The sequence below is a fragment of the Martes martes genome (genome assembly GCF_963455335.1).
Source record: "Martes martes genome assembly, chromosome: 14".
In the NCBI taxonomy this organism is placed as follows: Eukaryota; Metazoa; Chordata; class Mammalia; order Carnivora; family Mustelidae; genus Martes; species Martes martes.
The window spans coordinates 28,302,025-28,419,390 of NC_137902.1; the positions used below are offsets into that span (position 1 = coordinate 28,302,025).

General features: G+C 39.5%; 3 protein-coding genes across 5 annotated transcripts; 1 reads left to right on the plus strand and 2 right to left on the minus strand.

Moving 5' to 3' along the window:
• Positions 1–14,298: 14,298 nt before the first annotated feature.
• On the minus strand, positions 14,299–40,334 carry CUTC (cutC copper transporter). 2 transcript variants are annotated; one of them, XM_080823260.1, is made up of 10 exons: positions 40,138–40,334; positions 36,813–36,884; positions 33,609–33,668; positions 29,140–29,349; positions 28,184–28,219; positions 25,478–25,611; positions 17,745–17,772; positions 15,572–15,677; positions 14,740–14,794; positions 14,299–14,587 (listed from the first exon to the last, which is right to left on the minus strand). In XM_080823260.1, the coding sequence occupies exons 1-10, from the start codon at positions 40,196–40,198 to the stop codon at positions 14,465–14,467; spliced, it is 885 nt and encodes a 294-aa protein (XP_080679386.1). In that variant the 5' UTR covers positions 40,199–40,334; the 3' UTR covers positions 14,299–14,464. The 2 variants fall into 2 exon arrangements, with proteins under 2 accessions (XP_080679386.1, XP_080679387.1); XM_080823261.1 differs by having other exon boundaries at positions 14,543–14,794.
• Positions 40,335–40,372: 38 nt separating this feature from the next.
• Positions 40,373–54,798, plus strand: COX15 (cytochrome c oxidase assembly homolog COX15). 2 transcript variants are annotated; one of them, XM_080823447.1, is made up of 9 exons: positions 40,373–40,578; positions 41,769–41,959; positions 43,613–43,735; positions 44,223–44,409; positions 46,325–46,492; positions 49,382–49,463; positions 50,939–51,093; positions 52,594–52,707; positions 53,940–54,798. In XM_080823447.1, exons 1-9 carry the CDS (start codon positions 40,489–40,491, stop codon positions 54,069–54,071), a joined length of 1,242 nt encoding a protein of 413 aa, XP_080679573.1. In that variant the 5' UTR covers positions 40,373–40,488; the 3' UTR covers positions 54,072–54,798. The 2 variants fall into 2 exon arrangements, with proteins under 2 accessions (XP_080679573.1, XP_080679572.1); XM_080823446.1 differs by having other exon boundaries at positions 40,406–40,578; positions 52,510–52,707.
• Positions 54,799–62,617: 7,819 nt separating this feature from the next.
• Positions 62,618–102,879, minus strand: ENTPD7 (ectonucleoside triphosphate diphosphohydrolase 7). Its single transcript, XM_080823204.1, has 13 exons — positions 102,798–102,879; positions 102,442–102,544; positions 101,127–101,309; positions 88,935–89,140; positions 88,524–88,674; positions 84,377–84,480; positions 80,812–80,868; positions 77,134–77,267; positions 73,752–73,918; positions 70,626–70,950; positions 67,772–67,857; positions 66,597–66,758; positions 62,618–65,031 (listed from the first exon to the last, which is right to left on the minus strand). Exons 2-13 carry the CDS (start codon positions 102,447–102,449, stop codon positions 64,800–64,802), a joined length of 1,815 nt encoding a protein of 604 aa, XP_080679330.1. The 5' UTR covers positions 102,450–102,544; positions 102,798–102,879; the 3' UTR covers positions 62,618–64,799.
• Between the last annotated feature and the right edge of the window lie 14,487 nt (positions 102,880–117,366).

Genomic DNA, 117,366 nt, shown 5'->3' on the forward strand with positions numbered 1-117,366 from the left:
AGTTTTTCAGAACTCCAATATTGCTCTATTGTGAACCACTGAAAACCACTGGGATAAAAGGGTGAGGCAAATTCATAGACAGGTACTTGGGATGTCCCTGTGACACACTGTGGTAACCAGAGACACTTCTGGCAAGCATCAGCAGCACAGCCTTCCAGAACCAAGGAATGTCAGGAGGGTTTGGGCAGTAGCCTATCCCATAAATAGAATGTTGTCCCCAGTGATTCATGCCCACACTGCCAAGGTTGCACATCAGCAACTCCAGCTCGTTTTCATCAAATATTTTAATCAAATCAATAGAAAGCAGTTCTGTGAATTGCTCCAAGGAGGTGTTCATTTGCTGCTGGACCCTGTTCACGAATCAGAACTGGGTGACTCAGTCTGCCTAATGACCAACTGAAGTCTCAGTCAAGTCTGAAAGATTAAAAAAGCAAACAAACAAAAAACAACCCAGGGGGACTCAGTCAGAGGGGAGCTCCACCTTACAAACACTTCTGTGAGTTTTACCTACAGGAGCTTTCGGAGGTTCTCACAGTGAACCTGCTTCTGGCAGGGGGAGAGCCGAAGCCATTTGAAATACACCAGAGCATTCTGTTCTTAACAAGGTCTGCTCTCAGGAGATGCTCTTTAACCAGAACGTAACCTGTTGGGGTATCATCAGAGCCTAACCAACCTGGGGGAAGAGAAATACCCAAATCCAGCTTATTCTACCCTTCTTGTTCCATCTAAGGGAGCGGGCTGGGAAACCCTTGTGAAGTTCACAGTCCAGGGGCATAGGCTCACTAACAGCCTAATCAGAGGACCAGAGAACACTTCCTCTCCTCCCACACCTTACCACCACTGCACTCAAGGCCTATTTTCAGCAGTTCCTTTTTCCCAGTACAAGTCCATCTATCAAGAAAAGTTTACGAGGCATACTAAAAGGCAAAAAATGGTTTGGAGGACAGAGCAAGCACCAGAACCAGATTCAGAAACAGCAGGGAAGTTGCAATGATCAGACTAGGAATTTAAAACAACTATGATTAATATACTAAAGGCTCTAACGGATGAAAGAGGCAACATACAAGAGCAGATAGGCAATGTAAGCAGAGATAGAAATTTTAAGAAAGAATTGAAATACTGGAGATAAAAAACACTGTTAACAAAAGGTAGATTGCCTTTAATGGGCTTACTGGTAGAATGGACACAGCTCAGGAAAGAATCTCTGAGCTTGAGGAGATCTCAATAGAGAATGCTAAAACTGGAAAGCAAGGAGAAATTAGACTGAGAAACGACGTAATAGCTAAGAACTGTGGGACAACTACAAAATGTGTAGTTCAAAGAGATGAACAGAATTATGTAACCTGAGGGAGAGCTTTATTTTCACGCCAAGAGGGTCCGCAGTCACTTCAGCACCTTAAACGTTTGTATCAATGACTTACAGGCATTAAGATAACTCCCACGTAGTGAATCTCTATTATATGTCAACCTCACATATGTCTCTTAAATAATGAATACTCTATGTTAGACACTAACAATTTTGTCTTCCTTAATCTTTATAATAACGCTATGAGATAGGTACTTTTATTACAATTTCACCAATTAGGAAACTGATGTTCACAAGGGTTAAGAAAATTATTATTATTATTATTATTATTATTATGAAGAATAATGTTCCATAGCTGTATAGTAGAAACATTGTCAGGTGTCCTTCTACCCTTTTATGAGGTAGGGAACACTGGAAAAAAGATATATGTTCTGGGGAAAAGGTCTGACTAGAAGATTTCCAAGATTTTATGATACAATGTATATGCAATTTACCATCAAAGACAAAAAGAGTGTGATGATTCCCTTTACCTGAGGATACACTGTAGGATTTCTTTAAATCAAGCTGTCTTAGCGCCCTGAAGATGTGATCTGCATATGTCAATACATGCAAGTTTGCAGGGATGCTCCTATTCTATCAGACGAGTGTTCTGTGGACTCTCCTTTCGTGTTATCATTGATGTGTAAAGACTGTACTAAGAATGATTGCAGGGTGGAAAGCAGTCAGGAAACCTGGACCCTGGCCTTCCCTCTGCTGGTCTTATGTAAAATGATCTCTCCTGAATCTCTTCTTAATAGTCTCCAAACGTCTCTTTTTTTTCCTCTTCTTTTTCCAAAATTTAATTTAATTAATTAATTAATTTCAGTTTTTCAGTGTTCCAAGATTCATTGATTATGTACCACACCCAGTGCTCCATGCAATATGTGCCCTCCTTAATACTGGTGCAAGGTGTGTACACTAAATTCGTTGCATAGAGAAAATTCAGTTGGAGAGAATGTTTGACCAGAATGACCTGGCCAAAAAAAAAAAAAAAGAAAAATGCTGTGTCATTTTTATTTTGTAAGTAGATGTTAAGTTATAAATGATTACATTACATAATTTTGAAATATATGCAAAAGTTCAATGTTCAGGATAAGCAAAGAGTCATATACTTTAGTTAATGATTACAGATGAACTTAAGAAAGGTTTTAAAACAGATACTGGGATTTAAGTGGTAACAGTAAAAAGATTGCTTTTTCCTTCATATTTTAAAATGTGGTCTAGGAATTCATGTTCCTATAGCAAAAACTAAATAGCTATAATTATAAAGTAATAAGATGATTACTCCCCAATTCTCCCACCAAAGGTAATCTGTATATTTTTGTACTGCTAAAACAAAAATCTTTTTAGAATAACCAGAGACCAAATAGGATGTACAGAAGATTAAATTAGCACTAATTTTTAAAATACCGTCATTTATTATAAACCTATACTCCTTTTAATTATTAAAACCTGAAATATAGCAAAACTCTTCCAGAAGAATAAACAAATTGCAAATAGATTTAAATAATGAATGAACTCATTGAATTAGACTTAAAGCCTCCTCAAAAAAGAATCAACTACTAAAAAGTTCATATAATTTTAAAAAACAGTATATACTTTAAAAAAACAGTAAACGTTATTGATGGTACAGAATAATGTTCCTAGTAAATTCAAAGGATAATCTTTTAACTTTTGACAAGCTAGAGGGAAATAGGATGAATTGTTTAATTTTTTTTGGACAGCAGAATATTAGTATAGAAAAGAAGTAGGGGCACCTGGATGGCTCAGTGGGTTAAAGCCTCTGCCTTCGGCTTGGGTCATGATCTCGGTCTTGGGACCGAGCCCCACATCGGACTCTCAGCTCAGCAGGGAGCCTGCTTCCTCCTCTCTCTCTGCCTGCCTCTCTGCCTACTTGTGATCTCTATCTGTCAAATAAATAAATAAAATCTTAAAAAAAAAAAAGAAAAGAAGTAATTAATTTAGGTCTTTATTTCACATCATCCCATAATATAAATTCTTTTTTTTCTTTTTTTAAATTTAAATTCAATAACTCCACTTATGGTACTTCATTAGTTTTTAGTGTAGTATTCAATGACTCATTAGTTGTCATAACATACATTCTTGGTAGGTTATAAGACAACAAAAGAAAATGGACTAGCATAAAAAGATATACAGTAGAGAGAAAAATACTCTTCTGAGTCCTGGGGGGGGGGGAAGGTGATATCCAAACATACAGAAATGTTTATATCACTTTTTTTTTAATTTTCAAGAGAATTTTATAAAACAAATATTAATATGAAAGCAATCAAACAGGAAATATATCTGACAAAAATAGTAATTATCACAGAAAAGCACATAGCTTTACCAGCAATTAAATACAAGTAAATTATATAAATTTCTGGAAGTATATACAAGGAATTGTTAAGGTTGCTTTCAGGAGAACTTGAGGACTAAAGGAAACAAGTGAAAATATATATAAGATGTTGAATTCTGCAGAACACTGGCTCCCTGAAAATAGCACCAAAGCAATCTGTTGATCAAAAGAAACTGTTGATAAGAAAAATCTGAAGTTATTCTTATCAAGGTAAGAGAAAGTACTAACATATGTTGGCCTTCTTACTATGAAGTTGTTTAAATTCATAATACCAAATGCATTCTTGTAATTTATGGTTGGACTATTATCATTATTGGCAGGTCTGTGAATTGAGAGCATGAAGAGGGCCAAATTAGTGGGCCCAAGAAGATTTGCTGGATAAATACCTTTAAATCTACTATAAGACTGTAAAATGCATTTCTCTGTGTGTTTACATATGTCCACATATACATGTAGCAATTTTGGGAGAGTGCTTTTATTCACACTTGGCTTTTTTACTTATCGTTTGGGGACATATTTGAGAAGGGTTACCAAGTGGTTTTGCAAAAAGAGTTTGAAGAGGCTCATATTTTATTTAAAGGAAAAATGTATGATTTCAATCACATAATGTCAACTTTAAATTCTTTTACTGTTGAGGCTGCATCTATAGAGCAGGAGTTACAGTGCTGGCCATATGGACAGAGGCTAAATAAATAAAATCTGCCATTCTCATAATAATGACTTTTGACATGACAGGCAACTCTTTCCCTTTGATCTATAAAAATGGAAGGGCTATCTCTTTGGCATCATGTGAATGGACCCTTGTAAGTGGGTTGAAAGATCTCCAAATAGGATGGCTTTATAAACGCCTTATCTTCACAGAAACAATAACGGACTACTTCAAAGTATGTAAACACAGAGAGAAATGACATACATAAAATATAACAAGATAAAATAAATGAATGAAGAAAAAAGGATAGAAAAAGATGAAACAAAGGACAAACACGTTGCACAAAATTCATTCAATATTATCTTGTCCACTTGCTACAGGTGGGATGCAAATTTAACTCTGAGGTTCCTACATGTAGATTAAAGGAGAAAAATGTACTTAGTAACCGTATTAGCTGTAACTCTTTTGCTTACAAGTGTTAGATCCAAATCAAACTGTTATTTTTTTAAAAAGGAAATATATTTGCTTATCTAATAGAAAAGACCATGAATGGAACGATCTTTAGGCACAGATGGTCCAGAGAGTCAAACAATGTCCTCAGGACATTGACCTCTTGTGTTAGTTTCATTTTCAAACTTGATGGCAAAGATGACTACAAAAGCTCTAGGCTTACAGGGTCGTTACAGCCAGTAATTCTAAAGTAAGGAGAGCATCTCTTTTCTCAGAGCTCCAGAAAAAATCCTTGGTAAGATTCTGAATGGTCCTTGTGTTCTGTCTGGATCAATCATGTGGACAAAAGAATGAGGCGTTCCATTGGCCAGCCTGGGTCATGTGCCTTCTCCCACGTGCAGGGGAGGTGAAACTATATGATTGGCAATCCCACCAGGAAAGTATCATCTTTCCAGGGTAGCTTCAGAAAGGAAGAGTTAGGCAAACAAGAAAATAATGTCTTGATAGTGACATGATTCCATATACATAAAATATGAACAAACTATTTGTTTAGAAGCCCAACTACTCTTCAGACTAACACAGAGAAAAAAGTCTCCTCCAGGGCCTCAATAACACACCTATATGAATATTTTATACAACTGTTTTCTATCACATCTCCAATATAAACCAGTGGCATAATGCCAACATGGTTTGATTTTTTTAAAAAAAAATTCTATGAGGGATCAGAGCAACACAATCCAAATATGTAATTTTTGTCCTTTTACCCAAGGATGAAACTTAGCATCTATACAGGAAGATGGAATGTGTATTCCTCAGGTGTCTTGGCCACAACTTTTGGTGGCAGGTACAGAAAGCCATTCAACCTAGTGTAGCCAGCTTATCAAGATGCAAACTAAACAGAAAACGAACAAGAAATATTTTGCTTCCGCTGTTTTCCTCAACCATACTGTATAAAACCTCCTTCCCTGCCCTTGACCACATCTCAGGCAGATCCTACAGCTTTTTGGTCTTCTTCAGGCATTAAAATGTTTAAGTTAATCTAATCTAAAACTCGCATTTAAAAAAGACAGCTTTACTGAGTTATAAATTATATGCAATTCACCCACTTAAAGCGTACAATTCAAAGGTTATGCTACCTCACTGTAATCAATTTTGGAACATTATCATCGCCCACAAAACAATCTCACATTCATTTTAAAGCCACCCTCTTTTCTTGGCTCGATGACTTCAGTGACTGCCAGAGAGAGAGAGTCATTCCTTTTATCATTTTTACCTTGTTATTGAATTCCTTGCCATCTAATTTCCAGGATTGGGGCTGGGATGTGAGGACTGAAGGAAAGAGGCAAAGGTAATTTTACTGAGCTGATAGCGTGACGGAACTTTCCCAGTTTCCCAGGCTATGGGACTTTTCAATGCTAAAACTGGAAAATTCCAAGCCACTCTATGAGCTGCTGGTGTTTGTAGTTCACTCTTTTTTTTTTTAATAAATTTTTTTTATTTTAATAAACATATAATGTATTTTTATCCCCAGGGGTACAGGTCTGTGAATCGTCAGGTTTACACATTTCACAGCACTCATCATAGCCCATACCCTCCCCAATGTCCATTTCCCCACCACCCTCTCCCGTCCCCCCTCCCCCCCGCAACCCTCAGTCTGTTTCTTGAGATTGAGTCTTTTATGGTTTGTCTCCCTCCCAATCCCATCTTTTCATTTTTTCTTTTCCTACCTCCCCCCAACCCCCCCCGCCTTGCATCTCCACTTCCTCATATCAAAGAGATCATATGATAGTTGTCTTTCTCCGATTGACTTATTTCACTAAGCATGATACCCTCTAGTTCCATCCACGTCATCGCAAATGGCAAGATTTCATGTCTTTTGATGGCTGCATAGTATTCCATTGTGTATATGTACCACATCTTCTTTATCCATTCATCTGTTGATGGACATCTAGGCTCTTTCCACAGTTTGGCTATTGTGGACATTGCTGCTATAAACATTCGGGTGCACGTGCCCCTTCGGAGCACCACGTTTGTATCTTTAGGATATATACCCAGGAGTGCAATTGCTGGGTCGTAGGGTAGCTCTATTTTCAGTTTTTTGAGGAACCTCCACACTGTTTTCCAGAGTGGTTGCACCAGCTTGCATTCCCACCAGCAGTGTAGGAGGGTTCCCCTCTCTCCGCATCCTTGCCAGCATCTGTCATTTCTTGACTTGTTAATTTTAGCCATTCTGACTGGTGTGAGGTGGTATCTCATTGTGGTTTTGATTTGTATTTCCCTGATGCCGAGTGATGTGGAGCATTTTTTCATGTGTCTGTTGGCCATCTGGATGTCTTCTTTGCAGAAATGTCTGTTCATGTCCTCTGCCCATTTCTTGACTGGATTATTTGTTCTTTGGGTATTGAGTTTGCTAAGCTCTTTATAGATTTTGGATACTAGCCCTTTATCTGATATGTCGTTTGCAAATATCTTCTCCCATTCTGTCAGTTGTCTTTTGGTTTTGTTAACTGTTTCCTTTGCTGTGCAAAAGCTTTTGATCTTGATGAAATCCCAATAGTTCATTTTTGCCCTTGCTTCTGTTGCCTTTGGTGATGTTCCTAGGAAGAAGTTGCTGCGATTGAGGTCAAAGAGGTTGCTGCCTGCATTGTCCTCAAGGATTTTGATAGATTCCTTTCGCACATTGAGGTCCTTCATCCATTTTGAGTCTATTTTCATGTGTGGTGTAAGGAAATGGTCCAATTTCATTTTTCTGCATGTGGCTGTCCAATTTTCCCAGCACCATTTGTTGAAGAGGCTGTCTTTTTTCCATTGGATATTCTTTCCTGCTTTGTCGAAGATTAGTTGACCGTAGAGTTGAGGGTCTATTTCTGGGCTCTCTATTCTGTTCCATTGGTCTATATGTCTGTTTTTGTGCCAGTACCATACTGTCTTGATGATGACAGCTTTGTAATAGAGCTTGAAGTCTAGAATTGTGATACCACCGACTTTGGCTTTCTTTTTCAATATTCCTTTGGCTATTCGAGGTCTTTTCTGGTTCCATATAAATTTTAGGATTATTTGTTCTATTTCTTTAAAAAAAAATGGATGGGATTTTGATAGGGATTGCATTAAATGTGTAGATTGCTTTAGGTAGAATAGACATTTTCACAATATTTGTTCTTCCAATCCATGAGCATGGAATATTTTTCCATTTCTTTGTGTCTTCCTCAATTTCTTTCATGAGTACTTTATAGTTTTCTGAGTATAGATTCTTTGCCTCTTTTGTTAGATTTATTCCTAGGTATCTTATGGTTTTGGGTACGATTGTAAATGGGACTGACTCCTCAATTTCTCTTTCTTCTGTCTTGTTGTTAGTGTAAAGAAATGCGACTGATTTCTGTGCATTGACTTTATATCCTGACACTTTACTGAATTCCTGTATAAGTTCTAGCAGTTTTGGAGTGGAGCCTTTTGGGTTTTCCACATATAGTATCATATTATCTGCAAAGAGTGATAGTTTGACTTCTTCTTTGCCGATTTGGATGCCTTTAATTTCTTTTTGTTGTCTGATGTAGTTCACTCTTGCTTAGTCAGCGGCTAACCTCACTTTGTTACAGCTGCTTTGCAAGTAGTCCAGCTCTTCCTTGAGGCACATTGGAGGCCTCCAAGCTGCCATTCCTAACATAGGTTGGGCACTCTGGATGACCTCTTCCCCCCTCAAGTTCTTTCAGTACTACACTCTCCCACTACTAGTATTATTGTTTGTTCACTGGATTAAGTTGATGACCACCAGATAGCTCCATTATAACGTTAAGTGCCTAGTTATGTGAGTAGCAAATAATCTATGGGATATTCAGCTCCTACTCAGCCTTTTACCTGATGGCTTTTTGTTTTTTGTTTTTTTAAAGATTTTATTTATTCATTTGACAGACAGAGATCACAAGTAGGCCGAGAGACAGGCAGAGAGAGAGGAAGGCAAGCAGGCTCCCTGCTGAGTGGACAGCCTGACTCGGGGCTCGATCCCAGGACCCTGAGATCATGACCTGAGCCAAAGGCAGAGGCTTTAACCCACTGAGCCACCCAGGCACCCCTACCTGATGGTTTTAGTATTGGTGGTCTTTAACTGATTTGTCATTAAGGATGGCAAAAGGGTTATGCTCTAATTCTAGAAGATGAATGATGGTGTTAATGAAAATTTGGATACAACTTTTTGTGTGAACCTGTTTTCAATTCTCTTGGGTAGATACCTACACACAGAATTGCTGTGACATATGGAAACTCTATGTTTAACATTTCAAGAAACCCCCAGACTATTTTACAAAGCAGCTTCATCATTTTGCATTCCCACCAGCAGTATATGAAAGTTCTAGTTGCTTCACATGCTTGCCAACACTTGGTATGGTCATTCTTTTCCATTATAGTCATTCTCGCGGGTGTAAAGTGGTCTCGCATTGGGGTTTTGATTTGGATTTCCCTAAAGATTAATGACTCTGTGCATCTTGTCATGTAATTGTTTGTTGGTCAACTGTGTACTTTCTTTGGTGAAATGTCTATACAAATCCTTTGCTCATTTTAAAATTGGGTTGTCTTATTGTTGAACTGTAAGTATTTTTTTAATATTGTGGATAAGCCCTCTATCAGATACAATTTGCAAACATTTTCTGCCATTCTGTGGGTTGTCTTTCCACTTTTTTTTTAAAGATTTTATTTATTTATTTGACAGACAGAGATCACAAGTAGGCAGAGAGGCAGGAAGAGGGGGAGAGGGGGAAGCAGGCCCCCAGTCAAGCAGAGAGCCCGATGTGGGGCTCAATCCCAGGACCCTGGTATCATGACCTGAACCACCCAGGTGCGCCTCTTTCCACTTTAAAAAAAAAAAGATTTTATTTATTTATTTGACAGAGAGAGACACAATGAGAGAGAAACACAAGTAGAGGGAGAGGGAGAGGGAGAGGGAGAAGGAAGCTTCCCTCCAAGCAGGGAGCCCAATGCAGGGCTTGATCCCAGGACCCCAGGATCATGACCTGAGCTGAAGGCAGACGCTTAACTGACTGAGCCACCCAGGCGCCCCATCTTTTCAGTTTCTTGATGTTATCCTTTAAGCATAAGTTTTCAATTTTGATAAAGTCCAATTTACCCATTTTTTTTTCTTATGCTTTTGAGGTACTACCTAAAACTTTGCCTAACCCAAGGTCACAAAGATTTACTCCTGTTTCTTTCTCAGAGTTTTATGTTTTAGTTCTTTTATTTAGGTCTATGACCCATTTGAGTTAATTCTGGTACTTGATGTGAAGCAAGGTCCAACTTCATTCTTTTGCATGTGGATATCCAGTTGACCCATCACCATTTGTTAAAAAGAACTTTCACCAGTGAATTGTTTTGGCACCCTTGTCAAGAATCTATTGACTGTAAGAGTTTATTTCTGGACTCTCAATTCTATTGCATTAAGTTATATATTCATCTTTATATCTGTGCCACATTATCTTAATTACTGCAGCTTTGCAGTAGGTTTTAAAATGTAAGTCTTCCAACTTTGTTCTTCTTTTACAAGATTGATTACTCTGGGTCTCTTGTATTTCCAGATAAATTTTAGGATCAGCTTGTTAATTTCTGCAAAAAACACAGTTGGAATTTTGCGAGATTGCACTGAATTTGTAGACCAGTTGGAGAGTATTGCTATCTTAACAATATTGTCTTCCAATTTACAAATACGGGATTTTTGTTTTGTTTTGTTTTGAAGATAGGGAGAGGGGGAGGAGGGGTAGAGGGAGAGAGTCAATCTCTACACCCAGTGCAAGGACCATCTTGGGGCTCGAGCTCACAACTGAGATCCTAACCTGAGCTGAAATCAAGAGCTGGACACTTAATTGACTGAGACACCCAGGTACCCTGGGATGTCTTTTATTTATGTTAGGTCTGCTTAAATTTCTTTCAACAATGCTTTGTAATTTTTAGTGTACAGTCCAGCACTTCTTTAAATTTATTCCTAAGCATTTTCTTTTTTGATAATACTATTATAAATGAAATTATCTTAATTGCATTTTAAAATTGTTAATTGCTGGTGTATAGCAATACAACTGATTTTGTATATTGACTTTATATCCTGCAAACTTGAACTCAAATTTAACTTTATTTTTGTGTTTGTACCTCTTAGAATTATCTACATACAAGATCATGTCACTAAAAACAGAAAGCGTTTTGCCTCTTCCTGTCCAATCTGTATGCTTTTTATTTCTTTTTCTTGCCTAATAGCTCTCACCAGAACCTTCTGTACAATGTTGAATAGGAATGGTGAACGTGAACATCTTGTCTTATTTCCTTTTTTTGTTGTTTTGTTTTACTTATTTACTTGAGAGAGAGAGTGAGAGAGAGAGCAGGAGAGGGGAAGAGGTCAGAGGGAGAAGGAGACTCTCCGCTGAGCAGGGAGCCTGATGCGGGACTTGATCCTGGGACTCTACGATCATGACCTGAGCCGAAGGCAGTCACTCAACCACTGAGCCACCCAGGCGCCCCTTATTTCTTATTTTAAGTAAAATATTAAGCATGATGTTAGTTGTGTGTTTTTGTTTTGTTGCAGATACTCCTTACGAGGGTGAGGATGTTCCCTCTATTCCAAGTTTGCTGAGTGTTTTTATTATGTAAGGATGTAGAATTTTGTCAAATGCTTTTGCTGTGTTGAGTAGTTTGTGTGATTTTTACGGCTTATTCTATCAATGTGGTGTTTGACTTTTGGATATTAAACTAGCATTGCATTCCTAGTATAAATCCTACTTGGTAACAGTGCATAACTTTTATGTTGCTGCATTCAGTTTACAGAACAAAGAGAAGAGTGGATCTGGAAAGGTAAACCAAAAATACCCAGCATAGTTACCAAAGATAGTGATATAGTCAGGACTGCCAATCCAGCACTCTTTTTCCACTAGCAAGGTAATCAATACTATGAGTATACAATTTGATGAGTGCAACGAGAGATAGATAAAAATACAGACACGGTCCTTTAGCCTTCAAAATACTTACAATATTGTTGAGAGGAAACTTCTACATATGAAATAATCAGTAAATATTTAAAAACAGGACTAAAGTGTAGAAAAATAAAATCAAGGTAGGAATTACCTTATACTTCTTTTATATTCACATAGTAGAAGGCAAAGTGTTAGCTTCAATACTCAATGCCTACAATCCTGGGAAGGGCTTTTAAACTATCAAGGACTGATACTGGAAAGCAAAATTAGGAGAAAAGAACTGGGGTGCCTGCCTCAGTTAGTTAAACATCTGCCTTCGGTTCAGGTTGTGGTCCCGGGGTCCTGGGGTCCTGGGATTGAGCCCTGCATCGGGCTCCCTGCTAAGCGTGGAGCCTCCTTCTCCTTCTCCCTCTGCTGCATGCCCTCTCTCTCAAATTTAAAAAAAAAACAAAAACAAAAAACAACTTTAGAAGAAAAGAACACTCAATGGTACTCACTATGTATTTGGTGTTTGAATATATCATTTAACCAGGAACCATGGCTTAGTTATTATTCCTGACTTACAGATGAGGGAATTAAAGTTCAAAAAATTAAGTCAACTTTCTCATGCTTAAACTGGAACTAGGATATCTAGTGTGTGTGATTTTATGTGATTTTTATGTGTCTGATTTTCCCAGGAGTATTGCTCTCTGTAGCATATCCACATGCCAGAAACATCTTAAAGCAGAAGACCTGAAGGTTAATAGCCTAGCAGTCAAGTCTCATAAACAATATTGATTTTTTTAATGTTTGAGCAATTCATCCTACCTCTAGTTAATCTGTATTTATAAAAATGAGATGATAACATGGCTTGCTGTTGTCTTTGGAAGATCATACAGTAAAGTCCAAGCATGGGGGAGGGCTGGGCCAAAACACTAAATATGATTATAAGTGTGTGTGTGTGATACTTACGTATCTGTATCTGTAACATTTAAAGTCAATAATGAAAACTATTTTTTGAAATATTTATTATCTTTACTAATAGTCTGAACAAGCAAGAAAAGAAATAACTGAGGTCATTGTTGGTTTTTATTTTATTTTTTTTTAAGATTTTATTTACTTATTTGACAGACAGAGATCACAAGTAGGCGGAGAGACAGGGAGAGAGGAGGAAGCAGGTTCCCCGCTGAGCAGAGAGCCCAATATGGGGCTTGATCCCAGGACCCCGGGATCATGACGTGAGCTGAAGGCAGGCTTCAACCCACTGAGCCACCCAGGCGCCCCACATTGTTGGTTTTTAATAGTTTGCCTCTCCTTTTTCTTAAATTACCCAGCAAATGTTCCACATTGAAATTATACCTGAAAAAGTTGGGAAAGAATGTAAGTTTTAAAAGTGAGGTAAGGGACTCATTTGAATAAAGGCAAAGCTCCTGCTATACACAATCATTAGTACCCAAGTCTATGCACACTATTCATTGAGACCACACTACTAACTTTCTGACTAAGGGCAAGTTCTTCATACTATTCTTCAGTTACTCTCTTAAAATAGAAACAACAGTTCTATTACCAGTGTGTTGTTAATATAAAATGAGATTATAAATATGAAAGTGATAGATAAAGCTAGTGATGAACTTCACAATTTGGGACCCACTCCAGGAAAAGCCTCTTTCATCACTAGAATCCATTCTCCCTATCTGTGGCCTCAGTTGAAAGAAACAGCTATTCTGATAACATCAATAACCTCCCCAATTACTACTATAGGTCGTTGTAAATTGTTAGATGAACCTTATGGCTAAGTCACTTCTCTATCTGGGACTAGAGGAAGAAGTAATCTGGTAAATACTAGAGATCACTTCTGCCTTTATAAGTCTGAAAACGTTTATATCCTGCTTCCCATATCTTGAAATTTTTATGCTGAACCATTTTACTCTGTATCCTAGTGTCTTACCCATCTAATGAGTACATAATAAAAAGAAAAAATGAAAGGAAAAAATCTTCCCTTTTATATTTGGCTACAGACTGTATTCAGTGGCAACATCCACAACAGACAAACTATGGAAAGAGCCCAGATGTCCACTGACAGATGAATGGATAGGGATGTGGTGTATATATATATATATACACACACACACACACACACACACACACACACACACAATGGGATATCACTCAGTGCCAAAAAGAAGGAAATCTTGCCGTTTGCAATGACATGGATGGAACTAGAGGGTATTACGCTAAGCAAAGCAGAGAAAGACGAACTTTATTTAATTTCACTCATATGTGGAATTTAAGAAACAAAACAGATGAACATAAGGGAAAAGAAGGAAAAATAAAATAAGAACAAAGAGGGAGGAAAAACCATAAGAGACTCTTAACTATAAGAAACAAACTTAGAGGGTTCCTGGAGGGGAGGTGAGTGGGAGGGTGGGATAACTTGGTGATGGGCATTAAGGAGGGCACTTGATGGAATGAGCACTGGGTGTTATATGCAACTGATGAATCACAAAATTCTACCTCTGATACTAATAATATGCTATATGTTAATTAAATTGAATTTAAATTAAAAAACACTACCAGAACAGAATGGAAATTTTTATTTTACAAATGAAAAAGCAAAATACTGCTATTAAATTGACCCTGAAGTCACACTCTAAATTCATACCTTACAGTCCAGTTTTCCCAGTTCATCAATTAATTCCACAAAACAGACTAACCTCTGTCTGTGGAAGAAGCATACACCACATTTAACCATGATAACAGAGATGGCTGGCAAGATTAAGCAAAGGAAGTGGTTGTAGCTTTGCTCGAATTCTTTGTCTTCTTGGAAACGCTCTCCATGGCCATGTGAGACTCAAACTGTGACACTCCTGGCCAGAGAAGAAGGTTAAAGCTGTGTCATAATTACAGACTACTCTTCTACCTTCATCTTGTGATATCCATGTCTCCCTGAGAGGTCTGGCTAAACCAGAATATTCTTTGCAATAGCATTCAAAGTCCTTACTTGTGCCACATCTGTTACCTTTTGAGAATATTCTGAGCTAGAAAGAGAGGCTCCCATGGCAACAGAGAAATTTCTGCAACAGAAATAATAAAAAGATAATTACATAAGTTGTTAAGTGAGCCCTCCTACCGGTGCTTCATTTTATAGACTGATGGTTCAAGAACATGGGTAGGTCAAAGATCCTGGATCCCCATATTTCATAATTTTTATTAATTACTTGAAACATCTAGTAACCAAATGTACCTAACAATATATTTGATGTTATGTCTAAAAACGTAGTTCTAAGGCTCTTGTTTCTTTTACATCTCATTTCCCCCAATTCTAAATAGAAATAATAAACTACTAACTATTAAATTATAGGATTCTTCTAAAGCATAATTAAAAAATCCTCAATAGTTTCAATTTCTTAATGGTGGTATAGTTTCAAAGTAACTAAAAATAGCAAAGGTGAGAGAAGACTAAGTATTAAAGGTAGGAGGGATAAAAATGACTATGATTCTTCCATCCTTATACCATAGTTATTAACTCCGCTAAAGGAAATCACAGTTGAATGGACATACATACATATCTGACTCATTTGAAGCTCAGCTGCTGAATTAGGGTTTATTATTAAGTGGTCTAAGTTAGCAATGACTTAAAAATATAAAGTTCACCTATGTTCAGAAGAGCCTGCTTATGTGAGGCAGGATAAAACCATTTTTCAGCTGAAAAACTGCAAAAATGACTGCAATACTTACATATTATTCACAACATTCCATTCATTAATCATGCCATCAACTAAGGTTTTCCTCTAAGAATATGTAAAGATTAATCTGTCCCTTCTTGTATGAATCAAAGAATACATTTTTACCGAAATTTCATTCCTGAATCTCTAGCAGACCGAGCAGAACAGTGAAATTCTGTAGCACCTGAACCCTCAAGGATCCTTTGTAGATTTCTGTCTGTTATACCACCCCCTGTTGGAAGAATAAGTAATATATTAAGTCAAACAGAATTCTGTATAAAATTTAATGAAAATAGTGACTGCTTGCTCTACCTGAAATTTCCATACCAAAATTTCTCAGTGACTCAAGAGTTACTCTCTCCCTACTAAGCTAGAATGAGATTAGAAAAAAATGATAAAAGACATAGGCTACAGGTTCTGGAGAACAACTAATAAGGTCATAAAACCTTATGATGGAACCATAGAACCTGTATGATAGAATCTTCTATCCATTGGTTTATATAATAATATCATATGATCCTGACTTTAAAAACGTTGTCCTAGGGCAAGGAAAAATCACTGAGTGATCTATCCCTGTTCCCCCTCAATTTAAGCAAAATCAAATTAAAACAAAAAGTAAGGATACATTTGAGGATGAAGCTACAAAAGCACAGCCTGAGAGATGTGTCTGAAAGACATAAGTTCTCTCTTTAGCCCAAGAACACACAGACTTCTTTGGAAATTGGAGTAATGCAAGGTGTTACACAGTTTATTCATTACAATATCAACTTTGTTTTTCACAGAAGAATCTGATTCTATTTTAGTAAAACTGCGCAATCCGTACTTTGTAATGACTCATTTGTTTTGTTGAATAATCTCTTAATTAAATATTTTTATATAAACAATCACATTCTGAACTGATGCCAGATTAAAAATATAAAATTACTCATCTTTATATTCTTCTCTCCTAATATACAGGACGTATTCAATAAAGATTTTTTAATGACTGATTAAAATATGTACTTGGTATTTCAAACTATTCAAGTTGCTAATGTAACTTGACTTTATATACTCTTTTGGACTCATTAACTTGTTTGTTTTCTTTTTTCTTAGTGGTACAGTAATATCACTGAGCCCTAAGAAGCTGAAAGAACAAAGACTTTTTTTAACATGTGTAAAGATAAAATGTCATGACACTTTTCACTTTAAAATGCCTAAGAGTAAAAAACGACAATTGTGGCAAAATGTTAAATTTGGGGAATGAATATATGAGTATTCATTATGCTATCTCCAACTTTCTTGTATGTTTGATTAAATTAATGTGAAAAAATTAAGATTGTCTTTCTGTTTGTCTCACTCTGATTCTAGATCTCCTTATTAATTCTTTAAAACTTGCTCATCTCTAGGGGCCCCTGGGTGGCTCAGTGGGTTAAAGCCTCTGCCTTTGGCTCAGGTCATGATCCCAGGGTCGTGGGATAGAGCCCCACATTGGGCTCTCTACTCAGCAGGGAGCCTGCTTCCCCCTCTCTCTCTTTGCCTGCCTCTCTGCCTACTTGTGATCTCTGTCTGTCAAATAAATAAATAAAATCTTTAAAAAAAATTGTTCATCTCTAGTGAGCCAGTATGCACTGAGTTGATCTTATGGTTATCATCAGGAGCATATGCTCCAACTGTTCTGGCTTTAAGGAAGAATTTGGTGATCAGAGATTTTCAAGAACCAAGTGAGTATTATATTTGTCCATAGATATTGCCTAAAAGTTTGCTTACACCTTGATAACAACTAGGACATTTGGCCCTAACTCATTTATTTGACAGAGAGAGAGAGATCACAAGTAGGCAGAGAGGCAGGCAGAGAGAGAGGAGGAAGCAGGCTCCCTGCTGAGCAGAGAGCCCAATGCGGGGCTCGATCCCAGGACCCTGGGATCATGACCTGAGCCGAAGGCAGAGGCTTTAACCCACTGAGCCACCCAGGCGCCCCGGCCCTAACTCATTATAGCAGTATCAAACTTGGTGTGTCTCACCAGAGATGAACATCCATATTCACAAAATTCTATACTATGGGAGAGCAAACATGGAGAAACCCCAATCCCAAACAATCTACTTCCTTATTTGCTACTCTCTGAGCTAATTCCTGGTAGAATGTTCTCCTTATCTGAAGTTTTAAATTCCAGCACAGATCTCCCATCTTAAATTTTTAATCAAATTACATATTCTTCTCTCTGAATACCATGTATTAATATTTTCTCCCATATTGTCCTGCCTCTTTTGTTCTTTCACTGCACCTCGGTTTATACTAACAAATGGATAGATAATTAAATACCTGGCATTACCACAATCCTCCCTTTTGCCTGAAAAAAGAAAAAAAAACAAATTTTAATATCTTTCTCTCAAATGGGGTAATAAGGCAGTGAGAACAGAAGCATGAGTGAAAGTATATTAAATTTTAAAAACTAGTACTAGTGTCTAACTTTCAATAGTCACCTCTATTTCTTTGGGATATTGATTAAGTAAGATGTTTAGCATAGTAACTCTTTCTATTGCTTTGAAGACTTGTACTGTGATGAACACAAAGAATAGGGGACTACAATATAAATACAGAACAATCACATCACCTTAAGAAAAGTCATTACTGAAAAATAACACTAATTCTGAGTTCTTGGTACGGAGTGGAATGAAAATTGAATTTAAACAAGATTTCAGCAGAAAAAAAAGAGCACAGCGTAACAGTAAATTACTGGGAAAAAAAAGCAACCTCCTCAAATTTTGTATCTTCAACTAAATTCCCTAGCTTATTATATCAGTTAAACAAAGCCACAAGTCAATTTAACTGGATTTTAAGTAATAAAATTAGACTATATGGATTAATTTTTGATAATTCTGGATGATAGGTATTGAAATTCCCTTATTTGTATTCAAATGTTCATTATATTTCCTAAATAAGTTTTGGGGATATACTCTGTATCACTGAGAGTCAAAAGGATATAAACCAAATGCAAGTTTAGTAGAACTACTAGTAACAGGTAGGTAGTGACAACAGAATAAAAATTATACATTATCCACCAACATTTTTCACAGAGCTAGAACAACCAATCCTAAAATTTGTATGGAGCCACAAAAGACCCTGAAGAGCCAAAGCAATTCCAGAAAAGGAAAAAACTGGAGGCATCACGATTCCAAGTTACATTACAAAGCTATAGCCATTGATATGGTATAGTACTGGCACAAAACCAGACAGACAGATCAATGCAACAGAACAGAAAACCCAGAAATGGACTCACAACTATATGGCCAACTAATCTTCGACAAAGCAGGAAAGAATATCCAGTGGAAAAAGGACAGTCTCTTCAACAAATGGTGTTGGAAAAACTGGACAGCGACACACATTAGAATGAAACTGGACCACTTTCTTATACCGCACACAAAAATAAATCTAAAATGGATGAAAGATCTAAATGTGAGATGGGAAACCATCAAAATCGTACCAGAAAACACAGGCAGAAACCTCTTCAACCTTGGCCACAGCAACTTCTTACTAGACACATCACCGAAGGCAAAGGAAACCAAAGCAAAAATGAACTACTGGGCCTTCATCAAGACAAAAACCTTCTGCATAGCAAAGAAATAGTCAACAAAACTCAAAGGCAGCTTATGGAATAGGAGAAAATACTTGAAATGATGTATCTGATGAAGGTTAGTAACCACAACCTATAAAGAACTTATCAAACTCAACACCCCAAAAACAAAGAACTCATTTTAAAAACTGGACAGAGAATACATGAATAGACACCTTAACAAAGACATTCAGATGGATACCAGACACATGAAAAGATGCTTGACATCACTTATCATCAGAGAAATATAAATCAAAATCACTATGAGATACTGCCTCATACATGTCAGAATGCCTAAAATTAACAACACAAGACACAACAACAGGTGTTGGTAAGGATGTGGAGAAAGGGGAACCTTGCACTGTTGGTGGGAATGCAAACCGGTAGAGCCACTCTGAAGAACAGTTGGGAGGTTCCTTGAGAATTTAAAAATAGAACTACCTATGATCCAGCAATTGCACTACTAGGTATTTACCTAAAGGATACAAAAATACAGATTTGAAGGGGTATGTGCACCCTGCAGCATTATCAACAATAGCCAAACTATGGAGAGACCCCAAATATCCAACAGCTGATGAATGGATAAAGAAGATGTGGTTTAGGGGCACCCGGGTGGCTCAGTGGGTTAAAGCCTCTGCCTTCGGCTCAGGTCATGATCCCAGGGCCCTGGGATCGAGCCCCGGATCAGGCTCTCTGCTTAGCAGGGAGCCTGCTTCCTCCTCTGTCTCTGCCTGCCTCTCTGCCTACTTGTGATCTCTCTCTGTCAAGTAAGTAAATAAAACCTTAAAAAAAAGAAGAAGAAGATGTGGTTTATATATACAGTGGAATATTACTCAGCTGTCAAAAAGGAAACCTTGCCATTTGCAATGACACAGATGGAGCTAGAGTGTATTATGCTAAGTGAAATAAGTCAGTCAGAGAAAGACAAATACCATATGATCTCACTCATACGTGGAATTCAAGAAAGAAAATAGATGAACATATGGGAAGGGGAAAAGAAAAAAAGGAGAGAGGGAAACAAGGGACTCTTAATGATAGAGAACAAACTGAGGGCTGATGTAGGGATGTAGGTGGGGGATGGGCTAGATGGGTATTAAACAGTGATGAGCACTGGGTATTGTATGTTAAGTGATGAATCATTGAATTCTACACTCCAGAAACCAATATTGCACTGTATGTTCACTAAAATTTAAATTAAAAATAATTACATACTATGTCAAGCTCACTAATTTTTAGAATGAAACTGTGTGGAAATTGAATTTCTTCATGTGTGATTCTTTTTTTCTTTTTTTTTTTATTTTTTAAATTTTAATTGATTTTTTAAATTTCTCTTCAGTGTTCCAGAATTGTTTATGCACCACACCCAGTGCTCCATGCAATACGTGCCCTCCATAATACCCACCACCAGGCTCACCCAACCTTCCATCCCCCTCCCCTCCAAAACTCTCAGTTTGTTCCTCAGAGTCCACAGTCTCTCATGGTTCATCTCCCCCTCCAATTTCCCCCAACTCCCTTCTCCTGTCCATCTCCCTATGTCCTCTGTGTTATTCCTTATGCTCCACAAATAAGCAAAACCATATGATAATTGACTCTCTCTGCTTGACTTCATGTGTGATGCTTGAGATGAGTCTTTAATACTGGATCAGCTAATTCTGTCCCTCAAAACAATTCCAAGTCTTTTGCCTCAACTATGCAGCTTATGCTCTCAGGGTTGGGTACATAATCTTTTTTCTACTGGGTGCTACTGAACTACAAAAAATTCAATAAAGAACTACATATAGCTTAGTTTCTTTTTCCATAGAAAAATTGAAACAACTGACTAATATATTCAATAAATACAATTAATGTTGATAATACTTAGTTCTATATCATGTCCAGTTAGGACAAATAAGAAAACAAAAAGATTGACTTAGTGTGGGGAAGAGAAAATGGGGAGAAAAGAAAAAGAGGCAGCATGCCCAATGTGAGAAGAGGGACAGAAAACGAAAGGAAAAAGAGGATATGAGAGTACAGAAGAAAAAGAATGGAGTAAAGTAAAAAATTAGCCAACACCAGAAATAACAAATGCAAAGAAGGGAAGAGAAGCAGAAACTCTCAAAAGCAATGGTAGCATAAAGACAGTAAAAAGGAAAGGTAATAAATAGGGAAGACGATAGACATTATTGTGAGTAGACAGAGAAACAGACTTCCCCATACTTCTCAGACAAGTTACAGATATTTTAATGAGCTCTAAGTAACTAGCAGTGTAAAGATAAGCATTCATTATGATTTTTGAGGATCTTTATGTAATAGCAACATACTCTAAAACAGCTCCAAAGAGCTAGATATATTATACAATTTATCTTGTGAAAAGCATTCCAAATTTTTTTAGTTAAAAAATGATACGCTGGTACAAAAAAGGAAATAGAGACTGATGAATTAGTGGCACATTACAATACTTAAAGGTGTAAAAAAAAAGTCTCTTTTGCAGATCTGAGGCAACAACTCATACTCTCTAATGAGGAAATCAGAATCCCCAGACTAGTATTTAAGTAACAGGGATTCAGTAAAATAATCAAAAGTGACCTCAATGTCCAACTTCTGGCACCTTGGTCACTGAAAAAGCACATAATTTTTCATGACAGCTGAATTATATCATTTTGGAAAGGTAGCTCCAAAGTTAACAAAAAAGATTAGATTCTTTTTCCATAGAAAAAAATCGGTAGACTGCAATTTTGTAGATTTTTTTAAAAGTTTTTATTTAGCAATTTTGTAGATTTTTCAGAGAACTTCCTTCTGATCATTTTTTTTTAACCCTGATCAAACTGATCTATCATAAAAGTGTTTATCAGTGTCACTTTACTCACTCATCCATCCATCCAACAAATATGTATTAAGTGCCTACCACATTATCAAGCACTGTTCTGGGTATAGAGAATATTGTAGTTGAAAGGACCCAGAATATGCCACTGTGTCATAAAAATGATTTTGAGCCGAAAGCATGTGAGTTCCTGAAATTCCTTATCTGCCCTAAAAGCAAAGCCTCCCAAAAGAACTCAAAAAGAACTCAATTGTCAAAAATCCCCTCTCTGGGAGCAACTCATTAGTACCACATCCAAACAGACATTGTCACAAAACTATAGTATCTTCAATTTATTCTCACTAGGGTCCATCTATTTATCTTTCCAAAAAGTCTTTCTTCCCAACCCCAAAAATGCTCTTGTCTTCTTCCTTTTTCTAAATTCCTAAGCGCCCTTCTCCCCACTCCTCTTCACCTATTAAGATGGTATATAAGATCCAAATTCTAAGCACCTCTGAGTCACATTTCTTTGTCAACTCCAATACATGTACATACTTGATTAAAATCTGTTTTTTCTCTCACTGATCTGTATTTTGTATTTTGTCAGTTTACTTCCTAAACTCTCAAACACAAAATCTAAGAAGGCAAAGAAACAGACTTTCCTCCCTGACATGGTAAACAAGAGAACATTCCTACTGTCATGGAGTTTACATGTTCATGGAAAGTAGACAACAGATAGGTATATTTATATAACAAAATTTTAGGTAGTAATATGTGCATTGAAAAAACTATAAAGCAAGGTAACAAAATTAGAGAGTAAAAGGGGGAAGAGGGAAGGGGCTAACTCATAGAATTTAATAACTGTTCAGAGAAATAAGTAGAATAAGACCATTTGGTATTCTCAAATGTGTTAAACCAAAGCATCTATAATACAAAGTATTACTATCTGGAATACTGAAATGATTTTAGGAGAAAAAAATCACATTTAACTCTTTCTTCCAAGTGAAAGGTTTCCAAAACATGAACATATTAAACTACCACTTTTGGGAGGGGGCTGGTTTCCATAAAAGATTATTGAGAACTATATGCTTACCTAAAGCTATCAAAGTGATTAACAGTGTAAAGTACTTCCTACGTATCAGACTTTGTGCTGTTATCTGAAGTAATCCACAACTATTCTAGCAGGTAGGTGCTATTAATATGCTAACTTTGTAGAAGAAGAAACTGAAGTTTAGAATGGTTAGGTAATTTGCTCAGAGTTACTGTTAATAAGTGGCAAAGCCAGGATTTAAGCACAGACCTTTCTAATCCCAAAACCTATGCTTTAACCAGTATATTACCCCCTAGGTGACTGCTTCAAAAAGTAAAGTTGGCATGATCTCACTTATATGTGGAATCTAAAAAAGTCAAATACACAGAAAAAGAGAGTAGAACACTGCTATCAGGAGTGAGGAGGTGGGGAATATGGGTAGGTATTGGTCAAAGGATACAAAGTTGCAATTATGCAGGATGAATAAATCTGCAGATCTAATATACAATATAACTATAGTCAATAATACTGCAGTAAATACTGAAAATCTGCTAAGACAATAATATTTTGGGTACTCTCACCACATACAAACACACAATGAACAATAACTATATGAGGAGATGGATATGTTAATTAGCCTGACTATAACCACTTCACTAATATTAATATCAAACTATCCCATATACCCTAAATACACGCAATTTTTATTTTATAAAAAAGAAGTAAAGTTAGTGTATGAGAATATTTAACCCAGTGCTTCCTGCCAACCAACGATAAACTACAATTCACATATGCAACACAGTGATTATGAAATGCAAGACACAACTATGGCATTATATCTACCTTATTGTCTCCTCCATAGTAACAATTTCAAAATGAAAACCTGATTCATCAACTCTTCTATTTTAAAACACTTCAGACCTCCCCACTGCCCCAAGGATAAAATCCAAACTCCTCAACAGTTTTCAAGGCTCTGGACAGTATTCTTTTCTTTGTATCCAACATTCTGGTGTCTTCAGTATGTCAGAAGTCACGCTTACTTTTTTTTTCCAGGCCTTTGTATGTACTATTTCTTCTGCATGAAGCAGTCACCTACTCCTTCTACCCATTTTTACATAGATCACTCTTAACCATCACTTGAATAAGACACTGCAATGTGTGTGATGTGTCTTCTTCTGGAGAGCTAACTATTGCTAAACCCATGCCCAAATCTCTCAAATGTGCTCCCTGAGGATCTTCAAATTTGTTTTATTAAGTAAACTCTATCCCCAACATGGGACATGAACTCATGACCCCGGGATCAAGAGTCACATGCTTTACCGACTGATCCAAGCCAGGTACCACTTAGTACTTTTCTTCATAGCACTCTATTAGAATTGCCTAGTCTATTAAAAGTGCCTGTTGTACACCAAACTGTAAGAGTAGTGACTACAGACACACACACACACACACACACACACACGATGGTCATTACCATAGTACAAATGCCCTATAGCTAATATACACTTAATAAATATTTACAAAATCAGTAAGTTTCAGACTAGCAAAGTCACATCAGATCCTTAGCTGAAATTTCTGAAAATTATTTTCATGGCTATAGGAAAGTGAACATATCAGATTTCTACACAGGAACACTAAAAAATATTAGTAACAGCAGTAGTAATAATAATGTAGCAAGATCTATTATACGTCAAGCACTATACTAAGGCTCTTACATATCTTATCTCTACCAATCATCATAACAACCTTATAAAGGAAGTAATAAACTTATCTCAGTTGCACACACAAGGAAACAGAGGCTTAATAATCTACTCAACATTACACAGCAAATAAGCGTCTGAATCCTAAATCCAGAATTTTCTTGTCTCAAAGTCTGTACTCACTAACTTAGAATGGTGCTGGACTGGTGTCAGAAAAAAAGACATACCACAAAGTCACCTTTATCCTGCTCTACAAATGATGCTAAGTCATCTTGGAAATTCATACAAGAGAAAAATATATTTCTTCCTATCTTGATAGATAGGGAGACATGATAAAAGAATACAATTTTGTTTTAGAATTCACTTCCAAATGATAATTATTTCAAATTTTATATGGATCTCCTGAGTATATGTAGGCTGACAGTGAGATGATATGGCTTAAAACTGAAACGCTGATGGCAGACAAAAGGTAAAATTTGCTGTGGTTATCCAAGTTAGGTTAAATCCTTAAGCATCATCTGTAATTTGACCTCAAGAGCCTTAACCACTAAAAACACTCATTTGAAAGAGGGGCACTTCGTTGGCGCAATGGATTAATCATACGACTCTTGGTTTCGGTTCAGGTTGTGATCTCAGAGTCTTGAGATCAAGCCCTGTGTTTGGCTCAGTACAGAGTCTGCTTAAGACTTTCTCTCCCTCTCCCTTTTCCCCTTCTCCACTTCCCCATCTCTCTAAAATAAATATATCTTTAAAAAAATAATTAACACTTATGTTAAAGAAATGAGAATTATATAAATATATTACTACCTGATTGCTTTTCTGTATAGGGGAACTATTAAGTCAGTAATATTTAGTTACCTAACCTAGCTAAACAACAGAATATCGGGAGCAACCACAACAGAGTTAGGAAGAAAGGAAAGAAATTATGTATACCTGATCTATGAGTCGCTTTATTAAGGGTAGCCCTTCCAGTGCTGAACTGTCACAGCCACTGGTCAATACTCGTTCAAATCCCAAGGTTAAGAGGGTCTCTAGAGCGGCCATTGGATCATGCACCATGTCAAAGGCTGAAATAAATAAAATTGATTTGAATTTTGTGTAGATATCCTCTAATACAGTGCTTTTCAAAATGTAGTATACACACAGTGGTGTGCTGGACTTGGCTTGTACTGGTAAGCCAAAGCTAATCGTTAAATATTCAGAAGTTTTGCAAGCACCATTTTTAATCCATTGACAGCTTGAAATCAGTTAAGGTGGGACAATTTAAACCACAGAAACCTACAAATACTATATATCAGAGCTCTTTTTGTCCAAGAACTAGTTTATCAGCATACCACAGTCTGCATACCAAAATGGTATGCATTTTAGATGGTAAACATTTTAAATAGATGTATTTAAATAAACACAGATTTAAATAGATGTATTTACTTAAACACAGATTTGAAGTGAAATATTTCCATTTTTCATGAGTTATAAAAGTCTCTCTTTAAAATAATTCACTTAAGATTTTATTTAAAGAAAATTATTAAATAAATTTGCCACATAGCACTCAGGTATGGTAAAACTATAAATATGATACACAAGTGACTCAAATTTGGAAAATTCTGTTTTAAGGCTTCAGATAAACTGGACAAACTGGACCTCAGACAAACATTACATTGACCAGTTCTAAAAAAGGCCTTGGTTCACATTCTCATTATTTACAATATTTTATGCTATCCCATTTACCACAAATACTTAAGGCTCACAGTATAAGGACAGTTGTTTACAATGGACTATCTATATTCACAATTCCATTCTATTTTCTAAGAGGCTTTTCTCCTCCTCAGAGAGGAAAGTGGCACTAGGAACCTCAAAAAGAGAAACTACTGCTTTGGTTTTCAGCACTGCTACATAATATGGAAGTTCTAATCTACAGTGGATTAGGTGCTTGACCCCTTTACTTTACCCTTTAGTGTTTACAGACAGCTAAATGTACCACAGAGGTTTTTCCTTTTTTTGTAGCAGTGCCTCACCAGTGATTAAACTATCATACTATCTCATTAAATACATGAGTGAAAAAAAATGTAGAACCCAGGACAAAGTAAAATTTTGAAAACATGAAAATATGTTTGTTAAATGTATTGAAGGAAAAGAAATCTGAAATGATTTTCTTAGTTTAAGAATAGAGAAAAATACATCTACATGACAACTTTACTTTTTAAATTATTTAGCATGCCAAACTTTAAACTACATATTTTTCAGATAAATGTTTACTAATTTAAACTACTTTTCATATTTAATGATTGCTTATTGGCCACTCTCAAGGTGCTGAATTTTAAACACTCTAACATCTTTTAGTTATTGCTAGTTTATGAGAAGCATTACTAAACAGCAAGTCAAGAAAACAGTTAACTGGTGGTATTACTCATTTCAAAAAGAAACAAGAGTAACAAATGTTTTATCTCTAATTTCTATACATAGATGCAAATGCCAGTGCCCACTCTTATCCTAATCTTTGAATGCTTACTCAAAAGGCCAGAAAAACATTCAACAATTTCTCAAGCACATATCATCAAGTTAAAAAAAAAATGACTTAAGACTTCTTTCTTTTCATGTATAAGAGTGCCCTCTTCAGGCAAAACTGCCACTTGTTCCTACATTTTACCAACCAAGGTTTGACAAAAGTGTACAGAAATTAGAACTACCTGATTTATAGGTAAGAGGTATTTTTTACATGAAATTATCAGATACTTTTTAGAAATCATTCTGATGCAGACAATTAATATAGTTTAATGCGCAACAGTGAACATCTCCTCATTGACTATCTCCATCTATTCCGTCTTTCCTCCTTCCTAATAGTATCCAATTCTTATGTAGATATCCACCCCCTTTCTGCCCATGAATCTTATATTCATCTGAGAAAGCTGGCTGTACCACTAGCTTTTAGAAAGGTTTTGTCTATTTCATTGGCCACAGTGGTTTTTGGTGGTTGCATATGGTCTAAGGCAATCTAATAAAAATGAACCTCAGGGCACCTGACTGGTTCCGTCAGAAGAGCATGTGACTCTTGATCTTGGGGTTGTGAGTTCAAGCCCCACACTGGGTATAGCGGTTACTTAAAAATAAAAACATCTAAAAAAAAAATGAATCTCAAAATTCTTGCTTGGACAAGTACGTATACTTGTAGCCAATTCCTAATCTTTCCCTCTATTATAATCCACAATCACCACTACCACTTACTTTTAACAACTTTTCATAACGAAGCTTCAAACTGTGCATCTCTAAATTTACAACAGTTTGTCCCAAGGTCAGGATAAAGAAAACAACTGGCTGGGCACCTGGGTGGCTCAGTGGGTTAAAGCCTCTGCCTTCGGCTCAGGTCACAGTCCCAGGGTCCTGGGATAGAGCCCTGCATCGGGCTCTCTGCTCAGCAGGGAGCCTGCTAGCCTGCTTCCCTTCCTCTCTTTCTGCCTACCTCTCTGCCTACTTGTGGTCTCTGTCTGTCAAATAAATAAATAAAATCTTGAAAAAGAAAAAAGAAAACAACTCGTAATAGTGTAATACTCCAGTATTGTGTTCCATTAAAAGGTTACGGCATTTGGTGAAATTAGAAAACTGACACCCTTCAACAGAACTTCTAAAATGGAAATGACTCACCTCGGTGGAAAGTGACTGGTAGAGGACGGCATATAGCTATAAAAAGAAAGCCAAATAACAATATAAATGAAGATAACATTACTGATTACTATACACAGAATTTTCCATGTTAGATGGGACTTTTTTATACTTTCCTCTCTTAGGAAGTAAAGACAGTGAACTAAAATAACAAAATCGCAGCCTTCCAATTTCAGAATTCCAATGTTTCCATTAATCTCTGATTTTCATACCAAAAAACGGTCATCTACTCCTTAGCTAGACCAAATAAAAATTATGCAATCTGGTGAATGTAAAGGCAGCATTATATCTATTACTTTCACCCCTCTGAGAATCTTTAAGAAAGACTTTGGCCTAGTTATATAAGTAGTATGCTTCTATCCTCTCCACATCTCCCCATCCTCACCAACTGCAATAGCTTTTAAAGTTTTTCCTGTAGTGATTAAAGGAATCAAGGTAAACTTCCCTTAAACCTTCCAGGAACAGGGGCATCTGGGTGGCTCAGTGGGTTAAGCCTCTGCCTTCTGCCCAGGTCATGATCTCAGGGTCCTGGGATCGAGCCCCGAATCGGGCTCTCTGCTTGGTGGGGAGCCTGCTTCCCCCCTCCTCTCTGCCCGCCTGTCTGCCTACTTGGGATCTCTCTCTGTCAAATAAACAAATAAAAATCTTAAAACAAACAAACAAACAACAAAAAACCTTCCAGGAACAGTAACAGAACTTGATCCATAACAACTTAAACAACTATATATAGAACATATATGCCCTCTGCCCCAAACATCTAGATAACTACTGCTTAAAATAGGGTTAGCTTAAATGCCTGCAGGTGTGACTGAAAAGCCAGTTTTCAGAAAAACTTGCGTTTTCTTTCTTTACTTTAAATCTGAGGTGACACACAATGTTATATTATTTTCAATATCAGGAGGGTTAAATGCAATTATCACTAGAGGCGACATTCTTACCCACAAGGGACATGCACAACTCTTTGTCAATGTTTCCATCTTCAGTCAATGCTCCAAATACCAAACCATCAGCACCATAAAGCTTGGCAAGACGAATGTCAGCCTTCATCACCTCAACTTCACGATCTGAATATAAAAAGTCACCTCCACGTGGCCGAATCATCACAAAAACTGGGATCTGGACACATTGCTTCACTACTTGAAGGACACCTAAAAGAAGAGAGAGCAGACTAATTAAAATTCAAATGTGAGGGGGGCCTGGGTGGCTCAGTGGGATAAGTGTCTGCCTTCAGCTTAGATCATGATCTCAGGGTCCTGGGATCCAGCCCTATATTGGGCTCCCTGCAGGGAGCCTGCTTCTCCTCCCCTCCCCCCCCCCACCCCCGGCAGCTCCCCCTGCTTGTGCTCTCTCTCTTACATACTCTCCCTCTCAAATAAATTTTAAAAATCTTAAAAAAAAATAAAATTCAAATGTGAACTAACAGCTCAAGGAAGTCAATAAAATTTATTGGCCTTTTACATTTGCTCTTGTGTATCACTTCTACAAGAAAAGGAAGCAATGCTAAGGAAACCAGAGAAAGGAGGATCTAAAGGGAATGACAACATTAATTTAAAAATGTGTATATAATAGAAGTTAAGTAATAAGAGAATCAAGGGTAAAAAAGAGCAATTTAGTAAAAAGAAGGAATTTACTGCATTTTTAAAAGCACTTGTCAGTTGACTAAAAAAAATCTTTTTCCTGGGGGTTCCTGCGTGGCTCAGTGGGTTAAGCGTCTGACTTCAGCTTGGGTCATGATCTCAGGGTCCTGAGATCAAGCCCCACATCACCTACATCGCCCACATCGCATCGGGTTCCCTGCTCAGCGGGGAGCCTGCTTCCCCCTCTCTCTCTGCCTGCCTCTCTGCCTATTTGGGATCTCTCGCTCGGTCAAATAAATAAACAAAATCTTTCAAAATAAACATTTTTCCTGGTGTAAGACATTTGAAAGTGAAATAAAAGGCTCAATATTCTGCCTGTGTATTCCATAAGATTTTTCCTTTCTGATTGATTATAGCTCCATGTAGAACATACTAGAGAGATGTTTACATAGCTCTAAAGTTTATGACCCTTTAACGAACAAAGAAATTTATCAAATCTTTTTATGAAAATGATATAAAAAGAGCAAAGTTCTACTTGTTTGTGAATTTATGTAGAGATCTATGAATAAAAAAACCTAAATGACACAATTCGTTGCTAGCTCAGAAACCTTCAATAGTGAAGATCTTCCATAGCTTACACTGTAATTACGTCTTATACTATAATTACATTACATTCTCTTAAGATGAAAAAATCCTAAGTCAAAATGCCTTTAACCTACTGAACATTACAGCTTAGGCTAGCCTACCATAAACATGCTCAGAAAACTTACATTAGCCTACAGTTGGGCAAAATCATCCAATGGAAAGCCTATTTCATAATACAGTGTTGAATATCTCATGTAATTTATTGAGTACAGTACTGAAAGTGAATAATAAAATGGATATATGGGTACAGAATGGTTGCAAGTGTATCAGTTGTTTACTCTTGTGATTGCATGGCTAACTGGGAGCTGTGGCTGCCCAGCATCATGAGACTATCATACCACAAATGGCTAACCCAGGAAAAGACCAGAATTCAAAATTCAAAGTACAACTTCTACTGAATGCATATTACTTTCATACCATCATAAACTCAAAAAGCCATAAGCCAAACCACCATGTATTGGGAACCAACTGTATATGTTTTGTGACAGGCACAATGGATTTACTTTTTCTTTCTTCCTAAAAGAACCCCAATTTTGCATAGCACAGCAATATCCCCAATACCAAGCAATAAATCAAGATTGCTGTTGCAAAAAACAGACTGCACTCAAATTTAGGTATGTTCTAGAGATATCAAAGAATGGCCAGGGAATGCCCTCCTTTAGTGAGAAGAGTCCAAAGAGCTATTGCATATATAATCCCTTTATACTAAATAATGCTATTATCAACTTTAGAATAACACAGAAGAGTCAAAAATTCATACACAGACTTCTGCTTTTGACCAAGACAGAGTAACAGGCATTGGATTTACCCTCCCACCTATAATAACCCAAACACACATAAATACGAAAAATATGTGAAACAGTGGTTTGCAAGAGATTGTGTGTCAAGCAACAAAAAACAATAATGCCTGAAAGATGGGAAACAAACAAAGTCAGCTCTAAAACTGGCCCAAATTACTACCTTGAGGGCTTTCTTTCTTTCTATTTAATGTTTAATGTCCTTAAGGGTTTTCTAGGCTGCAGCATAGAAAGGGGGAACCTAAGTGTAGGCTAGAGAACTCTGAGTTGAAGAGACAAAGCTGAGAGTCCAGGGAGACCAAGTGACTGGAGTTCCCAGGAAAGAATTAGAAAGAAATAGTGCCTTTCATTCACACCTGTCAGGTCAAAAATAATGCCCATTCCCAACAGGCAGATAGGAAAAATTGAAGATTCATGGGGCAGTGGGTACAGTACACAGAAGGATCTTTCTTCTGTAGTAGGAATAATTAACTCTAACTGACCACTGTTTCAGACCTGCTTAACAAATTTTAAAGGCAATACCCAAAAGGAACAGTTTCCAAATAATGCAACTGCTTCAGAGTGTTTATAGGAATACAAACATAACCAGGATCCAATAAATCAAAATTCATGTCTGGTAACCAATAAGAAATTAGGCAGGAAACTAAGATGCATCATGAGGTGATAAATCATTAAAATGAAACCAACTTAGAACCAATATAGATGTTAGAATTAGCAGCCAAGTCATTAAAACAGCTATTATAACTTTATTCCAAATCTTTAAAAGAGTTAAGAAACAATATATGAGATAGACTCAAATTAAACTCCTAAAGACGAAAATTATAATGTGTGAGATGAAAAATATACTAGGTGGGTTTAACAGCAGATTAAACATTGCAGAGAAAAGGTTAGTAAACTTGAAAACAAACCAACAGAATCTATGAAAAATGAAACAGAGAAAAGGGAGATTAATATAAAAGGAGGGGTGCGTGGGTGGCTCAGTTGATTAAGTGACTTTTGACTCTTGATCTCAGCTCAGGTCTTGATCTCACAGTCGTGAGTTTAAGCCCTGAGTTGGGCTTCACACTGGGAATGGAGGTTACTTTAAAAAAAAAAAAAAAGAGTAGTTCATCAGTGAGCTGTGGGACAACTTCAAGCAGCCTAAAACAAGTATAACTGAAGTCTCTAAAGGAGGGGGTGGTATACACTGAATGATGAAAATTTTCCAAATGTGATGAAAACTACAAATGCCCAGGTCCAAGAAACATGAAGAAAACTATAATCAGGTATATCATATCATATTGCTCAAAGCCAGGAATAAAGATAAAAATTTTAAAGCAACCACAAAAAAGAGCCATTACATAGAAAAACAAACAAACAAAAAAGGTATAGATGATATTTCATATGAGAAATAACACCAGCAAGAAGCAAGTGGAGAAACATCTTTAAAGTACTGAAAGAAGGGGGGGAAAAAACTATCAATCTAGAATTCCACACCCAGCAAAAATATCTTCCAAAAAATGGGGAAAGATGTTTTGAGATATATAAAAGCTGAAAGAATTCATCCCCAGCATACTTGTACTAAAAGAAAAATGTTAAAAGAATTACTTTAGACAGAAGGAAAATGAAATCAGATGGAAATACAGACCTACACAAAGGAATGAAGAACATCAGAAATAGTAACTACACATAGGTAAATACATGATTGTTTTCTTATTAGTTTAATCTCTTTAAAAGAGATAATTGATCCTTATTTTTTGGAAGATTTATTTGAGAGAGAAAGAGTGTGAGAGAGAGCACTAGTTGGTAGGGGAGGGGCAGAGGGAGAGGGAGAGAATCTCAAGCCACTTCCCCACTGAGTGCGGAGCCCTACATGGGGCTCAATTCATGACCCTAAGATCATGACCTGAGATGAAATCAAGAGTCGGATGCTCAACCAACTGAGCCACACAGGCGCCCCAATTGGCTCTTTAAACAAAAATACTGGGTGTTATATGCAAATAATAAATCATGGAACACTATATCAAAAATTAATGAAGTACTGAATGGTGACTAATATAACATAATTTAAAAAAAGTGCAGTGTGGAGTGTATGTATTTTTAACATATACAGAAACTAAATGTATGATAACAGCACAAAGACCAGGATGGGAGAAATGAAGACAAAAGTCAATATGCTGAAGATACCACAATGAAAAGATAATGTTAACAGTAATTATCTCTCAACTTTTTGATGTACAAGAATCTCATCTTTGAAGTTTATTTACAACCATAAACCCCTGTAACTAATTTAATATCCACAGCATTGTTAACATATCAGTAACAATAGTAAAGTATCTCAATGAAACATATTTTCTATTGTCTCCAGGCTCTATAAACTCCTACAAGAAAATAGGGAAAACACTTAACCCATGCTGGGTGTGGTTCCTCCTTCCAGTAAGCCAGAACATAATTCAATCCGACCAGCACCTATGTTTAAAAGAAACAAAAAATTGCTCAATATGATAAACTTTTAAAAATTAAGAAAAATTTTAAGAAGCACTTCTCAGAAATTATCATCCAAAATAAACATTTATGAAACAGTAAACTTAACATTTTTTCCAAATATAGAGCAGAGTCTTAGGGACTGAAAGAAATCAAATTATAAAACTAGACTAAAACTTTATTTTTAATCCCAACTATATTCTGCAATTCATCTTGTGTTACTGATATCAAACTTAAGAGTTAATTCAAGTTAAGCTAGTTCTCTCGAAATTTTGTATTACAGGGTTTCTTCTCCATGTACAAGGATGTGACTCAGAATAAATATGGTCTGGGTTGACAACAGTGGAAAACTAAAAAATTTTTAAAATAATAAAATTTGCCCAACATGGCATTTTGTACAGGTGGAATACTCTCCTTCACTGATAATAATCTTTTGCAAAAGTCTTTATTATTCCAAGATTTATAAAAGTACAAGGTAATTTTAAATAGCTTACATCAAAATAATTTCAAGAATAAGTGAATGCTGAAAGCAGATAAACTATCAGACTACAGGGTGATGTCAAAAGAGTCTCAGGATCCAGGCTGAAGAGGCTCGTACCAGCCAAACATGGGACACTTTGAGAATCAATAAGAAGAATAACTATAGAGGAGTAAAACACACCAAATATGTCTAAATCTAAATTCATGATGATAAAACAATTCACTGGGAGATAGAGAATAAACTCATTATCCAAAAATCAGTAAACAGGGGAAAAGGAGCAAGCATTTATCCTGCCTTTCTTCTAGAAACTGAACCTCAAGATAAACAGTAGATGAGGGAAAGTTCTTTATAGAAGAAGCATACTGCTAACAAGGGTAAAGTAAGTGTTTGATGTGATATAGTATGATTTTTCAAACCCTACTAAAAGATGCAGTGCTAAAATTATTAAGTAAAAAGATGAAAGAAAACCTTATAAAGGATGGATCAGGCTGACAATATCTTAATCCACTGCAGGCCAAAGGCCACAGCTTTTTCTGTTATGACCTGTAAGTTATAATGTATTTGTTTTTTAAAAAATAAAAATCTTTATTGCTACATAATTCACATACCACATAATTCACCCATTTAAAGTATACAATTCAATATATTTAGTATACTTACAGAGTTTTGCAGCCATCACCACAATCAATTTTAGAACATTTTCCTCATCCCAAAAAGAAACCTTATACTCTTTAGCAGTCACCTCTGTTCTCCCATGCCCTCAACCCTAGGCAACCATTAATCTACTTTCTGCCTCTAAAATTTGCCTAATGCCCAGGTGGCTCAGTGGGTTAAAGCCTCTTCCTTTGGCTCAGGTAACGATCTCAGGGTCCTGGGCCCCTCATCAGGCTCTCTGCTCCACGGGGAGCCTGCTCCCTCCCTCTCTCCTCTGCCTACCTCTCTGCCTACTTGTGATCTCTCTCTCTCTTTCTCTGTCAAATAAATAAATAAATAAATCCTTAAAAAATTAAAAATAATAAAATTTGCCCAATGTGGCATTTTGTACAGGTGGAATCATATAGCATGTGGTATTTTGTGACTGTTTTTTTCCACTTATAATGAATTTCAAGATTCATCTATGTTGTAAGCACATATCAGCACTTCACTCTTTTTTATTGCCAAATTAAGAACCGTTTTTACATTTTCAGAGGATTATTTTAAAAATACAAAGAATATTCCACGAAGACCAAATGTTGCCAGTAAAACTGAAAATATATACCATGTGGCTCTTTAAAAAAAAAATTATTTACTTATTTATTTGAGAGAGCATGTGCATGCACACATGACAGCAGGGGGAGAAGCAGAGAGAGAGGGGGAGAAAATCTCAAGCAGATACCTTGATCCTGAGATCATGACCTGAGCTGAAATCAAGAGCCAGATGTTTAACCAACTGAGCTACCCAGGCACCCCTATACTGTGTTGCTCAAAAGTGTCCTGATTTCCTGATTTCCTGATATAGTTGAAATATTGGCCATGTGCTGAAACTAGCAGATGCTGAGTGATGAGTACACAGGGATTCAATATACTATTCTACTTTTGTATATGTTTGAAATTTTCCATAATAAAAAGTCTTTTAAAATTTCTGATCCTGGGGCTCCTGGGTGGCTCAGTGGGTTAAAGCCTCTGCCTTCGGCTCAGGTCATGATCTCAGGGTCCTGGGATCGAGCCCCACATCGGGCTCTCTGCTCAGCAGGGAGCCTGCTTCCTCCTCTCTCTCTCTGCCTGCCTCTCTGCCTACTTGTGATCTCTGTCTGTCAAATAAATAAACAAAATCTTTAAAAAAAAAAAATTCTGATCCTGAGATGATGGGAATGTCTACACTTCCCCCATTAAAGCAGGTTCAGAATGCAAAACAAACCTGGAGGTAAAACAGATAATGTTAAAAAAAAAAAAAAAAGATAACAGGGGCACCTGGTTGGCTCAGTTGGTTAAGTGTCCTCCTACAGTTCAGGTCATGATCTCAGGATCCTGGGATCAAGCCCTGAGAGCAGGGAGCCTCCTTCTCCATCTACCTCTGCCCCTCCACCCACCTGTGCTCTCTCTTTTGCTCTCTCTCAAATAAATCTTTTTAAAAAGAAAAATGATGATAAAGTCTTGATGATGAAAATGGCAGGAAAACTCTTAAATCATCTTTAAGTCAACAGTTTGAAAAAAAAATTAAGTCTTTGCTAAGTTCAATTTAAAAAAATGAAGATGGTGAGTAAGCACTATTATGGACACTTGGCTCAAAATATGATCTATTGGAGGAGTAAGATTAGAAGATGATAAAGATGATAATTTTCCAGTTGGCTGGCTGTTTTCAAAGAGATTACTAGGATCCTTAGAGATCACAAGGGCTCCCAAGATCAGTTCATAGGATTCCTTTTCAGACTTTTTTTTTTTTTTTTAGAGAGAGAGAGAGGACAGAGGGATAGGGAGAGGGAGAGAGAATCCCAAGCATGCTCCACACCCAGCGCTGAGTCTGACCTGGGGCTCAATCTTACAATCCTGAGATCATGACCCAAGCAGAAATCAAGAGTTGGATGCTTAACCAATTGAGCCACCCAGGCACCCCCATTTTCAGACTTTTAGAAGGATTGCCAACTGTCATTCATTTTCTTTTGTCTTACCTCCTCGTTCCGCATTTACAGCTGACTCTACTGAATCAACACACACTTCCATGAGAAATCCATTTGTCGTTCCTAAAACACATAGAAAACAATGCAATTCATGATGGTACTATCCATCCAGAACAACTGACAACCATTATTTTCTATTTTGCTGCCCAAATCCAATGTCCAATAATAGGCAAGTAGGTAAATACACTAGAGACCATGAATGCAATAAAATACCATACTGAGTATTAAACTGGTCTCTTAACTATGAAATAAGTACACAGATATATGTATAATAAATTATACTGAAGAAAATATACACTGAATATCAAGTTAATCTTCCTAAAACACAACCCTCATCATCATATTCTAAGTCAGATTTTTTTCAGTGTTTCTCAATGTTTTCAGAGTATGTTTAAATGTCTTTATAAAGATTATATGTTTAAGAACAAGGAGGGACTTCAAATCTTGGCCCCACTACTTATTTGTGTGATCCCAGACAAGTTACCTAGCTTAAGTTTTCTATAAAACAGAGTAGCTTTTAGAACCTACCTCAGAGTAGTGAGGACTAAATTTAATTAATGTAAAGTGGAGAGTACCCACTGTGTGTACAAAAAGTTATCATTAATAAACAACATATTATTTCCTCTATAAACTTCTAGTTCCCCTCAATTCTCATCTTTGCTCTTGCTTATACCATCTCCCCAAACCACAAAGTCCTGCCGGCTCCATCCCTGAATGGTAAAATCTTCCAAGATTCATATTAAATCACATTTCCATATCTCCTCTCTCCCAAAGTAGGGATCTCCCTCTTTTGAACTCATATAACTCTTCATAAATTATATGTTCCTCTTTAAAACACTAATTGTATCTTCTTAAAATACTAATTATTTTCTACCTCTTATTATTATGTATGTAGATAGATATCTGTTCCATTTTACTTGACCTAAAGCTCCTAAGGTTTTATTGTGAGAAATCTTCATTATCACCTACAACAAGCACAGTGTCTAACTTGGTACACAGTAGTCATGCAAAGACTTACTAAAGGCTGAATAATATAAATTCACAAATTTCATTCATGTATTTACACTAAAAGTGTGATGAAAATAAGTTTGGAGTTTTTCTGTAAGTTAAGTACATAAGTTTTTTGTTTTGTTTTGCTTTTTTACAACTAAGGGTATTAAATGTATACTTCATACAATAATACCTAAAAGAATCACTACATGCTGATAATGATGGCTACTAGGTGGTAAGATTTGGAATTACTTTTACTTTCCTCTTTTTACTTTTTTTTTTTTTTTTTAAGTAGGCTCCACTTAAAAAAGCCCAGCCTGGAGCCCACTGTGGAACCCAACCATCAGGCTGAGATTAAGACTTGAGCTGAGATGGAGAGTCTGACGCTTGGGGCGCCTGGGTGGCTCAGTTGGTTAAGCAACTGACTCTGCCTCAGGTTATGATCCCAGGGTCCTGGGATGGAGCCCCACATTGGGCTCCCTGCTCAGCAGGGAGCCTGTTTCTCCTTCTCCCTCTGCCGCTCCACCTGCTTACGTGCTCTTGCCCTCTCGCTGTCAAATAAATAAATAAAATCTTAAAAAAAAAAAAAAAGAGTCCTCTGCTTAACTAACTGAGCAGCCTAGTGGCTTTTTACATTTCTATGTTGCTTTTTTCCTACCCAATATTGCTTTTATCATTTTTTAAAAGGCTTTTTTTTTTAAGATTTTATTTATTCATTTGACAGAGAGATCTAGAGAGAGCACAAGTAGGCAGAGCAGCAGGCAGAGGGAGAGGAAGAAGCAGGCTCTCCGCTGAGCAGGGAGCCCGATTCCGGGCTCGATCACAGGACCCTGAGATCATGACCTGAGCTGAAGGCAGAGGCTTAACCGACTGAGCCACCCAGGCGCCCCAAAAGGCTATTTTTAATTTGAAAAACAAACATCTATCATCTGCTTACATCAAACTGCAACACTCTCTTATTTAAAAGAAGACTGTCAGTCTCACACTGTTCAAGACTTAAGTGCCACTCTATGTTCTTAACCAAGAGCACTGCATTCATTCCAAGTTTCCAGAGAGCCACCCACATCAGCTGTCCCATCCGTCTAACTGGACAGTGCTGCAGAGGTACCACTTGCCTCACAGGAAGAAGGACTTTGGCCAGGAGAGGATGGAGGCATACACGGAAGGCTCTGACAGAAGGCAGAGTAAGTCAGCTGTCCAGGAAGCAAAGTTATTTGTGGGAATCAAAGGCGTCCATCCGCTCCACAAAAGGTATTTGTTTGGAGCAGCAGTTCTCAAAGTGTGGTAGTCCAGTTAGCTCCAGGGGCCTTTAAGACCCTCTCAGAGTCTGTGCCGTGACAAGCATTTTCATAATAATACTAAGACTTTATTTGCCTTGTTCACGCTCATTCTCTCACAAGTGGCATGGAATTTTCAAGCGGCTCCCTGACAGGTCAGATTGAATACAGAAGTAACAGTTCCATTAATCTAGATCTTAAAGAGATTTGCAAAAAAAATATAAAACACTGGCATTCTATTTGTTTGTTTAGGAAGACAGTTATTTGTCACACACACACAATGTGATTTGTGCTAACATGTAATGGGTTCCTAGTTAATTAATATTTTAAAATTTCTGTTTTCACTTCGTATAGGAGCAACACCAATAGACTCAGCCTATATAAGTAAAACGTCTCTGAGGTTCTCGAGTAACTTTTAGGAGGGGAAAGGGGTCCTGAGATCAAAAAGCTTGAGAACCTCTGATCCACAGGAATCAGGAGTTCAGGTGCGGGGTGGAGGGGGGTCTGCCAAATCCCCTAGCACCTGCCACGCCGTCCCGCCTGGCTCAGCAGCAAGCACTCGGGACTAGGGGCAGTCACAAGCTCCGGCACCCGGCAGCTGTGCAGCTTTGGGGACAGTCCTCACCTCCGCCGCAGCAGCTACAGGTTACCAAGCGGTCACCAGGGGTCGGCACGGAGCTCAGCGCTCGGCATCTAACTGTCCCAACGACGCCACGGGGTGGGGACTGGTAGCCTCGCGTGGCGAAGGGGAACGTGAGGCTGAGAGAAGTTAACCAACTTGAACACGGTCGCACCCTAGACGTGGTGGCTCCGGGATTCGAACCCACACGTCTGGTTCCAGAGCCCGGTCACTCTCGCTACAAGCCCCTTCTCAGGCCCTCAGCTTTCCCACGTTTAAAGCCAGAATGACAGAACGTGGCGCGCGGGGAGCTGCGAGGGGGTGGGCGAAGCGCTCTGAGAGAAATCGCGACACCACTGGCCAGAACTCCCGCAGGCCAGCCCCGCGCAGTCAAGCCGGACGACCGCCCCCTCCCCGCCTCCTTCCGCACCGGCTTTCCCGGACGGTATGCGCGCCCGTTTCCGCTCCGAGGAGGCCCCCTGCCTCTTCATGCTCCACGCGTTCCTCTCTCCGGCGCCTTCGGTTTCTACGGAGTCGGGGTTCCGGCGCGCGCGACCAAGGAAGCGCGCCTCACGGCTGCGCGCACCTCTGCGCGTCCCCGACGCCCAGACCCAGCAGCCCCCGCGAGAGGGGAGTCGCTGACGCAGTCGCAGTCGCTTCTTGCCTTCTGAGAAGGAGGGGTCACGCTGTATGACCCGGAAGTGTCTCTGTGTTCGGTGGTGGAGAAAGGAGACCGCAGAGAGCTGGGGTTTGGACGTGGTTTCTTTGCACTGTCTTCAGTATGCAGCGATTATTCTTTCCGCCCCTGAAGGCCTTGGTGGGGAGCCCGTGTCTCTGGCTCCTTGTTCCTAGGGCGGCGCCTAGAACCCAGGTATTGCACCGCAGAGGACTTGGTCGCGGAATCGTACAAGGGTCGAAAGAGTCAGGAGAAAGATAACAGATAACCCCACAGCACATTCCCGTAGTTCCTTAGAATTCACAGCACATTTTTTTGTACCCAGAGCCCCTGAGGTAGGATCCGGACTTGCCACTTACTGGCTACACGGTATTAACCAAGTTAAGTAACCTTTCTGTGCCTTAATTCCTTCCATCTGTGAAATGGGAATAGCAATGCCTACTTCGTACAGTTGTGGTAAGGGTTAATTAACTTCATATACAGCAAGCGTTTAGCACATAGTAAGAGCTCAGTAATTTTTACCTATATATTTGGTTTTTGCTGAAAGTCCCCACGTAGCCAGGTAAGGAACTTATAACCCCATCCTACAGAGAAGGAAATTGACGCTTAATTTGACTGAAGTTAGGAAACAACACGAATCTTTAGACTCAGGGACAGAGTCAGAAGAGGACGTGCATTGGCTCAACAAATAATTATTGAGTGATTATTATGTCTTGGGAGCTGGGAAGCAAAAGGTAAATACCAAAAGGCTCCTGCCCTGGAGGAAAGCACAGTTAATTCATTTGTAATTCATTTGTCAAATCTTTATTAAGATCTTATTATGTAAGGGAACTGTGTTAGGAGCAAAAGTGGCAGGAGACAAAGAGCCAGACTGACCAGACACTTCTGTCCTGCAACTCAGCTTAGTGGGAGATGGAAACAAATAAGCCTGAAGTACATTATAATGTTTTAAGGGCTGAGATAGGAAAGGTACAGTGTGCTGGGGGAATGACCTGTTGCAGACCCAGGAGAATCTAGGAATATTTCCCAGAGGAGGTGGCATCTGAACTGAGATGTAGATAATCTCAGTAAGGAGGCAGGGAGCATCCTAGTCAGCAAGAAAGAAAATAATCCATATCTAGGTGTAAAGCCTGGGGGAAGTATGCAGAGACCAGAAGGGTCTTGTAGTGTGGGGCTGGATTGGAGTGAGGCAAAACTAGAGGAGAGCCAGTTGTGGGCTGGATGCAGTAATCCAGATAGGAGATGATGATTTACTAGGGCAGAAGCGGTGGAGATGTGGCCATACAGGGTACTCCAGTCTAGACAGAGTGGGATTGTGTTTGAGAACAGTGGACTGAGGCCTTTCCCTCTGTCGCCAGTTGTAATTTGTCTGTCTTGATCCTTAGTGTGGTTGCAGCTGTGGGATCAGGCGCTCCCTGAGGCCAGGGCAGTACAGCACCATCTCTGAAGTAACTTTGCAGTCTGGAAGGGGTACAGTGTCCTTTCCCTCAAAAGCTGCTGAGCGGGTGGTAGGCCGATGGCTCCTGGTCTGCAGTGGAACAGTGGCTGGAGCAGTTATTCTTGGTGGAGTGACTAGGTGAGTAATTTGCTTGTAGCGAGTCAGCTCTTTGGGTCATCAGTAGAAGCACAGGATGACCAAGGGGGAAGGGACCTTAGGAATCATCTAGTCTTACTCCCCCATTTTATATATGTAGAAACTGAGGCCTAAAGTGGGACATGTCTGAGGGCTTGCCTGCCATAGAACAGTTTATAGAGTTTTGTTATTGGGAGCCCTTCATAAAGCCTGGTTTAGGTCTTACCTGTTTGCTGTGCATTATTTGTATATATTTTCCCTCTACAAACAGTTTTCAAGTTTGTCTCAAAAATTAAAAAAAAAAAAACAGTTTGTTTGAATTAAATGCATATAAACGGATCACAGTTGTTTTGTATGCCTCTTAGGTCTCTTTAAATCTATAGATTCTTCTCCCTCCCTCCCCCATTTCATGTAGTTTTTTTTGCTATTAAAGAAACGTAACTGATTGTTCCTATGGAGTTTCCCAGTCTGGATTTTGTTAACTGCATACTTGTGGTGGTGTTTAACATGTCCCATTACCCCCAGTATTTCCAGTAAACCACTTTTTGCTTGATCAGATTCAGGTTGGGAGCAGGGGGCAAAATACTTCACAGGTGATTACGACATTCATAAATATCTGGTGTCCATTAGAGATGCCAACAGCCATTGATGATCATTGCCTAGATCCATGATTTTATTACAGTTGCAAAACTGTAATATTTTATTAGCTCAACTCTAGAGAAAAACTTGCCCTCATCAACAATTTTGTTATTGTAAGGTACAGTTTCTATAAGAAAGGCAGGATAAATACTTGAATATTTCTCTTTATTTGCCAGTTTTGAAAGTAATAAGTTGGTTTCCAAGCATCCTCCAAAGGTGATCAATAAAGGGTTTGGGTTTTAAGTATTATAAGTTCATAGGTTTAAATGTATTTGATATTTCGATCCATTGCACTGATGATATGGTCAGATTGTTCCATCTTTAGTCAATGAGAGCCTCTTCATATTGCCTCCTGGGTCTTTTTGACAGAATCCTAGTAACTAAATTCTTTGCTTTCTGGATAAGATATTCCAGGTTCATCTTAAACGTTTGCTGCCTCCGACTTAAATCAGCCTTTCACTTTAGGGACACACCTTTTGGTGAAAATACCTTCTGGTGTTAATACAGTATGTGTTCCTCAAATTCTCTCCACATTCCCTGTGCTCTTATTTCAAAATACCATATGTTATATAGACTGTTAAGGGAAATTGTGACAAATTTAAGTTTTATTAGCTTTAAATTCACTCAAGAGTCTAAAGTGTTTTATATCTGCAACAAATCTCTTTTCCCTCTGTAAATAATGTCACTTATTCATTGAGGGCACATTTCTTTGCTCTAAGGGTTGATTTTACCTGTTAAAGAATGCTAGTAAAAGAAGGAAGTAAAGAGAGCTGAATTAAAGGATCGAGAGAACAAGGAGTAAAGAAATTTGTATCTGATGGCAGCTGTTTCTGGTGAAATTTTAAGCAGTAAGAAGAAAGCAAGGTGTCAAAAAAGAATACACTAAAATGATGTGTTTGCCTTTAGAGGGGTTAAGTTCAGATCCATTTGGTTCTGTAAACCATTTATGAGAAATCCAGCATTGTGTGTGCATGTGTGTGTGTGCATGTATCACACACACTTCTTTCCTATCTTAAGGTTGACAGAGTCTGGCCTCTCAATGGTAGACTGGCATTTGATAAAGGAGATGAAGCCACCTGCTAGTCAAGAGGAATGGGAAACAGAATTCCAAAAATATCAGCAATTTCCGGAATTTAAAATGTAAGTATAGGGGCCCCTGGGTGGTTCAGTCAGTGATGCATCTGCCTTCAGCTCAAGTCATGATCCTGGGGTCCTGGGATTGAGCCCCATTGAGCCCCTGCTCAGCAGGGGAGTTTGCTTCTCTCTGTCCCCGCTAATGCTCTCGCTCTCTCTCATTTTCTCTCTCAAATAAATAAATAAAATCGTTTTTTTAAAAAGTAAGTATAATAGAAAATCAAGTAAACATCCCACTGGGCCCTTTCAATCTTTTGCTTATTTAAACATTTTAGTATGGTGAAATTCCACTGTTTCTCGATATTTGCTTCAGCTAATGTTTAGTGAGCTTCCTACTCTAAACCTCCAGTTCCAAAGTGATCCTGAGATCACTGATGAGGAAGAAAGCAGACCTTTCATTTCAAGCTTCGAAACTGAGAATGCTCCTGCATTCTGTCTGGAAATAAAAATCAGGATGTTTCTTCTTTCTTTTTTGACTTCCCTTTTCACCCAGCTTGAATCATGATATGACACTGGCCGAATTCAAGTTTATCTGGTACATGGAGTACTCACACCGAATGTGGGGTCGCCTTGTGGGCCTCGCATACATCCTGCCTGCTGCCTACTTTTGGAGAAAGGGCTGGCTCAGCCGTGGCATGAAAGGACGTGTTCTTGCCCTATGTGGGTTAGTCTGCTTCCAGGTAAGATTTATTCAAGTTTGGGAAGCCAGAGATGCTACCAGGAGCTCCCTCGTTGGGATTGTTTTTAAGGAAGGAATCTGAGTCTGTATAACAGAGTAGAAAAGAGGATGAATTTTAGTGTTTCAGGTATGGCCCGGCCCTGTCACTTAGTAGGGCAAGTTCTCTACCTTCTGTAGACGATGCTTTCTTTACTTGTAAATAGGGATAATAATAGTGCCTACTGGTTAGGTTCTATGACTTAAATAAGATAGATCATGCATATAAAGTAGTTAGTTTAGTGCCTGGAATTAGTAAGCACTTGGTTAATACATTTTTAAGTCACAAGAGGTTCTTTCCTCTCATGGCTCTCCTCCTGGGTTCTTGTCTCTTCTTTTCTGACTTGTCTGCTAGATGGGGAATGGAATCCCTGTGCTAGAATGGCTGAAGAAGCAAATTCGAAGATTCCCACAGTTAAGGGGTTTGCTGAGACTGAGATCCAAGAAAAGGAATATGAGAGAAGGTACATATAAGTATTTGGGTCACAATTATAGGCCCTCTGAGAGCATCTTAGAGCATCAAAGAAACATCAAAATTTGATCAGGAAGAAGCTAATTGGCTAATTGAGCTCAAAAGTAGTAAGAACCAATTAGAAGGAATTAAAGAGGGAGATGGAAGAGAAAAAATAGAAACCATAGAAAGAGATAAAGAGACATAATAAAAGTCTAACAATAATTAGGGGAGGGTTGGTTAAAAAAAGTGAAAGTTTATTTTGGAATGAAAAAAACAAAAACAAAAACCACCCTAAAGCAGACTCCCAGGGAGGCAGCAATTTGAAGATGGCACATAGGATTATGGGAAGAAGAAAGTGAAGCTGGCAAATCACACTCTATACTCCTTTGTCTTCCAATATCCTATGCAGATGGAATCAAGCTTATTAGAACATCCAGGGTAATCACAAAGGGGGCTAGAGACGCCCTAAAAGATTTCCTGAGGAGATCTGTTAGAAGAGGTGGGAGAGCTGTGAATTGTATAAGACTGATGATTCACAGACCTGTACCCCTAAAGCAAATAATACATTATATGTTAATTTAAAAAAAAAGAAGAAGAAGAAGAGGTAGGCGAACCCTACCTCTCTGACATGCTTCTATTGACTTGGGAGGGCAGTGTTGAAAGGGCTGTATCTTATCTGATAGAAGTGAAACTGACATTTGTATTAATTGAAAAAAATTAAAGCAGGGTATCAGAGTAATACATACCTTGAACTTTTAAGCTTAAACATGTACTTTCATACTTTTTTTTTTTTAAAAACAAAGAACTAAGTCCTGTTCTTTGATTTCTCTGATTGGAGTTTAACTTCTGATCTCTTGCATCCCCATAAACTACCATTTCATTTCATTTTCCTTAAAAGAGGAGTGGAAACTTAGACATTTGCAAAGCCATCTGCCAGCAAAGCCTTACAGATTTTTATGATTCCTCTCCACCCAAGACTTTTATAATTGTCTATTCCTACTAACTTGACAATAATTGTTTTTAAGCAATTATCTTTATCAAAGCTTTTCCAAAACACTAAATCTGGTTTTTATAGAAAAACTTTCCTTTTATTCTTATATTTTACTTACATTTCATTTTACATAATGTTAAATTTTATCAAGTATTTGTAAGGTTTTGCCTGTAGATAAGCTAATGTGTACTTTTCTACATTTGGCTTACACTTTAATAAAATGTTAATCTAAACAGTGGTTAAGCATTTATGGTGCTATATGTGAAAATGTGGGTAGGGTATGACTCCTGAGATACTGGGGATATGGGAAGGTATGGAAATGAGAGGTCAGGTGGGGAGTATTTCCCGATAACTGACAACTCACTTTCTCACGTAGTAAAGTTGAATGGACAGATCCAGCCTTGTTTTATTTGCCTCTTGTGTTTTTGGTTCCAGGGTCTGTTGGGATGGTATATGGTGAAAAGTGGATTAGAAGAAAAACCAGACTCCCATGACATCCCTCGAGTCAGTCAGTATCGCCTCGCTGCCCACCTGGGATCAGCTCTTGTTCTTTATTGCGCCAGCTTATGGACTTCACTCTCACTGCTGCTACCTCAGCACAAGGTAAAAAAGTCAGTCTATATTATTGGTATATCTGCACAGATGCTGACAAGGTCAGAGGAACAGAAATTCTGCTTCTAATGGGAAATTATCAATCCATATGCACACATTCCTTGAGTAACATCTACCAATTTGCCAGCAATTAGGTATAACCGAAGATGACAGCAACATTGCACTTCGAGACTCTGAAGGGCTTTGGAACTGCATAGTAAAATGTACCATTATTCTTTTGAGCTGGAGCAACTCATTCAAAGGAAACTTAGTACTGGACCCAGATATTCCGTCAGCATTGCCTACTGGGGAAAGTGAAAACACGAATTTTAGGAATGGTGGGAAGGTGTTGCAACAAGAGCTATCCCCCTCAACCAGTTGTGACTCCTAGATGAACGGTGGCTAGCCGGTGAGGAAGGCCAGAGTGAGAGCTGTTTCTGGACCTCTGAGGGTATACGAGAGCCATGAGAGTTATTTGTTCTTTAGGTGGGGACCTACCATTCATCAAGTCTGACAAGTCTGCTCTTGTGATCTTGCCTGAAAGTATTTTCCTGTATGCTGATTAAAGGAAAATACTAGTTTTTCTAAAAATGAGTATTATTTTAGGTATTGAAGTTATGGTTGACCTGGATAACCTGTTGATGGAATGAAGTTTGAGATGACAGTAGAACTTTTAAGTAGAATTATCCAATAGGTACTTGGAGCCAGTAGCCTTGATTCCGGTATGGAAGGGAGTTGTGGACTTGGCAGTCATTCCCACAGGGAAGCCAGATGGGGTCAAAACATTGGTATAGTAGACAATCTACATCAGAATAATTATTACTCTCTTTCAAAGCTGGACTTCTCAGATGAATTGCCTACATGTGTAACTGTACTTGCTGACAACCCACTCTTTAAATTCTTGTCATCTGGCACTCCCACCCACTCACCTCTGTACATAGACACCCATGTACATGGCACTCTGTACATGCCACACATATATCCACACACTCCTAAACACTCTCTATGGGAAATGGTACCATGAAAGGTTGCCAATGACTTTTTAAATTATCAATGGTTTTTCTCTTCTTACTTATTCATATTCCACTAATTGCAGAAAGGATTTGAGATGGTAGTCAAACATGTAGTGCTGTGTTCTCCAACAGAGTATCTACTAGTCACATGTGGCTATTTAAATTTTAATTAAAATTAAATAAATTTATTTTTTAAAAAGCAGTTATTTACTTAAAGTTTAAAAAAATTAACTTTTGGGGCACCTGGGTTGCTCAGTTGTTAAGCATCTGCCTTCGGCTCAGGTTATGATCCTAAGGTCCTAGGATTGAGCCCTGCATCAGGCACCCAGCTCAGCAGGAAGCCTGCTTCTCCCTCACCCACTCCCCCTGCTGTTCTGTCTTCACTGTGTCTCCCTTTGTCAAATAAGTAAATAAAATATTAAAAATAAATTTAAAATTTTAAAAATGAAAAAAGTTAACTTTTTATTTAATTTTCAGGTGCAGTGGCCTCATTTCGGGTCCCCATTAGCCACATATTGGCCACTGCAGATAATTGAACATTTCCATCATCATAGAAAGTTTTGTTGGATGGCAACAGATAATTGATAATAATTAATAATTGATAATTGATAATTTAAAAGTTCTGATAGATAGTCCTATGGTATCTTAGTAATGATAGCTCTCTCTTCATATACTAGATTATAGACCATTGAAAGGCAGCACTCTGACTTAACTCCTTTGTATCTTTATGGTAATCTGTTTATAAAGTTCTTAATTATTTGTTGATTCACTGATTAGTATCGGAAGTTGGCTATAGTAGAAATAAAACGAAATTTTGATTTTATGAAAACACTAAATTTAAGAATCTCTACCTTTGGGATTTCTTTTTATTTTTTATTATTTTTTATTTATTTATTTTTTTAAAGATTTTATTTATTTATTTGACAGACAGAGATCACAAGTAGGCAGAGAGGCAGGCAGAGAGAGAGGGGGAAGCTCTCTGCTGAGCAGAGAGCCCAATGCGGGGCTCAATCGCAGGACCCTGAGATCATGTCCTAGAGATCACAAGTAGAGATCACAAGTGTTCCTTACTGCCTAGAGAGGCAGGCGGAGAGAGAGGAAGGCAAGCAGGCTCCCTGCTGAGTGGACAGCCCGACTCGGGGCTCGATCCCAGGACCCTGAGATCATGACCTGAGCCAAAGGCAGAGGCTAAACCCACTGAGCCACCCAGGCCACCAGGCACCCCATTCCTTTTAAAGATTTATATATTTGAGAGAGAGTGCACACAGTGGGGAGGAGCAGGAGGGAAGGGAGGGAGACAGAGAGCCTCAAGCAGGCTGTGGGCTGAGCGTGGAGCCCGACACAGGGCTTGATCTCATGACCTGAGATCACTGCTTGAACTGAAACCAGGAGTTGGAAGCTTAACCGACAATGCCGCCCAGGTGCCCCTCTACTTCAGGGATTTCATACAATTTTGATTCTGACTATATTTGCTAAACATGAAATATCACAAACAACATGAAAATCTAGTCCCGTGTCTTAAGGCAGATCATTTCAACCATGGTGAAGCATTTTCCCCTTGAACAATGCAAATCATTATTGAGCAGGTATGTATTGAGTACTTACATACCAAGCCCTGAGCTAGGATTACTTCACTAAGCAGGACAGATGGCAGTTCCTGCCTTCACAAGACTTACAGGATAGCAGGGAAGACAGACAGTAAATGTATAAACGTAGTAAAATATGATGCATGTTAGACCAGAAAATCTCCTGGGACTGCTTAACCTATTTAGGGCATCAAAGAAGATCTGACCTCAGATTGTCACTTGGGTTTGGCCTTGGAGATCCTTGCTGTCTCCCTTAGTTCCTGCAGTACAGTTTATCGGAATGGTTTTCTTTTCTTCTTTAGTTGCCTGAAACTCGTCAGCTCCTGTGGCTGAGGCGATGTGCTCATGGAACAGCAGGCCTGGTGTTCCTCACTGCACTCTCAGGTAGGACTCTTCACATCTCGCGTGGTCTAGTTTTGTTCCCCTCTCATGGGGGGGGGGGGTCTCTTGCCAAACACTTTGTCCTTCACACTTGCCTTTCCTTACCCATCATCTCCCTTCTCTGTTTTCTTTTCCTCCCTCCCTTCCAAAAACTCTGCTTCCCAGTCATTTGAACACAAATATTGAGCATTTATCTGGATCCAGACTGCCTAGGTTCGAATCCTGGCTTTACCACCTATGAACTCTCTGACCTTGGGCAAGCTGTATAGCCTCTTGAGCCTCATAATGGGGATGTTAGTAATAGTATGAGTGATACATGTGAAATGCTTAGAAAAGTACCTGGCATGTAGCAAAGGCTAGGTGCAAATCAGAGAAAAGTCCTTTCCTCAAGATGAGGAGCTCATTGGGGCAAAGAGACTGATACAGGTCTTTTTCATTCTTTAAATCACATCTCTACCCTACCTCTCTTACTCAAGTACTGTACCATCCAGTACATTAATCGCTAGCCTCACATGCCTGTCTAAACTTAATTAAAATTAAATAAAATGTAAAATTTAGTTCATCAGTCACGCTACCCACATTTTAAGTGCTCAGTAACCACATATGGCTAGCAGCTACTGTGTTGGCTGGCAGATATAGAACATTTCTATCATCACAGAAAGTTCTGTTCAGTAGCACTGCTCCAATGAGAACCATCAAACCAGTGATTCACCTCCCTCCATTTTTGATGGAAGAACATGAATTTTGACTTTATATGTGCTATTTTTAAAAACAAGGAATGTGATCTAAACATCCCTGAGTCCGCCTTTGATCATAAATAATGGATCAGTCATCCATTAACTCATGGATACTTTATATGTTTATCCAATATTTAGTTTATAAATTTTTCACTTCTGTGTTCACTCAACAAACATTTTTCTGAGCACTTGGGGAAGACAGATAATAAACAATGAAAACATATGGCAGATGGTGTTCAGTGCTATGAAAAAAATTAAGCAGGATAAGGGGATAGAGGTGAGTTTGGGCAAGTGCTGTCTTACACAGGATCATGGGGGTGATCTCTTTGATAAGGTGACATTGAGTGGAGATGTGAGGAAATGAAGGAGTAAATTATGCAGGTATCCGAGGGAAGAGCATTTCCAGAATAGATGGCGTTCGTAGTGGGATAAGGAGGGCATCAAAATCACTAAGGGAGTGTTTCCATCCAATGTGCCTTGCTCTAGAGCTTCTAGTTATGGGAGACATGCAGAATCTTTGGTGGGAGAAGGTGAGGATGCACTTGTGTTGTTTTGTTTTGTTTTTTAAGTTCCCATGGTGATGCTGATGTATATTCTCTGTTTGAGAACCCCTTCTGTAGATCTTTTTATTCTTGATTCCTTTTGTTTAACTCTGGGATAATAGACTTTTTCTGTGGCAGAACTAGTATTTGAGCTCTTTTCGCTCTCATTTTAATAAATACCATTTACCTTGGAATATAGGGGCTTTTGTGGCAGGGCTGGATGCTGGGCTTGTGTACAACTCTTTCCCGAAGATGGGAGAATCTTGGATCCCAGAGGATCTCTTTACCTTCTCCCCCATCCTGAAGAATGTTTTTGAGAATCCCACCATGGTGCAGTTTGATCACCGGATTTTGGTGAGTCTGACTGGTGGTTACCTGCTGCTGAGTCCAGGGAGCCTCTCCCAGTCTTTGGGGTGTCTGAAGCACTGATGGCAGCCCTGAGAGGGTAGAATACCATGGGCACTAGATTTCCTTTGCTTTTTAGAAGAAATTTCCCACCAATTCTCTGATGGGATGTTTTTGTCCTAATTACCCACACCTGTTCCAGCCAGATTCTGGCTTTGGGGATAATACTGCCTTACTGAAGTTCACATGTGCCTTTTACCATCTGGCAAAGGATAACATCCCTCAATCCTACACACGCATAGGAGAGTGATTTTAGTGGAATTGAGGCTGAGTAGAGAAGAGAGGGCAAAGGCAGTGGTTACTGAACACATAACTGTCAGAGCTGACCCAAAACCCCAGGATGCTAAGAGCATCATAAATATTTCTCATCTTAATTAAGCTGATACTTATTGAGGGCCTGCTGGGGTCATGTTAAGATTGGCTTGGTAGCCTGGGCGTGATACACTGGAGCAGGGCAAGACTGGCAGCAGGGAGGCCAGCAGGAAGCAGAGGGACCATTGCAGTAATGCAGGTGAGAGTGGTGGGGCTCTAGGCTGCATGGAGGAGCAGGGCTTGAAGAGAATGGTGGATCAGAGAGAGGCTCTAAGGAATAGAAGATTGGGTTATAGGAATGAAGGTAAAGAAGATATCAAAGTTTGTTCTGTGGCATGCTTAAGACACACCCAGACATGGGACTATTGAAATGAGCATCGGGCTAGAGATGGAGGATGTCGTCAGATTGAGGTGTGTTGGGTGTGATGATTGCAGCACACCCAGAGAGAGGTCCAGAGGCCTCAGATCCCCAAAGGCAACACTGGGGCTTGGGCCAGTTACCTTGTTTGGGCTCAGGCCCCTCCACCAACATTTTGTAATAAGTAAAGTCCGGTTGAATTGTCATCATGGACAGCTCTGAAAGGAAAAGTAGATACATAAAATGATAGAAAAACATTCTCCTTGACATCATGGAAGTGGGGGAGGAGATCATGTTGCCAGAGTGGGGAATGGAAATGAGACTTGGGCTTATTTTTAGCCTAGTTGCCAGTACCACTACCTCCTCTACTGACGGCCCAGGAAGGTAATAAGCTTCATGTGCTGGGGTCAGCCCTGCTTTAAAAATACAGGATTAGAGAGGAGGTAAAATGAGGCATTAGGATGCAAAGAGTGATTTCAGAGGTGAGGGCCACACCTTGCGGGGGGCACCCACGTGAGAAGAGAGAGTGCGTAGAGTCATAGGTGCAGAAACTGCTGGTAAAGCCTCAGGGAACACGAGCATTTAAGTGGCAAGCAGAAGAGCATGGAGGAGACCAAGGAGTAATTATAGGAGGAGCCACAGACGGTTCTCTGGGTCTGGGACAAGGAACCCTCAGGGTGACTCACTGGTCCTAGAGGAGAGATGGCAGCGGACAAGCAGAAAGCAGGAGGGTGGAGCATTTCTTCCTGATTCTTGATGAGAGGCCTTCGTCCCCGCAGGGAATCACTTCAGTTACAGCCATTACAGTGCTCTACTTCCTCTCCCGGAGAATCTCCCTTCCTCGAAGGACCAAGATGGCCGCAGCTACTCTGCTAGCTTTGGCATATACACAGGTACAAACCACTTATTTTTGGTCTGAGGGTGACCCCAAAACTAAGTTAAAGAAAGGTGACAGGCTAGGAGAAAATATTTTCAGTATTTATAATATTGATTATATCTTTATATATCTTCTAATAAATTTTATGTATTATTTATTTAAGATTTTTATCTTAATAAAGATAAAGAAATAATAAAGACTCAGAAAATAAAATGAGGGTTATCAATATACACAGTTCTCACAAGAGGAACAATAAATGGCCAATAAACATGAAAAGGTCTTTAGCCTCACTCATTATCAGAGAGGAGCAAATTAAAACAATGCTTGCCATTTTGTGCCTGTCAGATTGGGGGAAAATTTTTTTGAAAAGATAATCAGGTATTGGCGTAGGGTTAGGAAAATGGATACCTTCCTATATTCTTGGTGAGAGCATGAGTTGGTATAGTTTTTTCAGAGGGCAGTTTGGCAATAGCTTTTAAAATGTTAAATGTATAATCCATTGGTCCAACAAATTGACTTCTTAGTGCCTGCTCTAGAAATATTCTAAGGCACAAAGACCTGTGTACAAAGTAATTTCATGGTAGAATTGCTGTGATAACAAGAAAAACCAGAAACCACCTAAATAAACAACAATGGTACACACATACTATGTAATACTGTGTAGCAGTTCAAAATAATAACATCTCAAGACATATATTGTTAAGTGAAAAAAAAGCAAGTAACAGAACCCCATTTTTTTTTAAGATTTTATTTATTTATGTGACAGACAGAGATTACAGGCAGGCAGAGAGGCAGGCAGAGAGAGAGAGGAAGGGAAGCAGGCTTCCCGCCAAGCAGAGAGCCCGACGCGGGGCTCGATGCCAGGACCCTGGGATCATGACCTGAGCCGAAGGCAGAGGCTTTAACCCACTGAGCCACCCAGGCGCCCCCAACCCCATTTTTTAAAGCACAAAAGTATGTTTCTTTATAAACACAGATACAAAAGTACAGGTGTATGGAAACTGATGACTATCTTTGGGGAGGGTAGCTGGGCTAGAATAAAAGATTATTAAGGAGAATTTTAGGTTTATCTATTTTGTTTGAATTTTCTCTGCTGTGAGTATACTTGTGAAAATTTTAAAATACATATTTTTAATGTTTTGATGGGAGAATGTGGAGGTTTATGTATCTGGTTGTCCATGCCCAGTCATGTCAATTCTGAATTTGTGGTTCCTGCTTTTTTTTACTGCCTTCTTTCCTCTGTAACAGGTGGGCTTGGGCATTAGCACTCTGCTGATGTACGTTCCAACTCCTTTGGCTGCTACTCACCAGTCGGGCTCCCTGGCTCTGCTCAGTGTTGCCCTTTGGCTCATGAGTGAACTCCGAAGAGTCCCAAAATAATTCTCAGGATCAGCTTCCTAGGACTGAAAGTGCTTTTGAGAGCTCATCAGAGAGCACAGAACTCGGGAGTTTTCTAAAAGGATGACCTTGGCATACCAAATTGGTCAAATTATTTAAAATTCTTTGTTTTTGACAAAGTCACTGGATCAAGAGTGTCATTAAGTATGTTTAAGAGTCCTTTTTAAAATATTTGTAAATTTGGTTTTCTTGTTGAAAATCATGTTTAATGTACTAAAGAAATGTTTGCCTTTGCTGCTTCTTAATAGACTGTTTCAGATTTCTTAACGTTGGCAGGCTTTTGATTCTACATGCATCACTTCATCTCCTTGACCTCCTGAGTCCTGAGTTATGTCTAAGTAGAAGTTCTTTAGGTTCTCAGCTTCACTTCCATCAGGTGAAGATTCAAAGGGAAGGACTGGCGCACACCCTAAAGTAGCCAGAGAGCCTTTGGCAGGAAATAGTGTCTTCTGGTATCCTGATTTTCACAATGGGGAAAGGGTGCAATTTGACAAGCTTAATGTCTGTATGTAGCAAAATGGCTTATAAGTACTTAGCAAAGGAGAAAATCACTGGTAACCCACTTTGACTCATCAAGCACTAACCTAGTTCTTCTTTTGATTGTGCTGTTACATCGCTAGGTTAGATGAATGGAATACCTAGTCTGAGTCAGTTCCTGAAAGGGTTTCCGAACAGCCTCATGGATAATTAAAGTATGGTCTTGATGGTATATGTAGTACATGGACATCTATTCAGATACGTAAACAAATTTTTGTTTAATTAATCGTTGTAATTTTAGTCTTTTGGTCTCTGTTGCTATTTCACAGGACTTTGTCTTATTCAACTTATTTTTTTTTTAAGATTTTATTTATTAATCTGGCAGAGAGGCACGCAGAGAGAGCAGGGGAAAGCAGGCTGCCCGCTGAGCAGAGAGCCCAATGCGGGGCTCAATCCCAGGACCCTGGGATCATGACCTGACCGGAAGGCAAAGGCTTTAACCCACTGAGCCACCCAGGCACCCCTCAACTTTATTTTTTTAAACTGGTGATTTGGATAAAGGCATCACAAAGATCGGATTTGAGGATGGAACAACTTAGCATTGCTAATGTAATATAGATGACAGTCACAACTCAAAACAATTCCACAGTGGTACCAGCAAGATGAAATTAAAGATTATAAATGTAACATTCTCATTTTAATTAAATAGGTCGTATAACTTTGAGGTGGAGAAACCTGGCATCATATCATTTCATATAAAAAAGACAGAGATTTCAGTTGGCCACAGGCTCAACATGCACCAATGGTATGATGACACTGATAAAAAAAATCAGTGGTGTTACAGGTTTCATCAATGGAGGTGTCACAGCCACACTCAGAATACCTCTATGCAAGTGCTGTGTTTCATCATGGGTACCACATTTAAGGAAGACACGGACCACTAAATATGTATCCAGAGGAAGGGACCAGGATGGTGAGGACTCCAGAACCCTATACCCCACAGGGAAGACTTGAAGGAACTAGGGGTATTTAGCTGGAGGAGAACATTTGGAGAGAGCAAGATTCCTGCCCTTCAGAAGCTGAAGCTCTTTCATGCAGAAGGAATGAGCTTCCTTATGCTGCGGAGCTGGGAGCAGTGGGTAAAAAGAAAAACAGAAAGCTAGTTTCTTGTTTTGTAGAAGGGAAGAGTTGGATCAAAACTAACACCCACTAGGGTATGGCTGGTGAAGACTGTGGCAAAGTGGAGAGCAGGTGCCCCAGCTAAGGGGTTAAACCATTGCTGGGCTCTGGCCTGTTGCTACTGTGTAGGTCAAGTTGTCAGATCTGATTTTTTTAAAGAAACAGAACATCTAGATTTTTATGTGAAAGCTCTCATGGGTTAGCAACTAATTTCAGGGTTTTTAGAACGTGATGCAGACTGAACATATCTGAGAGCCATAAATAGCCTAAGGTTTGCCCATTTATAATCTCAATTAGATGATCTCAGTTCCCTTTCAAGTCCAATATTCTGTGAGTTTCATTGTGACCTACAGTTACCATGTTCAAGCAGTTCTTAGCAATTAGAAGTTAGATTTTGTCTTTGATTTTTTTAAAAAAAATTCCGGATCCTACGGCTTATGCTGTTGTTAGAAGTAGTTTCTAACTTTTTTCACATTAGAATTTTTGAAAATCTTGAAGCCCAAGCCTCACCCAAGACTAATTAAATCATGATCTCTGAAAGCAGTAATAGATATATTTTAAATTCCCTAGGTCATTTCAGCATGCAAGCAATTGGGCACCACTGGCCTAGGCCCTAATAGCCTAGGCACCTTAGAAAGTTTTGACTGGCTTATTGCCATCCCCTCCAAATTTCTACCCACCCCCATCTCATTTAATCTGATCCTACTAGTGTGTTCACAGGTTATCACCACCTCTTCTAGATAGAATTCTTTAAAGAAAGGAAACTGGTGACTGGGTCAAATTCCTATTCATCATCTCATGATTCCCCAGACTGAGGTTGCCCTTAGTTAATAACTGAGTCAGCAGAGAGCAGTCTGACCCAACCCCAAAAGCCATATGCTTGGGCTTCTACAGTTCCCTCCAACAAAGTGGCAAAGAGTAAGTTCAAGTTCCAAATGTTTTACTTCATTTTTCTTTTATTACAGATAGGTAAGTTTGGAAAAACAGATTTTGGTTGCATTTAGCTATATAACTATAGTGTGCCTATCTATGAGCTCTTGGTGAATGGAGATTATCTGAATTGTTATGTTTGCATTATTCCCAGCTTCAGACATAGACCAAATACTGCATGAGTGAATGGAAAATGAACAATTACAGATCGAGGTCCCAGATACTTCCTTCAAAATAAGTCATCATATATCTAGAAGATTAAATGAATTTCCCTTAATATTTTTAAGTCTGTCAACAATTCTGTCAGTTTTTAAAACATCAAAGGAAATTAAAACACCTGGCTTTTTTATCAGTCCAGAATTTTTTGTCTTTAACTTACACTGACAAATGTTTTTGTCTTTAACTTACACTGACAAATGTCCATTGTAGAAGAGGTATTGATTAGCTGTTGCCTAGAGTGATGCTCACGACGTGAAGATAACCAGCTGATCTGTAGCCTTCCAGTTCTGGAATGAATGGTGGGTTCCATATTGGCCTATGTAACACATATACCCATGTCCTAGCATAAGGGACAGTGCATCTCTAATACGCATTGCACTTTTGTACAACACTGGTTTAACAATATTTAACAGAATTTTAAGAACTATTGAGCAAAATTACTTAATGTGAAGCATTAGAAAAACATACAGTCTTAGCAACCCCCCAGAGTGATGCAATACAGGCAGCCTTTGGTTTCTTTGAAGCAAGAAGGGACTGTCTGGCTGTGGGTCATAATAACTGCCTTGCAACACTGCGGAGTTCATTGTTGAAGGCAGAAGTGATGGAGGAGACAAGGTATACACGTCAGGGCTTCCAAAAAAGGAGAACCGTGGAATGAGAATTTCAAACAACATAATGACAGCAATACCAAAAATCAGAGTGTTCATCTAGGATCCTTGCCTGCAGAGAAAGCTGTGAAGCTAATAAGGTACAGAGCCTTCACCACTACCACTTTTAACAGGCCAAACTCGGGAACGTCCTCTGCAGGAGGGGCTCCTCGGGAAAGCAGCAGGGCTACCTTAACACTGGAGAAACAGAGTGGTAGACCGCCAGGGGGGCTGCAAACCCAGGCACCACTTAAAAAGGAGAGGCTCAGGAGCTGACGTGTCCCCAGGCTTGCCTGAAATCAGGCATGCATGGTTATAAACATCCTGTGACTCAGAAACATTTTTCAACTTTGGTTTTTATAAAAATGGCAGGCCATGATTGAATACACTTTTAAAGTAAAAAGTCCTTATAGTATGAGTGAGTAATGACTCGATTTTACAAATAAAAGGCTTTTCTTAGTGCTCAGACTTCCAGAGAAACAAAATGGTCAACAAATGTTGACCTCCTCTGTCCCTCTAATAATGGCACTGACAAACTGGAAATAATGAATTAGAGTAAATGGGAAGCACTTATGTAATAATACACGGGAAATCTATTAGTAATAGAATAAAAGAGTCCTTGTTTTTTAACAAGTATTTTTTGTTAACACCAACCAAATCCTCGCATGTGGCCCTAGTGGCCAGACTCTGAAACTACACATGACCTAAGCTGCTCATCTGGGAGAATCTGAAGGATCTGTGGCTAATCTACCTTAATTCTTGATCCCAAATGAAGGGACATCACACACCACAGCATACAGGGAAATTAGATACTAGTTCTGAATTAGTATGAAAAGAAGTTTCAAGACAGCAAAAAGGAACAGCATTTTATTTCTGTAAGGGAGTCTGAGAACTGCCCGAGAATTACAGCCAAGTTCATTAATGAGGTAGATCTGATTGGCATTTACACCTTAAATAATATCAATTCTAACCATCAGATGAATTGCTTAGTTGCTGTGGTTAAGAAAAGTGTACAAAATTAAGCAAATTGTTTAAAAGAAACATCTAAAATGTAAAAGTATTAAAAGAAATATAGAAGGTAGAATAAATGTAGTCACAACTTCGTGCTATTTCTAACAAAGTTTTTTTTTTTTTTAAGATTTTATTTATTTATTTGACAGAGATCACAAGTAGGCAGAGAGGCAGGCGGGGGGGGGGGGGTTGGGGGAAGCAGGCTCCCTGCTGAGCATAGAGCCTGATACGGGCTCAATCCCAGGACCCCAGGATCATGACCTGAACCGAAGGCAGAGGCTTAACCCACTGAGCCACCCAGGTGCCCCTCTAATGAAGTATTTCTTTCATATTTTATTTCTAAATGTGAGCAAAGCAATCACAAATGAAGATCAGAAGCAATTCTAAAGATTGGGCATGGCTACTTGCAGTCAGCTCTATTATAAAGAACAGATTCTGTCGAAATACACAATCTTACGGAAGATTCAATGAGAATTTCATTGCAGCTGTCAAAGGTATGTATCCGTAGTACAGAGAACAGAGAAAACAGAATCCAGGAGGCCACTCACTGTGACTCTGCACATATTACCAGTGCTCTCGGCCTCAATTTCATCATCCATAAAACCAAGGGCATTAACAGAAGATGGACCTCTAAAATCCCAGCTGCAGAAATCTCATCTGAAATTTACATATAATGATTGCTGTTGGAAACTCCATTCCCATCAACCTTAATGTCAGGGACAATGGATAAAGTAGGAGATGACCACTGGCTCCCTTGGGCAACCTGGCCTTTCAAAACAAAGACCAAAATCCACTTCCTAAAACTCTATCACTTTCCTCCATTCTCCCTCACCTTTAAGCTCCTTAGGCCAACAGTTAGCCCCTAGTCCCTCTGGAACCAGCCTCAGAGCATCTTGTCTAGCCACCTTGTTTTATAGATGAGAAATGAACCAGAGAGGGCAAGTGAGTTGCCTGGAATACCAGAGCCAGTCAACGACAAAGCCAGGACAAAAAACCAAGTCTGCTGTTCCCAACGCCAGTCTTCTTTCCCCTAAGTCATACCACCCACTTGTCTTTCACTGCTGACAAAAAGCAAAACAAAAGTATAGGAATAGGGGTGGGAGAGCAACTATTTAGATGATACCAGTGAGAAGCAGAAGTTATGGAACTGGAGGGGATTATGCAAAATGAAGTAAGTCAAGCAGAGAAAGACAATTATATGGTTTCACTTCTATGTGGAACATAAGGAATAGCATGGAGGTCATTAGGAGAAGGAAAGGAAAAATGAAGGGGGGGAAGTCAGAGGGGAAGATGAACCATGAGAGACTATGGACTCCGGGAAACAAACTGAGGGTTTCAGAGGGGAGGGGGTGGGGGGATGGGTTAGCCCGGTGATGGGTATGAAGGAGGGCACGTATTGCATGGAGCACTGAGTGTTATATGTAAACAATGAATCATGGAAAACTACATCAAAAGCTAATGAAGTGCTGTATGGTGACTAACATCAAGAAAAAAAAAAAGAAATAGAAGTTATTTTATTTCAAAAATGTAAATATGGATGTGAAGGCATCATGGTCCCTGATTTCAAACTATATTACAAAGCTATAGTAACTAAAACAGTATGGAATTGGCATAAAAACAGACAACATAGATCAATGGAACAGAATAGAAAGCCCAGAAATAAACCCTTGCATTTATGATCCATGAATTTACAACAAAGGAGGCAAGAATACGCAGTGGGGAAAAGATAGTCTCTTCAATAAATGGTGTTGGGAAAACTTTAGAACCACATGGAAAAGAATGAAACTGGACCACTATCTTACACCATACACAAAAATTAACTCAAAATGGATTAAAAACTTGAATATAAGACCAGAAGCCATGAAACTTCTAGAAGAAAACATAGGCAATAAGCTTCCTGACATCACTCTTGGCTATATTTTTTTTAGATCTGACTCTAATGGCAACGGCAAAAAAAACAAAATAAACAAATGAAACTGTATCAAACTAAAAAGCTCCTGTACAGCAAAGGAAACCATCAACAACATAAAAAGGCAACCTACTGGATGGGAGAAGATATTCGCAAATCACTAATCTGGTAAAGGGTTAAATATCCAAATTATAAAAAGAACTATATAACTCAATCTAATTTAAAAATGGGCAGAGAACCTGAACAGATACTTTTCTAAAGACATACAGACAGCCAACGGGCACGTGAAAAGATGCTCTCAGCATCAGTAACTACCAGAGAAATGTAACTCAAAACCATGAGATATATCATCTCACATCTGTCAGGATGGCTATTAACAAAAAGATAAGAAATAACAAGTATTGGTGAGGATGTAGAGAAAAGGGAACTATTGTGTACTATTGTGAATATAAATTGGTGCAGCCATAATGGAAGACAGTATGGTGGTCCCTCAAAAAACTAAAAATGTAACTACCATGTGGTCCAGCAAGTCTACTTCCAGGTATTTATCTGAAGAAAATGAAAGCACTAATTCAAAAAGGCATATGCACCCCTATGTTCACTGCAGCATTATTCACAATAGCCAAGAGAAGGAAACAACCAAAGTGACCATTGATGGATGAGCAAATACAGAAGACGTACACAACTCCCCCCCACCCTAGCACACACACAAAAGAATATTACTTCAGCCACAAAAAAGAATGGAATCTTACCATCTGTGACATAGATGGACCCTGTGGTGTTACGCTAAGTGAAATAAGTCAGAGAAAGACAAATGTATGATTTCACTTATATATAGAATCTAAAACACAAAAGAAGAAACAACAAAACTCCTATCAGAAAACAGATTGGTGGTTGCCAGAGCGCAGGGGAGCAGGCAGGGTGGGCAAGACAGAAGAAGGGGTCATAAAATAAGTCACGTCATGGGATATAATGTTCAACATGGTGACTACAGTCAATAACACCGAGTTGCATGTTACTTTAACTTTATATGGTGACGGGGAAAACCAGACTCACTGTGGTGATCATTTTGTAGTGTATATAAATACCAAGTCATTGTGCTGTACACCTGAAGCCAATACGATGTTATATGTCACCTACACCTCAACAACAACAAATATGGATGTGATACTAAATGTTAATCCCTGAAAAGATGAGTTTAGCAAGTGCATGACAGACTCAATCAACCACATATTAATAATCACTGCCCAAGGCCTTTGAAGTTAAAGAAAGCTGTCAGGCTGAGGGAAGGGGAGGCAGAATGCTTTAGATAACATGAAAGATTAAGACAAGGCTATTGGAAAGTGACTAAATCCCCTGCACCAAGGAAAATCAATCCAAGGAGCTAAGGTACAGAGACAAAGACAGTATAATTTGACCTAGAGTTAACTGCAACTTAAGTCAACATAATGCCATATACATGGGTATTACACAGATTTTCATTACGTTCTAGTGACAAGAATTCAGAAAAAGTGATGGGTTGTGCCATAGTAAGACTAATAAAAGCATCACCTCTTAGCTGACTCTGATTTTGACATTTGTGACCTGTCTCATTAATGATAAAAGTACAAAAACAGTTCACATTCATTTTGCTGTTATCAAGAAGACTGGTTGGTTAAGATTCAAAGGAACTGCTGGCATGTGAATTCAATGAAACTATAATTATCTTCACAGGAAACCACTGAAAACGCAGAAATACAAACACGGATCTTAAAAAAATCTTTAAAAACTAAGAGCTAAAAAGCAAGATTGATTCCATTCGTAAGACGATTATGAGAAAGCAATATATATAAGTAATTGGCCTTCAAAGAATAAGTGGCCTCTGTTTCTAGCTAATGAGATTTCATTTAAAATTGTTAATTGGGAGTAATGAAAGCAGCACAGGAACCAATACCAACAGCAAATATTCAGTTTTTCTGAGGAGTATGATAAGAATTTGTCCTTCTTAAACTGATACAAAGAACTCTGAAAAATCATACAGTAACAAAGCCAAGCCTAGATCCTATAATATTAAAATAATAAACAGGATATAATACACTAAACAAAAACTCAGAAACCAATTAAAATAAATTAAAAATAAGAAATATTTACATTGAAAAAAATGATAAGCATAGGATATCCTGAGTTTTCTTTATAAAATTATAAAAAGAACACAAAAAGTAATATCCATCTGAAAGGCTGTCATAATGATTAAATAACATAAAAATTCTTAAGAGTGTATGGTACACAGTAAAAGCTTAAGAAATGGCAGCTATCATTATAATAACCAGAAGGAAGAATAACTTCATTAATAAGAGCTTTCAAACTGGACTCATCACCACCTCCTCCCTGCTTCACCTTCATTTTGAGCACACGAATGTGATCACTATTAGCCAATTAGATAACTTTTGGCCAGATCGTGACCAGATCTCACTTGGAAACCAAGATGACGGAAAAAGTAAGAGTACCGGAGGCGGCACTGGCTAGCAAAAAACATATTCTGACATTATTTATAGGCAGTACTCATAAGGTGAGGGCTCACTCACAGTGACACAAAGGTAAGAAGTTAAAGAAAATCAAGGCAATTTAGAAGTCTTAAAGATGAAAGGAAATTGCTGTGACATGAAGCCCTCATGAAAAGTAAAAATATTTCCAGAGAGAGCTATGATTCTTTGCTAGATCCATTTTGATTTAATTTGAAAACAATTTAAGACTCATCATCTTTTCGCCTGCCAACTAAGAGTAAGTATACTTATTTTCATCTCAGTTTATCTCTAGGAGGATCTGGATTTCTTTTTCTCTGTTTTATGAAGCATTTAATTCCTTTCTGATCCCACTATGGAATTTATATTTTAATAATTCTACTTTTTTCCCCCACTAAAGTCAGGGATCATTCCCTGTACTCATCTAACCCTAAAAATAAAGTGACAAAAAAAGAAAAGAAAGCTACTTCAAGTCTGGGAGCATATTCTTGGGAAGGACATTTAAGGCTACATGTAGGAAAGGGTAAAGCATGAGGAAGATCCCACAGGGGAAGGTGCAAATTAAAGGCTACATGTACCGGCAGAACAGAGCTCCTAAAGGACAGTGGATGAAAATGTAATCAAATGGCTTCTCTTCTCTACTCCCTAATGGAAGTGCAATCTGTGACTGAGCAATCTCTTAACAAAGGTTCTGAAAGTTGCCAGGTGGCTTATTAACAGATTTACCTATTTATTCCCAAGTTTAGAATTTGCTTCTTTTCAGACATTTCAAGAGTCAGACTGAGAAAATTTCTATTTCTCAGGAAAACTTTAATAAATAAGAGCTTGGATTTTATTGCCTTTGCCCACTCTACTGACACTGTTCTTTCCTTCTTTAAAAACAATCCAAATGTACCCCTCCCTGAACTATATATTGATCTTAGTGAAATAAAGGAACTCTTTTTGAATTTTCCTGTAAAGCAGCTCATAAAAATAGGCCTAGAGACAGTGACTCAAAACCAGACAAAACCAGATCTCCGATCCCATCAGTTTCTCCATCCTACAATCACACTTAAGGCTCGAAAAGAAAAATTAATGCCCAAACAGCTGGTGAAGCGCATAGACACAGAAACATTTTCTATCCTGGTCATACCAGGTATCACATAAGATACTATCAAAGTCTTCAACTTACCATTCACTTAGAAAGGGTTCTAACCTTTTAAAATCACATACTAATTAATTAACATCAGCAACATTATGTCAGGGATCTCGGACCACACTCATAATGGCTTCTTTGTCAAGTAAGCAAAGAAACTATGTTATTTTGTTTGCCTGGAAGCTCACATCTGTTCCACTGAAATGCAAGTATCTTGGATCCCTACTAAAGAGTGTGGATGTCCACATAAATGGTATCTCTGTTACAGAGAAAGAAGCAGCTGCTGCACTTGCTGGAATGTCTTCGGCTTTGTATCAGATGCTCCAGTTTGGTTACAACCAGGCTTCCAGTCTGCCCAATGCCAAACTTCATGCTTTAGCAAGGGGAGAAAAGTCTAGATGCCAGAAACACACCAGACCTCTCAGATAAAGGGGTAGAAGCATGCTTCCACTGGACTAAGATTGGTCCTCTTTGTTAGCACCAAACTCTCATTATTTAGTTCTTCACATACTAAATTACAGCTTCTCTCAGAGAAGAGGACCTAGATAATGAAAAGGAATTAAAGTAGATATTAAGGTAGAAATTCCAAGGCCAAATATCCCAAGGTCAGGCAAAGCAGCATCTGAGGCCAAAACAAGAAAGTGGTGGAATTCAATGGGCAGCACTCTGGGGTACTTGGGCTTCCCCAGTCTTTGTCTGGCCTCATGGCCCTACCTGTACCCCAATCATGGGCACCACCTCCTCAATCCACAGCAAGTCCAGTGGAGCTGAGGGTCGAGTTTGTCGGTGGTGAATTCGGCGCAGACGCAGAAGGTACAGGATGATGGCCAATAGCACCACCAGGATGCAGGCGAAGAAGAGATAGTGGTTGTAGACAAAGGAGAGGCGGAACCAGCTGCCATGGGCCTGCCGGACACCTTCTTGCCGTAGATCCCTAGGAAGAGTAGGAAGGTAGACAGTCATGTTAATTTCAAAGAGAGAGAGCTATACTGATTTAAAAGGCCAGTGGTATCCCACTTTATGCTGTTCGTGTAAATATGCCAGGACACTAGCTCCACAGAGCAAGCAAAGCTAAAGAATGTCTCCAGCCTGAGGACTGCTGTGTGGTTCCTCCTGCACTTTCTTTGCCAGGGCCTACAGGGGGAGGGAGCATCATAGGCCTACATCCTCCGGGATCTGGGGAAAAAATTAGAAGGCAAAAAAAATGAACAGTAAGAGAAGTCAGAGAGGCAGGCAGAGAGAGAGAAGAGGAAGCACGCTCCCTGCTGAGCAGAGAGCCCAATGCGGGGCTCGATCCCAGGACCCTGAGATCATGACCTGAGCCAAAGGCAGAGGCTTTAACCCACTGAGCCACCCAGGTGCCCCTCTATAACCTTAGTCTTAACAGTGACCCCATACCATTCCCTAAACACATGCATCCAGTTTGTAAATACAGTACTAACAAGAACAGGGTGGCCCCTAAATTCAATTAAGACATCAGAGTGCATCTAAATCTTTAAAACAAAATTGACTGTGCTTCCTGAGGGGTTAGGCTCTGTCTAGAGAAAGCTGTCACCTGGTCAGTAGTACTATAGTCTGGAAAAAAGTAAGGAGACCTGTAAGCCAAAGGGCAGCAGCCTGTGTGCTTAAGAACAGAAGCTGCCCTTTAGTCTAGACACCAGGTCCATTTTTGTTTTGTTGACCTGCACCGTTCTTTTAAAATGTCAATCTCCAAACTGAAAAGCCTGCCTGTAAAATATGGACTTCTGGCTTGTCCTGACAGATGAGAACTGGCAGATGCTGGGACAGCTATGCATGGCTGTCATCAGCCCTCCATCTGGATAACATACTCTCTAGCTCCCCACTTCTCACCCCTCTCCGCCACCTGCCTTCTGAGGTTAGAGAAACAGGCAGCAAAGATTAAAAATTCATTTTAGTTTATCTGAAATAATCCAGAGGAAAGAGAACCTAAAAATTATCCCATATATCTTATGGTACATAGAGCAAGACATCAGGCAATCACGGCTTGATGACAATGCCCCCTGAAGGGCTTCTCATGTGCTTTGTTCTCATTCTGGCCCACCAAAAAGCCTTCTAAGTCAATGACATGATCTCTAGAGTGACTCTACTCATCAGGAAAGAATGCCCTATACACACAACCTTACTCAGTTCTCTAGTCCAATGTTTTCTGTAGTAACTGAAGAATGGCATTTTAGTTGATCACTTGCTATCTTAGAACTGGTTAAGTAACAGCTCAATCCTAAAGACGGATTTACTATGGATAAACAAATAAAACTGAATTCCTGAAATTGAAAAGCTAAAGAACAGACTGTGGATTAAATTTTCAACCTTCTTTCTGTTTCAACATGCCTGGGTAGTAATAACAGTTCACAGTGTAGTATAGTAATAAAGGGAGTTAGTTTGGATGCTTTTTTGAGGGAGAGAGGTCACTTACAAAACCTATTCTGAGACACCAACCAACATCCTCTGATCTCAAGATGCCAGTTCCGTCCACTTTACCTGAGTGGTAAGAATCGTGTTTTATACAGAATGGCTCCCAGTGTCCACTGAACCTCTCGGTCATATACCAACTGGGCTGTCTGCAGGTGCGGATAGTCATAGGGAAAATGGAATCCTTCATGAAGGACTTGGTACATCCAAGCCGATTTAAAACACTGATACCTGTGTGACAAAAAAATATTTTTCTTGAAGAAGAAGGAAAAAAAGAATTCTCATGCTTTCTACATATTCCCACTGGATGTCAAAAAAAGACCTCTCTCTCTCCATTTCACCTTCCTCGCCTCTAGGTGGAGCCAAACCTGAGCCTACTTTATCTTGATGTTTACCACAAAGGCAAAGAATGCCTTTATGCAGTAATGATATTGTGACTGTGGTTTTTTTCTTTTTCTTTTTCTTTTTTTTTTTTAAGAGAGCGAGAGAGGGTGGCGGAAAGGCAGATGGAGAAGAGAGAGAAGCTCAAACAGGCTCCATGCCCAGCACCCGACGGGGGGCTCAGTCTCACAACCCTGAAATCACAACCTTAGCCATGATCAAGAGTCAGATCCTTAACTGACTGAGTCAGGTGCCCCCTTTTTCTTTTTGAGTCCTTATTTTCAAGGAGCCTGCTGAAGTATCTACAAGTCTACTTAGAGCATATCTGGGATTTGCTTCCCCAAAAAATCCCCACTGTGGTAAGAGGCAAGTAAAAGGGTGGGAAAATAGATGCAACGAGATTGGACAGAAGCTGGTGACTGTTGGTAGAGAAGCAGGGTGACACGGCACAAGGGAGTTCATGATACTGTTCTATTTTATGTTCAAGATATTTTACAAATGTTTACAAAAATGGGAGGGCCGATGAGCCAAACTGGCAAAATACTGGCATTTGTTGAAATGGATGAGGTTTGTATTACTTTTCTTTCTACCTTTCTGAATGTTCCATATTTTAATTAAAAAACCCCACTACTTTTGATTTCAAGCCACTCATCGAGAACCTTTTAGTGACCCTGGTTTTCAGTGACTTCGCGAAACGAGGCTCACTGTTTTGGCCCCTATTGCTCAGGAAACCAAATAAAAAAAAAAACAAAATTCTCCTTCAACATAAAACCCCATCTGTACTCTTACTTGCTCTCTCCCTCATTATAATCTGCCATCTACACTTTCAGGCCACATCTTAGAGAAAAAAGGAAGCTACTTACTTGAGTCGATGCTCATCTGCGTGAGATGAAAAGAGGCCATTCTTGAATCTCTGGGTTAGTACTGACCAGGCCATGCCACAGTAATCCTGAAACAACCACACAGGAATGGTACGACATGAAATTAAAGCCAAACTCTGTAACTTCCCTACATTCACAGCTGCTCCATGTCTAAAGTTACTCGTGGGCTACTAGGTGACAAAGGAAAACAGAAGCACCATCTTCATTCACAGGACACTGTGCAACACAAGTGCCAAAATGCAGGCTGCTGTGGGTCTCCTTTCTATTCCCCTCATCTCAAGTCCAATACAGAGCCAGCCCGACACGGCTCCTGCTCTTCACCTTCAGACAGGGGAAGGGGAGGACCAGGAAGAACAACATCAAAGCCAAAGGGAGCCTCATTCTGCCCCGTGTCAGTCTAACACATCAGACTAAAGTAGATGGTACAGAATGGTCAAAATTCTACCATTGGCGTGTCTCCATGTTGTAGTTCTCCTCGAAGGAATCATTCCTTTGATTCCTTTTGCTCTGATCAGTAAACTAACATTTCCTGAATGTCTACTTTGTGCCAGGTGCTATTCTAGGTGCCAGGGAGATCTAGCATTGAACAAAATAGAAAAAACTTTCTGTCCTCATGAAGCTTACCTTCTAGTGAGCAACCAAATACATACATATACATGCATGCATACATACAACATGCACATACACATACATACACAGTGTTAGATGACGTAAGTGCTCACAGGAAAATTAAAGGACAGGGAAACAGGTAATATTGGGAAGGGCTGCAGTTCTGGACATGATTGCTAGGGAAGGAATAACTGGGAAAGTAACGGTTGAGTCAAAGTGAAAGAGAGAGAGAGAGAACAAACTTATCTCTTTTACCTGGGAAAGAGAACATATTAAGCCACTAGCAACTTGGGCAAGCAATAACTTGAGCCCTTTGGTGTTCAAGGGAATAGAATCTGAAGAAGTTTTAAAATGAGAGAAAGATGCGGGCCATGGACATTTAGGGAGCCCTGGATGCTGGAAAGGAAAAGGAATATGAGTGTATTCCTGGAGGCTAGAGAAGAAAGAACAAATACAAACCAGGTTTTCCTCAATATTTCTCTCTTTAAAAAAAAAAAACAAAAACATTCTATTTGGGGCGCCTGGGTGGCTCAGTGGGTTAAGCCTCTGCCTTCGTCTTGGGTCATGATCTCAGGGTCCTGAAATCAAGCCCCGCATCAGGCTCTCTGCTCAGCTTCTCCCTCTCTCTCTGCCTGCGTCTGCCTACTTGTGATCTCTCTGTCAAATAAATAAATAAAATCTTTTTTAAAAATTTTTAAAAACTATTCTATTTATTTATTTGGGAGACAGCATGTTGGGGTGGGGCAGAGGGAGAGGGAGAAACAGACTCCCCTGATAAGCAGGAAACCCAATGTGGGGCTTCGTTCCAGGACCCTAGGATCATGACCTGAGCTGAAGGCAGACGCTTAACCAACTGAGCCACCCAGGCGTCCCCCCTCAATATTTCTTAGGGACTGCCTTTAGGGAACAGAATACTACACATATTACAGATATATTTTTTTTAAAGATTTATTTATTTATTTCAGAGAGAGAGAGAGAAAGCACAAGTGGGAGGAGCGGGGGAGAGGGAGAGAGAATCTCATGACTCCGTGCTGAGCACAGAGCCTGACTCAGGACTTGATCTCACGACCCTGAGATCAGGACCTGAGCTGAAACCAAGAGTTGGATGCTTAACTGACTGCCACCCAGACACCCCACAGATATTATTAAATTGCAAGTCTTCTATCCAGAGAACCCTAGAGAACTGTAACAAAGCAGAAAGGAAAGAATAAAAAATGTAAGGAAGGACAGATTTTTCCAGATCAGAAAGATAAGCAAAACTTCAGAAATGAATCTAAATTAAAGAAGGAGATTGGGCGCCTGTGTGGCTCAGCTGTTGAACATCACACTCTTGGTTTCGGCTCAGGTCGTGATCTCGAGGTCGTGGGATCAAGCCCCACACTGGGCTCTGTGTTCATTGTGGAGTATGCTTGAGAGATTCTCTCCTTCTTCCTCCCCCTCTGCCCTTCCCCCAACTGTGCATGCACACATGCTTTCTCAAATAAATAAAATCTTTAAAAAAAATTAAAGGAGCTATACCCTCCCTCTGCCCCTCCCCCCGCTTACCTGCTCACTCTCTCTAAAATAAATAAGACTTCTTTAAAAAAGGAGGAGCTACAGAAAGCTAGCTAAACTTTTACCTATTCAGGTAACCAATGATTTAAGCTTACAAGCAGCTAATGTCCTAGATATATTCTAAACAAATTTTTATTTCTTCTGCATTTTAGTTTTAAATAACACTTCCACTGACATTGCTTTTCCCAACATCTTTCTAATATTCCAAGTGACCCTGTATACTATTCTGGCCTCCTAATGACTCCTACCAAGAAAATGAAAGTGCACTTGCCCACCTGTGTGACATCATTTCCAAAAGCACATTACAACCGAGAATACCCAGTAAGGGGAAAAATATCTGGGGATGACACTTTTGGCCACAAACATTAAACAAGATTATTAGAAAACTAAAAGAAAAACTGTTAGCCACCACAACAATTTTGGACTTGGATGATAATTTGGGTGATCACGACATGCATGGAAACCCAAGCTTAACGAACTAGAAGAGAGTCCGGCATAACGGGTTCCTTAACTTCTGAGTCTACTTTCTCATCCATAAAATGAGGGCCCATAGGGCCCCTAGAAGAATCCATTGAGATCAGGCATGCAGAGCTCTTTGCACATCTGGCACAAAGTTAGGCACCCAATAAATGGCTGCAGCTGGCATGAGTTATCTTTTTTATAAGTAATTTACCTGGGCAGCCTTGGCAAATGTTGGCCCATGATAGCGGCCACCGATGCGTAACACATCCTCTGTACAGTAAAAAAACTCAGAGAAACCATAAAATTCACTGTTGTTGAAGTCAATTGGCGACTGGTAGATGCCATTCAGCGAGGCCTGGCTGGTGTTGGAGCGAGCCAGCAGGGGGCTCAGCATTGCCCCGCAGGACGCCCAGTCTCCCCTTCCTCGGATGTGCAGCACCTGGCTGTTCCTCTCCACCACATCTGTGAGGCCCACAGGCAGGCAGGGATCCAGAAATGGACTGTCCGGACTCAGACCGATCTTCTGGCCCAGCAACCTGTCACAATGACAAAAATACACAGAACACATCACTAATGTACACAACCTCTTCTAAGAAATGCTTAGTTTAAGAAATTTGGCCTAAGAATGCGCTTCACAGATTATCTTGTTGTTTTACATGGCATCCCTAGAAACAAGAATGGAGTTTTAGCAGCAGTTGTAACATATCAAAATTTACCATAAGCAAATTCAATTTAGTGGAAGAAAGGATGGAAGGATGGATGGATGGATGGAGGCAGGGGGGAGGGAGAGAAATATGGCAGTGATCAAATTTTGTTCAACCGTTCAGTCCACATGTACATCTCCCAGTGTAGAGTAAAACTGGAAATATTAATCTGGGGGTCTCCTTCTAGTCTTCACCCCCACTGGCCTCTTAAAAGTGTCAAGATCTCAGGGCACCTGGGTGGCTTAGTCGGTTGAGTGGCTGCCTTCAGCCCAGGTCATGATCTCGGAGTCCCAGGATCAAGCCCCACATGGGGCTTCCTGCTCAGAGAAAAGACTGCTTCTCCCTCTGCCTGTTGCTTCCCCTGCTTATGCTCTATCTCTCTCTCACTCTTGCTCAATAAATCAATGACATAAATCAATGAAATCTTAAAAAAAAAAAAAAGTGTCAAGATTTCACCCACCAAGTGCAGTTCTAATATCTAACAAAACACCTGGGAGGAGGTGAAGAGGGAAGGCCCTGGAGAGGCTCCTGAGGAGGAGACCATATCAGTGGTGCAGTGACAACTGCTGGCAATAGGAAGGAGGACATGCCTGGCCCCTTGCAGGGAGAGGAGGGGAGGGGCAGGTTTTCATCCCCACCGTGGCCATCACATGGTTCTGGCTGTTTCAAGACAGCACTTGTCCTGCAACAGTATTCCCATTCCTAAGGGGATGAAATACAGATCTAGCCAAGAAGAAAAATTTAGTGAAGACCAAATAATGTTGCCAACCACAGTTAATTATTCACCAGTTCCTAAAGAGAAACCTGCTGAAGAGTGGACTTCCTGGGATGAAGATGCCCCCACAAGGGTAAAGACTGAAGGAGAGAGTGGGAATGTGGCAACAGCACAAAATGCTTTGGGACTGGAACCTATTTTAAGGGTGTGACACCAACTATGAAAAAAAAACCAACCACCTCAGAAAATCATATTAAGAAGAAAGAACCAGGGGTGCCTGGGCAGCTCAGTCAGTTCAGCATCCAAATCTTGATCTCAGGTCATGATCTCAGGGTTGTGAGATTGAGCCCCAATTCAGGCTCCACCCTGGGCATGAGGCCTGCTCGAGATTCTCTCTCTCCCTCTCCTCCTACTGCCACCCCTGCTTGCTCTTTTGCTCTCTCTAAGAAAGAAAGAAAGAAAGAAAGAAAGATAAAGAGAAAAAGAAGAGGAAGGAACCATTATGTCCTGACATCCCAGGAAACACAGGTTTCTCTAGTAGATTAGCGGCGACACGAGATGAAGAATAAATCTTCTGATCTAGGAACTTAGAAAATACCAGTGAATGGGATGATGATGATGCAGCCTGGTTCTGAGCAGAAAAAAGCAAAGCGCAAAGGGCAGCAGAACAAGAAAGGAAGGCAATGGAAGACGAAGCACAGCAGCTAACAAAACAGGAACACAACAAAACTAGTGTGAAACTCTCCTAGCTGTTCTCCAGATGCCGCGTTGCTGGCAGCCCAAGCAACAGGAGTACAGATGTGGGAGTATTTTCAGAATGCAAACACACTGCCTGATTTTATTGCATTCATCAGTCCTCTGGGATAAGAGATTTCTCCCGAAATACCATGAACTCTTGGTAGCTGAGACTCACAAAAACAAAAAAGAATTATGAGACAGCATTTTCTTTAACATGGTCCCAATATAAGACAATTGCTGTGGAGAAGTTCCTACAACAGGCTATACCAGTACTTCTTCAAACTAGTGTTTCTAGCAAAACAAATGGGGGCAAATAATTTTATGGTGAAAAAAACTCTGCTGTCTATTATGCTTCCTTCAGTGCACATAACAATAACAATTTTAAATAATAAAAAAAAAATCTCACAACTATTTGTACATTACGGCCTAAATACTTCACGGGTACTCAAATGAGGAGTCTATGATCTGTCCATGCTGCAGGGAAAATTGGCTATTCTGAATTTAATGAGAGAACAATGTAAAAGTTAATTCTGACTACATGCTTTTTATCTTTTACACACACTATGGATGTCACTTCCACGTAAGATGCAACCCCATGTAATTCAACAAATATGTCTTCCGTGCTGAAGGAACAGCTAAGAGCTATATCATACTGCACACTATAAATTAAGAACTTAATCTCACTGGGGCGCCTGGGTGGCTCAGTCGGTTAAGCATCTGCCTTCGGCTCAGGTCATGATCCCAGAGCTCTGGGATTGAGCCCCGCATCAGGCTCCCTGCTCGGTGGGCAGCCTGCTTCTCTCCGTCCTTCTGCTTGTTGCTCCCCCTGCTTGTGCTCACTCTCTCTGTCAAATAATTTTTTTTTAAATCTTAAAAAAAAAAAGAACTTAATCTCATTTATCCTATAATACCATTTCTGAAAGAGAACACTGCAAGAGTCCCAATAAGCTGCTGTACTTTTTTGAGTCCGAACTGCAAAGACCATAAGGCACCCTCACCTAGACTGGGTGGGACTACTAACAGAGGGTCTCTAAGCGACACTACCCCATTGACAGGAATGGTCAGGAAGAAGGAGGAAGCAAGGACATACCTATCTTAATAGGGCAGGAGTATTTCCTCCTTGTATCTGCACCTTGACAACATTCTATTTCAGAGGCACAGATTCCCATGTCAAACGTACCTATTTTTGGTAAGGGTTTCATTTAGCACAAGGTCTTCATAGCGCTGCCGAGCAAAGTTACCCCCAAAACCCAGGAAGGTCGTGACATAAACCCTATACACATGTTCAGTATGTTGCACATCACAGCCCAGGTTGAATTCAGCCAGCAGGATCTTTGCTTCTTCTTCCTAAAATACAATGTAAAGAGAAAAAAGGGAATTTTAATTTTGGCTGATTGACAGAAAGCTATGACATCAGTAATACACCAGTCTTCATGTGCTGTAACTACTCTTTTAAGATATATGATAGCGTTCTCTCGTTCTCATAGCATTATTTTCAACAAAGGCAAAATGACAAGCCTATCTAAAACAGTACAGAGACTAAATACCAAATTAGAGATCACAACACTGTAGTTCTACAAAAGACAGACTCATTATTACAGATCATGTCATTTTCTTGCATGTACTTTTCTGATTTTCTAATTCTCCAAAATGAGAATGTACTATTTTTTATCATTAGGACAAAAAAATCCTTTGATAAAAATAAATTTAAGGAATTTGGGAGAGCACCATGATACCTATTCTATGGGTTTTTCTAAAATTATTCAAGAAGATCTAATGTTTTCTATGACAAGGACTGGGATTGGGAAGGTTCTGTTTTGCTGGACCTTCCATGTAAAAGGGCTCTATTTTTTTTAACTTCAGGCACATGGGTTGAATTAATTATACTCCTCAGTTCAAAGGTACATTATTTTGGCAAAGCCCCATTTTTGCTTTATTTACTTACTTCCTTTTATCCTCATATTCACTCCCATTCCCGCTCCCCACAGGCAACCATTCTAATGTGCTTAATGCAAAATATATGTTCGTATGTATTGTTGTAAAATGAAATTATTGTTTTGAATGTATTTGTTTTTAGTTTATGAAGATGCTATTGTGCCCAGCAATTTCACTAAGTATATACACAAGAGGAGTGAAAACTATGACTTATCAAACATGTGTATGTGAATGTTCACAGCAGCATTATCCGTAACAGCCAAAAACTGGAAATAACACGCAAAAGTCCATCAACTGATGAATGGATAAACAAAATGTGGCAAGGTCATATAATGGGATATTATTCAGCAATGAAGAGAAATGAAGTACTGACTGACATGTGCTATAACAGAGATGAACCCTGAAAACATTTTGCTAAGTGAAGGAAGCAGACACACATTGTCACATATTGTATGATTCCATTTATGTGAAACACTCAAAACAGGAAAATCCACAGGCGACGAGAAGCAGATTACTGGCTGTCAGGGCCCTAAGGAGAGAATGGTATGTGATTGCTACTGAATGTGGGGTTTTTGGGGGGTAATGAATATGTTCTAGAATTCAGTAGTGGTGGCTGGGTTACTTTGTGAACATGGGCAACTCTGTGAATTGTACAAAAAAACCACTTTAGGCACAGAGGATTATTTGTATCTTTTAAAGTGCTATTGTGTTACGTTTCATTGTTCTTTTCCTTCTTTACCAAGCGCTAAGATCCATCTTTAAGACCATTATATTGCTATGCATACATCTAATTTAGTGGCTTGCAAGATCACTTTCTACACCAGGGTCACTTTCTAAATCTACACAAATAAAAGAGTCATTTGTTTAAGACTTTAAGGATCAGTGCCACTTACTGGAACCACGCCTTCAGTTCACTTGTTGACTACATACTAACAAATACAGACTAAGATTAAAATGTCTTACAACCTAGTTCCCCAAATTTCCAAACCTTGCACAGACCCCTGCTGCTTATCAAACCCACAGTTCCAACGATCTTGCTGGCTATTTATACATATCTGTGCCTCGGGTATTTCAAATTCAATATACTCAAAACTGAACTCACCTGTCGCAGTACTTGGGCTAGAGACCAGAAAGTCACTCTCACCCAAACCACCCAAGCCATCCTGATTTGCTTAGCATCAACCCACCCTTTACCCTGGGGTCTCTCTAGTGACTGGGTTCTTTACCCTACCAGGTATCTAGGCAGGCACCTCAGCATCACTATATATCCCTCCCTGTCCTACCCACACCACTTCATTGCACTGGTGCTTTAAATTCCAAAATATACCTGAAATCTGTGCCCTCTACTCCATTTCCATTTCCATTGCCTAGTTTATTCCTTATTACTTCTCATCCAAGGTTCCCTGACCTACATTTCTTTCTCCCACTAATACCAAAATTATTTTCCTAACAAATCAATTAGCCCACAGTCACACAATACAAAGCTGGAAAGAACTTTGGGAATTTTATTTCACAGGTGATGAAACTGAGGCCCATATGACTGCCCTACTCAAAAATCTTTGCTGATTCTCCTCCATCTACAGATAAAAAAGTGAAATTCCCTAGCATGGCACCCAAGACTCCTCACCATCTAACTTCATCTTATCTTCCTAGACTTAGCTGTACCATACTGACAAATCTTACACCGCAACAAGCTATTCACCACTCCCTGGACATTCTGGACTCTTTGCTTTTCCTTTTGTTCCCTCGTGCATACTGGTGCCTCCATACAGGTGGCCTTCCTCCACCTCCACTATGCAAAAGCCTACTATCACCCACAACCCAGGTAACAAGCCAGGATGACTCTCATTCATGGAGCAGGGGCATGGAATGGGGACATTACTGGATCTGGTAGAGGCCAGAGATGCTGCTAAACATTTTATGCACTGGACAGCTATAACAAAGACTTAACCAGCCCAAAATGTGAATAGTGCCATTGATGAGAAACCCTGGTTTAGATGAAATGATAGCACTGTCATGGTCTGTTATCACAGGCTGTCTTCACTGATAGATTATAAGCTTTTGGGGAGCAGTATAATATGTCTTATTCCTTGACCATAATAGGTACTTAAAAACTGTCTGCATTTCTTTTTCCTCTCTGTGATAAAACTACTTCAAGATATATTCTGTACACCCTAGTCAGGTAAGGAATATCAGAAGCACAAGAATGGAATCATAAGTAAGGGAAAGGAAGTAACATTTAATAAATGAGTATGTATCAAATACCATGCTCTGGGATTTATATGTATTGTCATGTTTAATCATCACGCAGCCCTAGGAGATGGGAGTATAATTATAATTACTAAAATATATTAAACATTTATCACATACTGGTAAGTCTGTTAAGTGCTTTACACACACGGTGTCATTTCATCCTCCCAACTTTATGAAGTAGATACTATTATTATTCTCTTTTTATATATGAGGAAATTAAGGCTCAGAGGGGTAACCTACCCAAGGTAATATAATCTAGCAAGTATGTGAACAAATATTTGGACTGAGGTAGGTTGGTCTATGTCCAAAGACAGTGCCCTTCTTCTTAAATACTGGCATTTCTAGCAACCGAATTTCCCTCAAAGGTAAAATACCTGTTTTGGAGGAAGGACAGAAGTTGAGGTAGGAACTTCATAAGCAATTTGAAGGGAGGCTCCTCCCATATCCAGTATCCCTACTGTCCTTCTGCGCCCTGCTGCCAGTTCCTGCGGAGCTTCGGCATCAGATTCTGAAATAAATAAGGGAACAGGAAGGATCTAGTAATTAAAAAACAAAATTAAATCAAAAAGGAAAAAAAAAACCCAAAATGGAAATCCCTTCAAAAATAAAAAGCAAACAGGGGCGCCTGGGTGTCTCAGTGGGTTGAGCCTCTGCCTTTTGCTCGGGTCATGATCTCAGAGTCCTGGGATCGGCCCCGCATCAGGCTCTCTGCTCAGCGGGGAGCCTGCTTCCCCCCCCTCCTCTACCTCCCTCTCTGCCTAGTTGTGAACTCTCTTTCTGTCAAATAAATAAATAAAATCTTTTTTTAAAAATAAAATAAAATAAAAATAAAGAGCAAACTGAAATATATTAATCTAACCATATCAACTATATATTATAGAGAATTCTTTCAAGTAACTTACAACAGCATTTTTACTATATCCCTTATAGAATGTATCTTAATGACAAAGAGGCAAATAGATATCTTAAATTGCATTTTAGTAGTCTTATTGGTAATAATTTTATTGGTATTATTATTTTTAAATCATTAAGCATATATTATGAAATAAAGCAAATATTTATATTAGTATCTTTAGAAACATAATCAGCATAAAAAAACCTAAGAGTATAAAATCAAACATATTAAGCAATAACCTTATAACTTTAAATATGAATTGGAACTATCACTATGAAATCATGATTTATTTTTCTCTTTCTAAAAACACATATTTTCTAGGTTTGTTCACTGAAAGGGCCTAACAGCAAGGATAATCCAGGAGCAATGAGCACCCGTGGCATCCACATTACTATATACTATTTTCCAATAAAAGAAACCAGGGCTCCTTAAAAAATGGTTGATGCTAGGTCTAAGGTAGAAAAAATACAAGATGATCATGGAATATCTTAGTGTGCCCAAAAGCAAGGGAAATAGACTACAAAACTACTGGATGTTAAACAGTACAGGAGCCAACCTAAAGATGCCTCTACTGGCCAATGACAGTATAATTTGAGCACAGAAAAGAATAATGATGTGATGGACCATGATGCATCAAACACATTAAAATCTAAAAGTCATAAGATACTGGGGGAAAAAAAAACTTCACTGGTTACCTTTAACGTTTTCGTGCTAGGACATGAAGTCATTATTTAAAAACTTGATAAATGAAAGAAGGAAGGACTCATTTTGTCTTTCCAATAAGGATAATTGAATAGTTAGTGAAGAAAATTTTGTTATATAAAAATCCAAGTTGGGGCACCTGGATGGCTCAGTGGGTTAAGTGTCTGCCTTCAGCTCAGGTCATGATCCCAAGGTCCTAGGATCGAGCCCCACATAGGACTCTCAACTCAGCAGGGGGCCTGCTTCTCCCTCACCCTTTGTCTATCACTCTGCTGCTACCTGTGCTCTCTCTCTGTCAAATAAATAAATAAATATATTAAAATATTAAAAAAAAAAAACAAGAAAAGAAAAATCCAAGCTGTTGGGGTGCCTGGGTGGCTCAGTCATGGTTAATGTCTGCCTTTGGATCAGGTCATGATCCCAGGGTCCTGCGGTGGAGCCCCAGGTTAGACTCCCTGCTCAGTGGAGAGCCTGCTTCTCCCTCTCCCTCTGCCTCTTCCCTCTGCTCATTCTCTCTCTCTCTCAAATAAATCTTTTTTTTTTTAAAGATTTTATTTATTTATTAGAGAGAGAGAGAGAGAGCGAGCACAGGCAGACAGAGTAGCAGGCAGAGGCAGAGGGTGAAGCAGGCTCCCTGCCAAGCAAGGAGCCCGATGTGGGACTCGATCCCAGGACGCTGGGATCATGACCTGAGCCGAAGGCAGCTGCTTAACCAACTGAGCCACCCAGGCGTCCCTCAAATAAATCTTAAAAAAAGAAAGAACAATATTTATTTTATTTATTGCAGAATAACTGAAAGAATTAGAAAAATCACCATTTTGCAACCTCTAATGAAGAAAATGGATCTAAGCAACCATCACAATTGGCTATTAATTAAGTGAAAAGTGGCTGGGGAATTTTTATGATAGATTACATCAGGCTGACAATACCTGAATCCTGAATATCTGATCAGTCTTAACATGACTAAAAGTGGGACAACCAGGAAACACTTAGCGCCAATATTTATGATTTATTCTTTTTTTTTTTTTTTAAAGATTTTATTTATTCATTTGACAGACAGAGATCACAAGTAGGTAGAGAGGCAGGCAGAGAGAGAGAGGAGGAAGCAGGCACCCTGCCGAGCAGAGAGCCCCATGCGGGGCTCGATCCCAGGACCCTGAGACCATGACCCGAGCCGAAGGCAGAGGCTTAACCCACTGAGCCACCCAGGTGCCCCTTTATGATTTATTCTTGCCAAAAGAACTGAATCTCTGTCTAATCAAGGTTCTATCTCTAATCTCCAATATACAGGACAAAAGGAGGGATGAAGAGCATGTTGCAGACTCCACAAAAACGCAGTCAATCAAATCAAGAATGTGTCAAATTCATGCTATCAAGTAACCCAGTTTTGTTTTTGTTTCTAATCATTTGAGAAAAAGAGGTGTGGGGGGGAACTGTTTTAGATTAAGAAACTGATCAAACATAACACGTGATCCTCATTCAGATTCTAATTTTGGCAAGACAACTACAAATAAATATTCTTGAGACAATAAGGTAAGTCTACACCTGGGTAGATGAATGTTACATAATATTAGAAATTATTAATTTTTTTAAATTTAAAAATGCCATCGTGTATATTTTGTTTGTTTTGAAACTCTTCATTGGTGAGAGAGATACACTGAAGTACATGAAGATAAAATGGTATGTCTGGGGTTTGCTTTTAAAAATCCAATAGGAGGGGGATGCCTGGGTGGCTCAGTTGGTTAAGCGGCTGCCTTCAGCTCAGGTCATGGTCCCAGCATCCTGGGATCGAATCCCACATCGGGCTCCTTGCTCAGCAGGGAGCCTGCTTCTTCCTCTGCCTCTGCCTGCCTCTCTGCCTGCCTGTGCTCACTCTCTCACAAATAAATAAATAAAATCTTAAAAAAAAAAAAAAATCCAATAGGAGGGGCACCCGGGTGGCTTAGACATTTAAGTGTCTGACTCTTGGTTTTAGCTCAGGTCATGATCTCATGGGTCCTGAGATTGAGACCCATGTTGGGCTCCACACTCAGTGGGGAGTCTGCCTGAGATTCTCCCCTTCTACCCCTCTCCCCACTCACACTCTCTAGCTCTTGCTCTATCTCTCAAAATAAATAAATATTTTTTTAAAAATCCAGTAGGAAAAAAACCCGTGTTGTATAAAGGGAGTGTAGGGCCAAAAAACTAGCTAACCACCAATTAGTGTTGAGTCTGGGTATTGGGTTCATGGAGATTCATTTTATTATTTATTTCTATGAATATTTGAACTTACCGTATTAAAAAGTTAAAAAGAAAAAAAAGAAGGCAAGTTAGGACTAGAAAATAAGCATCTTAAAAGAGTTTTTAAAAACTAAAGAAAGAAAAACAACTCAAACACAGCACTTATGTTCTACAGATAGGTTACAACATAAACCTTCAGTGCTTAGAACTGTCATAAGGCAACAGTATTACTCACCATCCTCATGGTCAAATCTTCCCAAGACAAAGTTGATTCCAATCCATGCATAAACTCCTAAGGAAGAAATACGAAAGTCCTCGCTTAATTCTGTTGCTATGCCATGACTACACCTCTTCCCAAGGCTGCTCTTTTCCTCCTTTTCTTAGAAAAAGGTGATGAGAGTATTTTATTCCACACTCTCAGTGTATGAATTTAAAAATCTCTTATCTTATGATGCTTTTCCCTTTAATCATTTTAAAATGATCTGCATTGTCTAAATTTCCTACAGATGATTATGGATTAATGTATAAAAACAACTGGTAAAAATGTGACTCGGGAGTTCTGGTCCTGGGCAAGATGGAGTAAGCACACTCCATCCTGTCTCCCCACTGAATCCAAGTGTAAACTCTGGATGGAATGGATAGAGCAGATTTGTGAGACCTCTGAAAGGAAATGATAATGGGCACATGGAGACAGAGATCAGAAGTTAAAGTGCCACCAAACTGGAAGTGAGTTCCCCATTTCTCCTCCCCAGATATTGCCTGGCCTGGACTCAACAGCAGCTTGAAACACAAAAGGACATACAGGTGTGGAGGAAAGAACTTCAAGACCTTGCTTTCTGGTTCAAGGAGCATTAAAAGGGACTCTAAAAGCTCAGAAAGAATAGAGGAAAATCCCTTGAGGTTTTTTTCCCTTTTTTTTTTGTTCTCTGCTGACCCATGCAATCCTGCAGGGGTAGAGGCAGAAGTTGGGCAGGTACCTAAAACTCTGAAGAACATGAATCCTTTTCTCTGACTAGAGGAACTACAGCCTCAAGAGTTGGCAAAAATCCCTATTGGTTGTTTTTCCCCCTCTGTCCTGTATCATTTAGTCCTGGCTACATCATGGGAAATGAACAGCAGAGCAGGTAAGTTAAAGTCCTGGCTTTCTGACCGGAGGACCGTGAAAGTGAGCCCCAGGGAATCAGAAAGTATTGGGGAGATCACAAAGAGTAGGGAATAAAGAAGTGTATCAACTCCTGGGCTCACAGTCAAGCTACACATGCATGGATCTCACTCTAAACAATATAAATACACCAAAGGTTCTGAGAACTGAACTACTGGCTAGACAACCCACTGGTATGGGCTAAGCCCAGATTCTAGATTGGCCCCTGGATGATACAAAAATGAGACAAATCCAAAGAGCAGAGCCAACACTTTGAAAAACGAATCAACAGAATCACAGCCAACAAAAGGTAGGTCAGAACTTGAGGCATGAACCTAACCAGGTCAATTCCATGCTAAAACAATCAATATTCTCCTTATGACTGAAAAAAGACCCAGAATCTCATAATGTAGTATTCTAAATGTCCAGGATACAATATAAAATTACTTGGCATAAAAAGAACTAGGAAATTCTCAACTCATAAGGGAAAAGATGCCAACCGCAAGAAGACACAGATGTCAGAATTATCAGACAAAAATATCAAAGCAGCTATATAATCAAGAAGTAGGAGCAGTCCTAGCATGAATGGAAAGATAGTTTCAGCAAAGAAATAAAACATACAAAAGAACCAAATGAAAATTCTAGGGCTGAAAAACGCAATACTGAAATTGAAAAAGGTAAATCTTTTCCCTTATGTGAACTATAACTAGAATGCATAGATTTTGTCTTTTTCAAGAAATGGAAACATAATTTTGTCATACAGGCCACATTTGGGCCACAAGAGAACACCCATTCAACTCCACCCCCAAACTGCAAGCTTTTAGGGACTTATCAGTACCGCACAGTAAATGCAATAAAGGGAGCGCCTGTAACAAAAGAAAAATAGTAATCATCCTGATCACCCCTAAAATTAAAGTTTCACCTTAATCTAATAATTTGATTTACATTTGAATTTGGCAAACTCAGTAGAACTCAGAAAAGTATGTATGCTTTCAAAACTACAATTAGCTAACAAAATATCCATTTGGAATCATCACTAAATACTAATACCTTCTTTTTTTAAATTTAATTTTATTTTTTCAGTGTTCCAAGATTTAGTGACATCATAGAATCTCTTAGGGCGGAAGTGAGAGCTGACCTGGCAGAAGTTAAAAATGCTATCAATGAGATCCAATCTAATCTAAATACTCTAACAGGTAGGGTAACCAAGGCAGAAGAGAGAATTAGTGATCTAGAGGACAAACTGATAGAGAAAAAGGGTCAAGAGGAGGCCTGGAACAAACAGCTTAGAAGCCATGAAAACAGAATTAGGGAAATAAATGACGCCATGAAATGTTCCAACATCAGAATTACTGGGATCCCTGAGGGGGTGGAGAGAGAGAAGACTAGAAGATACAGTTGAACAAATTCTGGATGAAAATTTCCCCAATCTGGGGAATACAACAAGCGTTTGTGTCCTAGAGGCAGAAAGGATACCCACAAAGATAAACAAATCTAGAAAGACCACAAGACACTTGATTGTGAAACTCACGAATCATATTTTTAGACAAGAACTTCTAAGGGCAGCTAGGGGGAAGAGATTCCTTATGTGCAGAGGAAGGTCCATCAGAATAACGTCAGACCCATCCACAGAAACCTGGCAACCATACAAGGCTGGCAAGACATATTCGGGGCACTAAATGAGAAGAACATGCAGTCAAGAATACTTTATCCAGCAAGGATGACATTCAAAATGGATGGACAGATAAAGAGCTTCCAAGACCGGCAAGGTTTAAAAGAGTATGTGATCACCAAGCCGGCACTAAAAGAAATCTTAAGGGGAGGTTCTGTAAAGGAAGAAAGAACCCAAGAGTGACATAGAACAGAAATTCACAGAGACAATCTATAGAAACAAGGACTTCACAGGCAACATGATATCAATAAAAACGTATCTTTCAATAATCACTCTAAACGTGAACAACCTAAATGCTCCCATAAAATGGCACAAGATTTCAGACTGGATAAAACGACAGGACCCATCCAAACGCTGTCTACAAGAGACACACATGGAACCTAAAGATACATCCAGACTGAAAATGAAGGGATGGAGAAGCATCTTTCATGCCAACAGGCCTCAAAAGAAAGCTGGGGTAGTGATTCTCATATCAGACAAATTAGATTTTAAACTAAAAGACTGCCGTCAGAGATACAGAAGGACACTACATCATTCTTAAAGGGTCTAACCACCAAGAAAATCTAATCCTTCTTATAAACATAGTACTTAGCACAAAGTTAAAAACAAATATAAACATAGGACTTCTAGAAGCAGGATTCTTTTTTTCCCATTGTAAAAAAATTTAGATTCAATTAATTAAAATATAGAGTATTCATTTCAGAGTTCAGCGATTCATCAGTCTTATGTAACACCCAGTGCTCATTACATCACATGCCCTCCTTAATGTCCATCACCCACCTCCCCTCTAAAAGCAGCATTCTAAAACAGATTCTAATGCAGAATATGCAAAGAATAATAATAATTAAAAAACTATACAGCAGAATCAAGAAAATTAATCGAAGGAAAGTAAATGTCAAATATATAAAGTAATCCTAAACCCCCACCAGAGAGACTATGCCATGATTGGCTGGGAGCCAAACCAGTGTGCCCCTTGAGGCCCATTACCTTCCTGTTTCCCAGAGATCACTTCTGCCTGAGACTGAGAAAAGAGGAAGTCAAACTCCAGCGGTAAATCTCTCACTAGATCAGCCAAGATGGCCAGCTGCTTTCTGCAAGAAAGAAAAAACATATAAAAGTTAATCGTTAAACACTCTTCTCACAATTAGCTTCAACTTGACCTTCCACTCAGACTCGTTACAACTCACTGCTCATACAGCCATCCACCAGTTGAGACCTACATCTTTCTGGTACCTTCTTTGATTTCAAAGGTTTAAACTTATCCTCCTACCTAAAGGGTAATGTGTACTCGTAATACTTTCCCTTTTTATAATTTTACTATTCATATAGCATTAAAAGATGAGACCATGGTTCTGTGCCTCTCACAGGCTGAATACGTATAAGTGGAAGGAAGCACGGTTTCGTAATTACATGATCCCTAACTACTGTGAATGGAAGCTGTTAGACTGAGGAACACAATCTCATCCTCAGCTCTTACAAAATACAGAAACAATACCTCAAGTCACCACACGACAAGCACTGTTAGGTCCACAAGTTTTTAATAATCCTTTACACAAGCTGACAATGAACTTTTTAATCTCCCTTTATATATTTCAAGGGTTGGGTTTTTTTTTTCTTTATAAAAAATTTTATCATTTGAAAAACCCAGATCAGGATCAAAATCCAAAGGTTATAACAATTTGGGGACAAAGTTTGAGTGTTATTATCTAAGGTTGTTTTCGCCTCTAAAGTTTTGTGTTATCAGTGTTATTAAAGAAGAGCAAAGAAACAAAGCTAGAAGTAATAATATGAATCTAGAGAATATGGTTAAAAATAAGAGCCATTACCCTGGATTTTTTAAATTACTCATTACAAAAATATTCCATTGGCTCAGATAGTTGTTGGCATGACTTAGTGGAGAATGTTAACACTTAAAAGTGAAGAATACATTTAAAGTAATAATTTCCCAGTATACTGTCAAATATAGTTTACAAAAAAGCTCATTGTTATACATATTAAATTCTTGAAATAAGAATTTTGCATGTGTAATAAGAGGGATTATTTTGCCCTCCCTATTGGATATGCTTCTAAAATACCCAAAGAAAAAGACTTGTTGGTTTTGGCAGTGATTTGGAAGAACAGGCACGAGTATACACTGCTGTCTGGAATACAAATTCCTGGTATGATGTTTCTAAGAGCAATCCAGGCCTATGTATCCACATTTTTAATGCGCTTAACCCTGGATCAGCTATTACACTTTTAGAAATGTATTGCAAGGAAATCATCAGATAAGAATACAAAAAGGAGAGAACATTGCAGCACTATTTGTAACAGTGAAAAAGTGAAAATAACCTAAACGCACATCATTAGGTATTGATTAAATAACCTGTGGTATATCCACACAGTGTGATACTAGACAGATGTTAAAAGAAATGAGGTCAATATAGATCTGTATGTACTGATGTGAAAAGCTGTCCAACATATTCTGAGTTCTAATAGGTTATTAAACAATACATATAATGTGACCCCAATTTATATTAAACAATGAAACAAAAAAATTCTTCATGTACTGCACAGGACTCTCTAAAATTCAATTATTGTTTCTTTATTAAAGAAAAACTTTCAGTGGCAAAATAATGGTAATTGTTAAGCTGGGTGGGTAAGAAAATACACATTCATCATGCTGTTCTTTTTTTTTTTTTTATGTTTGAAATTTTCCATAACAAAAGTTTTCTTTCCCCTTAAATATCACCTTATACTATATTTGTAGTTTTTTTTTTTTTTTAAAGATTTTATTTATTTATTTGACAGAGAGACAGATCACAAGTAGGCAGAGAGGCAGGCAGAGAGAGGAGGGGGAAGCAGGCTCCCCGCCGAGCAGAGAGCCCGACGCGGGACTCGATCCCAGGACCCCGGGACCACGACCCGAGCCGAAGGCAGAGGCCTCAACCCACTGAGCCACCCAGGCGCCCCATATTTGTAGTTTTTTAAGGATATTTCCATTACAAAATGAAAATGAGGTAAAACAAGTTGTTAGTTCAGGACTTTGGCAAAGAAATAAAACCTAGTGCTAATACATTTCAAAATTACAGTCCCTGTGATTTGAACCCATTTTGAATACTGCTCACAAACACTAATAAATTAGCAAAGCATCAATTATACAAAACAGGTTCTTGCAGTGATGGTTACATTTATGTCAACAACTATGGCTGCCTCAATTGCTAACAACGATTTCAGAAGCCCAGGATCCAGGCATTATTAGATGAGGTGATCAGAAGGCAAGTTAAAAGGCAAGCTCTTCACAAATACTTAAGATAAAAGAAATATTAATATTCAGAGCTTCCATGCAGTGAACATCTTAGACAAATGGAATGGAGCTACATAGTGGGTGTTTCCCAGATGGAAACTTCTTTGACAGAGTCAGTGCTGAGCGATGTCAAACAATGAGACAATCCTCTTTGTTCCAGACCCCCAAAATATGGCTAAACCATCATCCTCCTGGTTGGCTCTGTCTTTCTGACTTTTGAGTCAGCTTTTTCTCTGGCCATCCTCCCCCTTGCTCCCCTCTGTTGACTGCAGACCACTCACAGACCTGTGATGTGGCATTCCTGTGTCACCTCTACTCTTTCCAGGATTTCGAAATTTTGAACTATGTGAATATTACTTATGTCAAAACGAAAAATCCTAAATTGCATATACAGTATGGTTATGACCTTGTAGAAACTACATACAGATGTACAGAGAGAAGGCAATGTGACAAAATGAAACACTTTTGAAAGGGCAGCAGGAATATAAGTGTTTGGGGTTTGTTTTGTTTTGTTTTACTTTTAAGATTTCTTTAATGCAGCTATAATATTTTAAAATTTGGTTTTAAAAATAAAAACAAGACAAAAATTTTTTAAAGGTCAAGATAAATAGAAAAATAAGGGGCTAGAAGAGCTCTAATTTCCACAAATGGCTATATAATCTCCTCCTCAACTGTAGACCAGACAGTAAACCAATAACCTCATGTCTAAACAGAAGGAAGGAAGTCCACTGCAACAACTATGGACATGTGTTTTCTGGCACATCTGGCATAAGCAGTATGAAGCCCTACATTCATGGCTGAGGTTTTTGTTGTTGCTGGCCAAGCATACAGAACAAAACTTCCTAGAAAATGTTACTGTTATTCACCAAGAAAAAAATATTTAAGCTAATTAAAAAATACCTGATGCCTGTGAGACTTTGAACATTCCAAGAGGACAAATTCTAAGGTTAAGGGAGCTCACTCCCACCCCATGACCATAAGTGTGCAGGGGTCAGGGAGGTGTCGAAGGGGAGAAATCACAAACAAGAAGGGGTGTGACCTAAGTATAGCCACTGCCTCTTCCTCCTCCTCCTCCAGAGAAGGAAGAGGGATCAGGTGGCAAGATCCTGAGCTAAACTACCAAAGCCAAGTGGACGCTGGACTGGTTGGGATGGAAAAAGCTAGTCTAAAGCAATGGAGACTGAGCTTTGCAAGCAGCACCAACTATCACCAGGGAGCCAGGCAGTTGCAGACAGAGCAGCATCCCTACCAAAGCCTCTCCTACTGGCCTCCAGGTACCCAGTCACTCAGATGAACCTCCTACAGCCCTTCTCTAACTATGCTCCCCATCTAGTGATCCAACGTTACCACCATCACCATTGCTTCTCAAAACTAACAATCATTACAGCCATCTCAGATAGATATCGATCCCAAAGAAGCAAGTGACACGAAGCTCTGAACACAGATTGTGAAATAATGATGTGCGGAGGTGGCTCTGCTCTATTTTGAGCAAGGAGCCTTTTACTGCCTGCCACCTGCCAGCTCTGTGTGGTATACCCCCAGCTCACCTTCAGACCGGGGAACTACAGAGAACAATGTGTAGAAATCAGTCTTGTGGGGCGCCTGGGTGGCTCAGTCGTTAAGCAACTGCCTTCGGCTCAGGTCATGATCCCAGGGTCCTAGGATTGAGCCCCGCATTGGGCTCTCTGCTCAGCGGGCAGCCTGCTTATCCCTCTCGCACTCCCCCTGCTTGTGTTCCCTCTCTCGCCATCTCTCTCTCTGTCTCAAATAAATAAAATCTTCAAAAAATAGAATCAGTCTTGCACTCTTGTACCAGCCACTTTCCTGTGTCCAGACCCCGGCCCTCACCTCTCGGGGAGAAGCCGCATGCCTGCAGTGCAGAGGATATAGAGGGGTGTCTCCTTGTGCTTCTTCACAGGCACGTGCGCAGCGGCAAAGCTCAGCAGAGGACGAAGGTAATCACTGGCATGTTCTGGGGTGTCTGCCATTGCAGAGATTCCTTAAGCAAGACAAAATATTTTAAAAAGCAGATCACATTGACTCAGAAGACTGATACGCCATGAAGCTCTGCTTAAGGTCCTAAACACATAATTATTTGTGAGGATGGGAGCAGCAACGAATGAGATATCCCTTCCATTATCCAGAATCTCAAGGGAAAAAAAGGGTTTTTTCTGCCTCTTTCCTTCTGCCTCTTCCTTCCTCTCTCACGCCTGCAGCAGATAAAAAGAGACTGACAACAAAATATATTCCAATTTGTACCTGGCTTGATTTTTTTAACTACTGGCTGGCTGTTGCGGTCTCTCATCTGTTTGATGTCCAGCAAATCATGGGGGTTGCCATTATGTCTTGGCCAGAAATAAACAAAAATCCGGGAGCCACTGCTGCCACAGTCCACAACAAGTCCGTAATTCAGAGTTGGGTCTGCAGTGTCAGTCGCTTCAAGCTCCCCGACTCGTGCCAAATACCTACGCCAGGCAGAAAGAGAAATTGGTATCAAGCATCCAGGTCCACAAAAGGCACCACTACTTTAATTCATTTGTTCATGAGTCTTCATTAACTGTCTATATGTGCCAACCACATGGAACCACACATCTCAAGGAATGAAACAACACTGACCATAGTTACTGATGTATATGTATGAGGCAACAGCTGGTTTGCTCACCTAGAGGCCATTGGAATCAGAGAACTAAAAGACTCCTCCATGTTTGGAGGCAGTTCTGCAACTGGCTGAAGTACCAAATCTTTTACCAACTTTCAAGAGCTTCTAGGCCTGAGTAAATTACTGGTTTTTGTTGTTATAAGCCACTAAATTTGGGGTAGTTTGTTACACACATTGATTAACTAAATGAATCCTAATAATTTCTCTTCCTCTTTTCTGTATCTAAAGAATACTTTGGAATGATTATCACTTAATACGTGTTTCTAGGTGGTAAAAATTTATGGGGCTTTTTGCTTTGTATTTTTTAGTGCTAGATTTGCATTAACCAAAAAAATGTATTTTATAAATACTATATTCTTCTCTATAATCTTTTACACTATTTTTTAGTCATAGAAAGAATGTTTATAAAGTATGTACAAGTAATAACAATAAGACAATGCCTCTGTGCCCAACACCCAGTTTAAAAAATAAAACATTATACTGCTTCAAAAAAAAAACAAGAAAAAAGCTTCTAGGCCCAAGGACAGCAGTACTTTATGGTGGGATTTTTTTCAGATTCTTATTACAAGATATTTATTTGGCTGACAGCAGAAAGATGAAACAAGTGAAGATGTTACCATCAGAACACCAAGGTTTGAATCTCAGCTCTAGCACTTTCTATGCTGTATGACCTTCAGCAAGTTACCTAACTTCTCTCAGACTGTTTTCTCATCTGTAAAATAAGAGTATGAGAGTGCTGAGTGGTTAGCTCAGCGCTGTGCTGCCGCTGCTCTTGCTGTTATGTGATGAGTACTGGGAGAGCAAATAAGAAGACTCTCGGGAGAAAAGGGCAGGAAAGTCCAGAAGGAAAGAAGTCTAAGGGTTGGTAAAAATGCTCCTGAGCTCTGAGGCTTTAATAAACATTAAAGTTCCCTCAGAACCTGAGGGTCTGAAAAGTACAAATATTGTCAACTCCTCTTCAAAAGCTTCACTTGAAGGGGAGCTCAGGAAGAACGGCTCTTAGCTTATTATATGGAAAAAGAGCTGTTTCTCGGTGCTACGAATACATACTACATGGCAGACAGATTCAAATGTCTTCAAAATTCCTTTAAATTTGATTAAGTATTAACTATACGTTGAGATAATAGCTGAATAAATGCTCTGAAAGCAATGCTGTGAATTTTTTCAAGTATCACAGCTGAACAACCTTCCTTCTATCTGCCCTAGTCACCCAACACTATATTTAGAGCTAATTCCTAGATCCCCTAGACCCTTACACGGAAGCCCTCAGAACTAGGTTTTGTGAAGCCTGAAGCCAGTGCCACTGGGGAGGTGTTCTTTTTAAAGAAAGATTCAACATTACAAATGCGAAAGGAGTCCACACATGTCTGGGGCCTTGAAGTATAGGTATTATTAGCTCTGCAGGAAATCTACCTCTGATTAGCAATAAGCCACATGTCCCACCCCTGAGGACAATCTAGCCCATGTTTACTAATGATTTCACATTGCTATGAAGACCACAGCATTCCCTACTTTGGACAGAAAAGCAAACTTGATGAATAGATGAGCATGTAGAAACTGTGGAAAGAAGAAAAGGGAGCTAAGCACCTTTCCTAAGGTACAATACAAAATAAAGGAAGAACATGTATTTGGGCTCCAATATAATGCTGTAAATTATTACATAGATACGGTCAGGCAGAACTTTTTTCTGGATCCAACGTCACAGTGAGTTATGGGAAATGAAGCAGGTGGTAAAAACTGTTACAGTCTAGTCAATTTACAGTCCCAAAAACTCTGTTCCACCACATACTTACCCATTCTGATCAAATGACTGGGCTGAACTGGGCTTATAATCCACAAATCAGCTCAACGACAGCTCATTGCTATCACATGAAAGCTGGGAAGATATCTGAGTTCAAGTTACAGAACTTGTGCAAATACTGATCTCACAGCACGCCATAGGCAAGATAAGCAATCTCTCACCCAGAGTGACTTTTCATTTCAGCAATCTTTCTACTTCATATGCTTCACAGATGAAGCATATGCAGATGCTTCTCTGCTTTCCCCCTCTGAAAATCTTCCCCTCTACTTTTCTCACTGGATTCTGAATCCCATTCCCTCCTGCTTAACGAATAACTTTGCTCCAGTTCATTGGTTCTCAAATGTTTGGGGCTCAAGACCCTTTACTAAAAATTACTGGATCCAAAAGAGTTTTTGTATATGTGTGCTACATCTATGTATATTTATCACGTTAGAAAATAAAACAGAAAAAATTTTAGAATTTATTAATTTAGATATAACAATAAACTCATTACATATTAACATATTTTATAAAAATAACTATTTTTTAAAACAAAAAAACTGAGAAGAGTGGCACTATCTTATGGTTTTGCGCATGTCTTTAGTGTGTAGATTAACAGAAGACAGCTAGATTCTCATTATTTGCCTCTGTATTCCATCTGTTACAATATGTTGTTTTGGCTGAAGTACTTGAAAAAAATCCAGCTTCATGGAGACATGTTATTGAAAAAGGGAATACTTTAAGAGACCATTTAGATCACTGTCAATAGTCTTCTTTAATACTACACTAAAACTCAAGAAGGCAGTTTTAAGTTTCTTAAAGTTTTAAGTTTCTTAAAGGCTAGTTGCAACGTGAAATCTATAACCCTATCTAGGGGGCGCCTGGGTGGCTCAGTGGGTTAAGCCTCTGCCTTCAGCTCTGGTCATGATCTCAGGGTCCTGGGATCGAGCCCCGTGTCGGGCTCTCTGCTCAGCGGGGAGCCTGTCTTCCCCCCTCTCTCTGCCTGCCTCTCTGCCTACTTGTGATCTCTCTCTGTCAAATAAATAAATAAAATCTTAAAAAAAAAACAAAAACCCTACCTAAGGGGCACCTGGGTGGCTCAGTGGGTTAAAGCCTCTGCCTTCGGCTCAGGTCATGATCCCGGGGTCCTGGGATCGAGCCCCGCATCAGGGTCTCTGCTCAGCAGGGAGCCTGCTTCCTCCTCTCTCTCCGCCTGCCTCTGCCTACTTGTGATCTCTGTCTGTCAAATAAATAAATAAAATCTTTAAAAAAAAAAACAAAACCCTATCTAAGAACGTTTCATACTCTATAAAGTTAACCATAGGTCTATCTTGCACTTTGAATGACTTTTATCCTTGCATAATTTTGTAACATCCTATACTTAAAAATACTGGTTCACTGAGGATGCAAATCTTCCCAACATTGACACATTTCATTCTACAGTATTAAAAAAAAACAAAACCCACCCACTCATTCATTAATATCACTACCCATATGGTAAAAAAAAAAGTCATTTAAGTATTGAGAAGCTAGCAAACACATAGTTGCAGACACAAATTTTCCAAACTGCTAATTCTCAGTTGAAAGCTCAAATTTTATCATTGGCAATAAGCACTGACAGTTGTTTTCCTTAAAGTGACAGGCTTTTACTCCATTTGTTTTCAAAAAAATAATCTAAGAAATATCCAAGTCTGAAAACCATAGCTTTTCTGGTAGTCATTCTTTCAAGTAAAAATAATATTCCATGATAAAAGCAGTTCATAACCCAAACAACTGCCTAAGGGCTTTTCCTCAAGAAAACTCCAGTGTGCATCAGAAGTGCTTAATACATATTTCCAATTCTGTCACACAGAATATGAAAAAGACATTCTTAAATGGAACTGGAATTTTTTCCCCATTACAACTATGTGACAATGATGATCACAATAATTAATAAGCATAATTTGGTGCCTCCACCTTGATGGTAGGCAGGTAAAACCTGCAGTTTTACCTACCCGTTGCTTTGCATCATTAGTATAAATGTCAACTCAGTGAAAAGGGCAAAAAAAACACCCAATAGCCAAGAGGTAGAAACAACATAAATATCCACAGACAGATGAATAAACAAAATGTGGTGTATACATAAAATGGAATATTATTCAGCCTTAAAAGAGAAGGAAACTTCGTCTTATGCTACGATATGGGTGAATCTTGAGGTTATCATGCTAAGTAAAACAAGCCAGTCACAAAAGACAAATACTGTATGGTTCCACTTATATAAGAGTAAAGCAGCCATATTCATCAAAACAGAAAACAGAATAGTGGCTACCAGGAGTTGGCATGGGGAGGGAAAAAAGGGGCGATATTGTTCAATGGGCACAGAACTCAGAATTGCAAGATGATCAAGTTCTGGAGTTTGGCTGAATGACAATGTGAATATAGTTAACACTACTGAACTGTATATTAAAAGTGGTTGAGATGGTAATTTTATGTTATGTGTTTCTCAGCAATTAAAAAAAGAGCAAATAACATCTTAGTAGGTATTACAAAAACAGTTTTGGCCTAATTTTGACCTCACAGACACCATGAAAGGGTCTCAGGAACTCCCAAGGGTCAGTAAACACATTGACAACCGCTGCTCTAACCTTCTTTTTCTCTGGAACATCCACCTGCTTCTCTACCTATTTCTCCCCCTTTCCTTCTTTGACATAGCTTCCCAGTTCTTAAGAAGCCTCCACGCGACACTGCTGACTCTTGTAATACTCACAATGATTTGAAAAGGCCTCCTTCTGTTTTAAAATGTGGAGTGTCATTATGCCCTTTAAGCAGTTTGTTTATATTCCAGTATGAGCCCCTAAGACTTCTTTCGTATTTCTTTGTTGCACATTTGCATTTCTCAAGCGCAAAAACCTTAACCCGCAGTATCTCTGAACTGTCACGGTATTCCTCACGTTTCTCTGATATGTACCAACCAATACTGGCTGGTTTGGTCCAGAGCTCACAATATAGTGCTGTGCATTTGTTAACTCCTCTATGTCTTTGTTAGCTGTCTAGCTATACATACTCAAAATCAATTGGTCTCCTCAGAAAATTTCAATGGCTTTTCAAAGCATCCTGTCACCCTCCTGGGTTCCTGTCAAGATAAGCAACTCTAAGTTGAGTCCAAGTCAACTTTGCTTTGTCATCTCTTAGAAGTCTCAATGTGTGCATTAGTCACAAATGTCAGCTGACCTTTGAACACAAGGGTGGAAGCTAGGACCAGACAGCATTTATGTTACACTTCCCACTTGAGTCTTTGCTCAATGGCTGCAGTCAGCAGGAAGCCTCCATCTTTCTCATCATGCATACAAATGAGTAACTAAAGAACAATTTTCCCCTTTGGGAAGTAACAGTATCGCCTCTTTCTGAAACTTTGACCTCTAATGATCTAATCAGGCTTCTTACAGTTTTCAAACACCTGGGGGCCTTCCTCTGTCCAGACTCCTGACATGAATGGATCAATGGTCCTTTCTTGGATGTTTTCATCTGTGATTTTCAGTCCTGGCCTTAGCCATCATGATCAATTACTTGCACTGATGGACTCTCCTGCTTTGCTGACATTACAATATATTAATCCCTAAAGAGGACATGAAGTCCATGAGAAAAGTTCCAAAAGCTCTGGAATCCCTCATATCTGCTTTCCCAGGACAGATGTAATTTATTATCCCACATATTTAACCCCCCTACACACATACACATACTGTTTCTATTTGAGAAACCTGATTTCCCTCTAATCACTGCTCAGTCAATGAAAAGAGAATTACTCACATATACATCACCCAAGGTAAAACTGGAAAACAGTGGCTTTCACTGCCATTACTCTGAAAACATTAACAGCATCAGGGTGGTAACTGACCAAACCATTACCTAGCTTATAATCAACACTAATTATACCACTTCTAGAGTTCAAAGAGAACTCAGCAACATGCCAAAAGTCCATTAAAGCAACCCCCATCAGTGTGGAGCTACCAGCTTTTTACTGAATGTCATCATACTCTTTCAACTCCATTCAAGGCTCAGAACCAAAAATAATGACATTATAGGGAAAGTAGCTGTGCATTGACTGATGATAGTAATAAATGCGCAGGAAAGCATCTTAAAGGTTACTGCTTATCTCCTAACAAGATTAATCAGAGCAGTCAGGAGCATTTATAATTTAAAGTTCTGCTTATAAACACTATAAAGACCATTAAAGAACAAGTAAGTGAATAAATGAATAAATGCCAAAGAATGCAGGTAAATGCCTTCACTAGGAAAAATCTCTGAATTTTTCTATTATACATAAGAAGCCTTAACTTCACCTGCATATCTCAAAGTTTATCATTTTTATCCTAACCAAAAGTAATGTCTCTTTTCAACTTGCTTTAAACAGAATTGAAATTCCTAAGGAAGGCCAGTACTGAGCCCACTGTCGACGCAGAACCTCTCATTCACAGTTATACCTAGATGACAAAGGAACATGAAGGCACCACCCTTCTTCTGGGAGGAGGAGCAGAAGGAGAGGAAGAGAATCTTCAGCAGGTTCCACACCCAGTGCAGAGCCTGATGCAGGGCTCGATCTCATGACCCTGAGAGAATGACCTGAGCCAAAATCAAGAGTTGGATGCTTTAACTGACTGAGCCACCCAGGAGCCCTGGCACCACCTTTTAACAGGTACCGAAGATATTCTTCAGAACGACAGCCAACCAGACAAAAATTTCCTCTCTAATGAAGACAATGGAGAGGCTACAAAAATGTGAATAATACTAAACATTAAGGTTTAGAAGAAATTCATCAAATATACAGAACATTTAAGTAAGAACAGTTTATCATTTGTCTTGTACTCTATATATGTATACATGCTAAAAGTGCCCCTTATACTAAAAATTATTAACAATTTACCTAGGGCTAAAATTTTCCAACAGAACTCTGCTATGATGGAAATATTCCCCATCTGTCCAATAGGATAGCCACTAGCCACATGTGGCCAGTGAGCTACTGAAATGTGACTAGGGCAAGTGAGGAACTGTATTTATTTTATTTTATTTTATTTTAATTAATTTAAACAAATAGCCACTGTGCTAAGTGGGTACCCTATTGGATACCACAGTGTAGACAATAATATTTGCTGAATAAGTGAAAAGATGAATGAATAAATAAGCAGTAAAATATGTAGTAAGTCTGATGAAGTTGTCAGAGCACCACTTATAGAGCACATGCCAGATAAAGAGTTGATTAAAACACACATCTAAGAAAAATTACTCTTAAAAATCGCTTTGCTGTACATGTAAGGGTGGAGGATATCTGGGAAACCTCTGTACGTCTGATCAATTTAGCTGTGAATCTAAAACTGCTCTAAAGAATAAAGTCTGTTAAAAACAGCTCTGGATTCTAGCCGTACTGATACCCCATCAATGTCTAAATTTATCTTTTCTGAAATTCTAGTTCTGACACAAACCTCCTGATTACTCCCTCCTGAAGCAATATGGGTACATGTTCAGAATAAACAAACAAACAAATACAACAACTCTTCAGTTTTGAAACTATGGAAGGAAAACCCTCATGTAGGCGTCTAAAATCCTGGGTCACACTGCCTCAAAAGAAATACGCTATGTTCCACCAATGGCTGTAAAAAATTCAAATTATTTTTTTCAATACAAACTACTGATATAATTTCATCATGAGAACTGGAACAATTTAAGTTGGAAAAAATATGACTATAAGTATATAATATAAAAATCTCAATAACCACTTGTCTGATTTTTTAATAAGCTGTTGAATTTAAGTATTTCCATCAATTCCTAATTATTTGCTTAATCATCTTATCATCAGCTAGTGCTCACCAGTGTTTAAGCAACAGCAGCAACCAGGAAGAAAAAAATTCTGGAAGGAATATTTTAAATGCAGATAATGTTGCCCATTATCTTCAGTGTATATCTATAGGGCAGAAAATGGAATTAGAGAACAGAAAAATCAAGATTATTTCAAATAAAAGACTCTCTCCTGCCTCACTGTCAAGATGCCAGCATATTATTTATTGACAGTTGTCATCAGTGTGCCCACATCTAATGGTCAGCATACCCTTCCTACTACCATGATCTAATTTGCTGTTTATATGCTGTGTTCTGAGACAAGACAAATCCAAGCTAAATAACACAGTGTGTAAAATAAAAGCAAACAGGGTCTAGGGGAAAGACTATCTTATCAGTAAAGTGCATGAGCTTTTAGTTCATGAACTTAAGGATATCGACTTTAGTTACTCATGGGCCTCTGCTGATTAATTTCTGATTCTTTGTTCCTGATTCTTGACTGTGTACAGTTCCTGATTCTACACAGATATATATATATATATATATATATATATATATATATATATGTATATATATATATATATAAACTATTATCTCATTGGGAAATAATTCTTCCTTCACATCTGCCTCCCCAACTAGATTAAAGAACTCCATGAGTTCAGGAGCCACGTTTTATTCATCTTTGTACCTTAATATCTACAACAGCGGCAAGCACACAGCAAACTCTCAATGAATGTTTGCTTCCAAAATGACTCACAGTGGCTGCCATTAGTGAAATGTAATGATATACAGCAATTTGTGGCAATATGCACATAACCTTTCAATAAAGAACAGGAGCTCTAGGCTATATGGCTGCTGGTTGCTCAACTAGAGCATTACAGGGGTCAGGACTGTGGTAAGATAACCACATAGGCACAGTGTGTCCCCTAGCCCTGCAGTTAACTTGTTGCGATTAATTCAACTACAGTATTTATCAGATCTTGCCACTTGGGGTAGAGTGGTAGACAAGAATATCAGATCACTCTACCTCCCACATATCCCTCAAATGCATTTGCTTCTTTCTCTCCATTATCGCTGCTTCCACCCAAGTTCAGGCGACCGTCATCTCTACTGGAGTATTCCAGTTCATCTCCCTCCTTTCATGTTTATTCCCCTCCAATCCATTCACCACAATGCCACGAAAGTGAGCTTTCTTTAAAAAGAAATTCCAATCATATCACTCTTCGAAGCCTTTCAAAGCCTTCCCTCTGCCCTGAAAATAATGTCTAAACCCCCTCAAATGACTTAACAGGCTCGACCTGATTTACCTCTCCAGCCACACAGCTCACCACTCATTCCCTAACAGTCTTTACCCTAGCCGCATTAACCCACATAGAATTCCATAATTAGACCATGCTGTCTTCCAGTGGAAAACTGTCCTCGGGTGTGTCAAGAAAATCTCAATAAGCATTAAAAAACACTCAAACTATGGATTTAGTTCTTTGAAGCTAACAGACTGCTTCAGGCTGATTATTGACAACTATAGTCCTCTAAACAAACATTCCTTCTTTAGAAAGACAGAATGAAAAATACAAATGAATAGTGCTATTGAGGGAGGAAAGGTTGGAAACATAAACTTCTTGAAAAAAGGTACCAAAGTCTCCATGTCCTGGTGCCTATCATCACCCAGCACACAGTGGTTGCTCAATAAATGCTTGCTGAATGAACGAATGAATGAATGACCAAAGTGAAGTGGAAATGAGAAATTATGGGGACAGAACAACCCAGAAATATTAAGGGAAGTGGTCACATGTCCCAATTCTGACCAGAAAAGATTGAAGGAAAGGGCTGATGGAGGTTTCCAGGAAGAGCTCTCCTCATTCCCACACAAGGGCATAGAAGACCTGTTTCCCTCTTGTAGGACATGAGTGTGGATGTATGTAGCCCTAGTGGCTACTAGCTGCGATCTTACAACCATTCAACAAGTTGACACTGTGGAAAACAGAGATGGAGATTCTCAACCTGACAGTCAATGTTGCACTGATAGTCCCTTTGCTCCTGGACTTCTAGTTGCGTGAGCCAATAAGCTTTCTTTTTATTTAAGTCAGTTTGGCTGTCACTTGCAGCCCAAAGTCTCCTCATACTGAGAAACAACAAAGAGAAAGTCATATTGATGATGAACACAACACATCATCATTTCACTTTGTAGCCTAATCAGAAACTAACCTCAAAAAACAAGAGCAAAACAAATCATTGTTATAAAAGATACAGATCTTCTATGTAACTGGTAAGGCATTAAAACTATATCAAATAATTCAGATGGATGTTCCAGAAAAAAAAAGGTATTTAGCACTCACTGGATGTAACTAACAGTAGATTAGACTTTATAAAAGAAAATACTAGTGAACTGGAAGACACAGCAATATAAAATATCCAGAAAGAAATAGAGAGAAAAAAGACTGGAAAAAAAAATGAGTGGGCTGTGAGAAAACTTCACATGGTTCAATATGTATGTGACTGAAGATACCAAAGGAGAAGTGGAGGAGGTCGGGAAAAAATATTTGAAGAAATAATGGTCAAAATTTTTCTGAATTTGATTAAAAAGTATAAATCCATAGATGCAAGAATCAACAAATCACAAGTAAAAGGATCATGAAGAAAACTACACCAAGGCACATCATAATCAAATTGCTCAAAACCAGTGATAAATGTAAAAAGCTAGAGGAAAGACACGTGATGTACAGAAAACAAGATTTAAGAATTATAGCAGACTTCTCCTCAGAAAGAATGCAATGCAGAAGACAGTGAAGCATCATTTCTTTTTTTCTTTTTTTAATTTTATTTATTTATTGGACAGAGAGAGAGCGAGCACAAGCAAGCAGAGTAGCAGGCAGAGGGAGAGGGAGAAGCAGGCTCCCTGGTGAGCCACGGGGCTCGATACCAGGACCCTCGGATCATGACCTGGGCCGAAAGAAGTTGCTTAACCAACTGAGCCACCCAGGCACCCTGTGAAGCATCATTTCTAAAGAAATGAAAGGAAAAAAAAAGATCAATCTAGAGCTCCATACCTCACAAATATTTTCAAAGGAAAGCTAAATGACTTTTTTGGTCATAAAAGTTGAAAGAACTCTCCAATTACAAACTCACACTACCAGAAATGTTAAAGGAAGTCCTTTAGGCAAAACGAACAAATACCAGATGGAAATACGAACTACAGTACAAAGGAATGAAAAGACCCAGAAATGAGAAATATACCAGCTGTTTTTTATTTCTGAAATCTCTTTAAAAGACAATGAAATATTTAAAGCAAAAATAATAACAATATATGGTGTTTATAACATATGTAGAAGAAAAATGTGTAACAATAGCACAAAGGCCCAGGGGAAGAGATAAAGAGGTATGCGGGAAGAGGAATTATATTACTTGAAGGTAGTCTATGATAAGTTAAAAATATCTACTATAAACCCTAAGCCCTAAAGCAACCACTAAAAAAAAATTTTGAAAAATTAAAAAACCCAGAGTTATATCTACTCAGCCAACAAAAGAGGTAAAATGGAATATTAAAAATGTACTCAATTCAAAAGAAGGGAGGAAAAGAGGAAAAGCAAACAAAGAACAGATGTGACAAGCAGAAAATAGCAAGACAGATTTAAGCCTAAGCATAATCAATAATCACATAAAATGCAAATGACCTAAACACTTCAAATAAAAGGCAGACATTGTCAGACTGGATAAAAAGCAGTTACTTATAAAAAACTGGGTAGATATAAAATATAATGACATAAAGGCTAAAACAAAAAAGATAGGAAAACATCAATAATGATAACACTAATTAAAAGAAAGCTGGAGTAATTATATTAACACCAGACAAGATTTCAGAGCAAAAAATATAATCAAGGATTTTTTAAAAAGTCATTTAATAATGATAAAAGGGTTCATTCATCAAGAATACATAACAATCCTAAACATTTATGCATCCAATAAGTCAGCCCACCAAAACAAGAATATAGAAAGATGCCTTTCATGATTAAAATGCACCATCAGCATTCCTGAATCAAAAGCGAACATTGCCAAAACGGGACTTAAGATCTTTATGTAATAAGTGGCATGCAATTTTACTAATAAAAGTGCAGTATTCCCCCAAAAGGGTCAAAGGTATGTTAAATGACAAAATATTTATGACTTCAATGCCAGGTCTGATCAAAGTGATCTAAAGCTGACTCACCTTTCATATTGCCTATCTCGTGGTAATGAAGCACCCCAATGTCGAAAGTCCATGATTGACATAAGTAAAAGGAGACAGGATATGAAGAAGAGTCCTAGGAATGCCACCCGCTGACGTGGAAATGGACTCACTGTGGGCACAGTAAAGTACCAGGAGGCTGGGCAGAGGTAGGAAAAACTGATCCTGAAATGAGACAAACATTATTAGTAAGGAAAGTCTCTACGGTTAAGTGCTCAAAAATGGTTTTTAAACTGGACTAAAGCCCTTCCTAATAAAGGCAAAAATTAATGCCACCAGAAGTCTATCAATGTTCTCTTAGTCTCAAACCTTAGAAAAGAACCTACGTAGTTCATAGTGCTTCTATAAATCAGAAAAGCCTTATCTGCTCCTTTCCCTATGTCTGTTCTTTGGGGTGTAATTCAAAGAATTAATCTCATGTTTATGGAAAGATCACCAGTCTCCCTGGTCAATCTTTAACACTGAGGAATGAAAGCAACTACAGCATTCCCATCAAGAATGATGTCCAAAAAAAACAGAAAGTCAGAATATTTTTCCAACTAATTTTTTTAAAAATATTTTAATAAATAAAATATGCACATGGTAAGAAAAAAAATAAGTTTGAAAGGACATATAGTGGAAAATGAGCCTTTGGCCTTAACCAATCATTTCCCACTCAAAGGCAACCACTGGTATCATTTTCTATATATTTTTCCAGGGATACTCCATGTTTACACAAGCATAAATGTGTATCATGTGTGAATCTCCATTCCTCTGATTTTACACCGTACCTACTGTTCTGCATCTCTCCCCACTTACTCTATTTACTGTTCCATCTGGTACATTTTGATCCACATTAATCTTTTCTGAAAGTTTCAGAGCATCACAATGTATGGATACACATACTCAACTATGATATGAAGTTCACTTTCCATATTGTTCAAAAGGACCTCAGCCTATTTTCAAAGTTCATTAAAACAAACAAACAAACAAACAAACATTGTTTAACCTCCTCAGAAAGCATGTAGTCTCACTCAAATGGAAATCTGAAAGAACATTACATTTTAGCACTTTTCACATGTCAGCAAGCACTCACTCCATCACCCTGGGGTTATGAGCCAGAAACTACAGTTGTGCCTGCCTTCAAAAAAAAAAAAAAAAAAAGTCACTTTGATCTTCTTTGCATCCCTCCGACCAAGCAGCCAAGTCCAGATGTAGCACTAGGGCAAACCTCACTTGTAAAAACATCCCAGGGCCCCTCCACCTACCTGCCACCCGCAACTGAACCCCAAGCTGAGGAGAAAATGTGCAGCCTTACCTAGCCATGGGATCCCTTCAGTGGTCTCAGTGCCTGTCACCTCCTTTTCTTTTTGCCCTGAGAAATTGGTCTCCTTGTCTCAGGCATCTCCTAAGTCTGCAGCCTGTTAAGAGTTCGTGGGGTTTCAGGCTTACCTCCAGCAGTGCCCACAGGACTAGACCTCCGAGGGAAGGCCAAGGCGCCCACCCACCCCATTTGCGTCCGCTCTTTTTCCCGGGCCCCAGCGGACGCTAAGCCGACTCCCCTGGAGCCGGGCGTTCTAGAGGCAGCGGCGCTTCCCAGGTGGCGAGGTGGGGGTGCCGCTTTCCCCTCCCCGCCTCTCCCAGCCCCGCGGCCCTCCCCCCGCTCGCACTCACGGGTCGCGCGGCCCGCAGGCTCCCTCGGCAACGTTCCGCCCGGTCCAGAGCGCTTCCCCGCGGCCTTTCGCCCAGCCGGAAAGAGGCCTGGGCGAGCGGCGGCGCCACGTCCCCAAGGAAACCGCAGGGAGCCAATGACTGACGGCAGACCCGCGGAGACGGGCCCAGCCTCCACCCAGCCGGGGCCGCGGGCGAACTAGCTGCGCCGGCCCCACGTCCGTTCGCCAGAGTGGCCAGTCCCCAAGAGCGTTCGGCTTCTAATGCCCGCCCCGGGATTTAGCGCGCGTCCAATCCGGAAAGGCGTCGTACCGTAGCTCCGCCCTGACGGGCTCCGTAGGCGCTCCCGTGAGCCGGGCGAAGCGGTGCTGGGGTGCCCTGCACCACCTGCCCTCCTGGCGGCGCGATTTCTCTGCTGGCTTCTTGCTGCGCCGCCGCTTCCACGACTGAGCGGCGCCGGCCGGTGAGTCTTGCAGTGGCCGTGAGAGAAATGCATCCCTTGCCCACAACCTATCAGAGGTATTTTGTCCAGCAACCGTGATCGCCAGAATCAAACCTTCCCTATAGCCTCCCAGACTTATGCCCTCGCTTCCTTGTTTTGTCCTGTTAGAGAAACATAAATGGGGGACAATATCGTTTACACCGAATTCCTTCAACATTCATTGAATGTCTACTGTGTGCCCGACGTGAGCCCCTGTGCCCTTGCCCTCTCGGACCTGACAGTAATACATAGAGAGGTAATGAATGTTTCCTTAATGTTCTTCTTCCTAGCTGACACCGGCCGTTTCTCTCATTTCCAGGAGGGAGCCCTTTGGACAGAATAAAGTCCAAGTCCTTACAAACGTGGCATACACACGGCGATCCAGGACCCGCCCATGCAGCCTCTTCTGCGGCTCCTCACCTCCTTTCCTGTGCTTCAGCAACTCCTCAGCTCCTTTCCTGTGCTTCAACAACGCACATCTGTGGCTTCTGCCCTCTTAGGCTTTGTTCAGTCTGCCTTCTCAACCCTTCCATCTGCCTTGTATATCCTTCCCGGCCTCTTAGCCAAGCCAATCATACTCATTCCTTACCACTTAGCTTAGGGGTCACCTCCCCTAAAAACCTTCCTTGACCTACAACCCCGTAATATATGCGTGTTGTTTCACTTACCATATTGAATTACAATTTGTGTGTCTTTCTGTCCCAGTTGACAGAATATGCTTGAGGGCAAGGATTATCTGCTTCCACAGCAAGGCTGGGTATTGTCAGGCGCATACAATACACCTAATGTATAACAAATAAAAGAGTGAATGTAGAAATAAATGAAGACCACCCCAATGGGATCAAAAAGAGGCTATTTGTCCTATACCTACTATAAAAAGGCAGCCAACCATCAACACTTATATATGACAGAGACGTAAAGACTGTCAGGGAAATGGGAAAGCTTAAAGTGGGGGGGGGGGGAAGACTTCATGTATGCTCTGATTTGAGAGTATTAGCATAGGGAAGCTGGCGGTGGGCTTACTAGGAGCAGGGCATCTTATGTGATTGTGGGGAGCATATTTGGCTTTCTTTGGTTGATCCTGAGTGAGAAAGCAGGGAAGCCGAGTGAGCAGTAGTGAGAGCTCTAGGCTGATTGCTGGAGAAGTCTTGGGTCACAATTCTAATCGTATGTGGTCTGACATTGTCCAGTTTATATGTTCAGACTCTCCCAACTATTGTTTTTTCCCTCCATTTCCCTCCCAGCCTGGATGCGGTTCCTAACTTAACTTTTTCCATCAATTCTCAGTGTTCTGTTCTTCTTTGTCCTTTAATTCCCTGCTCTGCTTCAGGTGTTATATTTTATCTTGGCCTCTAAAAGTCACATTGGGTAGAATAGTTGCATAAAGTTAGGATTAACTCCAAAATTATACAAATATCAGGTGTTTATATTATTCCAGAGCTCAGCTCAGGTAGTCATGGGAAAAACTCAACAAATGTTTTGGAATATATATATATATATCTAATTCTTGAGGTTGCCTGCCAACTGCACCATTCTGTCTAACCTATGTATATTTCAAAATCCAGTGGTTCAATAAATGGGTGTTTTTGAGTGGGAACAGAATTCCTATTTATGTTTTAAATAGTACTTAATCCATGTGATTTGTGATCTATATTAACTTAGAGCTAAGGTGCATTGGAACATCTTCTAACTTATATTTAATAACTACTGTTATAGAACAGAAAAGAAATCCATATTTTAATCCCAATACTTCGTTATACTTTCTTTGTCCATTGCATTTGGATAATACTTCCTTCAGTAACTCTGTATGCATCCAGGAATTTGTAAAACATGATTCTTTACAAAAGCCTGCAGTGCTTATCTGATTAACAGCTCACTGGGCTGAGTTCTGAGGTTTCCAGTCAGGAGGCCAAAAGAAGTAGGTTGAGATCATTTCCCCATCTCATTTGCTGTAACTCTCAACATGTTGAAACAAATTACAGAAATCCATATTTCAAAACTGGTCTTTAACTGCTTTTCAAAGCCTTGCCTTCGGTTACATTTTACAATTTTCTCAAGAAGTCCTTGACTCTACCCAGCTCTGAGCAAACTCAGCCATACCAGCCCCACACTTGGCATCAATTGTCTGTATCACTTTCTTTCCCCTCCATTCTCCTTCATTCCACACACCACCCTGCCTTAATCTCTAAAGGAGTTGAAGTACTGTCATCTTCACTCTCCTTTCCAAGTTTACTATCTTCTCTTCCTGTGCCTTATAGGCACCTCCTTGCCCATTACAAAACCATTATCTTGCCACTCTTACTTTATCCACCCAAACCTGTCCATTTATATGCCCAACTTTAATCAACCACCCTGTGATTCACCCAAGTAGAAATTTGCAAGTCATTTTAGAATCTCTTCCTTCTACGTCTTTTCTGCTCTAGGGGAGCAAAATTTGCCGCCCCCAAAGGGGTCTTTTTTGCATGTGCATTATTTTAGGCTGATTATTTTTAACAAACAGAAGGCTCAAGAAGAGCCTTTCAAACCCCCCCCCCCCCCCCCACGCGACCTGCCTACAAGAATTTGGATAGAGGACCTACTCCAGGAAGGGAGCTAGCACCACAAGTAACTACAGTATAATATGGAACTAGGTGTGACACAGAGGGAGGAACTTAGCAAAGTCGTTTTATTAAGATTCCTCTCTGTGTCCCATTTTTTCTATAAGGCTCAACAAACATTTGTTTACCAAACATTTATTATTTTTCGTCTTCCTGGGATTTGTCCTCCTTCCCTTTGAAGTCCCAGCTCAGAATGGCATATAAGCCTCAATTGCCTGACTACATGTAGGCCTCTTAGTCTCATGGAAGTCCCATCTCTATGTAATTAAATTTGATTTTCTCCAAGAGAATCTTGAGGGAAATAGAAAATATTTTCCTCCCTGACACCTATTTCATCCAGTTAATGACTAGCTGCTCTTAATTCAAGTTTCTAAAATCCTTTCCAAAATCTTCTGATGAAGCCTTCTAGCTGCTGACCCTACCTCCAGACTCATGTTCCTTCTTAGTACCCCTCCGTTCTGATATAGTGAAATACAATCATGCTAATTCCCATTTTAACATCCTTGTGGTTCCCCATCCCAAGTGGATATAGTCCAGATTCCTTGGTATGGTGTGGCAGATTCTGCTGACTGCCTACCCAAAAAGCCAACAATCTCTTTTCTAATTCTTAATTCTCAATTCTTAACAGGATCCAAATTTTATTCTTTTTTTTTTTTTAAAGATTTTATTTACCTATAAGAGAGATAGAGAGAGACCACAAGTAGGCAGAGCAGCAGACAGAGGAAGAGGGAGAAGCAGGCTCTCCGCTGAGCAGGAAGCCCGATGTGGGGCTCGATCCCAAGACTCTGGAATCATGACCTGAGCCAAAGGCAGCCGCTTAACCAACTGAGCCACCCAGGTGTCCCCCAAATTTTATTCTTAAAACCACACTGCTATGCTTGGCCATATGCTTAAAGAGTGCCAGGCTCCAACAGCAGCCCCAGGGAGTAAACTGTGATTGGTCTAAGTCAATCACGGTGTCCCACTCCCTAACCAAATATTGAGCCTGGGAATATGATGCAATTCTAGCCAGCGATACCAAAGGGAAGCCAGCTGTTGGGAGGAATGAGAGGAAGAGGGGAAACATTTCTGGGAGAGGTTTTATCCAACTTATAAAGAGTATAAAAAGTTTACATAATGAGAGTAAGAAGAAAAAGTCCCTGTTCTGCCTCCAGAAGTAATCTTAAGGATATGATGCCTGGAGCCGCTGGAGCCATCTTACAACCATAGGATGGGAGAGTCAGGGTGTGGGGGTGGGGGGAAGCCTAGAAATAACAGAATAGTACAGAAAAATCCTGGGTCCTCGATAACATCATTAACATTGTTGCTAACTTAATGAACACAGGAGCAGCTCTACCTATGGACTTACTATTTGAGATATGAAATTCATTACTGCTCTCATTTTTAAGCCCATTGAATCAGGTAGTTCTGTCGCCTGTACTCTCCTAAATGATACATGTGGCTTCCAGTGCCTGATAAGATCTAGCCCCAACATCCTCTGGCTCCCCAGTAGGTATTCTCACCCACACCCTGACATATTTGCAGTTCTCAGAATTATGCCTTCTCTTACCTCTGAGCATTTGTACTGGCTATTACTTCCGCATAAATGACTTTCTTTCACTTCTTTACCAAATGAACTCCTGCTTATCCTTCAAAAGTCAACTCACATGTCACCTGTGAGCTCCCCCAGTCTGCCTGGGTGCTTCTTTTTCTCTGCTCTTGTAGCACTTTGCTCATGTATGCTTCTGTTACGGCAAGAATACTTGTTTGAAAACCTGGCAGCTTTGTGAGTGCACCTGTCACTAGTTGGCCTGGTAGGAAGACAGAGTAGCTAGGCATATGAACTTTAATCTGTATGTTTGGTCCGCAAAATTGGGATCCCTGGGCTTAGCCTAGGTGGAAGAGGTTTAGACCAACAAGACTGATGGCTCTGCCTAATAAAATGCGGGATTTTGAGCATTCCCACTAGAGGCTAGGTTTGGGAAGCCCTGGTAAGACAAAAAGAAAAAGACATGAAGGAAAAGAGGGACCTATGCAAGGTGCTAGCATACAAGACTAAAGAGAACGATGACCCATGAGAGAGTTCCTGCATTCTTTTTCTTTTTTTTTTTTTTAATATTTTATTTATTTGACAGAGAGAGAGACAGCAAGAGAGGGAATACAAGCAGAGGGAGTGGCAGAGGGAGAAGCAGGTTTCCCGCTGCGTAGGGAGCCCAACTCGGGACTCGATTCCAGGACCCCAGGACCATGACCTGAGCTGAAGGCAGACACTCAACGACTGAGCCACCCAGGCGCCCCTGCATTATTTTTCTATAGTTGCATCACAAATTACCCCAAAACTTGGCAGCTTTAAACAGCAATAAGCATTATTATTATCTCTCAGTTCCCGTGGGTCAGGAATTTGGGAGCAGCTCTACTCAGGGGCTCTCATTAGATTGCAATGAAGATGTCAGCTGGGGTCATCTGAACTCTTGAGCGGGGCTAAAGGATATACTTCTAAGATGGCATGCTTGCATGGCCATGGCAAGTGGAAACTGGCTGTCTGTGGGAGGCCACAATTGCATTTCATGTCATGGACTCTCCCAGGGATGCTTGAGTGTCTTCATGATATGGCAGCTGGCTTCTCCCAGAGCCATCTGAGAGCAAGTGACAGGCAAGAACTCTATCCCTTTATTATCTAGCCTCAGAAGTCACATATCTTCACTTCTGTCGCATATTATTTGTTAAAAACCAGTCACTAGGGGTGCCTGAGTGGCTCAGTGGGTTAAGCCTCTGCCTTTGGCTCAGGTCATGGTCTTAGGGCCTTGGTACCGAGCCCCCATCGGGCTCTCTGCTCAGCAGGGAGCCTGCTTCCCCCTCTCTCTGCCTGCCTCTCTGTCTACTTGTGATCTCTCTCTCTCTCTCTCTCTCTCTCTGTGTCAAATAAATAAATAAAATCTTTAAAAAATAACAATAAAAAAATAAAAATAAAAACCAGTCACTAACTCCCAGCCCACTTTCAAGGGGAGGGCAATTAGGCTCCACATTTTGAAGGGAGAAGTATCAATTTGGAGACTTTTTTTAAAAAATTTTTTATTATTTATTTATTTATTTATTTTTAGATTTTATTTATTTATTTAACAGACAGAGATTACAAGTAGGCAGAGAGGCAGGCAGAGAGGAGGAAGCAGGCTCCCCGCCTAGCAGAGAGCCTGATGCGGGGCTCGATCCCAGGACCCTGGGATCATGACCTGAGTCGAAGGCAGAGGCTTTAACCCACTGAGCCACCCAGGCGCCCCTATTTTTATTTTTTAATATTTCATTTATTTATTTGACAGAGAGATAGCATAATTAGGCAGAGCTGGCAGGCAGAGGGAGAAGGAGAAGCAGGCTCTCCACTGAGCAGGGAGCCCCATGTGGGGCTCCATCCCAGGACCTGGGATCATGACCGGAGCCGAAGGCAGAGGCCCAACCCACTGAGCCACCCAGGTGCCCCTGCAGAATTATTTTTAAATCACCACAGTCCCTACGGTGGAGTAGTCCAGGAGATTTAGATAATAGTATTGACTTCTAGGTTTCAGTTTTGAGTTCTGTGCTATGTTATAATCCTCTCCACAACCCCTAAACCTTTAGTAAAACTCTGAAAACCTATAACTGGCTTGGTAGATGGCTTTGAGAAGAAATTTAATACCCTGAAGTTTCCTGTGCCAGAGGATAAATATACCGTTCAGGTGGATGCTGAAGAAAAAGAAAATGTGAAAAGCTGTGCTGAGTTTTCATATCTCTCAAAGGCCAGGATTGAGGAATATGAAAAAAGAGCTGGAGAAGATGAAGAACATAATTCCATTTGATCAGATGACCACTGACGACCTGAACGAAGTCTTCCCAGAAGCCAAATTAGACAAGAAGAAGGACCCCTATTGGCCTCACAGGCCAATCGAAAATCCCTCACTTGAGTTGGGGAGAAAGCTCTGGCCCTCGTATTATAAACATTGGACACCAAAAGTAATATATGTTAAAAAAAAAAAAAGAAGCAAACAAACAACCCTGTAAGTGGAAGATTACACACTTATCCAAAAAAGATATACAGATAACGAATAAACCCATGAGATGTTCAACAGTATTAGTGATGAAGGACCTGCAGATTAAAACTATAAGGAAATGCTACCACATACCCACTAGAATGGCTATAAGCTAAGAGACAGTAATTTGCCAAGAATGTGGTACTGTGTTCCACAATGTCATGAGGATCCATAGCGGCTCACTGGAGAGGCCCATGTGGAGAGGAACTGAGGCCTTCTGCCAACCAGCAGTATCAACTTGACAGCTGTGTGAGTGAGTCACTGTGGAAGTGGATTCTCCAGCCCCAGTCAAGCCTTCATGTAATTGCAGCCCCTGCTGACGTCTTGACTGGCACTTCCTGAGCTATGCCCAGCCCTAACCTCTCATCTAAACTACTGTCATATACCTCACCTGCAGAAACTGGTAATAAATGTTTATTGCTGCTCTAAGCCACTATGCTTTATAGTAATTTGTCACAGAGTAGCCCATAACTAATTTACAACCACATAGGATTAAAAAAAATAATAGATGGGGCGCCTGGGTGGCTCAGTGGGTTAAAGCCTCTGCCTTTGGCTCAGGTCATAATCCTGGGGTCCTGGGATCGAGCCCCACATCAGGCTCTCTGCTCAGCAGGAAGCCTGCTTCCTCCTCTCTGCCTGCCTCTCTGCTTACTTGTGATCTCTGTCTGTCAAATAAATAAATAAAATCTTTATATAAAAAAATAATGTTTGTTGCCTCCATAACTGTGGCTACTTTGAGAATATATGCCATATTTATAAAGGATTCAACACCACAGAGCATTAAAAATATATCATATCTACTTAGATAACCCAAACCTCATCCCTGCTGATAGCTTATCTTCTTTGTATGTCATGGACAATAGGCCATCATATTCTTTGATAATATTCAAGGGAAGTTTTGTAATTCTAGCCATTTTGCTTAAGGAATTAAAGATACTTAAATCAACTCTTTATGGTATGAAGTTCATACACTAATTGAGGACACACATGACATGGGCCTGAAGTAAGGATATTATTGTTTGGAGAAAAGCAGGGTTATTTGTGAGATATCCCACATTTGGTGCTCTAGTCTAGCAAAGAACAGTGACTACTCATGGTCTCTTGGTCAGCAGGTAGGTAACATGTTGCCAGCGATTTCTATGATAGCTGGATGGACAGTCAGAAAGGAAAAACATAATAATTATAATGATAGCAATAGTGATCAACCTTTGTCAAGTTCTAACTATATGACTGATATTAGAGTAAGAACTTTATTCTTTTCTGATAGAATCCTGAGACAATCCAATAAAATACACATTATTACCATTTTACAGATGAGGTCCCTGAACCTTAGGTCAAGTCATAGAACTTCAGCTCCTCCTCATTTTCTGACAGTCGTGACCAAGGTTAAGTCAGGAGGAGTCAGAGAATAAAGTTCTTGTTTATAACTTAAAAAAAAAATCATTTTAACTAACTCTATTTTGGTGGTTTATTACATTGCTCTAGAAAGGCAGCAGGCTGTGGTTAAGTTTTCAGACCAGTGTTTGAAGCTTGGTTTCATCACTTACTAACTATGTGGCCTTGAAGAAGTTATATTCATTTACACTCATTTTCTTATCCATAAAATAAGAATAACGACTCAACTTCCAGGGTTGCTGCCCTCACTCTTTCTTTGCAGACAAAGTGTCCTTTCCAGAACACAAAATTGCCCAGGTTATTTCACTTCAACTTAAAATTCCACAATGGGACCCCATTTTTCTTAAGATATAAACTGATTCCCTTAACATGACTCTAGAACTTCTCAGGGTGTGGCCCCTGCTTACTCCCAGGCTTATCTCAAAACTATGCTTCCCCTAGCCCTGTATCACTGTCCCAATCCTCTCATTACAGGACTTTTGCAATATAGTGTTCTCCTGGTCCAGAAGGTTTTACCTCCTTTACGCCTTTTACCACCCCCATCTGACTTAGCTTAATTAACTATCCATATCTTTAAGATCTTATTTCAAATGTGACCTTTTAATAAACTCTTACAAAGCAGTGACATGAGCTTTTTCCAGTCCTGGCTCGTAACTCACCTTAGGGTCTATCTCTTCCATGCATGCTTCCCAAAATTAATGCCAAGATTAGGACAGCAATGAGTTTTGCTAGCACCCTGTTGGGTGGTATCCCTGATTACAACTGCCAGGACACCTGGGAGGGTTAGGCCTTGGGTTGGAGGGAGCCATCGAAAGAACTGGAACTCACTGGATGAGTCATTGCCACCACTCAAGGGGAGACATAGTAGCTCAGGACCAAGATCCATCAACGTCTATTACTCAAATAAATGTTACCAAGTACTTACAGAGCTTGAAGTACAATGCTTGAAGTGCAGGGGAAAAAAGAGAGTAAAAAGATGTTCCCTGCCCTGATGGGGATTACCATCTACTAGTAATACAGACATTAATGAAATAATTTTATAAAACTATGCATAATTCTAACTAACCTCTACAAAGTAGAGGACCTGAGGCATGTGATGGGGAAACTGATCAGTCTGGGGCATCAGGGAAATAATGATTGAATTGGATTGAATGAATAATTACCTGCATAAAAAGTAAGGAGTGTCTTGGTAGCTCATTAGGTTAAGCATCTGACTCGGGTCTTGGTCTTGGGATCATGAGTTTGGGCTCCGCGTTAGGCCCCATGCTGGGTGGGAACCTACTTTAAAAAGAAAGTAAAATTTTATTGGACTGTACCTCTTAATAGGTGGATGGGGCTTTTAGAACACTTTAGATTACATCATCCATCATTAGATGACTGTTATCTTTTGATAGAATGGGATGGACTGCATCACCAATTCTTGTCCCTTTTTTGTTGTTGTTGCTATAGGTAGGTAGCAAGTAACATTTTTACACAAATCAGTGAATACAAAACAAAACAAAAACAAATAATGAATGGAGTTTTGCCAAATCTTTGTCACAAATTTTCCATCTTCTTAAATTTTGTCAAAGGATTAGGAACCATTTCATTGCAGAAGGATGTGTTACTTATTTGAGAAATCATTTTTTCAGTCTCTGGAAGTGACACCAAAGTCAAGTGACTATTAGTTGTTCTTGTTTCTCTCTTGATTAAAGCTATTCTGGTTTGGGAGCCAAAACCCCCAAAATTGTGTTTCATAACTTTTCTTTTTGGTTGTGAACAAAGATCTTTTTCAGTAATTTAGGTCATATTAAAGTACCTTAAGGAGACATTACAGATGGGTAGAAATTGGTTTAGTAAAAATATTATATATGGGTTTGTATTTTCAAGATTTAAACAGTTTTAAATTATACATTTGACAGAATTAAAAGAACATGTCACTATCTGAGAAGGAGATATTCTAATTAGATGAAGCGGTTCCCTGAAGTTCAGGACATTATATCTTAAATTATTTTGGGGGTACACTTTGTCTTACCAGGGACATAAGTAGATGCTTTTCAGAGGACAGTTTTAGGGGTGCCTGGGTGACTCAGTTGGTTAAGCATCTGAATATTGATTGCAGTTCAGGTCTTGAACTCAGTGTCATGATCTCAGGGTCATAAGATAGAGCCCCACATCTTCTTGAGATTTTCTCTCCCTCTGCTCCTCCCCCTGCTCATGCCCCCCCTTTCTCTCTCTCAAATAAATAAAATCTTTTAAAAAAGATTTTTAAAAACTGCACTTTTTAAAAAAGTGCAGTTTTACTTTGTGGAAATAAACAAGAAAAAGGAAGAAAAGGTATTATATGATGGGTAGGTGCAGGGCTTACAAAAAGGTGTAAAAATAATTGTTTGGGGGCATTATTTCCAGAACTTACATTCCTGTCAAAGTAATAAGGATATGATAGAAATGTAGAAATGAGAATGAAAATGAGTGGCAATAAGGAGACTGATAAGAGTGACTATAATAGGGCGCCTGGGTGGCTCAGTGGTTTAAAGCTTCTGCCTTCAGCTCAGGTCATGATCCCAGGGTCCTGGGATCAAGCCCCACATCGGGCTCTCTGCTCCAGGGGGAGCCTGCTTCTTCCTCTCTCTGCCTGTCTCTCCGCCTACTTGTAATCTCTGTCTGTCAAATAAATAAATAAAATCTTAAAAAAAATTGGGGCGCCTGGGTGGCTCAGTGGGTTGGGTGTCTGCCTTCAGCTCAGGTCATGATCCCGGGGTCCTGGGATCGAGTCCCGCATCGGGCTCCCACCTCCATGGGGAGTCTGCTTCTCCCTCTGACCTTCTCCCCTCTCATGCTCTCTCTCTCTCTCTCAAATAAATAAATTAAAAAAAAAAAAAATCTTAAAAAAAATTATTTAAAAAAAAAGTGACTATAATATTTTTTTCCTGCGTCTGTTTCAACTCAATTTGAGTATGAATTGAACAGAAACTTTCTATTAGACAAGAAACAGTAAGCAAAGTAATTTTTCTGAATTTCTGCCTGTGAGTCAGAAGTGAGATTATGTTTGTTTCTTAGACCAAAGTTAGTAATTTTTCTTGTTTTGGATTTTTTTCTTTCACAAACAAAATCCTTTAGGAGAAACTTTAAGAGACAAGAATGGTGTGGTTGCAGTAACTACCCCCCCAAAAAAATAGATGTGCAAAGGGTTACAGTTTATTGCTTAAAGAATGATGAAACTGGAGTTCCAGAAGAAGATACTCTTCAACGTATCTCGATTAGACCTTGTGGTGTGTTAAGAACAGCTTTATTGAGATGTAATTTATATACCATAAAATTCACCCAGTTCAGTGGGTTTTAGTATAATCACAGGGTTGTGCAACCATCACAGTATAAATTGAAAGCATTTTCATCAACCAAAAAGAAACTTTGTATCCACTAACAATCACTGCCCAGATCTTTCACTTTTGTCCAAGGTAGATTTTCTCCAAGTTGGTGTGAGGCAACCTAGGAATTATATAATGACTGGTATAGAGCTGCTGTTTGGAGTTACAGAGGCACAAGCATTTGAGAGGATAATGAAGTCCTAGTTTATTCAGCTCATCTGTGGGGTGCCAGCCAATCTTCCCTTTTTACAATGGAGGCGAAAGTCATAGAACATGAAATTAAACCACCTTAAAGTGAACAATTCAGGGGCGCCTGGGTGGCTCAGTGGGTTAAAGCCTCTGCCTTCGGCTCAGGTCATAATCCTGGGGTCCTGGGATCGAGCCCCATATCGGGCTCTCTCCTCAGCGGGGAGCCTGCTTCCTCCTCTCTCTCTGCCTGCCTCTCTGCCTACTTGTGATCTCTCTCTGTCCAATAAAAAAAAAAAAAAAGTGAACAATTCAGAGGCATTTAGTGTATTTATGGTGGTGTGCAACCAACACCTTTATTCGTTCCAAATCATTTTATCACCCCCAAAAGGTGTTGTGCTCTGTACCCATTAAGCACCTTCTCCTATCTCATGACCCCCCGACCTCCACTGCCGGCCTTGGTAACCACCAGTCTGCATTCCATCTCTATTGAGCGACGTATTCGGGATATCTCTTGTAAGTGTCTTCTTTCACTTAACATATCTTCGAGGTTCATTCCCATGGCAGTATATATCCCTCCTCCATTCCTTTCTACAGCTGAATTGTATTCATCTTGTGTATGTACACAATTTGTCTATCAGTTCTTCTCTTGATGGACACTTTGACTGTTTCCACCTTTTACCTCTGTGAAAAGTGATGCTATAAACAAGCATATCCATATGTTTGTTTAATTACTTCTTTTCAATATACCGAGGAGCAGAATTGCTGGGTCACGTGGTAACTCCATGTTTAACTTTTTGAGGAACGGCTAAACTATTTCCCACAGTGGCTGAACCATTTTACAGCAACGTCTGAGGATTCTAATTTCTCCATATCCTCATCCACACATATTGTTTGTATTTTTGGTTATAGCCATCCCAGTGGGTATGAAATGGTTTAGCCAATAGTCTATTGATAAAAGAAAATGAATATGTTTTTAGTACAAGCCTGAATAAAATGTTCAAGATAAAACAAAATATGAATTTACTTTTGACATATTTCCTTCTACTTGAAGGCATGATGCTGATCTGTGAAAATTAAACAGTATCCCTATACTTCTAGAAATTATGCAAGATATGAAATTGACACCAAAGTTGAGACGTGAGCAAATGAAGAGCATCACTCAGCTTTCTCGTTTCTGACTAGAGAGGGAGACTCGCACTTTGTAGCATGTTAGTACTTCCCAGCATACATTTTTGTAAGTCTTGAATATCCTTGTCCCAAGATAAATAAATAAGACACGGACCTTACCAGGAGTGTGTCAGCTGAATGAAATAAGGCGCTACAACCTTTAACATTTAATTATGCTCTTTTTTGCTTTATTCTAAGGGGAATCTCCCTCAGAAACAATGTATTCTTTGATAATAGGGGTTGGAACAGGTGATGTGGTTAAATTAAAAACCCCATTACTCCACTGTACAATATATATGTACACCAGATATCCCACAAGGATGAAAATATCCATTTCTAAAGCCATTTTTTGCCCTAATCAAAATATATGTAAGTTGGAGAAATACCTGAAATCTACAGTTAGTTGTGTCTTGGTTGAAGGGAGCCTTGCTAGCACCAGGACCGCTCAGCTACCTGGAAATTTATGTCCCAGGGCAATGAACTGTAACAAGCTGGATAGGCGAAGGCACACTTCTTTCATAAGGTGGGAAGACAGACAAAGAAACAGGAGGAAGGAAAGGAGAGATGCCTCAAATCTGCTTTCTCAGATTAATTTTAGCAAAGATGCCGAAGACAAGGAATAACAAATTGATTCCCTTGAACCTGTCCCCACATCCCCCTTGGAGCACCTTCCTGGGCACATTCTCCCGCCGTGAACTGCTCAAACGCATCATTTCTTCTCCCTTCTGTCCTCACTGACTGCCCCATCTCTGAATTCCTACAGCTTTTAGGGTCTACTCTTCATAACGTAGGAACCAATTTTGCTTTAAGTGACTGTAAAGAAGTCGGTCTTATTTTCATGTGTGGCTGCTGGAATCAATCTCCTTCTGTATGATACACGTACCTCATATGGTCACATGGATGGCAGTTCAAGGGAAGAGGGTGATGGTCAGGTAAGCTGGAAGGAGTAGGGACTTGTTTTGGACTTTCAAGAATGAGAATTTTTATAAGAACAAAGGGGGAAATGCATTTTAGGGATGAAGATGTGTCCGTTAGGATATAAAGCTGATGCTGTAACAAAGATTCAGACCAACACCAACTGTTTAAACAAGTTCTCTCATGTACCAGAACATGAGTAGTCCAAAGGTACTGTTACTGCCCAAAAGGCAGCAGGTTTCTTCTACCTTCTGCTCTGCCACCTCAAGAATGGGCCTTGTCGGGACACCTGGGTGGCTCTGTGGGTTAAAGCCTCTGCCTTCAGCTCAGGTCATGATCCCAGGGTCCTGAGATCGAGCCCCGCATCGGGCTCTCTGCTCAGCAGGGAGCCTGCTTCCCTTCCTCTCTCTGCCTGCCTCTCTGCCTACTTGTGATCTCTGT

Excerpts from the sequence above, each read along its gene's own strand:
- CUTC (XM_080823260.1), bottom strand. The coding sequence starts at position 40,198 with ATGAAGAGGCAGGGGGCCTCCTCGGAGCGGAAACGGGCGCGCATACCG. Across the intron at positions 29,350-33,608 it reads AGGAACCACACCCAGCATGG|GTGTCCTTCAAGTAGTGAAG; the intron begins GTTAAGTGTTTT and ends CTCTTCTTTTAG. Across the intron at positions 14,795-15,571 it reads GATTCAGGAATGAAATTTCG|AAATTTCTCTGTTGCCATGG; the intron begins GTAAAAATGTAT and ends TTTCTGTTGCAG.
- COX15 (XM_080823446.1), top strand. The coding sequence starts at position 40,489 with ATGCAGCGATTATTCTTTCCGCCCCTGAAGGCCTTGGTGGGGAGCCCG. Across the intron at positions 41,960-43,612 it reads ATTCTTGGTGGAGTGACTAG|GTTGACAGAGTCTGGCCTCT; the intron begins GTGAGTAATTTG and ends TCCTATCTTAAG. Across the intron at positions 46,493-49,381 it reads TGCTGCTACCTCAGCACAAG|TTGCCTGAAACTCGTCAGCT; the intron begins GTAAAAAAGTCA and ends TTTCTTCTTTAG.
- ENTPD7 (XM_080823204.1), bottom strand. Across the intron at positions 84,481-88,523 it reads ATGCGGCTTCTCCCCGAGAG|AAAGCAGCTGGCCATCTTGG; the intron begins GTGAGGGCCGGG and ends TCTTTCTTGCAG. Across the intron at positions 66,759-67,771 it reads GCAGATGAGCATCGACTCAA|GTATCAGTGTTTTAAATCGG; the intron begins GTAAGTAGCTTC and ends TTTGTCACACAG.